At 58.0% G+C, this 134,640-nt stretch overlaps 8 protein-coding genes across 12 annotated transcripts; 5 read left to right on the top strand and 3 right to left on the bottom strand.

Moving 5' to 3' along the window:
* The first annotated feature begins 15,489 nt into the window (after nt 1–15,489).
* Nucleotides 15,490–25,911, top strand: NDST1 (N-deacetylase and N-sulfotransferase 1). The gene is made up of 14 exons (XM_054168468.1): nt 15,490–16,399; nt 16,991–17,473; nt 18,552–18,639; nt 18,860–19,014; nt 19,758–19,943; nt 20,773–20,901; nt 21,083–21,265; nt 21,491–21,587; nt 21,733–21,856; nt 22,296–22,470; nt 22,925–23,095; nt 24,554–24,663; nt 25,491–25,593; nt 25,685–25,911. Exons 1-14 carry the CDS (start codon nt 15,890–15,892, stop codon nt 25,802–25,804), a joined length of 2,634 nt encoding a protein of 877 aa, XP_054024443.1. The 5' UTR covers nt 15,490–15,889; the 3' UTR covers nt 25,805–25,911.
* A 21,806-nt stretch (nt 25,912–47,717) lies between these two features.
* SYNPO (synaptopodin) lies at nt 47,718–61,413 on the top strand. Its single transcript, XM_054168277.1, has 4 exons — nt 47,718–47,976; nt 50,824–51,090; nt 57,187–59,096; nt 60,404–61,413. Exons 1-4 carry the CDS (start codon nt 47,718–47,720, stop codon nt 61,181–61,183), a joined length of 3,216 nt encoding a protein of 1,071 aa, XP_054024252.1. The 3' UTR covers nt 61,184–61,413.
* Nucleotides 61,414–61,680: 267 nt separating this feature from the next.
* On the top strand, nt 61,681–70,613 carry MYOZ3 (myozenin 3). The gene is made up of 8 exons (XM_009896075.2): nt 61,681–61,693; nt 63,435–63,709; nt 64,576–64,681; nt 65,094–65,248; nt 65,787–65,849; nt 65,951–66,089; nt 66,377–66,548; nt 70,283–70,613. The coding sequence occupies exons 1-8, from the start codon at nt 61,681–61,683 to the stop codon at nt 70,443–70,445; spliced, it is 1,086 nt and encodes a 361-aa protein (XP_009894377.2). The 3' UTR covers nt 70,446–70,613.
* Nucleotides 70,614–72,843: 2,230 nt separating this feature from the next.
* RBM22 (RNA binding motif protein 22) lies at nt 72,844–83,063 on the bottom strand. The gene is made up of 11 exons (XM_054168506.1): nt 82,949–83,063; nt 82,191–82,244; nt 81,613–81,642; nt 80,111–80,243; nt 79,134–79,234; nt 78,241–78,413; nt 77,513–77,713; nt 76,497–76,661; nt 75,249–75,337; nt 74,584–74,715; nt 72,844–73,606 (listed from the first exon to the last, which is right to left on the bottom strand). The coding sequence occupies exons 1-11, from the start codon at nt 83,000–83,002 to the stop codon at nt 73,476–73,478; spliced, it is 1,263 nt and encodes a 420-aa protein (XP_054024481.1). The 5' UTR covers nt 83,003–83,063; the 3' UTR covers nt 72,844–73,475.
* Nucleotides 83,064–83,324: 261 nt separating this feature from the next.
* DCTN4 (dynactin subunit 4) lies at nt 83,325–99,213 on the bottom strand. 2 transcript variants are annotated; one of them, XM_009911469.2, is made up of 14 exons: nt 99,042–99,213; nt 97,286–97,356; nt 96,171–96,349; nt 95,344–95,387; nt 94,089–94,196; nt 93,087–93,107; nt 91,387–91,460; nt 90,932–91,044; nt 88,944–89,053; nt 87,670–87,743; nt 87,233–87,287; nt 86,664–86,771; nt 86,168–86,265; nt 83,325–85,409 (listed from the first exon to the last, which is right to left on the bottom strand). In XM_009911469.2, the coding sequence occupies exons 1-14, from the start codon at nt 99,174–99,176 to the stop codon at nt 85,196–85,198; spliced, it is 1,404 nt and encodes a 467-aa protein (XP_009909771.2). In that variant the 5' UTR covers nt 99,177–99,213; the 3' UTR covers nt 83,325–85,195. The 2 variants fall into 2 exon arrangements, with proteins under 2 accessions (XP_009909771.2, XP_009909779.2); XM_009911477.2 differs by lacking the exon at nt 93,087–93,107.
* Nucleotides 99,214–101,768: 2,555 nt separating this feature from the next.
* On the top strand, nt 101,769–102,545 carry SMIM3 (small integral membrane protein 3). Its single transcript, XM_054168484.1, has one exon. The coding sequence runs from the start codon at nt 102,269–102,271 to the stop codon at nt 102,491–102,493; it is 225 nt and encodes a 74-aa protein (XP_054024459.1). The 5' UTR covers nt 101,769–102,268; the 3' UTR covers nt 102,494–102,545.
* A 7,486-nt stretch (nt 102,546–110,031) lies between these two features.
* GPX3 (glutathione peroxidase 3) lies at nt 110,032–112,976 on the top strand. Its single transcript, XM_009896099.2, has 5 exons — nt 110,032–110,229; nt 111,360–111,513; nt 111,696–111,813; nt 111,997–112,096; nt 112,194–112,976. The coding sequence occupies exons 1-5, from the start codon at nt 110,143–110,145 to the stop codon at nt 112,449–112,451; spliced, it is 717 nt and encodes a 238-aa protein (XP_009894401.2). The 5' UTR covers nt 110,032–110,142; the 3' UTR covers nt 112,452–112,976.
* A 707-nt stretch (nt 112,977–113,683) lies between these two features.
* Nucleotides 113,684–127,723, bottom strand: TNIP1 (TNFAIP3 interacting protein 1). Of its 4 annotated transcripts, none has more exons than XM_054168434.1 (18): nt 127,622–127,723; nt 121,817–121,987; nt 119,470–119,589; nt 119,084–119,166; nt 118,804–118,872; nt 118,047–118,238; nt 117,769–117,863; nt 117,608–117,689; nt 117,277–117,369; nt 116,992–117,057; nt 116,687–116,818; nt 116,478–116,606; nt 116,082–116,204; nt 115,636–115,761; nt 115,244–115,324; nt 114,877–115,071; nt 114,525–114,615; nt 113,684–114,204 (listed from the first exon to the last, which is right to left on the bottom strand). In XM_054168434.1, the coding sequence occupies exons 2-18, from the start codon at nt 121,947–121,949 to the stop codon at nt 114,179–114,181; spliced, it is 1,836 nt and encodes a 611-aa protein (XP_054024409.1). In that variant the 5' UTR covers nt 121,950–121,987; nt 127,622–127,723; the 3' UTR covers nt 113,684–114,178. The 4 variants fall into 4 exon arrangements, with proteins under 4 accessions (XP_054024409.1, XP_054024408.1, XP_054024410.1 ...); XM_054168433.1 differs by lacking the exon at nt 127,622–127,723 and adding an exon at nt 126,225–126,344; XM_054168435.1 differs by lacking the exon at nt 127,622–127,723 and adding an exon at nt 126,225–126,344 and having other exon boundaries at nt 117,277–117,366.
* Nucleotides 127,724–134,640: the final 6,917 nt, after the last annotated feature.

Genomic DNA, 134,640 nt, shown 5'->3' with positions numbered 1-134,640 from the left:
CAGTGGACTTACTGGGGGCCTTGAAACAGAGGCTGGAGCTGGAAGAGGCCAAAGCTTTTCCCAGAGGCTGAACCCTTCCTGTCTGCCCGGTATGGAGCAGGGGCTCTGGTTGGGTATCTCAAATAGCTCCAGGCCCCTCCAAGTGGGATCTTTCCTCTAATAGCCCTGTCAAAAGAGAAATTCAGGACCTCAAATGCAGCTATTCATAGGTGAAGAAGAAGGAAAAAAACACAGAAAACCAAAAGGCAAGCTTTTCCATTGACTTTTCAGGTCATTTTTCCTTTCAGAAAGGCAGCTTGTGCATGCACACATGTAAAATGATGTGTCAGAGGCAGGCGTAAGAAGATTTAAAGAGAGCTCTCCACTGGCCGAAGTTAAAGCACTTAAGGAATTGGCAGAGACTTCAAGAGGCAGTCTCTGGTCCTAATGAAGTCGGGGGAAGTGCTTCCATGGACTTCAAGGGGACCATAATTTGGCTGTAACTCAGCAGGGAGCTGGAAGTGTTGATTAATAAATTGGAGACAAGGCAGAGGAAAGGCACTGAACTTCTTTCCGACAGATGTGCTGAAGAAGAGCCTGTAAGTTAAAGCAGGAAAGGAACTGCTGTGTTTGCAAGCAGAAGATAGGCCAAAAAACCACAACCAAGCACCCAAAAAGCTGCCTGATCCTCATGTGAAATGGCAGAGCTGCCCCTGTACTCAGCACTGGTTAGGCCACACCTTGAGTCCTGTGTTCAGTTCTGGGCCCCTCAGTTTGAGAAGGACATTGAGACACTTGAAGGTGTCCAGAGAAGGGCAATGAGGCTGGGGAGAGGTCTGGAGCACAGCCCAGGCTGAGGGAGCTGGGGTTGTTTAGCCTGGAGAAGAGGAGGCTCAGGGGAGAGACCTTATTGATCTCTACAGCTACCTGAAGGGAGGTTATAGCCAGGTAGAGGTTGGTCTCTTCTCCCAGGCACCCTGCACCAGAACAAGAGCATACAGTCTCAAGCTGCACCAGGGGAAGTTTAGGCTGGAGGTGAGGAGAAAGTTCTTCCCAGAAAGACTAACTGGCCATTGCAGTGTGCTGCCCAGGGAGTGGTGGAGTCCCCATCCCTGGAGGTGTTCAAGAGGGGATTGGATGTGGCACTTGGTGCCACGGTTTAGTAGTCAGGAGGTGTTGGGTGCCAGGTTGGACTTGATGATCTCTGAGGTCTTTCCCAACTTTACTGATTCTATTAATAAATAGCAGTGCCTTTCCCAGCAGCCTTCTGCTTCCAGTGAGTAGGTCATTCTGCTCAAAAAAAAAAAAAAGAAAGAAAAAGAATGTCTTGGCAAATGCCAGACAGAGCATTCAACAAATTCCTTGTTCTCAGAAGTAATTATTCAGTGGAAAACTACCACTGGAGAGTGCAGATTCTGCAGATCGTCCCCTCAGAGTTTGGTTCCTCTGCCTTTGATTGCTCATCGTTGGCTTTTAGCTCAGTGATTTGTGCATGAATCTCCTCTGCTAGAACCCTGACAGCTTCGAAGAGTTGTTCCCGGTGGAGACAGGTTTTCAGGCTGGGTTTGCAAATCATTTAAGGTTTGGGGGGGGGGGGGAATACATCCCTTTAATATCCTTTACAGTAGTTCGCAGTTGAAGGGGAAAAAAACAGCTTCCTGTTTGCCCCTTTTTGTTTTCTGGGCTTTCAAGTTTGGTGTAAGCAGGATCGTCAGAGATCTTCAGAGAACAGGCTTGTGAGGGCAGTGGAATGTTTAAGGATAAGAAGTCTCTTGACTTCAGTGAATGCTTCATTCAGCCTGTTAGAAAATTTGCAGCCATAATCGTCTGCGATCCTTTGTGTCTCCAGCCCTGCGATTTCCATTCTTCTTTTCTTTTTGTTTATTTATCTGCCCGTTTCAGTCGATTGAAATTGCTTCCTCGCCTCCCGTTATGGCAGGAGCCCTCCCAGAGCATTGCTTCCTAAACCAAACCCACCAGGCAGACCACCTCCTGCCACATCTCATCCCCGCGGGCTGGGCATGAGTAGTGGTGGGGTCGCTTTCATGCGCTGCATCCCTTCCCAGGCAGGCAGCGGGATGGACCCGAGAGGCTCTTCCTGGGATTAACATGGGCTTGCTACTCCTGGATCGCAGCGTGTCTGCACACGCCGGCAGAGCCCCCGGCAGCCTCCGCGGGGAGGACAGGGGCAGGAGCGGGGCAGCTGAGCCATGCTAAGCTCGTTTATCCCCTCTCTGAGGAATGAAGGGAATTTTGTGTATGTGTGCATGCAGGTCGCGGGGGGAGCAGCCAGCCCGTGACTCAGATCTGCACCTTGAGCTTGTTTTGGTGTCAGAGTGGAAAAGCTGAAACAATGATGCGATGTCCCAGCGCTCCGAAATCACAGCCGGGTTCTGCAGCTGGGGTGGAGGATGGGGACAATCTCAGGCTTACGAGTGGCTTCACGATCTGCCACGAAGGACAAGCACACTGGGAGAAAGATAAAAGGGCTCTTTGTAGGAGACATCAGGCTGACACCCAGTCACACCAAACTCGCTGCCTGGGCGGTATCCTGTGGGACACCCCCTCGTCTCCCCCCGTATCGTGCCACTCCGGGGAGCAGCCGTGAGAGCAGGGATCGGGTGGGAGCGGAGCCGGTACGGTCACCCGCAGGCCAGGCCCGGGGCGACGGAAGGAGCCCTCCCGTTAGAGCTCAACGCAGGGCGCACGGTCTTTCCCGCTGCCTCGGTACATAGGGGCTGGAGGCGGCTCTGGGAGCTGCGCTAGGCAGGAGATCAGCGGAGCGGAGGAAGGGCAGCCCTGGGCGGGGGCAGCTCCTCTCGGTGCCCGTCAGCCCGCAGCCGGGGCTGCCCTCCCCCGCCGGTGCTCGGTGCGTCCCGCCGCCCGGGCGGGGAGCCCAGCTCGGCCCGCGGGGCCCGGCGGGGGCCGGTCCGGGCGGGGGGCGGTGCCTGGCCGGGGCGGCGGGCGGGACGCGCCGAGCGGGGCCGGGCCCAGCGGAGCCGAGCGGAGCCCAGCCGAGCCGGGCGGAGCGGGCGGCGGCGGCCTGGCGGAGCGGCGCGGTGTGGACCCGGCCGGGCAGGCAGGTACAGGCCGAGCGGGGCGGCGGGGAGGCGGCGGCGGCGCAGACAAAGGGCGGCCGGTAGCGCGGGCCGGGACCCGTCGGGCCTTGCCCCGCCGCCGGGCCGGGCTGGGGCGGGGGGAGCCGGGCCCCGCCGCCCTTCTCCCCGCGCCAGCGCCGGGCACGGCGGCTCCCTTCGCGCCGCGCTCGGTGCCCCCTGGGAGGAGCTGGCCGCTCCTGCCCGGGGGTCCGGCGGGGCCCGCCCGGGACCGGCCGAGTCAGGGGTCAGGCGCGGAGCCCACCGAGCCCTGAGCGGCTCCTTGCGGCCTCACGGTGCTCCCCCGCGCCGCTGTCTTTCTGCCGGCCCCGCTCCGGTGCTCAGCGCACAGAGACGCAGCCGTGCGAGGTGCCCGGGGGTGCCCCCGCCCCGGGGATGCCGCTGCGTTCTCCCCGCGGTGTCCGTGCAGCAGGTCCGGACCGTGGCTGGGGGAGTCGGGGCCGATCGGCGGCGCAGGCACCGGGGCGTGGGGTGCGAGGCCTAAAGCAGCCCCGCTCCAGAGGAGTGTGAGCGGCGTTAGGCAAAAATAATAAAGGATTGAGGGAGATCAGGGCAGCGCGGGCGAGAGCTGGTCTGGTGGTACATGTCTCTTGGACAGCATGGCTTGGCCAGCCTGCTTTGGAGGCTCTGTAAAGCATCAGCCCCGCTGGAAGAGCTCCTGGCATTGACCTAGCCCCTGGTGATCTGCCGGCCCTCTCCTGCATCGCTATAGTTGATTTCCCCCCTGTCTTTTGTTTCTGGCTTCCACTGCTGGCTCCTGCAGACGGGGACAGCCAGCGATGCCCAGTGGTGCAGAAGCCGCACCAACTTGGCCACCTTTCAGTATCTCCTGGAAGGCTTTGCTTCCCGTCGGGGCTGGTGCTTGCTCCCAGCACTGCCGGTGCATCCCAGGCTGAGGCTCTCCCTTCGGGCAGTCCCGGCCAGCCGCAGCTGCAGCACGCTGTGGGGCTTCCCGCCGCTGGTGCTTGCAGGGTTGGGAAGCTGGTGCCTTGCAGTGCCCCTTTGTCACCGACAGCCTCCAAGCAGCAGCTCTTCCCGCAGCAGAGCAGCATCTTTACTACTTTAATCTCGGGAGTGTTCTCTGTGCTGGGGCTGGGCTGGTGCAGACAGGGAGGTGAGCAGCCCCGTGCCTGCTCCTCTCAGCTCTGCGTGGGGACCACGGCTGAGGAAGTCGTCACTTTCCAAATAAAACAACCAGGACGAATTCAATAGGAAATAAGTTTCTTGCTTCTGAGTGAAGTTGCCATGGGTGGAGAAGAAGGAAATTAAACAATAGAAGAAACGTGCAAGGTTTTATACAGCAGGAAAAAAGCCCCACAGCCTTGGTGGCCTGTGGCAGGATGGCTGAGCATCTTCCCTTGGCCCGTGTCAGGGCTCCTTTTCAGCAAAGAGGTGAAGATGAAGGTAATGCTCTCGTTTCCCAACGCCTCTCCACTCCTGAGGCATCTGAGCATGGGTGCAGGGAAGCCAGGACCTCCCACATTGCCATCCTGCTGCTCCCCAAGCCACTCAGCAGTGTCACTTCACTCGGCAAGGTGTGTGCCATGCCCCCGCTGGCTGCAGCCCCTAGATTCCTCCTTTCCCACCTGGAGCCACTGTTGTGGGGCATTGGTTCTGACAGCAGAGCTCACACACACGAAGCCTTTCCTGCTTCCTGTGCCTTTGGGAAGCTGATGGGTCTGCTCTGATTGCATTTGGGTGGGAATGGAAATCCCATCCCGGCCAAACAGACTGTTTTTCACAGGTTGTTTTGGGCTTTTCCTCCCCTTTCCTTTCTGCAGGGTGCTGTCAGTGCTAGAGCAGGACATACTTGAGGCACTGTTGGTGGTAATTGAAACAAAAGGAAAGAAGATGTCTCACAAATCAAACCCTAGGCTGGAACGAAGCAGGAATGATTAATATCTTCTCAGTAACATGTCATGGTGAAGTATGGCATAGCTGAGTGTGTCCCTGCTGCAGAGTGTCACCAGCACTGCCTGCCTCTCTCCATCTGCAGCCTTTCCAAACCAAGTTTGATTCTGGGGACATCTCTGGGTGCCTGGGCTGGGGACAGAGAACCTTGGTCCCACTGAGCATCCTATCCTGGGCACCTCTGGCTGGGATGGAGCTGCTCTCTTGGCTGTTCATGCTTTGGGGCTTTGCTTAAAAGGGGTTTTGTGGGATTTTGCCTCCCAGGTATATCTCCTAGAGTGGTTGGTTTCAATTTTTAGATGTCAAGGTAGAGCCTGCTGCAGTGAGGTTAGGAGGTAAGGCAGAGAGAGAAGCAGGGTAATAAACTCTTATGTCTTGCAATTGCTTCATGGCCATGGTGGGCTGGGATTCACAGTCCACCCTTATTGACGTTTCCAGCTCTGCTCTTGAAGGTACTTTAGGACTTGAGGACTGCCCTTGAATTCCTTCTGTGTTTCTGGTGGAGATGGTGGCATTGCATCATGTGTGTGCTGGTGGCTTTGGAACCTGAGGCAAGGGAAGGAGGGCCCAAGTGGAGGGAAAATAGGATGCCTCTTTCCCAGAGACCACCTCACAAACCCAGAGGGCTCTGACCACTCAGTCCCACCCTCTGTGCTCATCCCCAGGTGCGGAGGAGCAGGGCAGCCTTCATGCAGGGATCCCTGGAGGGACTCAGAGAGCCACACAGCAGGGATGTGGCCTGTAGCTTATGATTCATGTTGTTTTCCTGCAAAAGCCACCAGCTGTAATGGCAGAGCTTGCAGAAGATGAATCAATATTGAGCTGTACATCCCCCATGTGCCTGCTGGCCGAGCGGTGAGGGGACTGGGATTGGCTTGGTTGCTCTGTCCTCCCCAAAAGCAGCAGGACCTTGCAGCAGCACCCTGCCCAGGAAGGGGCTGAGATCCTTGGTGCTACCTTCAAGTGCCACGAGCCCTCCTGGTGGGGTTTAGGAGGGTCAGCAGATTCCTAAATGTGAGGTATCCCAGGAGGAGCTGCAGAGCTGCCCTGGTATTTATGTGAGGGGCTTGCCCAAGGTCAGGCCTTCTCCTGGTGGAGATGCAGGTTTTCTTGGAGAGACCAAGAATCTCTCCCAGGGGCTCTGTTCTGTTGTCCTCCTCCTGCCAGGGAATACAAAATATCCTGGAAATCTCATTGCTGACGTGAAGCAGGGAAGACAAAGTGTTTTCTGTCTCTGGGCTTGGGCATGCCGAGGATTCAGAGTACAGCAGGGCTGTCCCTCTCAGCTCCCTCTGCCACACAGGGAGATGTGTTTCACCTGACAGTCCTGGGGGATGCCAGCCCCCACTGTGTCCCTGCTCCTTGGGTAGCCTGCTGCTCTCTTGGCTCTGCCTCTCATGCCTTGGCCTTGGGAAAATCCAGCCATTTGGCAACATCTCCTCGAGTATCTCCCTTCCTTCCTGACCGCCCTCTGCTTCTTCACAGCCTCACACAGCCCTGCAGCCCCAGGGTTGGAGCCTGAAGGGGTGTGTTAAAAAGTGTCAATGGCACAGCCCTGAAATACAGCTGCAGAACTCTACCAATGCCTGAAGTCTCCAGGTGCAGCTCAGGCCAGTTTGTATCTCCTGCAGCAGCCCAGATTCCACCCTTGGCTGCACTAGTGTGCTGCTGGCCTCCTGGATTTATGTTGGAGAGCAGGATCAAGGCCAGGAGGGAAGGAGGCTGTGTGCGATATCCATCCAGGACATGCATTGCCTAGCGGTCGGATGGGGACATGGAGCCCACATGGGCAGGGGATGGCCCCAGGTAGAGAATCCAGGAGTGGTGTGGTCCCCTGCCCCAGCTGGCTGGTGGGATGTGAGGCAGCACCTTACTGGTGAGTTATTAGCCCCTACCAGCTGGTGTGTGTGGAGCGGGCAGCACAGCGCTGGGACAGAGGTGCTGGTAGGCCATCAGGGTTTAGTTTCTGAAGCACTTGCTTTGGAGCCCCTGCAGAGGAGGAGAGCCCAGGGCTGATGCTGTAGTGTGGAAGCAGGTACAGGCTTCCTGTGGACATGCTGCTGGGTTTGTGCAACCTCAGGCACGGATCTGGGTTGGGCTTGGGCTAACCTCAGACGTGCAGGCGAGAGACAGCTCTGGTACTAGCAGCCTCAAGGCTGCGCTTGCAGGGGACGAGCTGGGCTTCAACGGCTTGGAGGGTGGAAACAAAACACATCTTGCCAGTGTCTCCTGACCTCTGTGCCTGTTCCTGCTCTCTGCATTTCCCCAGAGCACTGCAGCCTCGGGTACTTTTTAAGGGTGGCAAAGTTTGTCTGTGGAGGTAATGTCTTTTATTAGCCTAACTTAAGACCTTTAGGAAAAAACAGATGTGCTCTTGGGCCCCAGGAACGTGTCACTCTTTCCATCTGTCTCCATTGGTCTAATAAAAGATCTGACCTCCACCTGGCCTGGCTGTGACCTTGGAGAGCAGGCTGGGCCCAGGAGCACCCCTGCCTGTGCGTCAGTGTGCGCTGCCCTGCCTTCCCCAGAGGACCTGCCAGCCCACCAGCCGGCACCAGAGCACGCCTGTGCTCTCTGCAGGCACCGACCTGACTTCCAATCAGTACTGTGTGCTCCTGGCCAGGGCTGGCCTGGCAGACTGCAGGGAAGTGGAGGCTGAGCAAAGTTATCAAGGCATCAGGGAGGATGGATGCAGTCCAGTGGGAACATCCTCGGGAGCAGCTCGCGAAGGGATTTCTCCTGAGTGTGGTTCCCTGTGAGCTGTGATTTTATGGATGCTGCTTGGCAGGAGTGCTGGTTTGGGGCCTGGTTAGCACTTGGCAGGGCAGCCTGCAGTCCTCCCCAGAACAGCTGGTGGTTTTTCTGTGGTGAGGTGGTACTGCCCTCCTACCCACTTCAAATTCCTTGTAATGGGAAGCTGTGAGGGAAAGGGAGCAGCTGGCTGGTCCCATGGGGCTCACAGCGCAGCCACGGCCAGATCCCACGGGGGGGAATCGCTGCTGCCTCGCAGCTCTGCCTGATCCAGCATCACCCTCGTGCTTGTGGCAGGACCAGCACCCCTGCAGGGAAAAAAATCTGGCCAGGCAAAGTGTTGGAAGGGGCAAAAGGTGGTGTTGAGGGGGTTTCAGTCTGGGGTTTTGGGGGGGTTGGAGTCCTCGTGTGACCTGCTGGTGACAGCAGAGGCTGCAGCTCCAATGAAGTACAAAAAAATCACGCGAGATTGTTTTCCCTTTGTCCTTTCTCGTTTCTAAAATACTTGGAATTCAGGCCTTGCTTATCCAGAAAGGCTCTCTGGTGCTTGGAGAGCCACAGGAATGGACAGGGCACATTTCAAAGCAGGAAAACCCAATTCATTGAGTGGATTTTTCCTCCCTCCCCCCTGCGAACCCACTTAAAATTCATGGAGAGTTTTGTCAGTAAGAACCTGTTTCAATTAACAGACAAAAGAAACTCTCCTCGTTAAGTGCCTCTTTCAATTAAGGTTTGGGAGAATTCCCCCAGCTCTGCTTCTGAGGCTGTTCCCAAGGATTGAAGGGCAAAGGGAAGAGAAGCAACCCGTGAAGGGCTCCAGCTTTTTTCTTTGAGGAGGGGAGTGGAGCAGCACGGCCTGAACCATAACCTCTGGTGTTGGGGTGTTTGGCTGGGACAGTGGCAGGGAGCATTGGTGCTGGAGGGTGGGCTGCTGAGCCTGGCATCCCTGGAGCACAGGAAAGCTAATGACTGCTGCTAATTGCTGGCCTAGTTTATGGAGGAGGCCGATTTCATGTGGGTGTTGGGAGGGGAGGCAGAGCACAGAGAAGCACTTTTCCAGAGCAGGGTGCTGAGGACAAGGCAGGTGGCAGCCACCAGTGCCCAAGAATCAATCAGAAATGGGGTGACCTCTCTGGTGGGCTCCTCTGTATAGCCTCAGTAGCAGGGGGGGAGTGTGGCATCTTGGGGCTGGGAGCTGGGGGTTAGCAGAGGCAGGGCCTAGGCAGAATAGAATAGAATTAACCAGGTTGGAAAAGACCTACAAGATCATCAAGTCCAACCCAGCACCATCTGATCAACTAAACCATGGCACCAAGTGCCTCACCCAGTCTCCTCTTACACACCTCCAGTGATGGTGACTCCACCACCTCCCTGGGCAGCACATTCCAATGGCCAATCTCTCCTTCCATGCTGGTCTTAAAAGCCCCGCTGCACAGGCTTGACAACTGCTCTGCCATGGGAAAAAAGAGTTTTCATCTTAGGTTTTCAGAAACCTCATCCAGCTCTTTGGGGATTTGTGTGGGTTTGTTGGGTGGCTTTTTTGTTTCATGTGTTGTTGTCTGGTGTTTAATTTTTTCTCTCCCCTAAAAATTCAACAAATACTTGCAGTAATTTGCTGTGCACCAAACCTGCCTTCCCTTCCCCTCCCTCTGCAGGGAAAGAAGAATTTTCATTCACTCATCTCAGGTTCTTTCCCACAGGAGCAGGCAGGTGCTGGGCAGACAGAGCTGGAGGTTTATTTCCAGAGGAGAGCAAGGTGTTGAGGGGAGTCCAGCAGCAGCAACCCAGTGGATGCTCTCCCTGCTCACTCCTGGCTGGGCTTTATAAATCAGGTCTTAAAACAGAGCTGAGGAAAAGGGAGGATTTTTCTGCTGAAGTCCCCCACTCCAGGGTGCAAATGTTCCAGACCTTGAATAAATCAGGGATACATTTCCCCACTATTCCCTTGTGGTTGCTCCTACCCAGCCTGTGCTTGGGTGGGAGCAGCAGAGCCGGGCAGGTTTGGCTGGGAGCAGCGGCGGTGGCTGCCGGTCCCTACCTGTCCCGGGGGCAGCTGCTGAGGCTGCCCTTGTCCTTTGGTTTTGCACCTTTTGGGCAGCGGGGAAACAGGAGCGTCCCGAGGAGGGCGGTGCTGGGGCTGTCCCCCTGCCAGCAGCAGGGTTTTGTTCTCCCTGGCACGTTGTAAGTACTGTTTGCAAAGCGCTTAAGCAGCCTGTGTAATCTACCGCTAAGACTCTCCTTAGCTGGCTTTACAAACCCGCGGCCCCGGCCCGAGCGGGCAGGCAGGACGAGCTCCCTGACTTGCTGTTGGGTTTCTCCTCTCTGCATCCCCCTCCCCTGCCCAGACACCCCCTCCCCTGCCCAGACACCCCTGTCTTTGCAGCCTGGCAGCGAGCAGCTGGCTGTCCCTAAAGCTCAGCCCTCCATCGGTGTCTCTTTGTGTCCTTCCTGAAGGCTGGAGGCGGTGGGGGTCACCAGGAAAGTCCCCCCTGCACAGAATTCAGGATGGGCTGGCCAGGGCTGCCTTCCACCAGCCTGGCCTTGAACACTTTCAGGGAGGGGGCACCCACAGCTTCTGTGAGCAGTGTGTGCCAGTGCCTCACCACCCTCACTGTAAAGAATTTCTTCCTAATATCTAGCCTAAATCTCCCCTCTTCCAGCACAGAGCCATTGTTCCTCATGCTGTCACGGCAAGACCTTGCAAAAAGTCTCTCCCCAGCTTTCTTGTAGGCCCCCTCCAGGTACTGGAAGGCTGCTCTAAGGTCTCCCCTGAGCCTTCTCTTCTCCAGGCTGCACAGCCACAGCTCTCACAGCCTGTCCCTGCAGGGAAGGTGTTCCAGGCCTCTGATCATATCTGTGGCTCTCCTCTGGAGCCATGCCAGCAGTTTGATGTTCTATGCCATAAAAACAGTTGCAGCTTTTATGCTGTGTTTTGCCTTTGTCCTGTCCTGTCCAGGGCTTCAGTCCCTGCTCAAGGAGCACCTCGGAGGTGAGATGTGCCAGGAGCTGTGTGACCTGCTTCTCCCCATGCTTTTGTGCTGCTGTGCATCAGCACACCACCATGCACTGAAGCAGAAGAGTTCATCTCCTTCTGCTGGTGCCTTCTTTTGGCCAGTGGACCAGGCCCTGCCCAGGGAGGGAGGGGATTGGGGACAGGGACAGGTGGTGGGCCTTTGCACATTGAGATGGCTCTTCCCCCATGCCAGTACTCCCAGCTCTTTGCAGATATTTCTAGTGGCAGCTGCAGTCACTGCCATTCAGAGCTGATAAAGGCAGCAGTGCAGAGGTAGGTGTTCAAAAGCAGCCTTTTCACACCGGTTACCTTTTCGTTTTCAAAGCAAGCTCCCCTGCCCTAAGCTCACCCTTGTGCCTTGAATAAGATGGTGGCATTAATCTCCTCTCTAAGGACATGCTTAGCTCAGTGGTTTTAGATCATCAACCCTCTAAATATTACCAACAGAGTGAAAGGGATTCCCTCTAGAGGAACTTCAACCTATTAATAACATTTTTGGCTGCCTTTTGTGCATCTTTTGCAGGCAGTCATGGCTCCTGGGCCAGCTGCAGGGCACCATGCCTCATGAGGATGCTGGTGCAGATGCATGAGGTGTGAGAGAGATGGCAGGCAGGGTGAGCTGAGCACTGTCACCCTGCTGGGGACCAGGCTCCCAGCCTGTCCCAGTTTAGACCTTCCAGTAGCCTTTTTCCATCCAACAACCAAATGGCAAACAAAGCAGAGGTGGCAGTGGGGTCAGGCGGTGATCGGATGTGTTGGAAGGGAAGTGTTGAAGCAAGCAGAACCGACTGCAAATTGCTGAGCTGGGCACTGCAGTTTAGCATCCTGCCCCTAAATCCTCCTCCATCCAGGCTTAACCTGGAGAGGTAGAGGTGCCACAGTGGTAACAAGGTTGACAAGCCAGCAGCTGGCATGGTGGGACTCACCCCAGAGCGATGAGGAGTGAGGAACAGGGGTGCCCACCTGAAGGGTGCTGCCAGGAGAGGAGGGGGGTGACCCATCTGGCTGCAGTGTTTAGGATATGGTCCCATCTCTGTGGGTCAAATGCTGGGGTTCTGTGAGACACTAAGGAGAGGAGTTGGGCTCCTTGCACATGCAAGGCCTTGGGGTCTATTCTCTCTGAAGGTGGATGCTTGGTCCCTGCCTCGCAGCCCTTTGCATGAGCGATTTCTTGCCGTGGTCACACCCGTGGTTTTGAGCTTACCTCCCATCCCTGGGCTGTGGGGTTGGGACAGTTTGATTTATCTGACAGCTGGGACTTGTGAACTGCCTCAACTTGCACCTGCAGCTGGACCTATTGCACACACCCCCCTCCTCTCCCCCCCCAATAAATCAAACCCTGCTGTGGTTGTGTGCTGGGACAGCCCACCCTTCCCCCTCCTCCGGATCTGCTCGCATTTCCTTGCTTGTATTTAATCTTCCCACTGCATCCCTGCAAAATCCCACCAGAGGTTAAAGGCAGAGCACTGAAAGCCACTGGAAGATGGTTTCATCCCCTCTAGTGCCCCTCTGCCTTTCCAGGGTGAGGCGGTACTACACGGAGCATTTGTGGCCAGTAATTCTGACCAAGGGGAAACTGCCATCCTCAAACCACACTGGGGGTGGGGGGAGATTCAGAAAAGCTTTTCATTTTCCCCTTCCTCCTGCAGCTGTCTTAGATTTGAAGTGCTGATGGTTAGGGGCCCCTGTTGGGCTCCCTGCTTGCCCAAGGCTTGAATCCAGCTCCACAGGGTGCTCCGGGCTCCCAGCTGTGCCGGGAAAGCCACTTGGACGCTGATTGTGTTTGTCAGGTCGGGTGGATTAAGAGTGCGGTGGCTAAGCTTCCTCACCCAGCCTCCTCTCCAGCAGAGCCTGGGCCAGTGCTTTGCTCAGAAACCTACCAGAAAAGAGCATTTTCTGAGGCTCTGTCTCCTGTGGTCCGTGACGTGTGGCTGCACCTGACTGTGCGATGGGAGCCTGCCAGCACTGTACAGTGTTCCTGGAGCCCTGAGGTCTGCCCGTGGGGCTTGGGCTGACATTTCCAGCTGGTGCCTCTTAAATAACCACCATGGTTTTAAAAGGCACCTGAGCAGCTTCTAAAAATCAGGTTAAAAGAAAGTTTGACTTTGGTTGTCACCTTGACAGCTCCTGTGCTTGGGGTTTGGCTTTTACCATCACGTTTCCCTTTTTGTTTGCGAAAAGCTCTTGATCTCGAGAAGTTGTTTTGTGCCCTCGGACCTAAACCTGCTCCCTTCTCCATGCTGGAGCTGCTTTCTCTCCCACTGCTGCCAGGGATGAGAGAATCATAAAATATTTCAGTTGGAAAAGGCCTCTAAGATCATTGAGTGCAGCTGTTAACCTAAGACCACCATGGCCATTAAATCACGCCCTGGTGTGCCCTGTGCACACATGGCCTGAACATCTCCAGGGATGTCGACTCCATCACTGCCCTGGGCAGCCTGCTCCAATCTCTGACCACTCTTTCCATAAAGATTTTTTTCCCTATTTTTTTCCAATCTAGACCTCCCCTGGCACCCTTTCTAGGCCATTTCCTCTCATTCTGTCACCTGATAGTAGGGAGAAGAGACCAACCCCCACCTTACTACAACCTCCTTTCAGGGAGTTGTAGAGCAATGAGGTCTTCCCTCAGCCTCCTCTTCTCCAGGATAAACAATCCCAGTTCCCTCAGCTGCTCCTCACCAGACCTGTTCTCCAGGCCCTTCACCAGCTTTGCTGTCCTTCTCTGGACACACTCCAGCAACTTAATGTCCCTCCTGCCGTCAGTGGCCCCAAACTGAACCCAGTATTCAAGGTGCAACCTCACCAGCGCTGAGCACGGCTGCGCAATCGCTTCCCTGCTCCTGCCGGCCACACCACTGCTGATAGAGGCCAGGATGCTGGTGGCCTCCTTGGCCACCTGAGCACACTGCTGGCTCCTGTGTGCAGAGCTTTGCAGCCAGCGGCCTCTGGCATGGGGAGAACCCTGAGGCATCGCTCCAAGACCTCATCATCCTCCCCGTGGAAGCGTTGCTCTGGCAGCCAACCGGCAGAGCAGGATTCCTGCCTGCTTCCTGCCTCCCTGGCGGCTTCCTGGGATGGGACGCTGCCTGTCCCGGGTCCTGGCTCACACCTGGCTGCTCCAGGGGTCCAGAGCTGGCTCCCTGCTCGGGCAGGTGTTGCCTCTGTGCTCCAATGTGGTAGCCTCCCGGGGAGAGTCAGCCTGTGTCTGCCTGGAGATGCTGTCTGCAAAGGCTGGTCATTAAGTGCTATAATTAAAGGCTCTTAGGAGAGGATGGGACTAAGGAAGCCCCTGTGGAAATGACAGTGATGTAGGTGGGGGGCCCTGTTCCCATGCCCTCTGTGAGGATGGACACAATCCTGCCCACTGGCTGCTGGCTCTGGTGCTCAGCATCAAACCCACTGGCTGTCACTTGCCTGCCCCTCACCACGGGAGTGAGGCTGCCAACACCCACTGCTCCCAAAAGATGGACAAAGCAGGAGTGGGATGGCATGGCCAGGCTGCTTGGTAATGTGGTCCTGGCTCTCTGCATCCCTAGGGACCATACCCAGGCAGGGGATCTTCCTCTGCATGGGGGCACATCCCTAAAATCAACATCCTTATGTGCTTTGCCTCTCTGACCTGCCCCAAAACCCCAGTGAGGGTCTTCCCCTGGGGATGCTGAAGGTTTAGCCTAGCTGGAGGGGAGGAAGGAGAGAGGTGGGGCAGGGCACACCTCAGGGGGCTGAGCAGTGAAGGTGCCTCCTCTCTTGGTCTTGCCTGGAGATCATCCATGTGCACACAGCTAAATGACAAAGCAATAAACACAGGCGCTCCGCCGTGCCCAGCACTGCCACGCTGGCAGGCTTGGGAAGCGGGGCCTAGAGCAGGGCTCAGTGCTGGGAAGGGCAGGGATGACAGGATTACCCTGCCAAGCCCCAGCCTGTAATCCATGGCACCACTCAGCCAGCCACCCTTAATCCTGGTACGTGCCTGGCTGGTGTCAACAGGTTGCAGGGCGCTCTCCCCAGGCAGGCGCAGGGGCTCTTGCCCTTGTCGCCTGCTCTGGTGGCACGTTTGAGGACAGTGCTGAGATGCACTGTGCCAACACTGTCAGTTTTCCCTTAAACACACGGAGTGTCCAGCCCTGGGCAGCTTCATGACCCGGCAAGCAGTGCCTGCCCTTTGTTTTTCCTTTACACTTGTAACAAGGCCTTTCACAGGGAAGGGAGCAGTGTTCCCAAGGTCTCTACAGCTCCACGTGGGAGCCCCCACGTGTGTGTCTTGGTGACCTTGGCTGCCAGCTCCTGTCTCAGCTTCATGCTGGCCGTCTGCCCCCGTTCCTCCCTGCCAGCTGGGAAGGGCAGTGGGGGACTCAGACCCCTTAGCTCCCTGTTCTCCTTGTCACAGCCCCGCTCCCACTGGGCAAACAGGAGAAGCGGGGCTGCTTCTCCACTTACTTGGTGCAACAGGGACTCAGGACAGGGCTGGGAGCTCCCAGCTGTAGCACCCTGGTGGTGCTGCCATGCCCTGGGCACACACAGCACCCAGGATGCCATGGCACGGGAGTGTGCTGCACTCCCACCCCACTGCCAGCACTGCTGGGAGCTCCTGGCAAGCCCTGGCATGCTGGCAAGCTCGCCGAGGGCTGTGCCGGGGCCACCGCTGCGGCACAAACAGCAGCCTGGGTGTTGGTACCGACGCCAGCCTCCCCTGCTCATCCCACCTCTCTCTCACAGGGCACCGAGTGGAGCTGGGGGTCTGGGGCGCCCTGAGGAGCTGCCATGCCTGCGTGCCCGCCGCCAGCCGTGCCCAGGCCGCCCGCCGCCCCCTCGCCCCGCTGAGGCCATGGGGCTGCCGCCGCTGCCGCCGCTGCCGCCACCGCGGGGATTCTGGCTCGGCAAGGAGACTCTGGGTGCCTCTGCCATGGTGACATGAAGCGGACAGCGAGGGACGCCGGACTGCTGGAGGGGAGAGAGCCTGCAGAGGCAGCCTGCTAGACTTTTAATTTATTAGTAGTATTCAACTTTTCTTTCGCCTGTTTTTCGGTCGGTTGCTTGCTTGCTTCTTCCCCTCCCCGGGTCTCTGGAGGGGAGGGGGTGGGCAGGGGAGGGGGCCCCACCTCGCCCCACGGATGCAAGGATGACTGTGCTGGCCAGGGCCCGGCGGGGTATCCGGCAGCTCTCTCCGCAGGTGGTCTTGCTCCTGCTCTTTGCCTTCTGCCTGCTCAGTGTTTTCATCTCTGCATATTATTTATATGGGTGGAAAAGGGGCTTGGAGCCCTCCGGGGACGCGGTGGGGCTGGACTGCGACGAGCCCAAGGTCGTCCCTTCCCGCTTGCTGCCGCTGAAGACTCTGAAGGTGGCCGACTCCTCTCGCACGGACCCCTTGGTGCTGGTCTTTGTGGAGAGTCTCTACTCTCAGCTGGGCCAGGAGATTGTGGCCATTCTGGAGTCGAGCCGCTTCAAATACAGGACAGAGATCGCCCCGGGGAAGGGGGACATGCCCACGCTGACCGACAAGGATCGAGGGCGCTTCGCACTCATCATCTACGAGAACATCCTCAAGTACGTCAACCTGGACGCCTGGAACAGGGAGCTGCTGGACAAGTACTGCGTGGAGTACGGCGTGGGCATCATCGGCTTCTTCAAGGTAAGGGGGGGCATGGGGCAAGCCAAGACCCCGGGGCCAGGCTGGATGTCAGCAGAGAGCTCCACGGCCCTGCTGCCCTGCAGAGGCTCTGCCCTTCCCTCTGCCAGCCGCCTGGGTTGGTGTGGAGCTTGTCCACAGCCTGGCGTGGGGCACAGGCTACTAGCAGAGGGCACGGTCTTAGGCCTCTCCCTGTAGAAGGGCTGTGCACCTCTGGGATATTTGGGGCCAGTAAAAACACACCTCTGGGGTGGCATCCACTTGCTTTTAGCGTCCAGTTTCTCAGCAGTGACCCTTTCTGGGGTTCACCAAAAGCGTGATCAGGTATTTTGCTTGGTGGCTGCCTCCCTGTCTCCTGCAGCACAGCCCCAGTGCTCTTTGCATGTTGAATGAGAATGTTCAAGGGGGACAAGGGCACCCCCTGCTTAGGAGAGGAAGGAGGGAGACGAAGCTCTCAGATCTCTGGGGGTGGTGAGCCACCTCCCCGCCTTGCTGTGCCTGTTGGTGCCCCTGGTGAGGCTCTGTCTGCACGGCCAGTGTGGGTGCTCACCCCCGGCCTCCCATCTCCTCTAAGCCTCCATCTGCCCCACGCAGGCCAACGAGAACAGCCTGCTGAGCGCCCAGCTGAAGGGCTTCCCCCTCTTCCTCCACTCCAACCTGGCGCTGAAGGACTGCAGCATCAACCCCAAGTCTCCCCTCCTGTACATCACACGCCCCAGCGAGGTGGAGAAGGGCGTGCTGCCCGGGGAGGACTGGACAGTCTTCCAGTCCAACCACTCCACCTACGAGCCAGTCCTGCTGGCCAAGACCAAGTCGGCCGAGTCCATCCCGCACATGAGCGTGGACGCGGCGCTGCACACCACCGTGATGCAGGACCTGGGCCTCCACGACGGCATCCAGAGGGTGCTTTTCGGCAACAACCTCAACTTCTGGCTGCACAAGCTCGTCTTTGTGGACTCTGTCTCCTTCCTGACGGGCAAGAGGCTCTCCCTGCCCCTCGACCGCTACATCCTGGTGGACATCGATGACATCTTTGTGGGCAAGGAGGGCACGCGCATGAAGGTGGAAGACGTCAAGGTGTGGCACCCTGGCTGGGTGGGCAGGGGGTGTACAGGGCTGTGCCTGCTCTGGAGTGCTCCAGGGAGGAGCTTTAGAATAGAAATAGAAATAGAAATAGAAATAGAAATAGAAATAGAAATAGAAATAGAAATAGAAATAGAAATAGAAATAGAAATAGAAATAGAAATAGAAATAGAAATAGAAATAGAATGGAGTGGAATAGCATGGAATGGAATGGAATGGAATGGAATGGAATGGAATGGAATAGAATAGAATAGAATAGAATAGAATAGAATAGAATAGAATAGAATAGAATAGAATAGAATAGAATAGAATAGAAATGAACCAGGTTGGAAAAGACCTTTGAGATCATCGAGTCCAACCTATCACCCAACACCATCTAATCAACTAAACCATGGCACCCAGTGCCTCATCCAGGCTCTTCTCTTTGGATGATGGGTTGGATGTGATGATCTTGAAGGTCCCTTCCAACCTGGTCTACTCTATTCTGTTCTGTTCTATTCTTAAACACCTCCAGGGATGGTGACTCCACCACCTCCCTGGGCAGCACATGCCAATGGCCAATCTCTCTGTGAAAAACTTCTTCCTAACATCCAGCCTAAACCTCCCCTGGCACAGCTTGAGACTTTGTCCTCGTGTTCTGGTGCTGGTTGCCTGGGAGAAGGGGTTTGGAGCACAGCCCTGTGAGGAGAGGCTGAGGGAGCTGGGGTTGCTTAGCCTGGAGAAGAGGAGGCTCAGGGGAGACCTTCTTGCTCTCTACAACTCCCTGAAGGGAGGTTGTAGCCAGGTGGGGGGTTGGTCTCTTCTCCCAGGCAACCAGCACCAGAACAAGAGGACACAGTCTCAAGCTGTGCCAGGGGAGGTTCAGGCTGGATATTAGGAAGAAGTTCTTCCCAGAGAGAGAGATTGGCCATTGGGATGTGCTGCCCAGGGAGGTGGTGGAGTCCTGGAGATCTTCAAGAAAAGCCTGGATGAGGCACTTGGTGCCATGGCCTGGCTGGGTGATAGGTTGAACTGGGTCATCTCAGAGATTGTGTGGTTCTGTGACATCTTGCTGTGTCTCCTGCTCCCCCAGGCGCTGTTTGACACGCAGCAGGAGCTGCGCACCCACATCCCCAACTTCACCTTCAACCTGGGATACTCAGGGAAATTCTTCCACACGGGTGAGGAGGGCAGGGGGATGGCTTTGCGTGTCGGTGCCGTGCGGCTGGGGCACAGGCCAGTGCTCACAGACGCTGGATCTGGGGCTGCAGAGGGTCCTCAGGCATCCCACCCTGCTGCCCCCATCAACTGCTCACCAAGAGGGGCTGCTCCTCCCTCTGGGCCAGCTGCCCAGACGCAGTTCTGCCGTGCCGGTGGTGACGGTGAGCATCCTGCCTGCAGGTACCGATGCTGAGGATGAAGGCGACGACCTTCTGCTGTCCTATGTGAAGGAGTTCTGGTGGTTCCCCCACATGTGGAGCCACATGCAGCCTCACCTCTTCCACAACCAGTCAGTTCTCGCTGAGCAGATGACCTTAAACAAGAAATTCGCTGTCGTGAGTAAGATGCTGCCTGTGGGGGTGCTTATGGTGGGGCAAGACAGGAGAAGCAGGATGAAGAAGCTTCCCCAGGGGCCTGGGTGATGGTCTCTGCTAGCTGGGATGCAGAGGTCCAATCCAGGGTGGTGTGGGTTGGGTGCTCAGCCTGGTGTGGACTGTTGCTGTGCCAGCCAGGCAGTGATGCTGGATCCTTGTACCACGATGCTCTGGCTGATGGAAGCTCCCTCTGCAGGCCGAGCTGTCAGGGACAGGTTTGGTTTGTTAGAGGCAGGCTCTGACCTTCAGCTTGGTGATGGCTTGTCCATGCTCTTGGCATTTATGTGGCCCTGATAAAGCCAGCTTGAGGCCAGAGCATCCCTGCTTGGGATGGGCAGTTTTCCAGGCTGTTTTACATCTGCTGGTACGAACCAATTGACAGCTCTACACAGATGGGTCTGCTTGTTCTCCACAGAAGAGCTTTGCTGCTGTTCTCTTGGTGACAGCAGCAGTGGCAGGGCTGAGGACGGTCCGTGTGAGACATAGCACCCAGCACATCTGCCTCTGGGCTCCCTCTGACAGAGACAGCCCTGGGCAGAGGAGGATATGTGGGCACTGGCCCACACCGGCCTGGCTGCTCTCCAGGGGCATGCATGGACAGTTGGTGGCTAGGAACGGGCGCTCCCCTGGGGAGAGATCGGATTTAGCTGGTACGGCGTGGGCCTGGGGTCTCCAGGGTCACCCACTCCCCACTCTCCCTGCAGGAGCATGGCATCCCCACTGACATGGGCTACGCCGTGGCCCCTCACCACTCGGGGGTGTACCCTGTGCACGTGCAGCTGTACGAAGCCTGGAAGCAGGTCTGGTCGATCAGAGTGACGAGCACGGAGGAGTATCCCCACCTGAAACCCGCGCGCTACCGCCGGGGCTTCATCCACAGCGGCATCATGGTAGGTGGCCAGGGCTCAGCTCAGCTGCTGCTGTGCTCTCGCCTCCTCCACCACACCCCAGCGCCTCCACCAGCAGCTCTAAGTGCTTCTGGCTGCAGGGGCGATGCCCTCTGCTCGTCCTGCACGGAGGAAGGTTGTGTAAGGGCAGTTTTTGGCTTCTCCTATCTGTCCACCTCCATTCTGGTGAGACCCCACCTGGAGTACTGCCTCCAGGTCTGGAGCCCCTATTACAAGAGGGATCTGGAGGTGCTGGAAGGTGGCCAGAGAAGGGCCACGAGGAGGGCTGGAGCACCTCTCCTGTGAGGACAGACTGAAGGAGTTGGGGCTGTTCAGTCTGGAGAAAAGAAGGTTCCAAGGTGACCTAATTGTGGCCTTCCAGTATCTGAAGGGGGCCTACAAGAAGGCTGGGGAGGGACTTCTCAGGATGTCAGGTAGTGATAGGACTAGGGGGAAGGGAATGAAGCTGGAGGTGGGGAGATTCAGGCTGGATGTGAGGAGGAAGTTCTCCCCCATGAGAGTGGTGAAGCCCTGGAATGGGTTGTCCAGGGAGGTGGTTGAGGCCCCGTCCCTGGAGGTGTTTAAGCCCAGGCTGGATGAGGCTCTGGCCAGCCTGATCTAGTGTGAGGTGTCCCTGCCCATGGCAGGGGGGTTGGAACTGGATGATCCTTGTGGTCCCTTCCAACCCTGACTGATTCTATGATCCTTTGTGGGTAGCAGGAGTCATGTAGAGGGTGGTGAGAGGCAGTGGAGCCGGTCCTGGCCGCTGAGGGGTTGAGGTCTCCCTTTTGGTGCGTCAGAAGGGGATGCTCCATCCCTGCCTCTCTCCCAGGTACTCCCCCGTCAAACCTGTGGCCTCTTCACTCACACCATTTTCTACAACGAGTACCCTGGGGGCTCCAGTGAGCTGGACAAAATCATCAACGGGGGAGAGCTGTTCCTCACCGTGCTGCTCAACCCCGTGAGTACCGCTGCCCGCCCGCCCGCCCGGGCGCAGGCCGACAGCCGCCTCGCGCAGCCCTGCCCCCCAGCGCCGCGCCGGGAGATGGCTCTGACCTTCTCAGCCAAGGTGGGAGCCCTTTGGGTGGAGCAGGTGCCCAGGTGAGGCTCTGCTGACCCCTGCTCTGTCCTCTGCACTTCAGATCAGCATCTTCATGACCCATCTGTCCAATTACGGCAACGACCGCCTGGGTTTGTACACCTTCAAGCACCTGGTTCGCTTCCTCAACTCCTGGACCAACTTGAAGCTCCAGACGCTGCCACCCATGCAGCTAGCACAGAAGTACTTCCAGATCTTCTCTGAAGAGAAGGACCCTCTCTGGCAGGTACCCTTCGTGCGTGCAATGGAGGAAATAGGGGCAGGGGAGGTGGTGGTTCACCTCTTTGTGGTGCCGGGAGTGGTGCCAGGAAAGAGTTTGCCCCACAGGCCTGCAGATAAGCCTGGTCCTTGCCCTGCTTGCTGAGCAGCCTGGCCTCCCTGTGTGTCTGTTTTGGCTGGAGGGGCTGAGCAGAGGTGCAAGGGCCCATCCAGGCTGTCCTGTCTGTTCCAGGATCCCTGTGAAGACAAAAGGCACAAAGACATTTGGTCCAAGGAGAAGACCTGTGACCGGTTCCCGAAGCTCCTCATCATCGGGCCTCAAAAAACAGGTGCCTGCCTCCACCCTTGGTGCCATGAGCATGTCAGGAAGCTTGCCAGCTTCACCTGACACCCCCAAAGGGCCCTCCTGCCCTGAAGCAGAGCCTAGAGGGAGGTTTGGCCCAAGCCAGCTCTTGCTTTTCTGTCTGTCTGAAGGAACGACTGCCCTTTATCTCTTCTTGGGGATGCACCCAGACCTGAGCAGCAACTACCCCAGCTCAGAGACCTTTGAGGAGATACAATTCTTCAATGGACACAACTATCACAAGGGCATTGACTGGTAGGTCTCCCCATCCTGGGAGCTGAGCTGGCAGTGCCAGTCCCTTTGGGAACAGAAGCAGCAGTGTCATGAGCTTTCCCATCAGCCTTGCAGCCCCCAGGCACTTGGCAGAGGGCACCTGGGTGCTGCGAGGTGGGACAGATCCCCCTTCAGGCCATCACACCACTGGGGTTTATCCCTGAGATGTTCTTCTGGCCTTGGAAGAAGCCAGGCTTGTGTGCATCTGCTGCCCCCTGGTTCTGGAGTCTGCTTGGGGAATCTCATGAGGCCTGGTGCTCCAGAGTGGCTGGAGGGGATTGTGGAGCCCCAGGAAGGTGTCAGACCTGGGGGGGTCCTGCAGGCTTAGTGCTTGGTACAGAGCGACATGTCACTTGTGGGGAGGGGTGCTGGGGACACCTTGTGCTACCTGTCTGCCTGCCTCACTCTCTGCCTCTCCCAGGTACATGGAGTTCTTCCCCATCCCCTCCAACACCACCTCCGACTTCTACTTCGAGAAGAGTGCCAACTACTTTGACTCGGAAGTGGCTCCCCGGCGAGCTGCAGCCCTGCTCTCCAAGGCCAAGGTCATCACCATCCTCATCAACCCTGCAGATCGAGCCTACTCCTGGTACCAGGTGAGCTGCCCACCCCTGCCTCTCCCCTGGCTCCAGGGGTGTAGTGGGTAAAGGGCTTCCCTCTGACAGCCTGGCCTGGGAGGTGGGCTGGCTGTGGACACCACACAGCGCAGGAGGACATGGCAGGGGCGTTGGACTTGATCTTCAGAGGTCCCTTCCAACCCCTAACATCCTGTGGTCCTGTGTGGGGTCCTGGGAGCCACAGGGCCTTGTGGGCAGCCTGGGGTTTGGGTTGCCTGGGGAGCAAACCTGCCTTGCTCACTCCTGTGGTCCTGTGTGGGGGCCTGAGAGCCACAGGGCCTTGTGGACAGCCCAGGGCTTGGGTTGCCTGGGGAGCAAACCTGCCTTGCTCACTCCTGTGGTCTGTGTGGGGGCCTGGGAGCCACAAGGCCTTCTGGGCAGCCCAGGGCTTGGGTTGCCTGGGGAGCAAACCTGCCTTGCTCACTCCTGCCAGCACCAGCGAGCCCACGACGACCCTGTGGCCCTCAAGTACACCTTCCACGAGGTGATCACGGCGGGAGCCGAGGCCGCGCCGAAGCTCCGCGCCCTGCAGAGCCGCTGCCTGGTGCCAGGCTGGTATGCCACCCACATCGAGCGCTGGCTCAACAGCTACCACGCCAACCAGGTATGGTGCCAGCGCCCCTGGGCAGGGGTGTGAAGGGAAGGGGGTCCAGCTGTGAGGGTGCCTCTGTGGGAGCCTCTTTTCACAGGGTCGCAGAACCGGCCAGGTGTGAAGGGACCTCCGAGGTCACCAAGTCTGACTGATCACCCAGCCCGAGCTGGTCAGCCAGACCATGGCACTGAGGGCCTCACCCAGGCTGTTGTTAAACACCTCCAGGGATGGGGACTCCACCACCTCCCTGGGCAGCACATCCCAATGGCCAGTCTCTCTTGCTGGGAAGAACTTCTTCCTAACACCCAGCCTAAACCTCCCCTGGTGCAGCTTGAGACTGTGTCCTCTTGTTCTGGTGCTGGATGCCTGGGAGAAAGAGACCAACCCCCACCTGGCTACAGCCTCCCTTCAGGTAGTCATAGCCAGCCATAAGGTCTGCCCTGAGCCTCCTCTTCTCCAGGCTTTCTTATGCCCTGAAAACCATGGAGGGAGGAGTGCAGGTACTTGGAGAAGGGATAAAGGGGAGATACTGTGCAAGAAGGAAACCTTTGTAGTGTGAGGTTGGTGATGGGATGAGGGGCAGTGGTTTCAAACTAGAGAAGAGCAGGTTTAGATTGGATGTTGGGGACAAGTTGTTTACCAGGAGGGTGGTGGAACACTGGAACAGGTTGCCTGGGGAGGCAGTTGAAACTCCATCCCTGGAGATATTCAAGGTGAGGCTCAACAGGGATCTGAGCAACCTGATCTAGGGGAGGATGTCACTGCTGACTGCAGAGGGGGTTGGGCTGAATGACCTTTGGAGGTCCCTTCCAGCCCAGACCATCCTGTGATTCTGTGGATGATGCATGAAGCTGTCCTTGTGCCAGTCCTCTGGCAAAGCAGGGCTGAAAGGCAGCTGTGGGGGGGAGGACTGTGGGTGGCTCTGCAGGGTCACCCACCAGCCACTCTTGGCCACAGACTCCAGCAGGGCTGCCCTGTCTGGTGTCACTGGCATTGAAGCAGGACAGAAACAGTGGTCAGAGCTGCCCATGGTTTGAGCTGCCTGCAGGGGAATGGGGGCTGGATACCAGCCCCACTGTGACCTGCCCAGCAGAGCACTGCTGTGGTGCCTGGGCTCAGTCCCTGAAGGATTTTTCCACCACTGTTTCTCCTTACAAAGTCTGTTTGCTGTCTGCTGCTGGGGTGATGGCTCTGCAGCTGCTGTCAGGTGCAGTCCTGGCTGGCTGTGGGTTGGGTGGCCCTGAGCTGAAGCTCTGCTGTTGTCCTGGATGAATCCTGGTCCTGCCTCTTATTTGCATTTAATTCTCTAACTCCCAGTGCAAGTGAACCCTGGAGCACGTTGGCATTCAGAAAGGGGACCCTGTGTGGGCTGGTGGCAGGTTTGGCTCCAAGATGGCAAAAAGTGTTGCTCCCCAGGAGAGAGGGGCTGGGAGCCAGCAGCACCTCACCGCCCTGCCTTGCTCCTTGCAGATCCTGGTCCTGGATGGCAAGCTGCTCCGAACAGAACCTGCCAAAGTGATGGAGACAGTCCAGAAGTTCCTGGGTGTGACCAACTTCATTGATTATCACAAGACCCTGGCGTGAGTCTTTCCCTGAGCTTCTCCAGCCTTTGCTCCTGGTGCAGCAGGGTTGCCCCTGGGGACACACACTGCTGTCCTGGGACAGCCCCCAGCCCTGGAGCTCACCACAGAGCTGATCTGAATGAGGTTTGCTGCCCTGAGGCCAGAAGAGCAGCTCCTTGTTGCTGTGACCTGCACTGGGGTAGCTGCAATCAGAGCTGACATTCCAGAAGCAGCCTGCTTTGCTCTGCTTGTCAGACACCTTGGTGGGGACAGTGGTGTCACTCAGGCAGCCCAGGAGCAGCTCTGAGCTCCTGGAGCAGAGTTCAGGGGGGTGTTCCTGTTGTGGGTGACAGTGTTGAACCCTGGCACCCCAGCTCCTCATGCACACACTGCAGAGCAGCTCTTGCTGCTTGGCCATGTGGCACCTCTGTGAGTGTCACCTTCCTCTGAGCCTTCCAGACACTGAGGCCCACTGGGGGAAGCAGGAACCTCCAGAGCTCCCACAGAGATAATGGTTTCCCTCTGTGCAGGGTTTGCCCATAAAGATGGCTGCTCTGAGTCTGCAGCTGGGTTCATGAGGCTCATGAGGGCATCCAAGACTGAAGGTGCCACAGAAAATGATGATTAAACCCAGAGAAGGCCTCTTGCCCCTTCAGCAGGGCTGCTGGCACTGCAGCTGAGCCTCTTGTGCCAGGGGGGTGATAATGAGGTGCTAGCTGGGATGTGGGTTAAAAAGAGGTGGGAAAGTGCCCCCATGCAGGGCTGAGCAGCCCCTGTGGGACTTGTTGGGACGGTGGGGGGAGTGTGGGGGGTGAGAGGGGTGAAGCAGAGCTCTCACTTCACAGGTTTGATCCAAAGAAAGGCTTCTGGTGTCAGCTTCTGGATGGAGGGAAGACAAAATGCTTGGGAAAGAGCAAAGGGAGGAAGTACCCTGAGATGGACTCGGATGTGAGTAGCAGAAAGCCTGCTGGGACGGTGCTGAGCGGGGTGGTGGGCTGGGGGCTGCCCCCCTGACCCTGCTGTCCCTTCTGCCCTGCAGTCACGAGCCTTCCTGCGGGACTACTACAGGGACCACAACATAGAGCTCTCCAAGCTCCTCTACAAGATGGGGCAGACGCTGCCCACCTGGCTGCGGGAGGAGCTGCAGAGCACCAGGTAGCTGCTGCCTGCTGCCCACCCAGCAATACCTGAGCGGGGGGCACCCCTGCACCCGGCAGGACCCTCCTCAGCAATACCTGGCCGTGGCCTTGGAGGGGACCCCCGGAGCGGACGCAGGCGCCGGCGGCAGCCTGGCTGCGGTGCCTGCGCTGCTGCCCGCCTCCTGCCCCACACCCTTCCCCCTTTCCCTTTGCTTTGCCCTTTCTCATTGCTGGGGTGAGGAGTTCAAAAGGTGAGGTCCCTTCCTGCTCTCCTCCAACACGGGGAAGCGGCACAGGTTCCCCTTTTCTCGGCCCAAAATGGGTTCCAGCTGCCCCGGGCCTGAAGGCAGGGTCAGAGCTGCCCTTCACCTCCTGGGCTGAGGGTGGAGGAGCTGCTCCGGGAACGCTGGAGGTGACTGCTGGGCTGGAGCAGAGGAACAGAAGCTGGTGGAGACCTAAAGCACGCCCTACTCCTGCCATCACCCCCCCATGGCAGGCAGCCAGAAGGTTTGCTGGATTCTCCTGACAGCCACTCGGAAAAGCTGCGAACGAGCCGGGTTTCTCCTTGAGAGACTGTGGGCACGATCGCTTTGGTCACCTCCCTTCATTTCCAAGCTCCTCTTCTTCCCCCTCTACGGGCAGCGTGGTGGGACTGCAGCTGAGCAGGAGAAGGGGCTGGAGTGCTGGCCCTGGTGTGCTGGGCCTCAGCGTGCTCCTGTGTCCCCAACCCCCACCCTGCAGCCTTGTACACACGTGGTGTTTCCTGTGGTAAAGCCGAGTGGCGGTGCCCAGAGTCCCCTGGCACAGAGGGCAGCCAACCCTTGGGGACAGGGTGAAGGCTGGGATGATGGCAATCAGAAGGATGCTGAGAACTCCAAACCTCTTGAATATTACAAGCAAAAGTATTTTAATAACGTTGGGGTGGGGGCGGTGGGGGAGGAGGGTTCACTTGGTTCCCATTTTGCAAGGGGGTTGCTGGGTGTTTTTTTCTTCAGTGCCAGAATTTGTACCTGAACTCTGAGGGTGTTCCCAGCTCCCTGTGGCTGTTGGAGGTGCTGTGGGGAAAGGCCAGTGGGGAGCTGGGGGGTGGTTGCCCGGCTGGAGCTGTGCCTGTGTACCGGCGGTGCTGTATGGAGAGGCAGCCCCAGCTCTGCCTCTCCCACCCTGTCCCCTGGGGTTTGCTGCTGGGGCTGGCAGATGGGACTGAGCCATCACAGGTTTCCAGGGAGAAGGGCCCACGTTTCCCTTCGGCTGGGGCTGCTCCACAAGGTGTGGGGTGGCAGCAGTTGCTGCTGGAGGTGGGCACAGCGCTCGGGGTGCTGCCCTCGCCTCCAGATTGGTCTGGGGCAGCAGGGCAGGGCAACATGGCTTTTGCCATGGGTAATGGAGGGGAACCCCCCCTGGTTCTCACCTGGTTATTTCTGAGGACCCTCTCTGGCCACGTGTGGGGTCGGGGGGGGCCTGTAGCTGCCCTCTGCCCCTCCATGGGATTCGTTAGGAGGCTCCCAGGTGCTGCTGTAGGGTCCTGTTGAACCAACTGCTAATAAACTGGGGGGGCTCTGGTTTTACTTGATGGTTGTTGGCTGTTTCCTCTCCTTGCTGGTGCAATCCAGCCACAGAGTCACAGCATGTTAGGGGCATGTAGGGATCATCAAGTTCAACCCTCCTGCCAAAGCAGGGTCACTTAGGGCAGGTCACACAGGAATGCATCCAGGCAGGTTTTGGAAGTCTCCAGAGAAGGAGGCTCCACAACCTCTGGCAGCCTGCTCCAGGGCTCCATCACCCTGACCATTAAGTGTCTCCTCATGCTGAGGTGGAACCTCCTGTGCTCCAGCTTGTGCCAGTTGTTCCTTGTCCTAGCACTGGGCACCACTGAAAAGAGCCTGGCACCTACATCTTGACACCCACCCCTCAGGTATTTATAGGTGTTGGTAGGATCCCCTCTCAGCCTTCTCTCCTCCAGACTAAACAGTCCCAGGGCTCCCAGTCCTCCCCCCAGGGGGGTCCTGTCTGCCTTTGGGGGGCTTGGAGCCCGATTTTGGGGGAGGTGTGGGAAGGAAGGGGGGTTGTGTGGGAGCAGCCTTCCATTCACGAGGTGGCAGCAGTTGCCTAGCCCTGGATCCAGCCGCGCTGAGCCTGGCGTTCCCAGGATGGGCTCTGCAGCCGTCTGGGACAGCCTCCAGCGCCGACTGTGTGAGCGCCGGGGCAGGGGTTTGGGGGGGCCAGGGGGATCCCCACTGACTTTCACCCCCCCGGCTCGACGCGCCGGTGGCTGCCTGCCAGAGCCTGCCCTGCCTGTCTGCTGACTCCTTCCACCTCCTTCCACAGCCTGGCCCCTGCGAAGCGCTGGAGGAAAGGAAGCCGGAGCCTAATGAATCCCAGCCGGGGCTGTTTGAAGCTGTCCGAGTGACAAACGATGTGCGGGGCTGCGGCGCTGCCGGGGCCGCCAGCCCGAGGGGAGGGGGCTGCCTGCCCGCCCCCCTGCCGCTGCCTGCCTGCCCCCCTGCCGCTGCCTGCCTGCCCCCCTGCCGCTGCCTGCCCCCCTGCCGCTGCCTGCCCCCTGCCGCTGCCTGCCTGCCCCCCTGCCGCTGCCTGCCTGCCCCCCTGCCGCTGCCTGCCTGCCCCCCTGCCGCTGCCTGCCCCCCTGCCGCTGCCTGCCCCCTGCCGCTGCCTGCCTGCCCCCCTGCCGCTGCCTGCCCCCCTGCCGCTGCCTGCCTGCCCCCCTGCCGCTGCCTGCCCCCCTGCCGCTGCCTGCCTGCCCCCCTGCCGCTGCCTGCCTGCCCCCCTGCCGCTGCCTGCCCCCCTGCCGCTGCCTGCCCCGCTGCCCGCCTGCTCCCCTGCCGCTGCCTGCCCCCCTGCCGCTGCCCGCCTGCCCCCCTGCCGCTGCCCGCCCCGCTGCCCGCCTGCTCCCCTGCCGCTGCCTGCCCCCCTGCCGCTGCCTGCCCGCCCCCCTGCCGCTGCCCGCCTGCCCCCCTGCCGCTGCCCGCCCCGCTGCCTGCCTGCCCCCTGCCGCTGCCCGCCCCGCTGCCTGCCTGTCCCCCTGCCGCTGCCCGCCCCCCTGCCGCTGCCTGCCCGCTCCCCTGCCGCTGCCCGCCCCCCTGCCGCTGCCTGCCTGCCCCCCTGCCGCTGCCTGCCCCGCTGCCTGCCCCCCTGCCGCTGCCCGCCTGCCCCCCTGCCGCTGCCTGCCTGCCCCCCTGCCGCTGCCTGCCCCCCTGCCGCTGCCTGCCCGCCCCCCTGCCACTGCCTGCCCGCCCCCCTGCCGCTGCCCGCCCCCCTGCCGCTGCCTGCCCGCTCCTCTGCCGCTGCCCGCCCCCCTGCCGCTGCCTGCCTGCCCCCCTGCCGCTGCCTGCCCCGCTGCCTGCCCCCCTGCCACTGCCCGCCTGCCCCCCTGCCGCTGCCTGCCTGCCCCCCTGCCGCTGCCTGCCCCCCTGCCGCTGCCTGCCCGCCCCCCTGCCGCTGCCCGCCCCGCTGCCTGCCTGCCCCCCTGCCGCTGCCTGCCCCCCTGCCGCTGCCCGCCTGCCCCCCTGCCACTGCCTGCCTGCCCCCCTGCCGCTGCCCGCCCCCCTGCCGCTGCCTGCCCCCCTGCCGCTGCCCGCCTGCCCCCCTGCCACTGCCTGCCTGCCCCCCTGCCGCTGCCCGCCCCCCTGCCGCTGCCTGCCCCCCTGCCGCTGCCCGCCTGCCCCCCTGCCACTGCCTGCCTGCCCCCCTGCCGCTGCCCGCCCCCCGGCCGCTGCCTGCCCCCCTGCCGCTGCCCGCCTGCCCCCCTGCCACTGCCTGCCTGCCCCCCTGCCGCTGCCTGCCCCCCTGCCGCTGCCTGCCTGCCCCCCTGCCGCTGCCCGCTCGGAGAAGGCTTTTCATGTTGGGCCACGCTGGAGCAAAGCCAGGCCGTGCACCCTATGCCATAGCCCCCCGGTGTCCCCAAGCCCAGGAGGGGGCAGTGGGGCTCTGCCCAAGGCTGCCCCCCGGATTCTACCATTCCCATCGAGCCCCAGGGCCGTGTCACCCTCCCAGCGTGGTCCCGGGGCCGCCCCAGGTGGGAGCAGCTGCTGCCCAGCTTGGCTGTGCATTAATTGCTTGTTAATTAACGGGGCCAGGAGCGCAGCTCAGCCCTGTGTGATGGCCCCAGGGTGACCGGGAGGATGAGGAGGGCTCTGCCCTCCCCCAGCTGCAGAAGAGCCGTGGGGGAGGAAGGCTGAGTGCCCCTCACACATGACCTGCCTTGGCACCGCTGGTGCTGTGACTGCTGGAAATGTGCAAGCTGGGCACAATCCCTGCTGAGCTGGGCGAGGGCCAGGGGCTGGGTGCCCCACTAAGGCCCAGGGGCAGTAGGAGTCCTGGCCAGCATCCCTGCTTGGGGCTCAAATCCTCCATGCTTGGGCTGCTCCCCCTCCGTGGCCAGGGGCTGCCAGGGCTTGTCCCAGCTGCAGCCCTTGGCCAGCTCTTACTGGAGACTGTAAGGCAGCCCCTGCCCAGCTCTGAGCTGGGGGCTGCCTGGGGTAGCAGGTGGGAGGTAACCTCCGGGGGGGGTGGATCCTGGATGTCACAGGGCTGAGCCCAAGCTCCTTGGTTGCTCCAAGCCCTTTGTACTCCCAGCCCACAGGCAGGATCCTGGTGACCATGGTGGGGGCTGGCTGGTGAGGGATGGCTTTCCTGCCCACATGGTGCACTCCATCTGGGGAGCAGGGACTGTGGTGGGGCAAGGAAAGAAACCTCTTGGGTGACTTGGGCAGAGGTGAAGGTGCTTGGCAGTGTTCCACTGGGATTGGTTCCTCTTCCAAGCACTCCATGCTGTGTCCAGTCACTTCAATCCAGAAATGCCTAGGCCATGGTTTTGTGCTGGAGGAGTCTCCCTGTGCCTCTCTCCACCTCTCCAGAGAGGTGCATGCAAAGGGCCAAGAGCAGCAAACACTAACCTGCCCAAGACCTGGGCTCTAGAGTCAGGAAGAAGCTGCTCCTCACAGGGAGAAGCAAGGGTGGGATTGCACCCTATAAATAACAGAGGGTGGAGGAGCCCCTCACCCCATCCCACCCCCTCCCCCCCCAAAGAAAGGCATCCCCAGACCAGATGGCTGGAGGTTAAAACCAGATGACACAAATATTTCACACCACAGCAGGATTGTGAAAGCAGTGATGGCTTTGCCTTCTTTCCTCCAGGCTGGGGACCCCCTCCCCAGGGGAAGCTGTCCTGGAGGTGGTGTGTGGGTTTGACACAAGGGACCTGCATGGCCAGGGAGGTGGCAGAGTTGCTGCTGGTGGGGCTTTGGCTGTGGTCAGGCTTCTGCTGTGACAGTGGTGGGGCCCTCGTGGGAAGTCTGGCATGGGGCAGCCAAAAACCTCCCTAGATGCTGTGAGCTGTCACCCAGCAGTGCTGTGAGCTGGGAGGGGACAGCAGCTGTGCCAGCCCTGCTGGAGAGCTGTGCCCCTCTGCATGACCCCTGCAGCTGCTGGACATGACCTTGGCACCTTTCCTTTCCAGCCCTAGAGCTGACTCCATCCTCATTGTGGGGCCTGTGACCGGAGCAGGGATAGAACCACAGAATCAGCCAGGTTGGAAAAGACCTCAGAGATCATCAAGTCCAACCCAATACCTCCTGACAACTACACCAGGGCTCCAAGTGCCACAGCCAATCCTTTTTTTGAACCCCTCCAGTGATGGGGACTCCACCACCTCCCTGGGCAGCACATTCCAGTGGCCAATTACTCTCTCTGGGAAGAACTTTCTCCTCACCTAAAGCATAAACCTCCCCTGGTGCAGCTTGAGACTGTGTCCTCTTGTTCTGGTGCTGGTTGCCTGGGAGAAGAGACCAACCCCCTCCTGGCTACAACCTCCCTGCAGGTAGTTGTAGAGAGCAAGAAGGTCTCCCCTGAGCCTCCTCTTCTCCAGGCTAAGCAACCCCAGCTCCCTCAGCCTCTCCTCACAGGGCTGTGCTCCAGACCCCTCCCCAGCCTCGCTGCCCTTCTCTGGATACATTTGAGTGTCTCAATATCCTTCTTAAATTGAGGGGTCCAGAACTGGACACAGTAGAGAGCAAGAAGGTCTCCCCTGAGCCTCCTCTGGCGCCTGGGTGGGGAGGGGACAGCACAAGTCGCCAAGTCCTTGAAGGAGAGCCCTGGCAAACATTTCTGCCGGCTCCTCTCACGATTTTGAAGCGATGTACTTAACACTCTGTGATAAAACAGTGCCACATTCCAGTGCCTGGCTTGGGGCTACAGATTCATCTACCCCTGGCTTCCAGAGCCCATAGCAAATCTTTTTGTTTGGGGGGGGTAGGAGCTGTGCATTTCCCCGGCAAAGACTTCGAGGTCTTGCTTTGAGGACCCCAAGGCAGAGAACATCTTCTCCGGAGGAGAGAACATTGGTGTGTAAAGCTGTTTGCAACGCCCAGGACTGTAAACACGAATGGCTCATTTAAATGTCAAAGCCTACAAGCAGAAAAGGCTTGGGGACGTGAAATAGGCTCTGAAATGCCAGAGGACAGATGACAAAAAGATGTTCCTAGCATCCGGGAAGATTGTTTTATAACCGATTTCCTTCGGGCTCAGCTTTCCGGCAGCTGTACTTCACCCAGGGCTCTGCCGGGGGCTTTTGTTTCGCAGAGGAGATGTGCTGATGGGCAGCTCAGGGCTGCAGCCCCGTGGGGAGCTCTGCTGGGAGCTGGACCCCCTCACCCCCATGAAGCTCCTGGGCTTGTGCTCTCCCCCCCCCCCAGCATCCCCCTCATCCCAGACCTATGTCCTGTGCTGTTTATTATCAAAACCAGGTGTTGGAGCGGCTCCAAGCCTGGGGTGGGGGGAGCTGGGGCCACTCCCCGGGGGGCTTGGGGCAGGAAAGCAGCAGGGCTGTCCCCCTCAGAGCTATGAGGGGGGAATGAACTGGGGGGGGCGGCTCCAGCTTCCCCAGGAATGGGACTTGCTGGGGCATGATGGCTTTGTTGCTGCTGGGGTCAGCACCGAAGGGGTGTCCCAGGGTCTTCTGGCTCCTGATGCAAGGGCTGCCGGCTGGCAGAGCCAGAGCCAGGCAAGGTTTGCACGAGTGGAAAAAGATAGGGGCTGATAAGTCTGCTTTAATGATGCAGGGGACAGCTGGGAGGCAGGTGGAGCGAGGCCGGGCCGGGAGGCTCCAGGCAGCTTTAGGATGAGGAAGGGCTGCGAGGTGGTGCTGAGTCCTGCAGAAAAGCAGAAGCAGACATGAAACAAGGCAGGGAATGTGGGGGCTGAGGGGGGCATTCCCCAGGCAAGGGGGAAGAGGTCTCCAAGTATCCTGCCCTGTCTGCTCCAGTGCTGGGTCCCACAGCATGGTTCTCCACACCCCAGTGGCTTCAGCAGCTGTGGCTGTCCTTGGGGATCAACAACTCTGGTGCTGGGAGGGTGGGCTGGGAGCCAGCCTTGCAGCGTGAAGGTGGCTGCAGGCTGTGGGAGCAGGCTGTGGGAGCAGGTTGTGGGTGCAGGTTGTGGCAGGAGGCTGTGGCAGCAGGCTGTGGGTGCAGGTTGTGGGTGCAGGTTGTGGCAGGAGGCTGTGGCAGCAGGCTGTGGGAGCAGATTGTGGGTACAGGTTGTGGGTGCAGGCTGTGGGTGCAGGCTGAGACAGCAGGCTGTGGCAGCAGGTTGTGGGTGCAGGTTGTGGCTGCAGGTTGTGGGTGCAGGTTGTGGCTGCAGGCTGTGGGTGCAGGCTGTGGGTGCAGATTGTGGGTGCAGGCTGTGGGTGCAGGTTGTGGGTGCAGGCTGTAGGTGCATAGAGGCACTCATGGAGGGGGTTGTGGTGGAGAGGGGGAGGGGGTAGCATGGTGAGCTCCAGGCTGCCTCTGGGGTCTCCTCCTTGGGCCACACACATCCAGATGGCCATTTATGCAGGAGGGGAGAGGAGCATCCAGCCCCACGCAGCCGTGCCTCCCCCCCAGAGCCATGCAGACCCAACACGAATCCAAATGCCTTGGAGTGAGCCAGAATAAATATTTTATGGTAAATTACTAAAGGCTAATAATTATAAAGATCTGTATTTGTGACCTGGAGCCAGGGGAAGCTTTCCAAGCAGCTGGTGACCACATGGGTGATGGATGCCCCCCTGCCCCCCGGCTGGGCTGGCAGACCCTCCCCGCTCCCGGGGAACAGCCTGCTGGGAGGATCTGGGGAGCGTGGGGGTTGGTGTCCTTCCCTGGCCCCGGGGTTTGGGTTGCTGGGGGGTCTGTGCAGCCCCATGGAAGGGCTACAGACAAGATTTCCCACGTCAGCCATCGCTGCTGGGCTGTGGGGAGGGGATGATGGGAAGGGGCTCGGCTTCCCACCCACACAGCCCTGCTCCGTGGGAACCTGGGGTTATCGTATCGCTGAGGGACTGGGGGAAGGCAGCTTTGTAACTGGGGGGAGGTGGAGAGGAAGAGGAGGGACGGCTCCGGCTGGCTATGGAGTGGGCTCCTTTTACCCGTTTGATGACTTCAGAGGTAAGTTTAGGGGTGCTGCCAGCCCTCCTCGGCCAGCAGGAACCAGCTCTGGCCATTGTCAGGGCTGAAGGGATGGTCCCTGGGGGAATGCCTCAGATCTGGCCACATGCTTGGGGCAGGAGGAGGCACGTGCCAGGCGAGTGTCCCCATCCCTGCCTCAGTGGGGACCGCAGCCCAGGCAGGGAGGGGACCAGCAGAGGGGGATGTGTGGAAGCTCTTGCTCCTTCTTTTTCTTCTTTCTCCTCCCAGCATTAGTTGGGATGAGTGCAACGAGAGCTTGGGCGCACACCCCTGTGGCATCTGGTGTGGCCTGCCCCCATCACGGGTCTCCACAGCCCCCTCCATCACCCTGCCCACTGCCTTGGCCCCGTCTCCCTCCGGAGCAGTCAGAAAGAGGAGAGATTTGAGTGACCTGACCTCATTCATTGCTTCTTCCCTCACCGCCCCCCCCGCCCTTCTTCCCCCCCCCCCCCAGCCTTTCTGCAGCCCTCCCTGCTCTGATTCAGGGTTAAAAATGGGCTGGATTTCAGATCAGCACCAGGGCTCGGCTTCTCCGGGATGATGACTCAGACAGTCGACTGCGGCGGCATCCACGGCTCTGGCCCCGCTCCCGCCCGGCGGGGCTTCTGCAGCCCTGCTGCCGGCCTTGGGCGAGCTGGAGCAGGGCGATGGGCTCCCCCACAGCCCTGGGGCTCCACTCAGGGAGAACCTGGGGTCACAGCAGGGAGGGAGAAGCTGGGAGCAAAGTGGGGGGACTCATCACTTGTCCCCAGCTGGGGGGCTCGGAAGGCTTTGAGGAACACCTGCACGTGCCAAGGATGAAGGGGTGTGTGGTTGCTGGGCCTGGGTGGGTGTCACCAGCCCTGGGTCTCCACAGGTGGGTGTGAGCATCCTGCCCACATCCTCTCAGCGCTGAGCAGCCTTGAGGAGACCACCCAACCCCTCCCTGCCGACGGCTCCGAGAGGTGCCAGGGAGGCTTGGTCTCCCCCAAAAGCTCTGGGAAGGATATGGCTCGGCGTCCCCCGGGCCCCTTAACCCCCATGCCCTGGGTGAGCAGAGCTGGGCTCAGCCCTTCCTCCGCGTTACTGAGATGTGCGCAGGCAGCGGCAGCCTTGGCGGAGCGCGGCCCTTGGCTTCCAGCGATCAACAGGAAACGGGAGATGGATTTCTCGGCAAACTGGGCTTTCCATAAACAGTCTGAGGGGCCGACCCGCGACGGCGGGAGCAGAGCAGAGCCGGGGCTGGGCTTTACAGCTGTTTATCGCATTCTTCTGCTCTCCTTTCCCCGCCGGCGCCGCAGCTCAAGGTCCTTCTTCTCCCGCGTGAAAGCCAGGGCTGAGCCGAGCACCACCGGGCAGGCTGCTGCCGTTCCCAACTCGCTGCTCCCGGGATGCTCCCCATGCTGCAGAATCAGGGCAGGCAGCATCCCACGGGTCCTGCGCATGTCTAAGGTGGCAGAGTCCCTCTCAAATCCTTTTCAAACCTTAAACCCAGCTCCTGTTGGGCTCCCTTTGCTTCGGAGCACATAACCCAGCTCCACAGCGTTGGGGCTCTGCCCAGGCCAGCCCTTAGCTGACCAGACCTCATCAGCACACAAGCCTCCAATTTCTTGGCAATCAGGGCTTAAGAAAACACAAGCTGACCCTGGGAGGTGAGAGAGGACTGGGGGAAGGCAAGGCTGGGCTCTCCGCCTGCTTCTCATTAGCAGCAGCTTGTTCAGCGCCATCCCCGCTCCCCTGTCCCGCCCTGGGGAGCTCAGTGGCTCCAGTATTTCCCAGTGACGGTTTTGCCCTTCTCAGACAACCATGAGAAGAGAGATTCAGTGGTATAGAATCCCTCTGACCTTCTGCCCATCCCTCTGTATGGCTGCTCCATACCCATGCACCCTCCGTGACCCACCCCAGCATCGCTGGGCACCGATCCTGACCCAAGCGGCAGTGCTGGGGGATGACCCCATCCCCGTCCTCGCACACGTCGTGCCCCACGGGACAGCAGGCTCTGTGTTTGGGGGTGGTGGAGGTCGGGGTGGGGTGCTGGGGTCAGCCGACGGCGTGAGCCCCCGTTTGTCGAGCCAAACAAAGAGGCTTTCTCCTGGTGCGGGCTCGGGGCAGTGCAGCCTGGAAGCGAAGCCGCCTGCGTCAGAGGCGGACGGCGGCAGGACAGGGGGGTTCCTCCAGAGGGCAGGAAAAGCAGTGGAGGCAGGGCTGTGCCGGAGCCCCTGGGGAGCGGCTGCTGGGAGCTTTGCAGGGGAGGATCCAGGACCCTCGTGTCTCCCGCCCGAGGTGGCCCAAATCCCTTGGCAGAAGGATGCTGGGTGCCCACAGCCTGTGGGTCTTCATGCCATGATGCCACTGTGATGCCAGTCGTGCTGCCAGTCATCCCCACGAGCCAAGCAACTCCCGATTTGCAAAACGCTCTTCCCTCCCCCCCTTTTTTTTTTTCCTATGAAAGGCACAAAAGCCGCCCCACAGAAAGGTGAGAGCAGGCACACAGACAGATGTTAAAGCAAAGAGTGAGAGACCTGGCACCAAACCAGCTCTGGCAGGTCGGCGTCGATGGCAAGTGCCAGCTCCTGGCTCCTCCCCACCGTGTCAGGTAGAGCCAGAGCCTGCCCGCAAAAGCCGGCGGCGTGAGCCGCCACAACACAGGCAGCTCTGTGCAGCCCTGCAGGCGCTGCTGGCGCGGCCGCCGCGCGTGTTTTGGCACCCAAACGCACATCCTACTTCCACGCGATGGATGTGCCAGAGAACGCCTGCGGAGAGGGGATCGGGGGTGGCAGGACGGGGTCGGCAGCGCGGCTGGCAAGGGGAGGTGGGATGCTGGGGTATGGGGCTGGCCGAGGAGAAAGCACTGCCTGGAAACGGGCTGGGGCCGGGCTTGGAAGCGAAGCTGGTATGTGGGTGTGTTAGTGCATGAGGATGTGGGGCCAGGCAGTGTGTTGAAACAGAAGGGTTTGATTTTTTTTCATTTGAAATGGTATTTCTGATCTCTTGGAATATGGAATGAAACATTACCAAAGGGGAGGGGAGGGAGGGGGGGTGGAGGGTGTGAAGGGAAAAAAACCATCCCTGATAGCCATTTCTTCCCACCCTGAAAAATCCCCTTTGCACTCACATTCTGGGCTTGCTTGATTATTTCTCAGCCTGAGGATGAAGATGTGCCTCAGAGGCTCACACGTCCCTGTGCCCCAGGCTGGGGATGTCCTCCAGGAAGCTGTGCTGCAGGGATGCTCCCAGCCAGGGATGTGCCAGCGTGTGAGATGACAGCTGTCACATCACCCAGTGCTTGGAGGAAGGGAGAAGTCTCATGCATGTAGCTCAGGGAGGGGGTGGTACAGGCGTGCAGCCAAGCAGGACCTGATCCTGCAGCTCAAGCGTGGGGACTGCAAGCTGCTGCCCCCAGCCCTCCACCCCAGGCCTCGTAAGGAGCAAGGAGCAGGTGGGATGCTCCAGGGGGGATTCTTGCCATCCTGCCCAACCTGGCACAAAAACAGGGGTGTGCTTTGGGGAGCTCCTTCAGGATTCACTTTTGCATCAAAAGAGCAGCTTGTCCCTGAGGCAGCTCTCCTGGGGAAGGAGGGGAAGGATGCTTCCAGCTGTGTGGGACTTTTGGCACTCCATGCTCGCTTCTGCATGGGTATGAGCGCAGGTGAGGGCTGCAGGTGCTGGAGATGCTAAGCCACCTGTGGATCCCTGGCCCCTGCCAGTTCCTAAGCAGTGAGCAAGATGGATTTGGATCCATATCCCTATTCCAACAGGATTTACCCCCCAGATTCCCAATTTCTGGTAGTATTTGGTTCAACTTGTTCACCATGAGGTGTCAGACCCTGCTGGGTGGTGTGGCTGGAGCTGTCTCAGCTGCCTCTGCTGCTGCCCCACACCAGCTACCACATCCCCCCCTTCCAGCCATCCAGTCTCAGGACACGAAGGGCACCCAGGGGCGCAGACGCTGACCCTCCCTCACCCCAGGTGGGCACCGGGCCAGTCTGCTCTAGGCATTGCCTCATCCCCACAACTTCCCAGCTGCTTGCCAGCCCCGGGAGCGCCCGCCCCAGCCCCAGCCCCTGCTGATTAGAGACGTTTAACATTCCTCCCAACGCCAAAGGGATATTTTATCAGCAGGGTCTTTTTTTTTTTTTCCCCTGCAGACTATTTTCTTTTCATGAAAACATTAAATGGCCCGAGAGATAAGGAGCAAATTTATAACAGTTCACACCGAAGCAGCCAAGACGCTGGCAAGGAAAAAAATGCCTTCCCTCCCTCTGCCCGCCTCCCCTCGCACGCTCCCCACCCCGGCCGCTTCCTCTCATTCTCTCCAAATTCTCCTGGCTCCCACGACAAGCTCAGCCGCCCCGTCCTGGCTCTTCCTGCCCCGCGGCACAGCCTTGCCACAAGGTCACCCGCGGCGCCGTGGCATGGGGAGGTGCCAGCGCAGCCCGGCTCGACATCAGCCCCCCGCGGGGGACGCTGGTGAGGATTGCCTGCGTCCTGGGGCGGCGCAGCCTTGTGCCCGCAGGAGAGGCAGCCTGGATCCATCCTCACGCCAGGGCTTCGGGAGCCGGACTGTGCGAAGCACGCCTCGCCTTCAGGTCTAAAACTGGGCTGATGTTAACCACGGGGCTGGGTGAGACCTGCGAGCCCTCCCTTTTCCCTCCCCCCAATAAAGCATCCCTTGTTCTGTCCCTGCCTCTGGGATCTGCTCCACAAACCATTCCCGGGGCTCACAGGGCTTCAATGTTTGACTTACCAAAAAGTCTGCAATAAATTTTCCCAGCAGCCCCCAATCAGCTGGCCCCCGGCCGCCGGCCCTGCAGGTTTACGAGCTCTGAAGAGCCATAAAGGCCTTTTACTGGCTGTGGCTTTTATTTCAGATCAGACTGTGACTGGATAAAGGCTGCACAAAGCACCCATTTACCCTGCACCCTGCGCAGCATGGGCCGGGATGTTCGAGGACAGGCTGAGCTGCGGCCCCACGGGATGGACAACGTCTCCCTTCAACCCTGGCCGAGCTGGGCTGATGCCTTCCCCCGCTGGCTGGCCAAGAATATGAGGGCTGGGGGAGAGGAGCCCACTTTGGGAGCCCTGGTGGGTGCCCAGGCAGAGGGGGAGGTTGTCTGAAGAGCCCCACTGCTGAGAGGTCCACTGTGGGAAACAGTACGCCCCACCTGGAGGTTTGCCACCAGCTGCTGTCCTCTCCTGAGCATCAGATTAATCTGTTTTGTGGGAACAAAAGAGGGGTGCAATGCCAGGGACCCCAGCTGGCCCCATCCAACATGGAGGTGGCTGGTGGGATCTGCAGAGAGCAGTGACAGCCATCACCCCTGCGAGGCGCACGGAGGCGGCTCTGCTGCCTGCTGAAGTGGCACCACACGTTCTACAGGCACCCTGCTCTGTCCCCGGGTGCCTTGAAGGGAAAGGGATGAGCATCCTGAGGACATCCAACATGGCTATTTTCCAGCCCTTCCCTACCCACACCTTGCTTGCTTGCTGCTCTCAGGGGCACAGGAGAGGACACTGCCAGCCCTCCACAGACCCTCTCTGCCACCGTTATTCACAGCTCTGGGGTTCTGCCACATCCCTGGCATGGGAGGGATGTCTGGGGTCTCAAACCCCCCAGGGATGGCAGACCCAGCTTCACCCCACGGGTGAAGTCCCCAAGCCAGGGGCACTCCTTTCCTGGCCTTGGGCTGGAGCCGGGAGGCTGGCTGCACTTTTGAGGGGGATGGAATCCTGCAGGGGGGCGACCCTGGCGTAACCGAGCAGTTTTCCAGGCTGCAATGAAGGATTCTCCCCCTGCAGGGAGGGGTGTCGGGGCAGAGGGGCCGCTCGCTGCCGGCTCCGGGCCCCCGGGACAGACACCATGCCCCCGAGCCGAGCGCGGGGCCATGCTCCCAGCCGCTGCGAGTGCTTGAAGAATATAGGTGGTTAATGCCTTCAGCATGTATGAAATATCCCATATGCTGGGAAACAAAAGGGGCTCTGTGCTATTAAAGTTTCATTTCCCCACTCCCCTCCTCCCGCCCCTCTCCCCCCCGTTCACCCTGCCCTGCGCCGTGCGGCGGGAGGAGAGCAGACGAGGAGACCGGGGCGCTGCTGGCCCCCAGCTCCCAGCCCGGACCCCGGGGCCCGGGCACTGCAGGAGGACCATGGACTTGACCCCCCTGGAGTGCAGGGAGAGCAGAGAGCTTTGCTTCCCCACGGGAGGAAAGAGAAGGGGATAGAGGTGAGCACGGTGAGTACGAGCATCTCCGGGCTTGCTGGAGTTACCCTGGGCTCTGTGGCTGTCCCAGCGGGATGCTGGCCAGGGACAGCTCTTGGTGCTTGCAGGGACAGAGAGGTGTCACAGGACGTGAACCTCTGGCAGGGGTATTGGCAGACTCCGGCTCCGAGGGGTCTCTTCTAGCAGAGAGGAGAGTGGAGGTGGGCTTCTCGAGACTCCTGGCATGTTTTCCCCCTGTTTTCCCCTCTTGGCTCCTTGGTCCTGCCCAGGATGTGGTGCCTCCCTGCCAGCATACAGCCTGCCCACGGCTGGGGTAGGATGGGGATTTGGAGTGGGGAGCAGCCCTTTTCCCCAGGAGCCCCGGGAGCTGCTGGGGAGAGGACGAGCTTCCATGGGACTGTGCTGGAGGGTGGGGGAAGAAGAAAGAGAGCAGCGCTGGGCAGGGGGCGTTTGGGGCAGCAGAGCCAGCCCTATGCCCTGGGGGGGGACCCAGGCACCTCATTGTCTTCCCTCCTAGGGACAAACCTTCCTCCCGGGTCTGCAGCGTTTGGCTCTAGCACTCCCAAGGCTTCCACTGCTGGTCCCGTGGGCTCCCGAAGGGGTTAAGAAAGGAGAGGAAAAGAGGAGAAAGAAAACAGAGGGCTGAGAGCGGGCGGCTCGGTCAGGGGCTGTTTGCACTGGCTTGGATGTGTCCTCGGCGTGTTTATTCCTACTGCACAAGGACTTTTGCCGGAGCGAGAGCCAGGCTGCTGAGAACACACACACAGACACACGGACACCGGCACGGGCACACAGACAGACACACCAACGCTGCTTCTGTCGCTCATGCATGCACAGCCCCATCCCAAAAAGCTGCCCCGAGCACCCTTCCACCTCCTGCCCGCTTGCCCCTGCACTGCAAGTCGCACAGGGACTGCTCCGAGTGGCGATGGTTGGTGGCCGTGTCCCGGCCTCGGGACCTCTGCTCTCCAGCCTTGCTGCCTCCACCCTTGCAGCCTTGGGCGAGCCGGATGGGAGCAAACTTCGCATCCCAAGGCCACCAGCCTGCTGTGCCGCTGGAGCCAAGGCCTGGGAACGGGCATGTGCTGGGGTTTGGCTGCTTTCCTGGGCTGGAAGGAAAACAGCCCCCTCCCCGGGATGCTCTTTGTTTCCCATGGACAGATCCGAGCGCTGCCCATGGGGCTCGGAGGGGCCGGACCCTGCGCCCGGGGGCACTCACTCCCTCTTTTCTCACTGCAGTACTAACGTGTCCTTTATCCTGCTCCTGGTGGTCCCCGGACTCTGTGCATCCACCTCTCCTCGCAGGTCCCATCCTGTCTCTCTGGACTCAGAGCTGGGGACCAAGGGACTGGCCAGGGCTGCGGATGTGGGAGCCGGCAAGGAGCTGCTCCCCATGTTTTAGCAGCCCAGATCCATTCCTCATCCACCTCCTCCAGGCTTTAGGGCTCCAGGAACGGCTGGTGGAGGGGTCACAGCAGGAGGGTGGGGTGGAGGATAGGGCTGCTGCGGCTTGGCAAACCTCTACCAAGCCATGGACCTTGCACATATGCGTGGGCAGGTTGTGTACACTGATCCCTGCAGCCCCAGGTCTTGGCCCCTCTTTTGTCAGCTTGGTGGGGAGCTGGCGAGGCTGCCACAGCAGCAAACGGGGCTGTGAGCTCAGGCAGTGGCTCACGCTGCCCCAGGAAGCTCAGCAGCCCCTGGACCCCGGGAGGGCTGGGATGTTCTGGCTGTCAGTCGCAGGGCTTGGCCGGCCCTGAATAGGCAGAGGTTGCTCAAACTGGCTTGTCGAGCCCCTGTGGCTTTTTCTGCTTAGTTAATGGGTCGTGGTTTCTGTTTGCTGAGGCTGAGCTCCCCGGGGGCCAACGTGGCTGAGGGATGAGCCCCAACCCCACTGCGGAGTCAGCCTCAGCCCCAGCAGGGGAGGCTGCTCTGCCCTCCATGCTCACCTCCAGGAGTGGGATTTTGTCTAGTTAGCTGGCATCATTCCCCCCCTCAGCAAAATGTTCAGTGGTATCACTTGGGAAAGGCATGAAAGCACAGTGGTGCCAGCCCTCCCTCTGGCATCTGCTGCTGGAGCTCTGTGGGGAAATTTGGGTGTGGGACCTGCTGTGCCAGTGAGCTGGTGGCTGTGTAGTGCAGCCAGGGCTGTTCCTGTGTGGTGGATAACAAAGGTGAGGTGCCCAGGGCAGGCAGGGATGTGTGGAGATGGGGAGACAGGACCTGCCAATACCCAGCTCACCAAGCCAGCTCACTGTGGTGTGGCTTGGGTCTGCTCTGCAGCCCAGAGCTTGGCTGTTTTTTCCCTTGGGCCTCTTTGATTTTACATTTCATTTGAGCTTTGGAAAGGCTGAGCTGCATTTTCATCCCTGGCTTCCCACAGCAATCTGTCAGGGCTCCAGCTGACTGCCTGTGTCTCCAAGCAGCAGCAGCCAGGATCCCTTGGCACAGCCCTCCCACCACGGTGGCACCTTTGGCTTGCACTGGGCTGCACCTGGTGGGATCTGGGGTCTGCAGCACTGAACAAATCTGGTGCTTTGCTTCCCAAAACTGCACTGAGAAGGCCTGGAGGCAGCTGTGACAGCCAGGCAGGGGCTGTCCTCAGGCTCAGGGATGCAAGAGCTGAAGTTGAAGGGAAAGTCCAAGATAAACACAGAGCTGGGATCTGCCCTGTGCAGGGCTGTGCCATGCAGCTGGGGTGTGGGCAGCTTCTGGGATGGTCCACATGGGACCCTCAGGTCAGCTGGCCCTGTTAGAGATGATGGGATAGGATACTCTGACATCTGAATCTATCTAGGAGGGCTGAGCAAGGTCAGTTTCACTCAGCTGGAGTGCTCAGGCTGATGTTTGATGGATGCAACTCCTCATGGAACACCAGAGTTCGCTGGAGCTCACCCCAGCCTGAGGCTGGGAGGTCGTTTGAATGGTGGGAGGAAGAGAGCAAGCTTGCTGAGAGCTGCAACCAGACAAAAGGCACCCCTGGGGAGCCAGGGCAGTGGAGGGGGTGCAAACAGCCACTGGGGCTTGATATGGGATGTTGCATGCAGCAGAGCAGCCCCTGCAGCCACGTCCAGACCTTGCTTCCAGCGTGGGGTGGAGTAAAGAGCGGATGCGGTCCAGCTGTCCGAGATGCTGCTGTCCTCCTCTTCCCTTGCTCTCCTCACTGCTTAGTCAGGACAACTCCTCCAGTGCCCCCACAGCCCTCATGCTGTCGCTGGGTGTTTCTCCTGCTGCTTCCCCCCCACCAGCCGTTGGCAGGGGATGAGGGTGCAGCTCAGTGTGGGCATCTGCGTGCCAGGACCAGCAGCCCCTCATCCCCACAGGCAGGCTGGGGCACTGGAGACGGCGGGGGTTGCACGGGGACAGGCACTCAGGAATGTTGTTTTTTCCGTCCCTGTTTCCATCCAGGTACTAAATCAGTGCTGCAAAAGGCTTTTGTTTTCCCCAGCATGCTGCCGGCTGCGGTGCCTGCCAGCCTCTGCCTCGCCTGCCTGAGCCGGGGGTGCAGCCACCCCTGCCCACAGTCCCTGTCTGGTGAGACTGGGGACCTGTCATGCCAAAGGAGGGGACCTGCCATCTCTTCTTTCATCCTGACAGGGATTTCCAGGGAAGCAATCACATCCTATCCCGGTTCCCCCGCAGCCCTTCCCTGGCTGCTGGACCCCTGCAGAGACCTCTTGGCTCCTTTGGAGAAGGTTTTTCTCCGCCCATCCCTCACTGCCCAGTCACATCCCTCCCGTTGCCATCCCCTCCCTGCTAGGAGTGGTCCCAATCTGCTGTGAAAGGACGTTAGGGTGGCACGGGGGGGGACACCCAGCTGGCCCCAGCCCTGCAAGGTTTTGGGGTTCAGCAGTGGGGGGCATGCAGAGGGGCTCATGCAGACGGGGGTCACCCTGCAGGCAGCTCTGCCATGCCTCACCCCAGCACGTGGCTCAGCAGCACAACCTGACCAGGTACCCAGGGAGCCAGGGAGGGATATTGGATTGCAGCAGATGGGAGAGTGTCCGGGCACAGGGCGGTCCAGGCACAGCTCCAAGTGCCTGGGTGACAGCTACACCGCAGAGACATCTCCTGTATCAGCTGTGAAGGCAGCAGTCCCTTAAAGAAACACAGGGCCCTCCAGGGACACGTGGTTGACCCTTGGGGATGCAGCTGAGCCAGGCTCCTTGCTCCGAGCGATGCCACGGGGTGGAAGGTGCCATGTGGAGAAGGTGCCATGGAGGGAAGGTGCCACTGGGTGCCCCCAAGGGGACATTCAGCTGCTGGCATGGGAAAGGTGTGAAGATCCCCAGATTTATACGTTGTGGCTGGGCTATTTTGGAAAGGGATGGAGCTGGTCTTGTGACTGGAGCTGGGGACTGCAAGTCTGGACAGCAGGGTCCTGCCTGAGTGACAGCGACCTGCTGCCTGACCTCGGGAAACCGGAGAGCTCCTGCTGTGCCGGGGACAGCTTTCACGCCCCTTCCTCCCCCAGCCGCGGCCCGGCTTGTTTAACGACGATGAAAACCAAGCGCTGGGCAGCGATGCGCCTGGGGACAGCACGGGAAACCAGGGATGGAGCCCCGGCCTGGGTACAAACCTGACCCTCACTCCACGGCACGCCGGTGGCCAGGCCACCTGCAATCCCCAGGGCCGTCCTGGAGGTCCACCACCGGAGGTGCCACCTCCTGCCCTTGCACCGTGGCAGGGCTAGAAGCTGCCCAGGCCACCGTGGTCTCCCTGGTAGGTGCCAGGAGCAGGGAGAGACGAAAACTTTCTTCAGGTCCTGTCTCCCCCGGGCTAGGCAGCCTGAATGCCAGCAACGCCTGCCAAAAATATTTGTGTGGGAGGTGGAAAGTTAACTTTAGTTTTCCTTTCCTCAATGGTGGGGGGGTGGCAGGGTGTGAGAAAGGCAGGCAGCGGGGGGAGGGCTGTGCATCGCCCGCCAGCGAGTGGGCAGGGAAAGATAGCAGAGCAAAAGGTCTCCCTGCTGCCAGATCTCAGCACTTTGGGGCTTTAATTACTTTTGTGTTTGTACTCTTGTTATTATCATTAATATTAATTATTATTGTTGCTCCTTCCTCTGGCATCATTTTGCAGCTTCTTGTGGGGACCTGCTGCTGGTAGGGACTTGCTTCAGAGGAGCACAGAGTGCTTTCCCCGAGGTGACCGTGGCCAGGCGATGGTTTGCTGGGGCGGGAAGCTGGGCACCAGTACTTGGCTTGAGCATCCCTTACTCCCCCAGTTTGGTGCTGCACCCCTGAAATCACCCCGAAAAATGACCTTCAGGCTTCACTCTTCCTGCAGGGTAGTCTGCACGGGCCGGGGGTTTATCTCAGCCTCCTCGTGTGGAGGTGGCTGGCAGTGCTGCTCCTCGCAGCTGGACCGAGGCACCCAGGGTGCATACACCCGACCTACCCAGCCAGTCTCACACCAGACAGGATCAGCCTCGCAGCTGTTGCTGGAGATGCTCCTTACCCATAAACATTCCCTCCCTGAGCCGTTGCAGAGCCCAAGAGCCCTGTCCCAAGGGGAAGGCGGCTTCTCCGCCGGCTCCTCCACCGGCAGCTCTGCCGCCGCGGTGCCAGGCTCGGGCGGGCCCCCCGTCAGGCAGCAGATGCGTGACTCGGTGTTTCGGCGGCGTGGGCGGCCCCGCGTCCTCGGGGAACGCCGCTGCTTGGGGCTCGCCGAGGAGGGGTTTGCCCGGGGAACGCCGGGACCGTGGGCGCCCGTCCTCAGGATATGCCCATCTGCAGAAAGCGCTCCCGAGGTGGAAGGGGGTGGCTTTGGGAGGTGGTTTTCAGGGCGGTGCAGGCTCACCCAGCCAAGGCAGATAGGGTGTAGGATGGGTGAGAGCCGTGCTGCCTGAGAAACCTTCTCCCCACGGATGGGGCGAGGGGGTGGGAGCAGGGAGAGGACAGACTCTGAGAGGATCTCTGCCGACCCGCACCGGGCTGAGGCCGTTTTCAGCAGCTTTCTCTTCATCCTCATTTGAGATAAGCCAGCACCTTCCTGCTCCCACCACTTGCTATGTTTCTAAGGCAAGATGTGGGTGGCTTCCTGCGAGCACTGGGGCCCTGAATTACGTAAAGAGCAGGGTGAGATTCCCTTTTCAGAGAGAAGCACAGGATTTTTCCCCCCACCCCGGATCTCTTTGCAAATCCTTGTTGAGTAATTGCAGCAGAGCAAGGCAGGAGGAAGGATTTCACAAAGGACAGAAGATTTCCTTTGGGCATTCTCAAGAAAACACCCCAAAAACCCCCCAGCAAACCAACCTTGCTTTTGGGGACTGCCTGAGTGCCTGTTTGGCAGCCAAGCTTTCACTGGTTGCTCTCAAACCTGCCTTCACCTCCAAAACAACTTGCTAAGGACAGGGGAAGTTTATCAGCAAAGCTGTGTGAGCCCCAGGTGAAGCTGCAGGGGTTGATCCTGCCTGAGCTCACCCTGGTGCATTGACTTGTTCCACTGAAAAGCCTTTGCAATAAGTCAGGAAGGGTTTTGGGTTGTGCAGGAACTGCTTTTCCTCCTTGGCCAGCTGCTGGGTTGGAGAATCCATCGTGGTCCCTGTGTCATGATAAGGTGGGGGGCAATTTCCAAACGAGCTGTTAGGGATTTCACCCTGACAGGGCCAGGCCAGGGCTGGAGCCTGGGCTGGGAGTACAGGGAGCCACTCTACTGGCTGTATCCAGAAGGACTCAGTGCATGCACAACCATCCCCATGCATAAGCATCCTCATGCATAGGTATCCTCAGTGTTCCCCTTCCCTTTCCACAGGTCTTTAGGCATCGCTCCTCTGCCCACCTGCACAAGAGAAATTCCTACACAATCCTCTTTGGTGACCTGTGTCCTCCAGGCAGATCCCTCCAGCTGAGGCTCTGGAAGCTGCCTGTTGCTGTAGCATCGTGCCTGTTCCTGCCTGCAAGGAGAGCAAAGCTGGGCTCCTGCCTGGCCCGTGACCACCCTCCCTCTCAGACACAGGCTGTGCTTCGAGGGATGCTGCTGGGGAGGAGCCAGCTGCTCACCCATACAGACTGGGTTTGAAAGGCCTTGGAGCATCAGTACTGTACACAAGTGGCAAAGATGCTGCAGGCAAGGCTCCAGCAGCCCTGTCTGAAAACCCAGCCCAGCTGCCCCGTGCCTGGTGACACTGCACAAACCCCATGTGTCTGTGGGATGGATGAAGGGGACACTGAGGGGGACACCAGCTGCTGGCAGGAGACAGGGAGCAGCGAAGGGCAGAGGTGCCATCAGCTCCTGGATGCTCCTGCCTCTGAGACAGTCAAGCAGGAGGGACGGATGGGGCCGCTGGGAGGGAAGGAAAATGAGAGCTGCCAGCGGCAGCCCGAGGGGCTCAACGGGGACACAACAGGACCCTCATTGCATGATGGCAGCCTGGCCTTGGTGGCTGAGCCTGCAGCCCCCCAGAAAAGCCCCAAGTCTGCCCTAGAGCTGCCCACCACAGCATTCAGTCTCACGGCTAACCCCGACCAGGAGTGGAAAGTGGTGAAGATCCAACAGGTCCTCCTTGACGCCAGCGGTGAGCCGAGGAAAGCAGGTAAGAGGAAATCCCTTTGGCCACCCCACAAAGAGCTGCTCTGCTTCTGGGGCTGCTGCTGCCCAGCTTGGTGGTGGGAATGCCTGGCTCTTCCCAGGGTAGGATCTCTGCTGGGTTAGAGGTCCCAGGCTCCCGGCCGAGCTGCTGGGACTTTTTTAGCTTGAGATGATCTCTCTGGCCCTAAAAATAAGGAGGAATCTGTGGCTTTTCTTGGGAAGGGGGTGGGGAGGCAGAGGGTGAGTTCCCACAGCGTCCAAGTGCTCAGCTGAACCCCAAGTGGGGCATCAGTGAGAGAGCTTCCTGGCCCTCCTCCTGGCCTTGGGGCTCAGTGGGACCCTGCCCCGCTCAGGGCCGGTTCCTGGGGTGCTGCCTGTGACACTGCTCCCGAGTCGGTCAGAGCAGGGGTGACCAAGCATCTGTTATGTGGCTTGGGGCCATCTTCCTGACAGCCCCTGCTTTAAAACTTAAGCACTTTAATTCAGGCTGGTTGGTTCCTACAATCCTCTCTGCCATTGCCTCACTTCACAGCCCTCTGGGCCTGTCCCTTCAGCTACAGTGGCACAAACACAGGCACGTAGCTGGGCTTACCACAGACCTCCCCACCCAGGGGAGATGCTCCCGCAGGATTAGACCCATCCTCTTGCAGGCATCAGATGCATTCTCAAACTCTGCTTCCACCCTTTCTATTTTGCTCCTGCCCAGCTGTTATCTCAGCTGCCATGCGGCAGGGAGGCAAGAGTGTCACTGTCCCCATGGGAGGGCGTCATCGGATGCTGCCACTCAGAGCCTGGCTTCTCCAAAGCAGCCCTCAGGATGGGGAGGGATGGGAGCGGGCTTGGGATGCTCCAAATGAACCCGGTGTCCGGAGTCTGTCCCGTCCTCCCCCTCCCCCCCCTCCATCCCGCTTCTTTTTGAAGCCTCCTCTTTGTGTCCTCAAAGCCAGCGGCTCCCGGGAAGGGATGAGGGCTGGGAAGATCAGCCAAGTTCCTTGGCTCACTGCTGCCCCAGCAGCTCTCCCGGCCGTACGGGCGTCATGTTTCAGAGCTCAGCACGCTGAAACCAGATGGATCCAAATAGTCTTCCCATTCCTCACTCTGCTCCGGGATGGCAGATCCGCGGTGGAGAAAGGTCAGGCCTGGCTCTGTCCAGGCTCAGCGTTTTCCTAACCCGTGCAGCCATCCAGCACTTTTTGCTGCCAGCCTGGAATTTTAAAGTAACTCAACAGGTTTGTTGGAAAGACTTTGTCTGTCCCGTTTCCTCCCCCTCCAAGTGAGATCACCACCAGCCACTGCCTGAGGGACCAGTCAGACTTTCCAGAGCCTCCAGGCAGGATGTCACTGAGGGTCCTCAGCACCGGGAGCATCGCCAGGACCTCGCAAAACCCCTCCAGGATTGGTTCAGAGCAGGAACAACAACAGAGGAGGGAGGGAAGAGCAGGTTCCCATTCAGATGGCATCAGCAGCGGCAGGGTGTTAGCAGGAGCATCCCCAGGAGGTGTCAGGGATTTGTTCCTCTTCTCCTTGTAGCTGACTAGGGATAAAATACCCTCCTCTTCCACACAGCTCCTGTGAATGAAAAGAGTGCATCCACCTGCACCAAAAATCATGCAGTGGTGGCCTTAAGAGCTGAGAGCAAAGCAGATTTCCCCCTTCCCCCCCTTCCCCTTCCCTCTCCCCCTGGCCAAGCAGTGCAGACCCACCCAGGCAGGTCCCAGGTGCCCCTTTGGTCCCCATCCAGCAGCCCAAGGCCAGGCTGGCTGCTCCCAGATATCCTGCACAGCGGCCCCGGCTGGTTGGCACCTCTAGGAGCAGGCTGGGGAGTGAGCCCCGGGTAGAGGCTGGGAGATGCAGGAGGCAGGACTGGTTTCTCTGTCTGGTGTGCAAATAAAGGGAAGGTTTCGCTCCCTGGGGGCTGCCGAGGCAGCGCCGGTGCCAGCCTCCCTCTAACACCAGGGAAGCACCAAAAGAAACACAGGAGTAAAGAAAGGCAGAAAGAAAGGAAATTAGAAAGGCAAAAAAAAAAAATGAGGCCAAGAGCTCATGCTGCGGTGTGGACAGGCATGGGAAGAGGGAGAGGCTGGTCCTGCTCACAGCCGTGCCCGGCAGCTGGGCAGCCCCGGCGGGGAGCGGCGCGATGGAGGTGGGAGGGGACGCTGGCTCCTGCAGGAATCGTCTCGCCCAGCGCTGCGGTCCCCTTGTCACCTGTGGCAGAGGGCTTTCGGTGCTCTTCCCGGGGAATCCCCAGGGTCGTGACGCTGGATTGTTGCCCCATCCCAAGCCCCCCAACTCTTTGGGTAAACTGGCAACGAGGGGAGGCTCTGCTTCCTCACCCGTGTCTGAAACCTGAGGTGCTGCAGGTCCCCAGCTGCGCTGGGAGGATGGAAGGGGGAGGGAGATGAGGACTGGGTGATGAGGGGTGAACAGGGCTGGGGTAAGGCAACGTGCAGGGCGGGGGTTAGGGGATGTGTAGGGCTAGACAAGGCAGATGTGCAGGGCTGGAAAAGGGAGATGCCCCAAGAAGGAATAAAGCTGGGGTGAGTAAGGGGATTGTATAGGGCAGGGATAAAGGGATGCACAGGGCTGTGCAGGGGAATACCCCAGACGGGACAGTGGCATGTCCCAGGCTAGGAAAGGAAGATGGCCCAGGATGGGATAAGGGGGTGTGAAGGGCTGGGCAGGGGGGATGCCCTGGGAAAAGACCGGGGATGTCGTGGGAAGGATTAAGGGGATTGCTCAGCATCAGCTCAGGAGATGCACAAGATTGGGCAAGGGGAATGCACCGAGCTGGGCAAAGAGATGTCCTGGCTGCTCTCATCTCGGCAGCCCCAGCCGGGTTGGGAACCGGCAGGGCAGGGCCACCGGGGGCAGCCGGGGCGGCGGGGCGGCTGCCGGTGCCGCCGGGGAAGGGTGACCCGTCCCGTCCGGTCGGGCAGGCGGTGCTGGCAGGGGCAGGGCCGACGGGACCCATCACCCCCCAGCCCCGGCCCCCTCCCGCTGCTCCCCCCCCCCGGGCCCGTTCCGAGGGCGGAGCTGCCGCAACTTTCCTGCCCGCCGCCTCCTCCCCGGTGCAGTCGGGCTGCGAGGGGCGGCGGCGGCACCGGCACCGGCACCGCGGGTAGGGCCGGGGCTAGGGAGGCGGCGGCTGCCTCCGGGCTGGGCTGGGGGGTGCCGGGGCAGGGACCGGGAGACCGGGGGGTGCCAGCACAGAAGCGGGAGTGGGTGGGAACGGAGATGGGGGTGCCGGGGGTGGTGGGATCGAGAGATGTCCAGCGGTGCCAGGGGCTGGCAGTGCAGGGGAGGGAGGAAGGAGGCACACAGCGGGTATGAGGATGCATGGCGGTCAGGAGGTGCTCGTCCAGCAGCCCCCGTGGGGTGCTGATTGCGGGTGAAGGGCAGGAGAGTGGAGTCGCAGACAGCCCTGGGGAAGAGGAGGGCTGAGTGGGGTTTCTCTTTATAAATTAGGGGAGTGGGTGTCGGTTCCCCCTGCCCACATCCAGGGCTCGGGCATGGGGCACAGCGTGGGGATCTGGGAGTCCCCCTTCATTCTCTGCTCCCAGCTCTGCAGAGCGTCTTCCCAGGCAATATCCCCTGCTCCCCTTCAACGACGACTTGATCTCCCCTGGCTGTGCCACCCCGCGCAGGGGACACGAGGGCTGTCCCTCCGGCTTGGCAGCCAGTGGGATGGATCCCTTACGGGTTGTGCAAGAGACAGGCAAAGGCCCCGGTTCATCCCACTCCCCTCCCCGCTCCGTCCATCCGACAGGGACGAGCCGAGCCAGGTGACCTTCTCTGGCCAGACCAGCACTTCTGGCTGGTGGCACCAGCCTGGCAGGGCTGTCACTGGGTCCCGACAGCCCAGGATGTATCGTGGCAAGTCCAAGCATGAGCAGGCAGAGGGAAACTGGGACTCACCTGCGAGGCAGGATGTGGTCGCTGTGGTACCTGGCCGTGGGATGGGCCGGCTCAGCTGTACTCTGGGTGGAAGGGTGTCAGGAGGGCTGCCCAGCTGCAGCCTCCTTTTGCAAGGCTAAAATCTTGATTTTAGCCAGCTAGGGGAAGGTGCTGCCTCCACTTTGGTGGTAGCAGCAGCCTCTTCTTCTTCAGTGTAGATTCCTGCAGGGCTGGGGCTGCTCTTTGCATCCCCTCAGCTTCCCCCCAGGGAAGCAGGGCTGGGCAGGGGCAGCCAGCCTCCATTAAAATTCAACTCTCCCCCCCCCCCAGCCTCTTCTCCTCTTCCTCCCGGGTGGGAGATGGGTGCCCCAGGGCTTGCTGCTGGGAGACTGTGGGGCCTTTGGGGGGCAGGATTTGGGTGCCGAGTCCCGGGCCAAGCAGGGGCACAGCTGTGAGGCAGGAGGAGGCAAAGATCTCCAAATCCAGCAAAGCCCTTGCAAACAGAGCACAGGGGAACTTGCAAGCGCATCGAATTTTCTCGCTGTGCCAGATTTTGTCACTGGCAAAGGCGCCAGCGAGGAGAGGCCCAGCGTGGTGTGCCCTGCCAGGCAGCAGAGCTTGCTCCCACCACGCACAAACCCACCTCTTGAGGGTGGGTTTGCAGGGCCAGCCTGCCTGGGCACAAACTCCCTGGAGGTAAAGGAGGATTGGAAACTGGGAATGAGGCAGAAAAGAGTCATTTTAACCCCCACCCCCCCCGGCATTTGAATCTGATCTGTTTCTAGCTTACTCGACAGCCTGTCTGTGCCACCTTCCTTGTTTTCCTGGCAGCAGATTATTTGGGATAACTCTGGGAGCAGGAGGGGAGCACAGACTGAAATGTGTGCAAGTTAGAGAGCACTGCAGAAAAAAAAAAGCCCTGCACAGCTGTAGCTGGGGCAAAAGGCCAGCTGCTTTCCCTGCCAAAAAACCTGCTTACATTTCCTCGGTGTCCAAAGCCCTCAGTGTCTGGGTGAAAACACTGGAGCCCCCCTCCCCCAGCACTGCCAGGCTGTGGCTGTGCTCTGGGGCTTGTGGCAGGCAGGTGACACGGTGGTGGCTTGTGGACAGATGGGGTTTGGTCTCAGTTCAGTGCTGGCTTCTCCCAGGGGGATTTTGTCAGCAAGAGGCACCGTGTGGGTTGACTCTCTGCAGCCCAAGGAGTGATCAGGAAGGGGGGGAAATGCCTGCGGGTTACGGGTGGCAGCTGCTGTGCTGTGTGAAGGTGGATTTGGGGTTTCTGATCCGTGCTCTGCCTGAGGCTGGAACAGCCCTGGGAGCAGAGGGTGGCCCAGTGGGACATCCTGAGCGTCCTGGGCTGCAGTGTTGGGTTGCCTGATCATCCAAAGCAGAAGCAGTTTAGGGAGAGAGCCCCAGCTGAAGATTTTGGAGCCTTCAAGCCAAGATTTCACAGCGGCCTGTTGCATCCCACTGGCCCCACCTGCCCTCTGGTACCTCTTAGCTTCTCTGTACAAGGACTTCTCACCACACCCAGTGCTCATAGCCACCCACAGCTGCAAGGTGGCAACTTTCAAGTCACCGACTTCTTCTTCTGCCACTGCAGCCACATCGAGTCCAGCAACTCCCAGGCTGAGCCAGTCAGCTCGGGGAGCCCTGGGCTCTCACCCCTCCCTGCAATTCTGGGGCCCAGTTCTCCTATCTTGGAGCCCATATCAGGGCAGGGCGGGCCACAAGCAGGGTCTGGTACGTCCTCCCTCACCATTTGGGGTTGGATGGTGACTGCAGCCTTTGCTGGCTGCACTTCAGAGGCTCTGCAGTAGCACTGTGTGGGGACTCATCCTTTGCACGGAAAGCTGAGCTGGAAGGAATTATTTCTCTCTTTTTTTTTTCCCCCATCTGGCCAGGAGGGGAGAACAAGAAAAATGCCTTTCATCACCCTCGTCATCCTCACTCTGGAGGAGAGAGCACAGTACGTGCTGCAGGAAGGATGACTGACGGCTTAGTAAGAAGCTGTTAAGCCCTGCACTTGGGGGAGGTGGTTGGAAGTCACCCCTGGAGCAGTGGGAGACTTAGGGAGCAAGCACCTATATAAATCCATAGATAGAGGCCTATAGGTTCCTCTGGCTGGAGCTGAAGTGCATTACATTGAAACAGCACCCGTGGGCTGTTTGCCAGTGCTGTTTCAGTGGGTCCACCGCTGCCAGGTATGAGGAGCATCTCCTTCCTTGGCATCCCTGGACCACAGGGCTGGGGGTGGGACCCCCTAGCGTGGGGACACATCAGTGCAGAGAGCTGGCAGAGCTGGATTCATTGTTCTTGGAAGGAGCTGGGCCATTTGGAGAGGAGAGACGTTTCCTTCCCGAAGGGCAGCGTGATGGTGAGCTGGTGTGTGCTGTGGGAAGGAAGGAAGGAAGAGTGGAAGAGCATGAGAAGTGCTGCTCACCCTTCGGCTTTTGGCCTGGGCTGCTGTTAATGGGAGGAAGCTGATGTCCACTGCTGCCTGAGCCCCTGGCGCCTTCAGCCATCCACAGCTTCTCTTGCACCTCCTCCTGCACTGCTCAGCCTGCCTTCAGCCCTGCACCTCTCCTCCTCCTCCTCCTCCCTGCCACATGGATATCTGCAGCCCATTGAGCTCCCTCCCATCTGCTTGGGACTGGGGAAAGCACCCGGTCAGACCCTAGCCCTAGTCTGGCAAGGGATGGTGGAGGATGAAGGGATGTTCCCTAAGGTGGAGGGGAACGAGGGGTGCAGAAGCCACCTCAGGTGACAGGGTCCTTCCAGCCACCACAGCAGGTGGCTAGAGGCTCATCCTGTGGCTCAGGCTGGAGGGCAGAGGGGAAGGTGGTCCCTACCCTTCATATGGGGATGGGATGGCACCCTGGGGTTGAACAATGATGAACCACATTTGGAATGGTGCCTGCAGAGCCGGGTTGCAGGGCTCCAGGGTCCATCTGTCCATTTGTCTGTCTGCTGGGCTCTGCATGGCTCTGCAAGCAGGGCAGTGTACAGTTGTCCTCTGCAGTTTCCTCTGGCCTGACAGAGGCTTTGGTGTGCTCCATCCATGTATAAACATTGCATGTGAGGAGCAATTCTTAACCCCAGCATCCCTGTTAGTATCCTGAGGGATTCATTTCCAGCAGCCTCAGGTGGAGCAGCCCAGGAGTGGTGGGTACCAGGTGGGCAGAGGGGCTGCCAGAGGAGTGTAGGGGATGGGAGGCTGCAAGGTGATGCTGGGAGTGGATGCCAAGTTGGACATTTCAAGCAGGGAACTCACACCCAGCAGCACTCCCTGTCCCGGAGGGGTATTTGTGCCCGGAGCAGCAGCAAGGGATGGAGATGCCTCAGGCAAAATCCCGGTGCTGGTCCCAGCTACGTAGGGGCGCATCCGGTGGCTAGTCCAAGCAGGAATGGGCTGGCCAAGAGCTGAGTCATCCCTCCAGCACGGAGGAGATCTCCCAGGGCCCCCTCAGTTGCTGTTAAAAGGCAGTAGCAAGAACGAGAGGCTGCGAAATGGCTCCATCGAGAGCTTGGCTTCTTAGGCGGCCTCAGCCTCCGAGGAAGCAGGGATGTTCGGCTCGGAGCACGAAACTCGCAGACATCTGGAGCCTGTGGCTTGTTTCTCAACAGCTCCTGGGACGTATTTCTCCTCTGTTTCGGAGATAAAGGCGGCGGGGCTGACCCCGCAGAGCGGGAGCAGCGGTGCTGGCCGCCCTCCAGCCAGCCCGGCCAGAGGAAACCGCGGCCCCGCTCTGTGCCACCGCCAAAGCAAATAGAACCCCGGGCGTTAAACAATGCCGGGCGCTAACGGGGGAGGTGCTGGCCGCCGGCATCGCCGCTGCGGACGGGGTCCTTGTCTCCAGGAGAGATTTTCTACTGGCATTTCTGCCACCTTTCCCCCATGCCCGGCCCAAACTCTCCTGTTGGGTCAGCCCAAAGGTTGACGTCTTCCTTCTCCCTCCTCCTTCTTTCCAGCCCTTGCAGGGGTGTCCATCCCGCACACCTTGGCAGTGCTAGGACGCGGGCAGGGACTTGTTGTGCGCTGAGGGAGGTGGGAGGGATGACGGGTGAGGAAGAGAAGATGCCCAATTTGCAACAGCCCTCCTGCTTCACCGTGGGCTCGCTGGAAGGATTTGGCTTAGTCATTCATCCCTTCCTTTGCTGGTAGGCTGAGCCACTGCTGAAAATATCCTGGAAGGCTCCCAAGCGGCACAGAAGGCAAGAAAATGAGAAACACATGAAGGAAGGGAAGAAGGGAAGGGATGGGAAGGGAAGGGGAGCAGGCGCTAGCGGCATCCGGGGGAGCGGAGCTTGGAGTGGGCAGACCTGGCCACCCACCTCCCTGCTGGGGCTGGAGCAAGGACAGCCCACCACAGCCATCCCAGCAGCACCGCTGAGGAGCAGGTTGTACCCTTGGTGGGCGCTGGGGTGATGCTGGTGCTCTGCAGCAGTGTCTGTCCCCCAGCAGTGGCCTCGGCGCGGTGCAGGACGTTGGCTTCCCCCAGGCGCTTCAGGGTGAGCTGGTAGGAAATGTCTCACCCTGAGAAAACGCCTTCCCGGCAGCTCCTCACCCCTTTGGCCTTCGGGAAGGGCTGGTGCCCTGACCTCCTGGCCAGCACACGAGAAGCCCAGCAACACTCCAGCTGCTCGCCACGGAACTTTCACTGGACTTCTGGCACTTCGCTTTTAGCTCTCGAGTGGCCTCCGAAGGCATGAGGTTGGCTCCTTGCTGTGGGCTGTGTCTGTGTCCGGCGGGTCAGGATCTGCACAGCTTCTGTCGGCTGCTGCCATCTCGTGTTGCTCTATAAACCAGTCTCCAGATGGGGCCACCCACCGGCCTTGCCAGGAGGTTTCCTGCCCACTAGGAGCTGAGTGTGCTGGGATTTGGGGCGAGGGGGTGGGAGACAAGTGCTGACCCCTTCCCTACCCACTGCCTCTTCAAGCTGGGGGCAAATCTGTGTGAGCTACAACCTGAGACCTGACAAAGCCCTTGGTGAAATTCCTTTCCCATATGGTCACCGCAGTGGCTGCAAAGAGCCCAGCTGAAATCCAGGGCACAGTGGCAGAAAAGGTCCTGGGTGTTTCCTGGGCTTTGTCATCTGTCTCCCTGGGGTGCAGAGCTGCAGTTCAACAGCTCAGTGGGGGCTCTGCTCATCACTCTTGGACTGCAATATCCCCTTGCACAACCCAGCCCTGGAGCATCTCTCTTGCCTTCCCCCAGCAGCCAGGGAAGGGGATGGGCTGCTGGGGGATACCTGGTGGAACAGCTGGCAGTCTCACATCCCCTCTCAGCCCTCCTGACCCCACTTTCCCTTCTGCCCAGGTCTCTCCCGCAGTGCCAGCCTCTCGGAGAAGGAGCTGAAGGAGGCGAAGGCACGGAGCCAGAGGATCGCGGCGCAGCTCACCACGGCACCCGCGCCCAGCTCCAAGGGCGTGCTGCTCTTCAACCGCCGCAAGCAGCGCGTCGATGGGCTCGCCGGGGCTGCGCACGGCGGGGCGCTGCCGCTGAGCCCCGCGCCTCGGCCCCCGCCGGCAGCCATGGAGGAGGGCGAGAGGCAGGGGATGAAGCCAGAGCCTGACCGGCTCAGAACCCCGGCAGAGCGGCGACGGGCGGACACTTCCCCTTGCCGGGAGTCGCCTGCAGAAGCCCAACAAGTGCCACTCAGCGTCTACCTGAAGGAGAACATGGCACTGGCTGCCACCAACGGTGTGCAGGAGCAGGCAGCCAGCAGGATGGAGAGCGGGGTGGGGAGGCTTGAGGACGCAGCAGCCCCTGCCGGGGCGGGCGTGACGACTCCTGTCCCGCCACAAAGCCCCGAGGAGGGGAAGAGCAGCGGAGTGCCCGGAGATGTGCCCAGCGAGGTGCCCAGCGCACCGGCAGGGACGGTCACAGGGCTGGCGTCGCCAGCCAGCCAGCAGCAGAACGGGGCACAGAACCGGCAGTACTACGAGGTCCATCTCACCCTGGCCAAGCCCCAGCCTGTGAAGAACCGGACAGCCAGACCCTTTGGCACCCAGACATCCCCTGCCAGCAGCCATGCTGAGGAGGGACCCCCTGCCACTGAGCTGCCCCCACCACCCACCTATGCGGAGACCCTGAGTAGCCCCCCACCGCTCACCCGTGTCCGCTCACCCCCTGCCTACTCGGCCTTGTACCCTCCCTGGGAACAGAAGGTGCTGCCAGGTGCCCCCCTGGGCTATGGAGTGAGTGGGCCAAACCCCCTGCCCAAAACAGGGATCCTGGAAGAGTCAGCTGCTCGGAGGGCCAGCAAAAAGCCTATGTTCACCTTCGTGGAGAAGCCAAAGCTGGGCCCCAACCCTGACCTGCTGGACCTGGTACAGAGTGCAGACAGCAGGAAGAAGCAGAAGGAGCAGGGGGAGCCCGGTGTTGAGGATGAGCCCTTTGCCCTCGGGGCTGAAGCCTCCAACTTTGTCCCCAACAGCACGGCCAGGAGTGGGCAGCATCTTCCAGTGGCTGATGATGCTCCGGCGTGGTCGTCCTGCCTCAAGTCTCCTACCATCAAGCCCAAGCCAAAGCCACAGCCCAACCACAACCTCACTGAAGCCAGAGGGAAGGGGGCTGAGCTCTTTGCCCGCCGGCAGTCCAGGATGGAGAAGTTCATCATCGAAGCTCCCTCTCAGCCTGAGCTGCTGCGGTCCCCATCACCCACAATGTCCCTGCCTCCCTCCTGGAAGTATGATATCAATGCTTGCCTGTCACCCATGGTCTCCAGACGTCCCTCTAGGAGTCCCTCCAGGCCCTCCAAAACCCCCCCAGCATCTCTGTATGGCGGCAACCTGATGGAGAATGAAGCCTCACAGAAGGAGCTGGAGATCTCCAAGCACCAGCCCTACCAGCTCCAGTCTTCTCTCTTCATCCTCTCCCCATCCAAGGGGCCAGCTAGGTCCACGCCTCAGGAGGTGCCTCCACCCAGACCCTCTCTTCCCGACGCCTACCCCTACCCCCAGCAAACTTCCTGTCCCACCTCTCCGTTACCTCCTTCCCCAGTTTGGCATCCCCCCACCATGCCCAGCGCTGCTCAGACCACCTCCAACCCCTTTCCCGGAGCGGCCGGGGCTCCGCCCCTGAATCCCAGCAGCCACGCCAACCCGGGAGCCCCGCCCGAAGTGCTGCTGGCCTCCCCGTGCCGCCTGCTGCCACCCCGAGCCAAGGCAGGCTTCCAGGCACCCCGGCCCTCCTACTCCACCAGGAACGCCGGCATCGAGCCACAGGTGTGGAAACCTTCCTTTTACTACAAGTAGTGATGGCAGAGAGGAAAAGGTGGAAGCTTCAGGCTTCCCTCCACTGGCCGAGTCCTCCCTAACCGCTCGTGGGTGTGGCAAAAGGCAAACCAACCATAAAAAAGGGGGAAAAACCGGAAGGAAACAGGAGAAAAAACCAGAGGTAGCTGGGAGACTGCAGTGCTGGGACACTGGGTGAGATGGGCACTGCCGAGCCCCTGGTACAGTGGGAGCCAAGGGGTCCCAGGGAGGTGGCAGGAGTTGTGCAGATCCCATGGGATCCCAAAGATCTGTTGTGAGCCTGTCCCATGGGCCCACCGGTGCTTTCTCTCTTCTCTCACCTGGAAGCTCTATGGAGCATCGCATCTCTGGCGCCACCCTTTCCTTGTCTCCTGCCTTTCCAGCTCTCATAGCCAGCAGCTACCAGCTCTGCCTGCTCACCTGCAGCCCCTCTATCCTGCTGGCTGCTACTGGTCTCCTACCAAAGCAAACCCAGAGGGGATCCTCCATTCAGCCTCACTGTGCCTGCTCCTGACTCTTTTGCTGACTCTCCTGACTCTTTTCTTCGGGATCTGTCCTTATTTGCTTCCACACTACAGAGGAAGAACCACACCCCTGGGAGGACAGCAGAGCTCCACAATGCTGGGACTGAGGACTCCGCAGGGCCCTCTCTCTGGCCAGGCTTGGCGCCAGAGCTGGGGACAGGCAGCACTGCTTGGCACGGCTGGGAGCAAGGGATGTGCTGGGCAGAGAAGGGCTGGCAACAGCAGGGCTGCTGGGTGATGCTCAGCCTGATGCTCGAGATGCAGCCTTGCTCCTGCCCAGCCCTCACTCCCACTTCTCTCCCCGCAGTTAACAAGCTGCCTTTCCAACGTGCTTTCACTTTCTCCTGCGTCTTTCTGGCTTCCCCCTCTCTTTCTGAATACACTCTCTGCACTGCCAGACCTGGCTTTTCTCTTTCCTGCTGGCTGCTGGGCAATGGACCCCCGGGGGGAGTGCAGGGGGACCCCCGTGCGTCACCCAGAGCAAGGCTTTAGGCAGCCGTAGGCCATGAGAAGCCCCAGGGACGATTAACGGCAGGCTCGGCCTGCCCCGACAGCTCTGGCTGGCAAGGAAGCTGTGCAGAAGCAAATGCACTTTGGGGGAGGCCTTGCAGAGGGTGCGGTGCATGAAGATGCATCCCCTGCTGCTGTGGGGCCGAGCCAGCACGAAGCTTGCCCTGGCACCAATCCTGTCCCTGTCCCTCTGCTTTGCCCCCTTCATCCCCTGGCACTAACCTGCTCTCTGTCCCCCTCCAGGAAAGGCGGCAGTCCCTCCCCGCCTCGCCCACCTGGACCCCCCGGCCGGCACAACGCCCGGGCAGCCTGGACGGTTGGGCCAGCCCAGCCTCTGTGCCCGAGCTGGACGAGGGACCCCCCATGTCACCTCCGTGGAGCGAGAGGTCCCTGTCCCCGCTGCGGCAGGATGCGGACCCCCGGGCCAGCCGGCAGCTGCAGGCGCGGCTCGCCAGGAACATCATCAACGCTGCCCGCAGGAAGAGCTCCGAGCCCGGCGCCGCGGGGCCGGAGGGCTCCCGGCCCTTCATCCCCATCCTCTCCGGTTCCCCCAGCCTCCCCCAGTCCCCCCGGCCAGCACGGCTGGAGGGCTCCAGAGCCTTGGCGCTGCAGGCTGCCAGCAGCGTTCCCGGGAGCCTGGGCACCCCCTCGCCCATACACAAAAGCCCCTTGCGATCGCCCCGGGCAGACGGCCCCCCATTTTGTACCTCCCCTGGGATGCCTCGAGCTGCCTGGGCAGAGGGTCGCCGCCTCCTGGTGCAACCCAGCGTGTCCTCCTGCCCCGTCCCCAGGCTGTCCCCCAGCCCCAAGAGCCCTTTGCCATCCCCCGTGGTGGGCGGGCGGTCCCCGGCCAAGCGATGCACCTCCCGGTCCCCGACGGACTCGGACGTCTCCCTCGACTCTGAAGACTCGGGGACCAAGAGCCCCGGCATCCACAGCTTCAACCTCTGCCCCCGGGGCTGGACCGGCAGCCTGCGCCTGAAGCCCGGGGGGCTGCCCTCGGGGGCCCCCTGCACCTCCTAGACCGGCCAGCCCCAGCCAGGTCACCCTCTTCCCGGTGATGCCACCTGCTGATCCCACACCGGGAACACCCCAACCTTCGGGGCTCAGGTCCCCGCAAAAAAACTGGCGTCCCCACTCCCCAGCGGAGCTGCCACAGCTCCTCGGCGTGCCAGAGGGGTCAGCTGCCTCCTACCCGCCCTCCATCCCATGGCCCACTCTATTTTTACCACCTTAACCTTTCGGGGCAGGACTGCGTGGTCAGCAGGCAGGGCGGGCAGGGCGGGCAGGGCAGGCAGGGCAGGCAGGGCGGGCAGGGCAGGCAGTGGCGTGTGCCCAGCCCCCGTCACAGCCCCCTCCCTCTGCAGCTCCGGCCCACCAGCTGGCCCCATACCTCACGGCCAGGACGGGGCCGGGCTCGGTGGTCCCCTCTGAAGGTCTTGTCCCCAGTGGCAAGGTGTCAGCCCAGGATGTCACCGCAGTTCTGCTGCCCTAGGGTGGCACGGCCAGTGCCACCACCCATGCCGTCACAGGGTGGGCAGCGCCAAGTGGGCAGCGTGGCCAAGCAGCCTCTCCCAGCCTCCAGGTCTGGCTGGTTTCAATTTAAACCGTTGCTTGCCTTTTTGTTCTCTTTTTTTTTTTTCACTTTTGACCCTTTTTTTCCCCCCAAAGGCATTCCCCCAAATCCTTCCCTGGTGACCAAGAAGAAAGTCAGAGTTATTTATTGCCACGTCGAGGGGACTGTTTACAGGTGTCCTCCCACCCTGGGCCAGGCAAGGAGTGACAGCCTCACCATGTACCCTGTCACTGTCCCCATTCCCAGACTCAGCCCATTCCCTGTCCCCACTGCTGCGGGATGGAAGGAAAGGAAGAGCAGAGGCTGCTGTGGCAGCCAGGGCAGGGGAGGTGAAGGAAACGTCACAGGTTGCAGAGGGTCTGAAGGATGTGTTGGTGCAGAAGACAATGCCGAGAGCCTCTGGGGGACGAGCTGGTGTCCCCACAGGAAGCCCTGTAAGGGGCTGGAGGGACGGGCAGAGGCCACCTGAGGGCAGCAGTGCCAGAGAGAGGTTTGGGAGCCGCGATAAGGAGAGGAGGGAGTCAGAAGGGACACAGTTACATGGCAGGACCTGGGCTAAGGAGGGCTAAGGGTCCCCAAAGCACTGGGTTCCCTCACCCAGGGGTGAGCAGGAGCCAGCTGGGGTGGCAGGAGACGCTGCTTCTGTGACTGCAGCCACCCACCCAGAGGACACAGCCTTGGGGCCAGCAAGAGCAGCCCTGAGAAAAGAGGATGTGTTTGGGCTGCCAGGGCTCTGGCACCTTTCCCGTTCAAGGAGCCCTTATCACCCCTTGCCTTTCCCGAGGACACGTTGTCAGAGCCAGCCCAGCCCTATTCCCACCCTGCAGCTGCCCCTCCCAGGGCACAGCCCCCCGCCCCTGCTCCACCTGCCACCACAGCCCTGCACCACACAGCTGTATACCAGAAATAAACTGCCGTTATCCCACCTGCCTGGCTCCGACCCGTCCCCGAGGTGCCACATGGTCACCTCCTGCTGATGCTGCACAGCCACCACCCCAGTCCCCAAGGCTCAGCCTTGCTCCACGCTGCAGTGATGGCATCCACGTTCCCAAGTATCAGCCCTGCTCCGTGCCGGGGTGAGAGCATCCCAGCTGCCATGTGTTAGCCCCGCTCCGTGTTGGGCTGACGGCATCCTGGTCCCCAAGTATCAGCCCTGTTTGATGCTGGGACGACAGCATCCCAGCCCCAAAGGGTCAGCCCTGCTCCGTGCCAGGGTGATAGCATCCCAGTCCCCAAGTGTCAGCCCTGCTCCGTGCCAGGGTGACAGCATCCCAGTCCCCAAGGGTCAGCCCTGCTCCCTGCCGGGGTGACAGCATCCCAGTCCCCAAGTGTCAGCCCTGCTCCGTGCTAGGGTGACAGCATCCCAATCCCCAAGTGTCAGCCCTGCTCCGTGCCGGGGTGACAGCATCCCAGTCCCCAAGTGTCAGCCCTGCTCCGTGCCAGGGTGACAGCATCCCAGTCCCCAAGTGTCAGCCCTGCTCCCTGCCGGGGTGACAGCATCCCAGTCGCCGAGGTAACAGCATCCCAGTCCCCAAGGGTCAACCCTGCTCCGTGCCGGGGTGACAGCATCCCAGTCCCCAAGGGTCAGCCCCGCTCCGGGCCAGGCTGACAGCATCCCAGTCCCCAAGTGTCAGCCCTGCTCAGTGCCGGGGTGACAGCATCCCAGTCCCCAAGTGTCAGCCCTGCTCCGTGCCGCAGTGGCGACATCCCGGTCCTCAAGTGTCAGCCCCGCTCCGGTGGCGACATCCCGGTCCCCAAGGGTCAGCCCTGCTCCACCCCCTTCCTCAGCCAGAAATAACTGCTGTCCCTCAGCAGGACCTTGGCATCTGGGCTGGAGCTCAGCACGGGTCAGGGCGAGCGGCAGGGAGCCCGGGGGGACCGCGGAGGGCCAGCTGGGGCCACCGAGCACTGGTGGCCACAGCTTGGCTTCAGCTTCACCCCCAGCACAGCAGGAGAGCACTTTTGGTCCTGAGGTGTTCACTGGCCAGGTAGGGGAGGTGAGATCCCGTGCTGGGTCAGAGGGTGCATGGGGCTTGACAATGTCTCCACTGTGGGATTCAGGTCTCCTCACGGGGGTGGGGGATTGGGGGTGAGGTGGGGTGTGGTGGTCAAAGGGAGGACAGGGCATGGATCCTAGACTCACCAAGCAGATGAGCTCAGAGCTGCCAGGGAGCTGCATGCCAGGGCACCCCCAGCCCTGAGGGACTTCCTGCTCTCCAGGGCTCTTAGGGGAAGGTGCACAGCACCAGCCCAAGCTGAGGGTTGTGAGATGAGCCAAACAGGGCCAAATCCTGCACTTGCTGAACAGAATGGGAGGGTGCTGCTGTGGGTGGCAGCTCATGGGGTTCAGACCAGAGCTGGTCTCCAGCTGCCTCCTCATGATGAAGCTGGAAGCTAAGGAGCAACCCAGCCCAATGAGCAGGGATGGGGACCCCATGTCCCACCTCACTGCTGCCCAGCAGGGTCAGGGTTGTACTCCCTGCACCCTCGGGGCCAGCAGCTGAAAATAGCTCTGCTGAGGCAGAGGTGCTGGCTGGGGGGGCAGCAGAGCCTCTGTTTGCCTGGCAGCCTGTGGGCAGTGGGTGCTGCTGCAAGGGGCCTGTGGACATGAGGACGCTGGCTCACTGCAGGCAAGGACAGAGCTGGGGACAATGAGCAAGGGCTAAGGGGTGGCATGCATTGGACCTACAGAAGGGAATGGAGAGCAGCTCTGGGGATGCTGCTGACCAGCAGAGGTGTTCAGAGGTGATGCTGGCTGGGGGAGATGCTCAGTCAAAGCCTGGCCTCTGTGCATGGCACACCTAGGACTGACACATCCTCATGCTGGGTGTTACCCCAGGGCTGCCTCTCTCTTCCAGCTGGGCAGGATCTGTTCCTCTCCCACAGAGCTGCCCCAGGAGTGCAGCACCAAGTGATGGCCATCATGAAGTCAGGCCCTGAAGATGGTAAGGGGGTCTGGGGTGCCTGGTCCTAGGGTAGTGCTGCCCACCCTGCCTAGGGGCCAGACTCTGCTCTGGTTGGGGCCACCAGCCTGACTCCCCAGGGCCTCTGTGCCCATGTTCTCAGTCCCCTCCTGCACTACAGCCCCAAGGAGCCACACTTGCATGTTGAAGGCTGTAGAGGTCCATGCATGGGGGGCAGGAGAGGCTGCTTGAGCCTCTGGAGCTGAGACACTTCCCTGACAAGCGCCCACACGGAGCAAACACCGCTCCCCAGTGCGGCCCCCGGCGCGGGCACACGGCCCACCCACGTGCCAAGGACCCTGTGAAGGGGACACAACTTCCTTGTGCTGGGCACGGGGCCCTCCAGCGCTGCAGCAGCCTCAGCTGTGGCTGTGTTCTGCCCTGGCCTCCCCAGTGCCCCGGCTGGACCTGGGCAAGAAGATAAGCACCCCGCAGGACCTGATGATCGAGGAGCTCTCCCTGCGCGACAACCGCGGCTCCCAGCTCTTCCAGCAGCGCCAGCGGCGGATGCAGCGCTTCATCTTCGAGCATCCCAGTGGGTACAGGCAGGTGGGTCTGTGCCACAGCCCTGCCCACCGGCAGGACAGCCCTGCCCACCGGCAGGACAGCCCTGCTCACCGGCAGGACAGCACTGCCCACCGGCAGGACAGCCCTGCTCACCGGCAGGACAGCACTGCTCACCGGCAGGACAGCACTGCCCACCGGCAGGACAGCCCTGCTCACCGGCAGGACAGCACTGCCCACCGGCAGGACAGCCCTGCTCACCGGCAGGACAGCACTGCCCACCGGCAGGACAGCACTGCTCACCGGCAGGACAGCCCTGCTCACCGGCAGGACAGCCCTGCTCACCGGCAGGACACTGCTCACCGGCAGGACAGCCCTGCCCTGCCTCTCTCAGCCTTTGCAAGGAAGCCAATTCTTGGCGTGGTTCAGGGTCTCTCGGCTGCCCAGTGTGGCAAGATGGAGAGATGGTTTGGTGGGCTGGGCATGGAGAGGGGCAAGCAGCAGCTCCAGCGACCACTGGAGAGCAAAGAGATGGAATCAGTCTTCCTCTGCACCCACTAAACCCTCTCCTTACTTCCTGCAGCTGTCAGGAGCAAGTGGCTCACAGCACGCTGGGAAAGGCGACCCAACAGCAAATGAGTGGCCGGTGAGTAGCAGAAGGAAGCTGTGAGGGTGCTCTGAACGGCCTCCCAGGTCACTGATCAGGGCACAGGAGCTCCCAGTGCCCACTGACTCTCCCCTCCACAGGCAGGGGAGGACCAGCCAAGTTTCCACTCTGAGCTCCATGTGGCAGCATCACCCCAGGGCGGTCCCCCTGCAGTGCCCAAGAAGACAGAGAAAGTCTTGCAGATGAGCAAAATCCTCAACCCCGATGCTCTGGCACCAGGTAAAAGCCTCCTACACCCCAGAGCTGAAAACCTCTGTGATGTGGGGCTGGAGACAGCAAGCTGCTGCCTGTTGAGGTGTCCTCCCCACTCCCTACCCCAGGTTCCTGTGCATATAAATATCTAACCTGTATTTATGGTGCACGCACACAGTCCTGCCCCCAGCAGCAGGGCCTCCACGGCCACGTCAGGCAGGGCTGTTCCCAGCCCCCTGACCTCTGCTGGCCACCTTGCCCCGGCCCAGCTGAGGCCACAGCAGCCCCTGCCATCTCTCCCCCTCCCCCTGCAGGGTACTCAAGCCCCCTCAAAGAAATCCCCCCGGAGAAGTTCAACGTCACTGCCATCCCCAAGGGCTACCGCTCCCCGTGGCAGGGACTCCTCGGGGACGTGCCCCACACTGTGCACTTCGAGAACCAGCTGCCCATCAGACCCTACCCATGGGACTTCAGGAGCTTCAACAGGTAATGCTGCCCAAGGGGCAGGCCCTGCCAGCCTGTCCATCCCTTGGCCAAGCCCTTCAAGCACAAGCAGTGCTCACCATCCTGCCAGGGAAACACAACGCTCCATGCCCTGCTTATCCTCCTGAGGAGCTCCTCCTTGGCTCCTCTGCAAAGGTCTCTGCCTCCAGCAGCAACCCAGATTTCCTCTCAGCTCCACCACCCAGGCTGTGCATCCTTAAGCAGCTTGATCTTACTGGGTAGCCTTGAGGGATGAAATCTGGGAGGACTGATTCTCATACCCATGGTCCTGAGGATGGAATTGCTGGTGCTACCAGCCAGGCTCAGCTCTGGGCTGAATGCCACAGACACTGCCAAGTCTCTCTCCTAAATTTAAGGTATCTGCTGGAAGTGGTGGGAGTACAAGGTTAATCTTCCCACAAGGTGCTAAGAGGTCACCAGATTCCTCCCAAACACCTGCTTGAGATTGATGTCTCCAAGCCAGGGAGTTTCTGGTGGCTGAGCCTGGCAAGTTCCAAGTCCTGTGGCTGCTTCTGATAAAGCACAGCTGCTGTGCCTCCTCACACCTCCAGATTATGCTGGGGTCAAGGCTGGGAGCAGAGACCACCTAGAAAAATAAAATCACCTCTCTGGAAAGGAGCTTAGTGGGGATCCAGAAGATGGAGATCTGGTAGCAGCAAAGCAGCAGCAGCCCAAGGTAGAATCAATAACTGAACTTGTAAACTGAACACCGTCTGCAGCCCAAGGTCCTGGCTCTTCTCCTCACTGAAAGCCTTTCATGAAGGCCACTAAGCAAGCTCCCACCTCAGCTCCCTACCTGGACACAGCACTGCTCCCCATCAGACCATTTGCCATGGTGCTGAGCCTCTGTAGACAGCAACTGTCCTGAGCCCATGCCAGGGCTGCAATTGAGTCATGGGGAACAGGACTGCAACCCCTCCACATGGGAATGTCATCCTGAAGGGCAGAGGCCAGCCTGACCACCACCAGAGCTGAGGTGTTACTGTCACCAGCTCCTTGCTGCTCTTCTCTCTCAGCCCTGGGGCCTGGGCAAGGTGCACAGCAAAAGGCTGCTGCATACTGAGCTCTCCACCCCATGCTTCCCCTCCCACACCAGTGAAAGTGTAATAGCACACTGGTCTGCACTGGAGTGGGGCTGAGGGAGAGAGAGAGGAGACATTGGGGTGAACAGGGCTGAGAGAGAGTGAGAGGAGGCATTGGGGTGAACAGGGCTGAGAGAGAGTGAGAGGAGGCACTGGGGTGAACAGGGCTGAGAGAGAGTGAGAGGAGACATTGGGGTGAACAGGGCTGAGAGAGAGTGAGAGGAGGCATTGGGGTGAACAGGGCTGAGAGAGAGAAGGCATTGGGGTGAACAGGGCTGAGAGAGAGAAGGCATTGGGGTGAACAGGGCTGAGAGAGAGAAGGCATTGGGGTGAACAGGGCTGAGAGAGAGAGGAGGCACTGGGGTGAACAGGGCTGAGAGAGAGTGAGAGGAGGCATTGGGGTGAACAGGGCTGAGAGAGAGTGAGAGGAGGCATTGGGGTGAACAGGGCTGAGAGAGAGGGAGAGGAGGCATTGGGGTGAACAGGGCTGAGAGAGAGGGAGAGGAGGCACTGGGGTGAACAGGGCTGAGAGAGAGTGAGAGGAGGCATTGGGGTGAACAGGGCTGAGAGAGAGTGAGAGGAGGCACTGGGGTGAACAGGGCTGAGAGAGAGTGAGAGGAGGCATTGGGGTGAACAGGGCTGAGAGAGAGAGGAGGCATTGGGGTGAACAGGGCTGAGAGTGAGAGGAGGCATTGGGGTGAACAGGGCTGAGAGTGTGAGAGGAGGCATTGGGGTGAACAGGGCTGAGAGTGTGAGAGGAGGCATTGGGGTGAACAGGGCTGAGAGAGAGTGAGAGGAGGCATTGGGGTGAACAGGGCTGAGAGAGAGAGGAGGCATTGGGGTGAACAGGGCTGAGAGTGAGAGGAGGCACTGGGGTGAACAGGGCTGAGAGAGAGTGAGAGGAGGCATTGGGGTGAACAGGGCTGAGAGAGAGTGAGAGGAGGCATTGGGGTGAACAGGGCTGAGAGAGAGTGAGAGGAGGCATTGGGGTGAACAGGGCTGAGAGAGAGTGAGAGGAGGCATTGGGGTGAACAGGGCTGAGAGAGAGTGAGAGGAGGCATTGGGGTGAACAGGGCTGAGAGAGAGTGAGAGGAGGCATTGGGGTGAACAGGGCTGAGAGAGAGTGAGAGGAGGCATCGGGGTGAACAGAAGGGACAAGAACCCACAGGCAACTGTTCCCTCAGGGTCTCCTTCCCAGTTCCTCAGCCAGTTACTGGAGCAGTAAGAGCTGAGGAGGTGCTGCAGCAGGAGATCAAGGAGCTGCTGCAGAAACTTGGCTCTTTTCTTCCATCATTTCGCCATGTTCCTGCCTCAGTTTTTATTTCTGGCCAGGGACTGAAGCAAGGGCATGTTTCTGAATAATGCCTTACCCTGTACCATTTCTCCTCCCCTCTCACAAGCTGCCTTTCTATTTAAAGTCCTGAGCTGTTATTTAATACAGATGGATGCTAATTTAACACCAAGCCTCTTGCCACCTCTTCTAATTCCTCACTGAGGCATGAAGATTCAGAGTCCCAAGCTGCTTTTCACGATCTTCCAAGCCTGCTGGCTTTTAAATCGCTTCTCAGTTCGGGCAGTGCTGCAGAAAGACACAAGCTTGTGGGGACAAACTGGCTAGCAAACAGCCAGAGGCCTTGCCTAAAGCCAGGTGAACCCCAGCACAGCTCACATGGCTCACAGGGCAAGGTCACCATCCCAACAGCAACCTGTGTTGAAGCGCACTGGCTTGTTCCCGGCTTTCAGCGTTCAGGCTGAGGTACAAAAGCCTAAGGTGAGCTGCCTGAAGAGAGAGTACAATCCCAGCATTGGAAAGCATTGCTTTTATTCCCAGAAAGGAGAGTTTCTGGAACAAACCTCTGTCCTTTACCTTTCCCCCCCTTCATTTCTCCCCGTTGCAAAACCGTGCCACGTCTCTGGCGTCGGAGCAGCGCTTCCCAAGGCAAACATTCCCAGCCATGCCTCACGGAGCGCTCAGCCCCCACGTGCTGCTCCAAAACCAACATTCTTGGCTTTTGGGGGGCTGGCACTCCTCTTTTCCAGTCCCTTTCCACATGTCTCCGGGAATGGATGACAGCTCTTGCCCCCACACTGCTCCTCTTGTTAGTCATAGTCCAAGAGAAGCTGTCCCAAAAGGCTGACTGGAGCCAGTGCCAAGAGAGAGCTTTGCCTGCACGTGTGCTGGAGCCATCCATCAGCCCCAGCCCTCTGCAGAACACATTAGCTGTGGACAAGTCACTTTCTAAAGACCAGGGAGCTTGTCCCCATCACCTGCTCTCTCCATCTAACCCCTTTCATGCCCAGCACATCCCTGCTGCTGTGGGCACAGCCCTTCAGAACACACTATGGTCACGGGAACACTTCCTGCCTCCCCTGCCAGCCACTGCTGCTCAGGCACCAAACCCCAACTCTCCAGGCTTGCCAGAGCTTGAGTTGAGAGCTGCTCTGCTCAAGAACCTCAGTGGGCTTGCAAAGGCCCTGATGGCATCCTGGTGAGGAAGAGGAGGGCTGTCATTTCCTGCAGGCATTGCTGGATGGCTGCTGGGCTCAGAGTTAGCAAACCCAGACCTTTTCCCACCCCCTTCACACCACCCACAGCCTCTCCTTCAAGCGCTAAACCTTCCTCTCCCGCCGCAGGACCGCTGTCCCCTTCGACAGCGCGCTGGTCGGCGACCTGTTCTCCGTGCCTGCCGTGGAGCTGGATAACCTGAGTGCTCTGGAGGTGATTTCCCACAGACCCAACTTCAACAGAGTGGCACAGGGCTGGGTGAGGATCCTGCCGGAGAGCGAGGAGCTGTAGCGCTCAGGCTCCCTGCCCCGGCAGCCGCTTCTCTCGCTAGGCTCCAACACGCTGCCCAGGGGAGGGGAGAGCAGAGGGGAGGAAGTCTGCCTCGTGAAAGCTAAGCTGGTGGTCTCAAGTCATCATCCTCTTCAATGGGGTTTGAACAAGCTCATGTCTGGGACCATTTTGAACTCCCCTCGTACCAGCAGCTGTCCCCAAGGGCACTTAGTGCTAAGCTGTCCAGCCAGGCCCTCATCGCTGCCGCCAGCAGATCCTGGTGGGCTCCCATCCCGCCTGTCCTCTTCCCTGCCCCACAGAAAATGGCAGCACCACCAGCTGCAACACCCAGCTCTCCTGCTGCTTCTTCACTGACACACAAGCCCTGCTTGAACAGCTGCTGTCTGAGCAGAGAAATTCCATCTGCAGGACAACTCTGCATCTGTCATTCCGCTCAGGGCAGCGGGAGGAGGTGATAATTGAAGAGCAGCCACAAAACACGGACTGGAGGCACTGGCACGTTCAAAGCAGTTAACCTGGGCTTGGCTGGGCAACAGAACCAGAGAAGGAGCTGGGAATCTGCCTGTTTACCAACACAGCACAGCCAGGATAAAGGGGAATGCTGGGAATTGGAAACCTGTGCCCACTTTTCCACAAGCTGCTGGCACTTGGCAGCTGCCAGGTCCCCTTCCTGCCGCTCCTGCATGCCTCAACACCTCAGCCTTGGCACTGCCTTATGCCAGGGCTGCTTCATCCAGCTGGGCAGCAAGCACCAGGCCCTGCTCAGACCCCCTGCACTGTGGAATTGCACCAGTCTGGAGGTACCAGCAGGGAATTCTGGTAGCCTCAGCACGAGTGGGAAGGAGCAGCAGTGCAGATGCGACTCCAGAGCAGGCACAGGCTGCTCCAGCAGGGAGGATTCAACTGCACCACCACTCCCAGCAGTGACACAGAGGGGGACACAGCTACCAACAGGCTGTAGGACAGGCACCAGAACATCTGCTAACTGCTAGCAAAAGCCTCCAGCTTCACACAGGCTTTCTACAATGGCTTTTGTGAGACTCTTCATGTCACCTTCACACAACCTTGCCGAAGCAGGAGAGTCAGGGTGGAAGTTCCTTTTCCCACTGCTGTGGTTAAACTGGGCAAGTAAATTCTGTGGTGAAAAGGCAATTCAGGGTGTCCTTGCTTGTGAAGTGACTTGTGAAGGTGTGCAGACATGCACAGAGCAGGCCTCACACAGGGACTCTGCTGCCACACCCTTGAGGCAGGAGACTTTCTTCCCACTGAAGTAGAAGACAAGGAAATGGATAAAGATCTGATCCTTTATTAAGGTTTTGTGATTGCTGCCCTGTTCCAAACCCATCTCTCCCCTCTTTGTCCATCAGAGGAATCTGTGTACCCCTGGGGCCTGGCTGGGAATAATAAATAAACTGCAATCATGTAAAGCCTGCTTGCATTTGAGATTGGCCTGCACAGCTCTCACAGGCTCCAAGGGCACAGACTTGGAGGACCAGAGCAGTGGCAGATGCTGCAGGCCTCCCCCATGCACCAGTAGGCCTCTGCCCACCCTCCAGCACTGCCCTGGGATGGCTCTCACCCAACAAAAGCTAAAACCAAGTGCCTGTGCCTGCAGCTCAGCTCTTTCTCCAAAGGCAGCCTGCCAGGCATACCCTGGTGCTACAAGTGCTGTGCCACCTCCAGCAGTCTGGCAGGGCTGGCAGTGCCTGTGGGATCCAGTGGCACTGTACAGGTTGGCAGATAAAAGTGAACCTGCTGTCACTGCCTCAAGTCGCTTTGGCAGCAGCCCAATAAAATCAGAGTCCTTGGTTGCTGTGCTCCAGGAAGCAGCAGGGTCTGAGCAAAGTGTTGGGGAAAAAAAAAGGTCAGCTATTTTAATGTGGAATCCTTTAAAACAAGCAGAAGCTTCAGAGCAGGTCCCCATCATGTTTTGCTTTACAGGAAGATAGCCACAGATCCACTGCATGGCAGGAGCTGACAAACAAGATTAAACTCTCTGCAGCCACATGTGCACACACCTTGCCCAAGGGCAGGCTCCGTGCAGGACGTGGCTGCTCTGGGGCAAACACTACAGATGGAGCACAGAGAGGCAAGTTTCAAGTCTTACCCTAAGCAGGATGAAGTGGGCTCCACCTCTGTATGCACAAGCCCCAGTCATGGTCCAAATATACCCCAGAGAAGCTTGCAGCTTCCCCCTGTCCTCCCCTCTGCATCACCATAGAGGCCATCACTGGGGGGGGGCCTTCACCTGGCCAAGCCAGACACCTGCTGACCTGTCCTTCCATGCCACACCTGCACTGCCTGGGGGCTGCTCACCTCTCCTAACACCTATCTTGCTCAGGACATGCAGGATTACAAGTGAAAGCATCAAAAAAAAAGCTGCTCTGTGTGGTTTGGGTTTTTTTTAAGCAAGAAGTCAGGGAAAAGGAGGGAAGAAAATTCTGTGGCAGGAGTAAGGCAGAGCCATGGGGTTGGCACAGCTGCTGAGGTTGTTTGCCAGCTCTGATCCAGTCTTGGTTTAATACTTCATGAGGGAAAAAAAGTCATCAGTTACCTGACAGTCTCTGGAAACCTTTAAACAGTCCTAGAATGGTTTGGGTTGGAAGTGACCTCTAAAGGTCATCTATCCTCAACCAGCTCAGGCAGCCCAGAGCCCTGCCAGCAGCGTTGGGACTGTGGGTACCGAATGGGTTTGAAAAGTGGCCTTGGGTTTGGGTTTCTTTTTCCCAATGGTTTATTTCCAAAGTGTGCAAACAGGATCCAGGGACAGCTCTGTAATCCTGGTACACCTGAGTCACCCCACCCCACCCCAGCCCTTCTACCTGCCCCCCACCCCCTAAACCCAAGTCTAAACAAAAGGTCTGGGACGTGTCCACCGCGGGATCAGCCAGCGGAGACACGGCGCTGGGCTGGCCCAGCGTCTGCAAGCAGGGAATAAGGCTTCTCTAGCTCAACATATGGTGCTACCATGGTAACTAGAAAATAACATTTACTTTCAGCAGGAGGAGGAGGAGGAAGGGACAGGAGGTGCTAGGGGCTGCTGTGCTTCCCGGCGTGGGCACCCATCCGCTGGGGATCTTGAGACGGGTAGTGAATGGGCCCCGGGGCTCTCATGAAGGGAGGAGGGGGCCCCATGGCATGGAACATGTGTGGTCCAAAACCTGCAGGGACAAAGTTGGCAGCTTCAGACAATGCAGCACAACCACCAGTGCAGAGGAACTGCAGCTCAAACCAACCCCCAGAGAACAGCTGCCTCACAGCTGTGTGCAGCTCCCATGGCTCTCCCAATGCCCCAACTCCTTCCCCTCCTTTCCAGCACAGCTGGGAGCAATCCTCACCCAACACAGATCCACACAATGGCTGGGGCTGGAAGGGACCTGACAGATCATTCAGCTCCAACTGTCCTGCCATGGACAGGGACACCTTCCACTAGACATGCTTGCTCAAGGCCTCATTCAACCTTGACCTGAACACCTCCAGGGAGGAGACATCCACGACCTCCCTGGGCAACCTGTTCCAGTGGCTCACCACCCACACTGTAAAGAATGTCCTCCTAGCATCCAGTCCAAACCTCCCCTCCTCAAGCTTCATTCCCTTCCCTCTCATCCTATCATAACAAGCCCTTGTGAAAACTCATTTCTCAGCTTTCTTGTAGGCCCCCTTCAGGTACTGGAAAGCTGCTCTAAGGTCTCCCTGGAGCCCTCTTTTCTCCAGGCTGAACAGCCCCAACGTCCCTAAAAGCTGGTGGGGAGGCTGGACAGGTGTCTGTACGGGCAAACTAACTGCTCACTGCTCAGCTGGGGAGAAAAGCAAAACATCCACAAGATGTCTTTCATCCCATTAGAAGGTGCCTCTGGATGGGTATAATGCACCCAAGCAAGCACAGGCTGGTGCTCAACCACAGCCAGCAAAGCACCAACCCAATCTCAGTACCAGGGACCTCTGACCTGCCTGAGGATCTGCAAGTGAATACACAGCCCAACAGGCAGCCCTGCTGAGCTGTGCTGACAGCTCATTCTGGATCTGTATGATCAGGGATGAGGAAAAGCAACTCAGGGCATGCAGCAGCGCTGCAGTGCAGTCAAGGGAGGGCTAGATCCTCCTAGGACACCCCCAGGGGAAGGGGAACCACAAGTACCTGGAGGTGGTGGTGGAGCAATGCCAGGAGGAGGAGGCAAGGCAATGTTAACCACAGCAGGAGGGCCACTTGGAGGTAGATTGAAGTAATTTGCAGAAGCCTCCTCTTCTGCAGCTGGAGGAGGGGGGAGAGCTGCAGGAAGAGCACACAGTGGTTATGGAAAATCACTCCACCAAGGCATGCAGAGGTATCTGCTCTCAGGACACACAATCAGCTCTTCCACAAGGGCAAACTGCTGCCACTCCTGCACATATGAATCAAAGTGAGAAGCAGGACTGCACTGAAGCTCCAGAACTGTCACATTCTCCTTCACCCAAACCCAGCTTTGCTTTGTCCATCATGCAACACTCATTAGATGAAGAGAACACCAACCAAGCTTTGCAAAGCGTGGGGTGCCAGCACTCTCAGATCTAAGTGACTCTAATCCAGCTTTAACTTTTCACTCATCACATACAGAGCTCTCTTCTCATCAAGAATTTGCTTCTAGACAAAGCCTGCCTCCCATTCCAGCTGGCTCTGCTGCAAACCCTTTCTAAGTGACTGCTCTGGGCTCACCAGTGCCTCCACCCTCCCAACAGCTGTCACTGCTCTGAGGTTCAACACCAGCCCTTCTCATGGAAGCTGGTCAGCATCAAGTGTTTGAGAGGTGAAAACAACTCCTGTACCTCCAGGAAGCCCTGGAACTGGCTCCAACTTTATCCCAGACTCTGTAGTCCCTTCCTTGTCCTTTTCTTTTCCTCTTGCTGCTTGGGACCTGAAAAGCAGACAGAAGTTTGAGAACCAGATGAGGAAATGCAGGCTAGGCAGATGTTCACACCACAACACACAGATATTCACACCACAATGGTTTCACATCATCTAGTCCAGAACCATTGCTTCAAGGCCAAAGACAAACTCCAGGGAACATCAGAGACAGCTGGCACAAACTGTGCAAAAGGTGCTTACAGAATCACAGAACTGTCAGGCTTGGAAGGGACCTCAAGGCTCAGCCAGTTCCAACCCCCCAGCCATGGGCAGGGACACCTCACACTACAGCAGGTTGCTCACAGCCACATCCAGCCTGGCTGCAAACACCTCCAGGGGTGAGGCTTCCACCACCTCCCTGGGCAACCTGTGCCAGTCTCTCACCACCCTCATGGGGTTAGAACTTCTTCCTAACATCCAATCTCAATCTACCCATTTCTAGTTTTGTTCCATTCCCCTCAGTCCTATCACTCCCTGACACCCTCAAAAGTCCCTTCCCAGCTTTCTTGTAGGCCCCCTTCAGATACTGGTAGGCCACAAGAAGGTCTCCTCAGAGAATCATAGAATCAGTAAGGTTGGAAAAGACCTCAGAGTTCATCAGGTCCAACCTGTCACCCAACACCTCCTGACAACTAAACCATGGCTCCAAGTGCCACATCCAATCCCCTCTTGAACACCTCCAGGGATGGTGACTCCACCACCTCCCTGGGCAGCACATTCCAATGGCAAATAACTCTTGTTGGGAAGAACTTTCTCCTCACTTCCAGCCTAAACTTCCCCTGGCACAGCTTGAGACTGTGTCCTCTGGGAGAAGAGACCAACCCCCACCTGGCTACAACCTCCCTTCAGGTAGCAATGAGGTCTCCCCTGAGCCTCCTCTTCTCCAGGCTAAGCAACCCCAGCTCCCTCAGCCTCTCCTCCCAGGGCTGTGCTCCAGACCCCTCCCCAGCCTCGTTGCCCTTCAAGTGTCTCAATGTCCTTCTCAGACTGTGGGGATTAGAATCAAGACTTCCTAACCCTCAGCCAGCAAACTCCTCACGCGCATCTGTGTCGCCTCCAAGCCAGACCCCGCTGCTCCAAAGCCGGGCCCCAGCCCGGGCTGCCCCCCAGGCCTGCGGGAGCCGCGGGGAGCAGCGGCCGGCCCCCAGGCCCGCCCTGGCCGCGCTCACCTCCCCCACTTGACGTTGAGCCGGCGGCCGTTGACGATCAGCTTGTTGAAGGACTTCTCGGCCGCCACCTCCGCCGCCTGCCGCGTGGCGAACTGGATGAAGGCGCACTGCTGCCGCTGCACCACCGTGATCGTCCGGATCTCCCCAAACTGGTAGAAGTGATTCCTGGCCAGGGGAGAGGGGGGAAATCGCACCACGAGGATGAACCCCCACCCCCCCTAGGCACACCTGCTGCACAGGAGCACGGATGCTTGGCTCCTCTCTTTCGCCCAGCCCGGGCTCAGCCTGACCGCTCGAAATCAAGTCTCTCTTGCCCCCCTGGGCAGCCAGGGAGCAATCAAAAGGCTGCGGCAGAATCACAGACTGGTCTGGGTCAGAAGGGACCTCTGAAGGTCATCCAGTCCAACCCCCTCTGCACTAAGCAGGGGCATCCTCAACTAGATCAGGTTGCCCAGAGTGCTGTCGAGCCTCACTTTCAGCATCTCCAGGGATGGGGCCCCAACCACCTCCCAGGGCAACCTGTTCTGGTGTTCCATCACCCTCATGGTGAAGAACCTGTTCCTAACATCCAATCAATCTCTTCTTCTGTAGTTTGAAGCCACTGTCCCTTGTCCTGTCACCACAGGCCTTTGCAAACAGTCCCTCTGCAGCCTTCCTGTAGGCCCCTTCAGGTACCAGAAGGTCTCTATCAGGCCTCCTCTCTTCCAGGCTGAACAACCCCAGCTCCTTCAGCCTGTCTTTGCAGCAGAGGTGTTCCAACCCCTTGATCATTTTTGTGGCCCTAGCAGTCTCCTCAACAGCTCAGGAGGATGACTCATCTTTAACCAGGGAAATTTTAATCCAAGCCTCTGAAATGTGCCTGTTTGTCTGTTCTCTGACAAGCTGGCACTCCTCTGCACTTGCCCACCAGCCAGCTCCCCATTAAGAAAACTGAACACCAGATTCACTTTCCTTTCCTTATTTCCTTTGCAAGAGGTTCCCCTCGCTCAAAAGATGAGCAGCAGCCACCAACCCACCTGAGATCCGACTCGGTGATGGTATCTCCAAGCCCTCCAACGTAGAGCGTGGTGATGGTCTTGTCATCAGGGGGGTCCAGGCGAGGCATGGTGGATGCTCTTTTCAGCAGCTTGTCAGCCACAGGATCATTGATGCCATAGTAACGATCTTTGATGTTCTGATCAGCCAGAGGATCATCAGGGTCCGTAGGTTTCTCGTGCCTGGAGTTCAGCAGACAAAGCGTTTCACGCCACCAGTCACGGCTGCAGCAGGTCAAGCGACTCGTCTGCTGCCTTCCCACCTTATGGGCTTAACCCTCCTCACACAAACATGCCAAAATAGGACAAAAAGCCCTGAGAACTTCAAACTGCAGCCAGGACTGCCTCAAGCTCTGAATGAATGGCACTCCTGACAGCTCAGCGTCCAGCACTACAAAATACAAGAGCTGGGTTTCAAAGGCCTCTTGTTCAGACACAAAGCTCTCTGCCTGAGAGGGCTGACGCCACAAAGGGTGGAAATGAACTATGCAAGAGAAGAGCTGCAGCCACTGCTTCAGCAAAACACTCCAGGACCATGCAGTGGATCCATCCCAGAGGAATCTGCCCCAACAAAGATGCATTCACCAGCGCCGCCGCACTGACCCCAGTCACAGGGTTGAGTCCCCTGCACACTGCAGCACTTCCTGCCCTTCCAACCCCAAGGGAAGCTGCCTGTGAGCGTGGTGAGATGAACTAAGCTGTGCCTGTACCTGTAGGGACACTCTTCCCCTCTCTTGCACTCCCCTTTCACCCAGAAGGAGCAGATGTGAGGACGGTTCCGTTTATAGTAAGGAGTGGTCCGAGCCAGCTTCAGCAGCATGTCACTGGTAGAAGTAGCTTTGCCCAGGGCACCAACTGGTCTAGTGCCATCAGAGTTGGATATCTAGGCAGCAGTTAAAACATGAATAATGATGTAAGCATCACCATTGAAAACTAGTGCACACAACCAAAGCAAGCAAACTGTGTCCAGTTCTGGGCCCCTCATATAAGAAGGACTCTTGAAGGTGTCCAGAGAAGGGCAATGAGGCTGGGGAGGGGTCTGGAGCACAGCCCTGTGAGGAGAGGCTGAGGGAGCTGGGGTTGCTTAGCCTAGAGAAGAGGAGGCTCAGGGGAGACCTTCTTGCTGTCTACAAGGGAGGGGGTTGGTCTCTTCTCCCAGGCAACCAGCACCAGAACAGGACACATGTGGTAGTGAGAAAAGTTCAGTTCTCCCCACACACACAAACCACAGCTAACTCAGTCAGAGAAGCAAGTGGAAAAGGCTGTATCTTCCTTAAAGGCACAGCCTAAAACTGCCACAACACAGTCTCAAGCTGTGCCAGGGGAAGTGTAGGCTGGAGGTGAGGAGAAAGTTCTTCCCAGAGGGAGTTGTTAGCCGTTGGCATGTGCTGCTCAGGGAGGTGGAGTCACCATCCCTGGAGGTGTTCAAGAGGGGACTGGACATGGCACTTGGTGCCATGGTTTAGTTTGTCATGAGGTCTAGGGTGACAGGTTGGACTTGATGATCTCTGAGGTCTTTTCCAACCTGACTGATTCTCTGATTCTGAGCTAGGGCCTTCCTCCCCACTCCACACCCACACCTGGGCACGGTGCCTGCTCTCACCTCTCGCTCCATGTTCTGGGTGTAGTACTCTTTATTGACATCAGACTTAGGCATCTCATCCTTAAGGGAGAGTCCTGCATCCCGGACTTGAATAGGCAAACCTACAGTGAATCAGAAAGGAGAGAAAAACAACACAACAAATCTGTATGAAACATGAGCTGAAAGAGCAGAAAGAGTTACTGCATCAGCCAGAGGTAACTCTTCTGCTGCTCTGGTAGACCAGTGTCCTGAACCTCAGGAGAGGTGTGCTCATCAAGGCTTGTTCAGCAGTGTGCCCAGGTGGCCAAGAAGGCCAATGCAGCAGAAATAGCATGGCCAGAGAAGCAGGGAGGTCATTCTGCCCCTGTACTCAGCACTGGTTAGGCCACACCTTGAGTACAGTGTCCAGTTCAGAGCCCCTCAATTTAAGAAGGACACTTGAATGTGTCCAGAGAAGGGCAATGAGGCTGGGGAGAGGTCTGGAGCACAGCCCTGTGAGGAGAGGCTGAGGGAGCTGGGGTTGCTTAGCCTGGAGGAGGCTCAGGGGAGACCTTATTGCTTTCTACAACTACCTGAAAGGAGGCTGTATACAGGTGGGAGTTGGTCTCACCAGAGGCAGAATGAGAGGACACAGTCTCAAGCTGTGCCAGGGGAAGTTTAGGCTGCAGGTGAGGAGAAAGTTCTTCCCAGAAGGAGTAATTGGCCATTGGAATGTGCTGCCCAGGGAGGTGGTGGAGTCACCACCCCTGAAGGTGTTCAAAGAAGGACTGGATGTGGCACTTGGAGCCATGGTTTAGTTGTCAGGAGGTGTTAGGTTGGACCTGATGAACTCTGAGGTCTTTTTCCAACCTGGTTGATTCTGTGAGTCTGTGATTCTAAAAGACTACCCAGGGACAACCCTGCCAAGCAATCCACATGGGGAAAGAGGTTCCACCAGCTTCCATTTCAGAGGCAAGCAGATCAGCTTTGTTACTTAACTCCCATCTTTTGGTACCCACCATATTCCAGGTCCAGCAGGCAGGTCTGACAGACGTTCTTCAGCTTGCTGCAGGTCTGGCACACCTCTGTCTTCTTGAAACGCATGCGGACGCCGGGGCACCAGCGGAACACGGTGAAAGGCCTGGCACAGATCTGCAACACAGGACCCTGACACTGCTGCCACTGTCACACACCACTGCAGTCACCATTCAGGCTCCTGCAAGGAAACTTGAAGCCCAAACACATCTAGTTGGGGACGTCCCTGCTGACTGCGGGGAGGTCGGACTAGGTGACCACTGGAGGTCCCTCCCGGCCTGGACCACTCCTCAAAGCACAAATACAACTTCCTCACTTCAGTGCTGAGTGCCTAAGCTCATCGATACCTCCTGGTGTGTGGTGCCTTACTCTGACAGAGGGAAGTTTTGGGAAGGTTTTTCTCTTGTTGGGTTTTTTTTTTGGTTTATTGCAGTAACCCAAATGCTGGAAGCTGATCTGCTCAAAGGAAATTCTCCTTCAGGCAATAGGTTGGGCTTGATGATCTCTGAGATCTCTTCCAGCCTTGCTGAGTCTATGATTCCTTCACTCCAGGTGATGTTCAGTGTAGAGCTACTGGGAATAAATTACCAATTGTGTGTAAACCAGTTCAGCAGCAAGCAAGCCCCATGAGAGGTGGTGAGACCTTTGGTCCACACCTTACTGCTGTCTCATCTGGTGGCATTGATGCATCTGCTTCGTGTACAGTTTGAGGAAGAGAAGATTGGAGACCTTAATAGCCCTCTACAACTACCTGAAGGGAGGGCAATGAGGCTGGGGAGAGATCTGGAGCACAGCCCTGTGAGGAGAGGCTGAGGGAGCTGGGGTTGCTTAGCCTGGAGAAGAGGAGGCTCAGGGGAGACCTTATTGCTTTCTACAACTGCCTGAAAGGAGGCTGTAGCCAGGTGGGGGTTGGTCTCTTCTCCCAGGCAGCCAGCACCAGAACAAGAGGACACAGTCTCAAGCTGTGCCAGGGGAGGTTCAGGCTGGATGTTGGGAAGTTCTTCACAGAGTGATTGGCTATTGGAATGTGCTGCCCAGGGAGCTGGTGGAGTCACCATCACCGGAAGTGTTTAAGAAGAGATTGGATGAGGCACTCAGTGCCCCATGGTTTAGTTGATTAGATGGTGTTGGGTGATAGGTTGGACTTGATGGTCTTGAAAGTCTTTTCCAACCTGGTTAATTCTATTCTATTCCATTCCATTCCAATCCAATCCATTCCATTCCAATCCATTCCATTCCATTCCAATCCATTCCATTCCAATCCAATCCAATCCATTCCATTCTAATCCATTCCATTCCAATTTCTATTCTATTCTACAGCTCTCAGCAGAGTGACCTAAAAAAAGATGTTATGTAGCTGCATAAATATTTGTTAACCCAGATGCATCCTTTTCTGGAGCCTGAAAGGCTTTTCCACATGGAAGTGTATTTTTCCCCAGCTGCATGCCAGTTTGGATGTTCTGTCCTCATAAACACACAAACCTACCTTGCATTCTTTGCCATATTTTTCTTTGGTCTGAAATGCAAATCAAAAACAAGAGAGGAGAACAGGAAATGTCATCAGTTCAATGTAAAACATGAGATATACCATTGTGGGATTTACCTGATGGTGCTGCATTTAGACTCACCCCACTCCCCCTCTGTTTTGGGCTTAGGGTTTGGCAAGGTCAGTGGGACAGAAAAAAGTCCTTAAAAACTTCATTTTTGACTCACAAACACACCTTAAAAATAGAGCATTTTAAGTCCTACCTTGTCTATGGTTTAAGGTGGGAATTAGATGGAATGTGACAAGCTATTTTTAAGGAAAAATGAGGTTAAATGAGTGCATGAAGAAAACATATCATCATCTGTCATCACTTTGTTCTCCTTTTTGACTGATTTATTCTCCAAACACACCCCTGACACCAAGATATCACCTGCCAACAATGGCTGGAATCAAATTCTGTTGTGCAGAACCAACTAATTAGGAGGACATATCCACCTCAGGTTTATGTTAGTCCCTGAACCCCAACAGTCCTAGGGCCAACCCCAGAGAAAAGGTCTGATGGTCAACCAGGCACATACCATTCGAATGTATGGGTTTTCTCCAAGACATGTCTGGCACAGAATAGGGAAGTCCTGAATTGCACAGAAAAAAAGAGAGAAAATCAGGAATCTGAGGCACTCAAATCACTCTCTGAACTGACACTGCTGAGTTAAACTGATCAGGCCATTTGAAAGACACAAGAACAATCATTCAAAAAGAGACCGGGAGAGATGCAAGCCACGACCCAAAGCTCACGTTAGGGAAGTACCACAACCTACCAGCTAGTCCAGTTTGAAGTAAAAGATGGAACAAACAAACAAGACACATATTCTTGAGATCTTAGCACTTCAGCAACCTGACTGCAGCAGACTACATACACCTCGACATCATCTCTCGCCACCTATTGTTGGCACTGGGCCCACCGAGGAAAGGCCTCAGCTCTGAAGAACGCGCCCACAGGCAGAAGCTGGGCCCAGCTACCAGACCTCCCTAGCTACCGGGAGACCTTCCCAGCTACCAGACGCTCAAACGCCGGCAGGCGGACAGCGCAGGGTGGGGGCTACCTAGCGCAGCACCCTTTTCCAGCCACACGGAGGGTCCGGGTAACCGTGGCAGCCCCTTCCCAGCCGTGAGTAGAGCAGGGCCGCAGCTCCCCAGGAGGTCCCTAGGCTGCCCCGAGGGCCACCTCAGCGCGCACCCAGCGCCCTACGGCCCTGCCTCTACCCCGCCATAAGCAGTAAAGGGCCCCGCCGGCCAAGCTCCGCCCAGCCCTCCCTCATCGCCCCCCAGGGCTCACCGCGTCCTCCCAGTTCTGCCGGTTGTAGGTGTTGGAGCCCAGCGACGTCGACATGGCGGCAGAGGCCTCCGCTCCCCGCAGCCACCGCCGAGCCCCGCGCCGCTCCGCCTCGAGCCGGAAGTGACGCCACTTCCGCTAGCGACGGGCGGGCACCGCGGCAGCGGCGCTCTGACGTCACGGCGCGCCGCGGGGCCGGATGCGCCCCCGGCAACGCCAACCGTGGAGCGCGGCTGGGGCGGGAGGAACCGAGGGGAGCAGGGGCAGGCCATGGGGTAACCCGGGCTGGGTTGTTTTGGTTTTTCCTTTTACATCAGTATTGTCTAACGAATAGCAGCGTAAAAGAAACAGCACAAAAAACCAGCGCACAGACTCCGAGAGCCACGTTTGCTTTATTGGAGGTCACTACACGACGTCAAGCAGTAAGGCAACAGTCGGGAAGGGGCGAGCGCCCCAGGGAGCATGGATAGAGGACAGAGCAGGGACACGCCGACACCTTTCCTATCGCCTACAAGCACCTAGGGGGAGGGAGGAACAATTCACCGGGCTAGAGAGACTGTTTAGAACACCATAAATGTCACTGGCTGCCTTGTTTTCAGTGAGAGACAGCAGGCCCGGTGCAGGGGACAGCCACCAGCGCACCCCTGGAAGGCTCTCTGCCCTCTTAGTGTGGCAGCTGTTTGGCTACTGAAGAGAAGTCACAGCCAGAGGTTAAGTGCTGTGTTATCTGGACAGGCAAAGCTGCAGCAGGCACTAGCACTAGACATTAACTATGAAGTACAACTCTCAAACTCATGCTGTACATCTGTGTGTAACCTACGTGAGGTTGTAAACGTGATGCCTCACCGCTTGGGAGACCTGCCGCAGGACTGGGCTTAAGGCGTGTGCTCCCCGGGCACACCACAGCAGGCTTCTCATGTTTTTGGGTGCTGCATCATCACCTACCCCCAAGAGCAGAGCAGGCAGCCCTATTCCATCTGCCCCTGCAGAGGATTCGCAGCTCCAGGCTGGCAGAACTGTGGCACAGCTGTTTTGAGCAGCACGGCCACGGCTGACTGGGGTTCAAACCTTTCCCAGCACAGCAAAGCCCATCAGAAATGCTTAACAAATGTCACTGTCTGAACTGGGAATGCTCTGCAGGAACAGTGATCTTGCCTGCTTGCACTGAGCTATGTGGTTACTGGTAATTCAGTATCCTAGATACACTGCTTTTAATCACTTATTTTAGTTTGGACTACAGGCAACTTACACCCTGCACAGACCACCACAGGGTACAGTGCATGCCAGTTAACATGTAGCTGTCTTTCCACCTTTACAGCCCCATCCCACCCACCCTACCTGGAAAAAAGAGAATGAACCTAAACAGCCTCTACAGCCTGAAGTATACCAGATCTAATCTTAACTTTCCAGGTTTCATACTCTGATCACTACCCCTAGCAACACAGGTGAGTTGAGCTGAGCACTGCAAAGCAGCTTCTCCAGAGCATCCCTGCCCCAGCCAAGAGCTGTAGCAGAGCCTGAACTCTCAGCTCACAATGCATCATGCAGCCACGTTGCCCTGAAACACGGGTGGGCTCTGCTGCCAGTCAAACCCAGGAACACTACAGTACACTACATTTGGAGTTTAAAGGCAAACTGATCATTTCCTTTGTGAGAACACAAAGGTGTGAGAACCTGTCACCTCGGCTAAGCAAGAGGGGCAGGGTCGTACATCCTGAGCACCCACAGCTGAGGTATCCTATGAGGAAGCAGAAAACCAAGAGAAAGCATCGTGGTGCTGCCAACAGCCTGCCCACAAGGCAGCAGCCATGGCCACCTCCCAGACTGCTTGTTCTGGAAGGGCACAGCTCCTTGTGAAAAGGAAGTAGTTCACTACCCTGTGTGTGACATCAGGTTTGTGGGCTGGCAGGAAGGTAAACCAGTTATGGGTTCTTTTCTGTTGACAAAACCAAATTCAGGCAGGTGTGGTAAGGATGTGGAGAAAGGGAGACCTTTCTGTGTGCCAGAAGACGTGCTGCAAGTGAAACTAGCCCGTGGCAGCGTGGGGAAGCAGAGCAGGAGTTAGTGGGCACTAGGACAAAGAGAGAGAACAAACCATCCCGAAGCACGGCACCCTCAGCCGCCTCCGGCGGCCCGTGGCACACACCCACACATCACAAAGGAGCTCTGGCAGGAGGTTCCAGCAGGTGCTGTCTTGGCTGTGCCAGCCCATCCTGCAGCCAGCCCTGGGGGCCGGAGCGCGGGGAGCGCTTAGGGGAGCAGCGGGCCCAGGCTGAGCTCCACGTGATGGGTGAGCCAGATGACCTCAGCGGGGTGCTCGCCCTCCTCGCTGGGCCGGATGGGAGCAGCCAGGTTTTTGAACTCGTGTTTCATCTTGAAGCTCACGGTCACCTCACCCTCTTCTTTCTGGGGGGTGACCTTGATGAACACTCCTACCTTGTTGGCTTTTCTGAAGGCGATGACGCTGCGAGAACAAAGGCACGCTGGGTCAGCCAAGTCTGCAAACAATGCTCGTGAGACATTTAAGAATCACAGAATTGTTTGGGGTGGGCAAAGACCTCCCAGATCATCAACTCCAACAATTGAGCTCATTTGTTCCAACACCACAGAACAGGGATGCTCAGTTTATGGCTGAATGTGCCCTGCCCTGGTCTGTAGCTTGCTCCCTGCTGCTCTTTTCGTGGGGGACTCGCAGCCCCTCCTGCCTCACCAGCGGGACGTGGGCACCTCCCTCTAAGTTGATAGCTGCTGGCACAGCCCTCTGACAGAACATGCCTGGGCCATGGCATTATGTATCCAGCAGAAAAGGGCCACAGTTTACACCTGCAGTTGCTCTGTACAAGGCTGCAGAACATACTCTGAAGGCAACTCTATCACACACCTACTGTGCAGTTCTTACCCCTACTGGGAGCCTTCTCCACACAAAAGAAAGGATTGCACAGAGCATTCCTGGAGAGAAGGAATGCTACCACCTAGAAGTCAACTGCTGCAACAGCACACTTGCCTCATAGGGAACAAGCATCTCCTGAATAGCCTAAAGCACAAATAGCAGAGAGATTTGCATTGCTGAGCTCTGACTCCCCTCCCAAACACCTCACACATCCTCCCAATAAAACCTGAAGAAAAGCCCTCAACGTGGTGAAGGAGAGAGGAGAGGGAGTTACTTGGTGGAAGGGCCAAGATTTAAAGGGACAGGATCCCCCCAGGACAGACAACACTCACTCAGGGTCATCCTGGAAGTCTTGAGGCTCTGCCAGCTCATCGTATTCTGCTGCAGCATCTTTGCCAGCCAGAATAAGCTCCTTGGGAGGAACTGCCACCTGAAGCAGAGCATGAAGAGAAGAAGCCTTTCAGCAGTGATTGTCACCTACACTGGGAGCAGGAGAGAGCCCTCCCCTGGTGAAGGGCTGCTTTACTATGGTTTAACAGAGAACTGATTTCTCCTGTCTTTCCTCCACTCCAGTACCAGCTGGTTACCACTGCACCAGTGGAGCTGGGTACTTAACCCTGGGGTTCTGGCTCTCAATGGGTTTTGAATTTCCAGACCCTTTATGTTCTGATGTTTACATTGGTGACAGTTATTTAAGCTCCAAGGAGGAAAATTCAACAAAGCCAGCAGGGACTGAAGGACCTATGAAAAGTGGGCCATGTGGAAGGGTAAAGGGGAGTGGGAAGCCTTGGGAGAGGCCTGGGCTCACACCCCAGGAGGGTACAGTACCTTGGCAGTGCTGTTGATGTTGTCAGGGTCTCCCTCCTCGCACTCCAGCAGTGTGACATGTGTGATGTTCTCCACTGGGTTGGTCAGAGTCAGAAGGACTTGGCTCTCCTGGGGAGATTCAAGAATCAGAGTTCAAGAAGCCATTAACCTAAAATTCATCATTACTGTTAGCACCTCCATCTTCTGTTACTGTTCCAACACCTTCCAAAAGTGCATTTCTCCAGGGATGGAGAGCAAACACCCTAAGTCCCCAAGGCAGGTGCCGGTGGCACACAGCACTCCTCCTTAATACAGGAAATACAACTCTTTGGAACCTAGCCAAGATCTCCACTCCACACCTCTGGCTGCTCAGCTAGTGGCATGTGCTTGTGATGCCAGAGGTCACAGTAGGTGGTAACCTACATGCAGTGTTCTTCCACCCACGCCCTCAAGCCCCGCACCCTCTCCGAAGGGAGTAAGCGAAACCCTTGGGCAACAATCACCACACCAAGTCACCTGCCAAAAAGGTGCCACATCCACACCTCCCAGCTGTGCCTCACCCCCAGACACATGTGGGAGGGACTACTGACCTTCATGTAGCGCAGGTTGGGAATAGACATGATTCTGACTTCAGGGATATAGTTACTACAACGAGAAGAAAGCAAACGAGCGTGATGGATCGTGTGGCTGTGTGACCCACGGCCTGCAGCTAACTTGGCCAACGCTGTCAGAGCTCAGCTTACAGGAAACAGAACAGTGACAGGGCCTTTTTCTATACAAGCCTAATCCTACAAACTTCTGTGGGGCTGGCACAGCCTGCAAGGTCTTTTCAGACTGCTGAAATCTTCAGCAAACTTCGTAGAAGATGAGGGAGCAAACCTACTACAGAGAAGCTGAATGCATTAGGAGGGTGACTGCACCATCCTGAGAGGTGCCAAGAGGTCAAATCAGGAGCACAAAAGAAATGAAAACAGAAGGCAGCAACTCAGCATGACCCAAGTCCTCCCCAACCCCTTCTTTTACTTACACAGCCACCAGCTGGATCTTGAATTTGATAGATGTTGGATTGAATTCTGGTTTGCTCAGGTTATGCTCACATTTCTAAAGACAAAGGAGGTTTCAGTCAGCACCCAAAGACAGTGTGCAGTCACACACTGGTGAATCAGAGCTGCAAGAACTCTTGCCACCAACCACAGCATTACTGGCCTCTAACAGTGAAGACAACAATGTCACAGCCAGCACCACAAACATAATAAAAGCCCTGGGCTATGCCAGCTTACTGGGGGGAAACATCACTGAGGACATCCCAGGCTGGAGGCAGCAGCCCAGGATGTCTCTCCCCCCACCAAAGATGGATCATGGGATGGTAACTATCTCTCCTGCTCTCTCTTTCTCCATTGTCTCACTCCCTTTTCACAGAATCAACCAGGTTGGAAAAGACCTCAGAGATCATCAAGTCCAACCTATTACCTAACATCCAACACCTCCTGACAACTAAACCATGGCTCCAAGTGCCACAGCCAATCCTTTTTTTGAACACCTCCAGGGATGGTGACTCCACCACCTCCCTGGGCAGCACATTCCAATGGCCAATTACTCTTTCTGTGAAGAACCTTCTCCTCACCTCCAGCCTAAACTTCCATGGTGCAGCTTGAGACTCTGTCCTCTCAATCTACCACTGGTTGCCTGGGAGAAGAGACCAACCCCCACCTGGCTACAGCCTCCTTTCAGGCAGTTGTAGAGAGCAGTAAGGTCTCCCCTGAGCCTCCTCTTCTCCAGGCTAAACAACCTCAGCTCCCTCAGGCTCTCCTCACAGGGCTGTGCTCAAGGCCTCTCTTTCTTTGTCTGTTGTTTGCTCCATCCTCTCTCTCTTTAATAAATAGTCTTGTCTTGATACATGGCCTCATTTGTGCCTTAATTTCACTCAAGGGAATGTTCAAAACCAACCAGGTCTCCTTCCCAACTTCTGGACCCAGGGACTCCTGTTGAGGCAGAACATCCTGTGCTCCAGTTTGCATCCACTGCTCCTCATCCTATCACTGGGAATCAGTGAAAAGAGACTGGCCCCATCCTCTTGACACCCACACTTAAGGTGTATGTCAACACTGATCAGAGCCCCTCTCAGCCTTCTCTTCTGCAGGCTGAACAACCCCTAGGTGTCTCCCCCTCGCCTCGTAAGTGAGCTGTTCCATTCCCTCGTAGCCCCCTGGTGGATCTTCTCCAGCGGTTCCCTGTCTCTCTGGAACTGGGGAAGCCAGAGCTGGCCACAACCCTCCAGCTCTTGTGTCTTTCATGACCTACCCGGCAGCGCAGGGAGCGTTTGATGAGGAGGTGCTTGTGGCGTGGGTAGAGCTGGGAGGCGCAGATGGGCTGGAAGTCAGGCTGCAGCAGGCGCTGGCACAGCGTCGTCACTGGGCACACGACAGAAAGCAAGACAAAGGCATGGCTCTGGCACTGCAACCCCAGCTAGGCTGGAGGATGTGCTGCCTGAGTGCAGTGCACACAGAATCAATAAGGTTGGGAAAGGCCTCAGAGATCATCAAGTCCAACCTGGCACCCAACACCTCATGACTAACTAAACCATGGCTCCAAGTGCCACGTCCAATCCCCTCTTGAACACCTCCAGGGATGGGGACTCCACCACCTCCCTGGGCAGCACATTCCAATGGCAAATCACTCTTTCTGGGAAGAACTTTCTCCTCACCTCCAGCCTAAACCTCCCCTGGTGCAGCTTGAGACTGTGTCCTCTTGTTCTGGTGCTGGCTGCCTGGGAGAAGAGACCAACCCCCACCTGGCTACAGCCTCCTTTCAGGCAGTTGTAGAGAGCAGTAAGGTCTCCCCTGAGCCTCCTCTTCTCCAGGCTAAGCAACTCCAGCTCCCTCAGCCTCTCCTCACAGGGCTGTGCTCCAGACTTCTCCCCAGCCTCATTGCCCTTCTCTGGACATGTTCAAGTGTCTCAATATCCTCCTCAAAGTGAGGGGCCCAGAACTGGACACAGGACTCAAGGTGTGGCCTAACCAGTGCTGAGTACAGTGGCAGAATGACTTCCCTGCTCCTGCTGGCCACACTATTTCTGATGCAGGCCAGGATGCCCTTGGCCTTCTTGGCCATTTCATCTACATGCAACAATTCAGAAGCCACTGGCAAGTCTGACTGCTTCTGGCAGTGAATGAACGGAAGGTAGCAGCTGTATGAAAGGCTGCCCTGACTGGGCACTGTAACAGGAGAGCAACACCAGTGCCAGCCCTGGAGAAATAAGGGACCCTGATCTCTATTCAAAGCTCAGCTAGGGTGGAAACAGAATTTTGCAATCATCTAGAAAATAAGTTCTGTTCCCTCCAAGGGCAAATGGGTTTCCACAGCTTTGTTAGCCTCCCAGCTGGGTGCTGCATGAGTACAATGTACAGCTTCTCAGCAAGCAGCCTGCAGAACTGAATTAGTGCCCACATAGTTCCTGAGGCAAGGAACTCCAGCAGCCAACTTCCCATGGGCTTCTCTGAAAAAAACTGGCTCCTGACTGTTCCCAGTGCCTCAGAGGCAGTGAGCCACCTGGCAGCTTCTGCCTCGCTGCGGGGAATCAAGGAAGATGTCTTCTTTACCAGCATCACACTCACACAATGCTGCCAGTCTCCTGAGAAAAGCAGGCCAGGATGATCCAGCCCTTTCCCCAAAGCATTCATGCATTAATTAAAATCAGCAGGCTATCAGCCTGCAGGACTCCCCAGAACATCTGTCCTACGTAGAGTCCCCTCAGCAGCAAGGCCACGTCATTTCCTGGGCCTGCTGGCTTCTCCTCTTTGCTCCCAAGCTTCACTGACCAGCCTACAACACTGGCTGATTAAATCAGGAGCCAGCTAAGTTAACTGGCAAGTGTATGCAAGCTGTTCCAAAGTGATGTCAAAGGAATACAAAATTGTCACTTAATAGGTCAGTTTTGGTTCAAACTCCCCAGCAGCTCAGCCGCTTCCTCATTTCCTGCTATTATCTGATAAGAGACTTCAGCTCTTTCCTCCATTCAAAACCTGACACTTCACATGCAGAGAAATTCAGGTCAGCCAGAAAATGAAAGAACAGAGCCTGACATATCTGGCTCTGAGCTTTCCATGTCCCACATGAAGCTGAGGCTGCATTCAAAAATCACCGAAGTCACAAATTTTCTATCATTTCAAGCCCAGCATAAAAATGACTCAAATCTGAGGTCACCAGGGAAGCCCAGGGACAAGCTTGCAGGCACTGCCCAGCATCATAAAAGGGAAGGGCAAAAAAGGGACAGAATGTGAAGGTGTTACCTTCTGTCAGATTGATTGGTCTTGTGTAGTAATCCTCAGGAAGAGGTTCCACTTCTTCCACTGCATCAGCTGGCTCAATCTTGATCTCCTTCTGGTCCTCTCCTTCCTTCAGGCTGAAAGGAAGTGAGGGACAACTTGGTTATGAAACACAGCAGGTGTGCTCTGACAGACAGCAACAGCAGTAACTGCACCACAGCACAGAAGAGCTGAGATCACAACAGTAACACTGCACAAGGACCTGAGCAGTCACTTGTTTCTGTTAGGAGAAAGCAAAACATCTGGAGCTGATGCCGCACAGGCGCCTGAGGACTTGACACCTCTCTAAAGCTCCAAAGAAGAAAGCTCCTTTCGCTGCTATCTGCTACTATGTTCATCATCTTCCTGAAACTGCTTTGCTCTCTCTTGCCTGCATCTCCTGCCCTTCCCACAGAGGTAATCCCAACCCCAAGACTCACGAGAGTCCAGCGAGGGCACTGATGGGTGCTCCGGGCCTCTGCCGCTGAAGCCTGGTGCCAAGGCCGTATTTGTCCTACAAGGGAAAAAACAGAACTCTCAGCTTCAGGTCTGCTTCCTGCCAGGGCAAAGAGACCCACTGTAAACTCATTCTTTAAGATGCATGACAAGCATAGGGAGACAAGCAAAGGAAAGCAAAAAGGGAGAGGTCTTCAGTGCACTATGCCTGAGATGGCTATGCATCAAGAGAAGCACAGCTGGCAGGTCGAGGGAGGGGATTCTCCCCCTCTACTCTGCTCTGCTGAGACCCCACCTGGAGTACTGCAGCCAGTTCTGGAGCCCCTAGTACAGGAAGGATCTAGAGGTGCTGGGACATGTCCAGAGAAGGGCCATGAGGATGATCAGAGGGCTGGAGCTGCTCTGCTATGAGGACAGACTGAGGGAGTTGGGGCTGTTCGGTCTGGAGAAGAGAAGGCTCCGAGGACACCTAATTGTGGCTTTTTGGTATCTGAAGGGGGCTACAAGAAAGCTGGGAAGGGACTTTTGAGGGTGTCAGGGAGTGATAGGACTGGGGGGAATGGAAAATAGAAATGGGTAGATTCAGATTGGATGTTAGGAAGAAGTTCTTCCCCATGAGGGTGGTGAGAGACTGGCACAGGTTGCCCAGGGAGGTGGTGGAAGCCTCATCCCTGGAGGTGTTTGCAGCCAGGCTGGATGTGGCTGTGAGCAGCCTGCTGCAGTGTGAGGTGTCCCTGCCCATGGCAGGGGGGTTGGAGCTAGCTGAGCCTTGAGGTCCCTTCCAGCCCTAACAATTCCATGATTGTTTTTTTCTGTTCAAACTGTTAGTGAGAAGAAAACAACTATCCCTGCACTGCAGATGGGGAGAGACAGATGGATGTGGCTACCACTTGCAAAGCTTTTGCTCTTTTCTTAAATCTCCAGCCTGCACTACTGACACATTTTCCCTTGATCTTCTCTTCAGAGCAACTGCATGTCAAGTAGTACAGAATGAGAGCACTCAGCTGCCAGGAGAAATGGGTCAGTGTGGGGATGAATCCTCCTGAAATGCTCTGCAGCACTGCTCAAAGCAGCTGGAAGCTTCAGGATCCTCCAAGCCTGACTACCTACAGGTATCACAGCACATTAGAGGTTGGAAGGGAACCTCAAGAGATCACTGAGTCCAACCCCCCTGCCAAAGCAGGGTCACTTAGGGTAGACCACACAGGAGTGCATCCAGGTCTGCCTCACCAGGCACCACCAACTGACAGGAACAGATGAACTCTACCCAGGGTGCTTGGAGGCTGAAATCTTCCTTCTGGGCAGGACTCAAAACCTGAACTCTCACCAAAGGAGCAATCTAAGCATCAGTCCTCCCTAGTGACGTTTCAAGGACAGGCAGACTAGTGCTAGTGCCACTTGCCTCAAGCAGACAGATGGTTGTGTCTCAGCTAAGCTTGGTGAAAACCTGCTTTCCAAATGCACATTACTTACCCAAAGACATTGCCTTGTTTGCAAACTAACAAAACCCAGGGTGGGTTTTGTAACACACGTTACCCTCTAACAAGTGAGCTTTCACCTGCGCCTGTTCTAGGCACAGCCAAGTCAGAGGCCCTGAGGCAGGGTGGAGAGCAGGACCTGTTACTCCCCTTCAGTTGGTACCATGAGAGCTTTAAACAGCAGCAGAAACTGTGAAAGGACTTACCACTACGTGTATAGTGTGTTGCTGTGGAGAGCCCCCAAAATAGCAGCAGGTAGCAACGGAGACAAAAAATGCAGCCATAAGACACAAGCAAGGGCACAGAGCAAGCACAGTTAATTGAGAAGTAGCAAGCATATGCACCCAGCTAAACAAAGTAAGCATTTCCCTGCCAGTGACAAGTCATCCAGGCCACAACCAAACCCTGAGGTTCATTTCAGTTAGGACTTCATGCAGGAAAGTGCCAGACAATGCTGATCGGAGCGCTACCGAGCTGTGGGATGCAGCTGTGCTCAGAGAGGGCTACCACAGGTGTGGTGTGGGGATTGGTGGCTGCAGCTGCAATGCATTTCACTGCTGGCTAACACACTGCTTGGCATGGCACCAGCACTGGTGTGGTGGCTGCAGCTCCAATGCATTTCACTGCTGGCTAACACACTGCTTGGCATGGCACCAGCACTGGTGTGGTGGCTGCAGCTCCAATGCATTTCACTGCTGGCTAACACACTGCTTGGCATGGCACCAGCACTGGTGTGGTGGCTGCAGCTCCAATGCATTTCACTGCTGGCTAACACACTGCTTGGCATGGCACCAGCACTGGTGTGGTGGCTGCAGCTCCAATGCATTTCACTGCTGGCTAACACACTGCTTGGCATGGCACCAGCACTGGTGTGGAGGCTGCAGCTGCAATGCATTTCACTGCTGGCTAACACACTGCTTGGCATGGCACCAGCACTGGTGTGGTGGCTGCAGCTCCAATGCATTTCACTGCTGGCTAACACACTGCTTGGCATGGCATCTGCAAACCCTTCTGGCGCTGTCAGAGAGGCAATGGAGTACACGGTCATGGGTGTAGAACTACTTGTCTCTGAAGAAACTCCTGTGCCCTAGCACATTGTTCTCAATAAAATAATAGAGCCAAGCAGCCCCATTGTGCTACCAACTGTCTGATGTGAGGCTGCTGTGCATCTCTTCTCCTGCTCTGAGGGCACAGCACTCCCAGCTCACCGAATAGGCCAGGGGCACGTAGTTCCGACGGCGCGCCAGCTTCTTCCGGTCCCGCTCAATCTTCTCCTTCTGAGCCAACTGCTGGTAGTATTCAACCAGTTTGTTGATCTGGAGGGATGAAAAGGGACCCAGTTACCCAGTGAGTGAAGAACAAATGCTGAAAAGGGACAGTTACCCAGTGAGCAGGGAATAAATCACAGAATCACACGAACGTTCAGGTTGGAAAAGACCCCTGGGACCATCACATCCAAACACTGGCCCTGCTCTACCAGGTGCCCCCCTAAACCATATCCCCAAGCACCACTTCTAATTGACCTTTAAAGACATCCAAGGTTGGAGACTCAACCACCTCCCTGGGCAGCACATTCCAAGGTCTGACCACTCTTGCTGTGAATTTTTTTTCCCTAGTGTCCAGTCTAAACCTACCCTGGTGCAGCTTGAGGCCATTCCCTCTTGATCAATCACTGACTACCCGTGAGACCAGCACCAACCTCTCCACAATGCCTTTTCAGGTAGATGTAGAGAGTGAAGAGCCTCCTCTTTTTCAAACTAAATGCCAGACCTGCTGCAGCATTGGTTTGTGAACAAGCTGGAACTCCTGCTACTTGTTTCCCTCTGTCCTAGCACTAGCTGTAGTTTGGAGGGCACAAAGAAGCCTGTGGGGTTTAACTCACACTGTGGGTGACAAAGCACCCCTCCTTTGGGAACAATGCCTATCAGAGAGCAGGGTCCAGTTCTCACTTTGCAGTCAGACAGCTGAGATTTTCTTCATGCCTTTGCTGTGCCTGGAGAGAGCATGGCAGGTGGCCAAAACTGAGCAATTTGGGATTAGTGGAGGAAACAGCATCTTCCCCTCAACTCTCGAGGCTGCTCACATTTAGAGTGGAGCCCTGAGAGGCAACAGGGCAGGGTAGTAAAGGTGAAGTTGTTTTCCAGATCTTAGACACACTCTTGGTTGGAAAACAGCTTCTGTTCTCACACATAAGCAGCACACTCATTGGTGTGGTTTTAAGAGCACCCTTAGATATGATGTTTGCAACTGAGTTTCTTCTGAAAAGGAGATTTTATACTGCCACATCCATGGGAGAGCCTCTAAGAGGCCTTCCTTCCACTGAACTCAGTCAAGCTGCAGATTAGGAACTGGAACTGGAATCTGAAGGATTATATAGATGCAGAAAAAGCATTGAAAGGGCCTGGTGCCTCTAACAGCTCTTTCCAGCTGGTGTGTCTGAGCACAGCCTCCCCCTTCACTCACCCTCTGTGCGTGAGGATTCTCCGGCTCCTGCCAGCCACCGCTAGCTGCATGAGAAACAGAGAACACACAAGTCCTCAGCAGAAGATCTGCAGACATGATGACACATAAATCACACCCAACAGCCAACTGTCTTGGGTTTATTCATGAACTAGAACATTCCCTATGTTTGCCACACTTCCCATGGCAATCCTTCAGGCTCACAAATACACCCCCCTGAAAGCTTTTCGCAGTCGGGTTTGGGCTGAAGATGCTTCACCAGCTTTTAGGCTGTGGTTTTAAACAGCTGCTGTTGGAGATACTCAGGACAGCACCTGAGCCACTTTAGCAGGAGTCACTTTGGCAGCTCCCAACCTTCAGTCACACCAACACTGGAAGTCAGAGGATCTGCTTGCTTCACTTGGCCCCCCATTCTGGAGCCCGACAGGTGTTTTCTGCATGCCTTATGCACCAAGAAACAGAACAAAGCTTTGTTCTAGTGCTGTCACGAAGAGAAGAGCCAAGCACAAACACTAACTAGCAACTCTGGGATAAGCCTCAGCAAACAGAAGTGATGGAAAATAAATTAGGTACTTTTGCTGTCAGAGTACACCAACTACAAAAGCCTCTTGCTTGACAGTCAGGTAACGTGAGCACAGAAGTGGGTCACACTTTCCACTAGCTCAGCTCAGCTCTGCAGAGACTTCAGCAACAAACACTCTGGTGTGAATTTCCAACCATGACTCCAAACCTAGACAGATTATTATACAGATCATATGGCCACAGCCTGATCTGTCATACAAATGGGGTTCCTGGCCCTGTTTGGCTTCCTGTCTTCGACTGTCACTTACCAACAGACTTGTCTGCCATGCCCACGTCCCGGGAAGTCCAGCGGCAGAATCCACAGGCCAGGTAATAAGCTTTCTTCATGGTAGTCTTGGCTGGGTCATCAGGCAGTGGAGCAGGAATGCTTGTGGCCCGTGTGGAAAGGGTGTGCATGCAGCAGGGGCAGTCAAAGCAGTTGGCACACCTGTGGAGACGAAGATGTGTAAGACAGCACTCTGACAGGGGTCTCAGGCCAAGGAAAAGGCTCTCAAACAAGCAAGCCAAGATTAAGCTTCTCATCTTCTGCAAGAGCATTAGGGAAAAGAGGCAAAAGAGGCTTCAGTGGCAACAGAAGAGTTCAGAATCGACATCAAAATGGCAACAGGAGGGGTTCAGACTCAACATAAAAATGGCAACAGGAGGGGTTCAGACTCAACATAAAAAAGGCAACAGGAGGGGTTCAGACTCAACATAAAAGTGGCAACAGGAGATGTTCAGAATCAACATCAAAATGGAAACAGGAAGGGTTCAGAATCAACATAAAAAAGGCAACAAGAGAGGTACAGAGTCAACATCAAAATGGCAACAATGAGAAATAGGAAAGAGGAGAGGTTCAGAATCAACATAAACCCAGCAACAAATAGAGGTTCAGAGTCAACAAAAAAGGAAACAGGAGGGGTTCAGACTCAACATAAAAATGGCAACAGGAGGGGTTCAGACTCAACATAAAAAAGGCAACAGGAAGGGTTCAGACTCAACATAAAAATGGCAACAGGAGAGGTACAGAGTCAACATCAAAATGGCAACAATGAGAAATAGGAAAGAGGAGAGGTTCAGAATCAACATAAAAACAGCAACAAATAGAGGTTCAGAGTCAACAAAAAAGGCAACAGGAGGGGTTCAGAGTCAACATAAAAATGGCAACAATGGGAAACAGTGGGTGATACTAAGAAGCTCTTTGCATTATGAGAACAGGTCAGGAAGAACACTAAAGCATGAAGAGCACATGACAGATACATCATGGAGACACTTCTCCAAACCAGACTAAAAGGTAGTATGAAGTGATGCAATTCAGGTGTCAGCTGAGGAAGGAGCTCTTTAAAAGAAGGAGTCTTGATGGACAAAGCCAAAGCAACCTTACCTATTCTTTTTGAGCTTGGCTTCAGCTGAAGGCATGTTTTCCAAGCAGCTGGGGCAGTAGTGAGAGTCCACCTAATGAAGAAGACAGTCACATCACACTTCATGACATGCCTCTGTCTGGGCAGCATGCTGGCAGCAGCCTGAAACTCTGCTGCACCACTTCATAAGGCTTTGTGTCACCCAGCAGACAGGTGAGGTCAGGAAAGATTTGAGACAGCCCTGGGTTATCTGATATTTTAGCCCATTTCAACCAGATTTTGATCTTTGGCAACCTAAAGTCAGAAGGTTTCTTAAACTGGGATAGATTAAACCACTCTGCCTAGTAAATCAGGAAAGGACAACTGGGTGTTGAGCTTTTGCAGTTGCCAGAGTTCTGTTTTCCTGCTTGAACAGCAGGAAATGGGTTTCAAGCTGAGCCAGGCCAGGTTTAGGCTGGATGTTAGGAAGTATTTCTTCAATGAAAGGGTTCTCAAACATTGGAATGATCTGCCCAGGGCAGTGCTGGAGCCACCATCCCTAGAGGTGTTTATGTAGTGTGGTGCCTAGGGACATGGTTTAGCATTGACCCTTCAGTGCTGCTGGGTGGAGGGTTGGACTGGAAGATCTTTGAGGTCTCTTCCCACTGGATGTATTCTGTGATTCTGTGAATGTATGCTTACATTTATTCTGCCCTTGTGGTTATGCTAGTTAGATACAGGTTTCAGAATGTTTTGCATCTGGCTGCTGTCACAAAATAATTTTGTCAATTGAAACAACAGACAAACAAGCAGCCCCAGGACCAAGGCTTGCCCATGAGAACGTGAAGCAGTGCTCCTGAAAGGCCACACACACCAGCAGATGATGGCTCCAGACTGATGATGGCTCCAGACTGATGATAACCTACACCTTAAGGCTCCAGCTCACCCAAGTGGAAATAAACTCAAATGCTCTCAGTCCTGATGCTTTCCTCAAAAGAAGAATGATGTTCTCAGACCTTGCCAGGGCACTTTGCTGCGACTGCCACCACATCCAGCAAATCTCAGTCAGCCCCGGGGGCCATCCGAGCACAGCACTCCCGCTGTGAAACAGCACCAGCCCGAGCCTGGGAAGGATGCAGGAGCTCCCGGCCCTGCTCAGCCTTCGCTCAAGGCCAGACCCCACAGTGGGATGACGGTCGGTGGATGACTCTACCCCTCTCCGGCCGGGCCCGACAGGGAGGTGTGTGTGTCAAGGTGCTCTAGGCCGCCCTGGCCAGGCCCCACGGAGCAGTGGGAGTAGCCCTGCTGCCTCGGCCGGGTCCCACGGAAGGGTAACAGATGGCCTTGTCTTTTCTCGGGTGGGGCCCGATAGAGGGGTTGGGGATCCCCGCGGCTCTCCCCGAGCCCCACAGAGGGGTGAGGAGGGTCCCTACTCCTCCGGCCAGGCCCCATAGAAGGACGGCTCCCACCCAGCCGGGCACATCCCAACCAAGGGAAGCCTCCTCCCGCGGCCGTCCCCGCCCCCAGTATAGAGGTCTCAGCCAATCAGGCCCGACCTCCGCCGACGGACAGTTAGGTAGGGCCAATCCAACACAAGGCACCGCCCCTTTTCGCACTCACTGTCAATCACCGCGTTCATGGAGGCACTATTATGCCCACCCCTTAGCCAGGCCATCAACCAATAGCAAGGCAAAGAGCGAATGAGGGACACAAGAGCCATCCAATCACTGCGCGCAGAGAAGACAACGTCCCGCCCCATCCACCCGGTCTGCGGGCGCGGCGCGGCCGGGCCGCCGTTACCTCGTGCGAGACGCACTCCAGAGAGCGGAGCTCGCTGCAGTAGCGGCAGAAGTACAGCTGCGACAGCGGAGCCCGCATCTCTTTCTCGCCGCGCACCAAGTACAGCACTCGCTCCGACTGCAGCAGTGACGCCATCTTGGGAGGGGGGCGGACGCTGCCGCGCCGACGACGTCAGACGTCACGGCGAAACGTCACCGCGCCGCCTCGCCACGTGTCCCCCGCGGGTTGGGGCGGCTCCCGCCGCGTGGTCCCTCCCGTGTCCGGGAGCGCCATGGCAGTGGGCGCCTGGGGCGGCGTGGAGAGCGTTGTGGCTGCGGGGTCTTGGCTGTATGCTTACTGCTGTGGGCCTATGGGCTGGGAGGGGGATCACAGAATCACGGAGGCTGGAATAGACCTCAGAGATCATCGAGTCCAGCCTATGACCTAACGCCACCACATTAACTAGACCGTGTCACTAAGTGCCACATCCAGTCTTTCCTTAAACACCTCCGGGGATGGTGACTCCATCACCTCCCTGGGCAGTCCATTCAGCATCTAATTACCCTTTCCATGAAGAAGTGCTTCCTAAAAAGCAGGACTGGAGCCTGGCTGCTTCATGCAGCTCAGAGCTGTTAAGACTCCCAGAATGGTAGCTGTTGGAAGGAACCTCTGGAGATCATCTAGTCCAAACCCCTGCTAAAATAGGATCACTTGCAGCAGGTTGCCCAGGATTGCATCCAGGCAGGTTTGGAATCTCAGAGAAGGAGACTGTACAACCTGTCTTGGTCCTATGCTCCAGCTCCATCATAGTAAAGATTTGTTTTCCTCATGTTCAGGGCATCACTGAAAATAGTCTGACCTCTTGACACCTGCCCTTTAGATACTCAAGCACTGAGAAGATCCTCCTCAGTCTGCTCTTTTCCAGGCTAAAGAGCCTCAGGTCTCTTAGCTTTCCTTGTAAGAGACATGCCCTCATCCCCTCAGCATCTCTGTAGCCTCCACTGGACTCTCTCCAGTAGTTCCCTGTTTCTCTTGAATGGGGGCACCAGGAACCAGAGCCAGTACTGCAGATGTGGCCTCACTAAAGCAGAGTAGAAGGGAGAGAAGAACCTCCCTCAACCTGCTGGCCCAACTCTTAATGCACCCCAAGACAGCACCAGCCTTGGCCACAAGAGCACACTGCTGGCTCATGGTTCACTTGCCCAGCAGGGCTCCCAGGTCGTCCTCTACACAGCAGCTTTCCACCTTTTCCTGTGCTTGTCATATTTTATTGCCCCAAGCCTCTGTTCACAGTTGCTTTGCTGCCCACACTCCCTTCTGAACCCCCAAGCTGCCAGACTTCTTCATCCCCCAAAGATGGTTTCTTTCTAGTCTCACCGTCGCTGAGGCGCAACTGTGGTAAAAGCAAACTCCTCTATCTCCTAGGATCAGCAGAAGTGCAGGAGGTCAGGGGATGTTGTGCTGCAGTGCATGTCCAGAGGGCAAAGCTTGCATCAGCACACCACCTCCGGTTTGCTTGTGGGCACATCACCCAGTGTGGTCATGGCCTGGCTTGTGATGTCACTCCCTTGTGCTCACGTCTGTCCCTGCACAGCATCTGGCGTCAGCCCCTGGCCTCTGCCTGCTCCTTGCTTGTGAGGCTCCAGAGGAAACCACAGAGATCTGCCACCTCTCAGGATAAAAAAACCCACGTGTGCTTTTTCTCCAGCAGTAGCAGCTGGAGGGGAATGCACTCTTGGGATGCCTGTGCAGGAGTGGGGAGCTGTGTGCCTGGGAAGTTCCTGGAAGTCAGGAGTGTCCTGGGAGCACAGGGTAGTGCCTTCCACTGCTGGTTTTCCCAGGAAAGGTAGGGGTGAAGGGTGTAATGCATGGGTCCCAATCCAGGTGACACTGGGCTTATGTCCCAGCAGGAACATCAGAGCATCCCACATCGCTTCCTGGGGCCAGCCAGGAATTGCTGCTGCTGTCTGTGCCCTTTGGCATCACCAGCGGAGTGGAATATTCCACTGGGCAGGGGAAACGCCATTCCCAGCCGGTGGGCTGAGGTCTGCCTCCTCCCCAGAGACGATCTCTGCCCCTGGGTCTGTAAATCAGCCCTGCCAAATCCCCTGGGGATTGCTGCCCGGTGCCTCGCTGCTGCGGTCTCAGGGAGGGAGGCTCTGCCTGGTTTTGCTTTTCTCTCTTGCCCGGGGCCTCGGAGGCAAGTGGGTGCATGTGAGGCAGGAGGCAATCGGGGCAGGGGAAAAGCCTTTTATGAAGCTGTTTTGCTGTAAAACAATGTGCCGCCTCCCTGGCTCTTGAGAACGTCGGGTTTGGCTCCAGGTGGTCTCCCGCGGTGTGATCCCGTCGTGGAATGGGAGGGACGAGCCGGGGCGTGCTTTGCTTTATGGTGCTGAACAAAGGTCTTGTCTTGCCCTGCCTCGCCTCCCTCTCGCAGCCTCACTCCCTTTCTTTCTCTGCTCTCTCTTCCCCTCCTCTCTTTTCCGTCCCCCCTCCCCTGCCGCCCCCAGCGGCCGGGACGGGGCGGGCGGGGCCGGAGGCTTCCTCCCCCGACGGAGATCCTGCCGCTGCCTCTCGCCGAGCCGGAGCCGGACAGCACCGCAGGTAGGAGGAGGGCACGGGCGGGCAAGGCGAGCAGACGGGCAGGCAGGTTGCTGCCGGCTCCTCTCCGTCTCGGCAGGAGCTCTCGTTGTGTCCCTTCCGCCCCGGGGCTGCCGGAGCTTGGGGCGACTGCGGACGGGACGGGGGAGCTCAACCCGGAGCTCTCTCGTAACCCGGCTGCCCCGACACGGCGAGGGGCAGCTGCGGGACCCATGGGATGATGGTGGTCACCATGCAGCCCCGAGCCCAGCTGCTGATGAAGCCGTTCATACCGTGACTCAGCACCACGGAGCGGGGATGCGGCAGGTACGAGGGTCCTCTGAAACAAAGGGGGCTCCGGCTGCCTTAGTCCCGCCGTTTCCCTCCCGGATGACTTGCTCGAGAGTGACCGGCGGGACGGCCGGTTGTGGCTTGGCTTAGCAGCTGCTTTAACGACGGTAGCAATTACTGGGGAAGTTTTACCTTGGGCTTTCATCCAGCTACATCAAAGCTGCGCTATAAATCCTGGGCCGTCTCAGAGGAGCCTTTACCAATGCCCTTTCCTCTCAAGGGAGCTGCAGGCCAAGGCTGGATGCGGCTGCAGGGTTCTCCCTGGACAGAGCAGCTGAGCGCTTGGAGCATCGGGGGAGCCTCTGGCTGTCGGAGGGATGGAGGGGGCTGTCCCCTCACCCCTCTTGCCTTTCCCTTGCAGGATGGACCTCCCTGACCCTGCAGATCCTGCTGCCCTCCCCAAGCACATCCTGGATGTCTGGGTCATCGTCTTGATCATCCTGGCCACCATCCTCATCATGACAGCCCTGGTGCTCTGCCCAGCCACTGCTGTCATCATCTACCGGGTACGGACTCACCCCACACGCAATGGCATCGTGTGAGGCTTCGAGGGACGGCCGGCTTGCTGGGCAGGGTGCCACAGCCATGGGACCCTGTGCCTGATGGGGCACCCTGAGAGCTGGGAAGAGATGGGCAAGAGCCAGGGTGGGCCAACACCCAGACACCTGCCCCTGCAGCTGGCTCTCACTGCATGAACCCACTGCCTCCTCTTGACCCACTGAGCTCATAGGGATGGTGACCTGAGCACCAGCAGGGAGATGTGTGACTTTGAGGATGTGCCCAGCCAGAAACAACTTGCTTGTGACCTTGTCTCCTCCCTGGCAAGCAGCAAGGAGTGGAAATGCCTGGCAAGGTTGTTTCTTCTTTGGAGTTGCAGCTGTTGGGGTGGCTGGGAAGGAAGGGTCAGTGCAAGATGGATGTGGCTTCTGGTTGTGCATTTAGAGACTCAGCTGAAAACATTGGTGACAGAGCCCATCCTGGCTGCATGCTAGCTGTGCAGCTGGCACTGGCTCCTCTGCCAGTTACTTGCTGAAGCTGTAGGAAAACTTTACAGGGTGTTTGGTTCCTCTGGGTTTTACAGGGCAGAGAAGCATGGGCAGCTCCTGCCAGCCTGGCTGCCCACATGCTGGCTTCACTCAGTGCTCCTGCTGACAGCCAGGGCTCCTGGCACACCTGCCCCATTGTGGGGAGGTCTGTGTACCCCTTGCCTGGGCAGGCAAAGCAGAAAGATCAGAGGGATTCATACCCAAGGGACCATGTAAGCTCTTACTTTGCTCCTTGCTGTGAAATAAATTGACTTTGTTCTACACATGAGCACGTTGTGCATCTCTGCCCACGCTACACAGTGTACAGGTGCCTGTGTGCAGGACCTGAGATACTTTGCAGCCTTTCCAGAACCCCTCCCCATGCTGATTCCTACACCACCCTGGCTGAATATCCCCAAGCTTCTTACTGGCCATTGAGCCTGGTTGCCACAGCCCCACAGGAGGGATGCTGCCAGCCTGGCTCTATGCTCCCAGGCTGCCAACTCAAATCTGGCTGCGAGAGCAGCAGGAAGTGAGTAGGAAGGATCCCCAGGGGCTTTCTGACAGCAGTGACAGCTGCTTTTCCCCTGCTTGGGCAACCATCTTCACTCCCCACCACCACTTTGTGCTGGGCTCTGGCTTGTGGCAGGAGTTCTGTGGCCAAAACAGTATCCCAGTGACTCAGGATGAGAAAGATCATGAATAATTAGTTGAATCAGGCTGGGATGTGGGGACTGAGTACTGGGGAGACTTGAGTACTGGGGAGACTTGAGTACTGGGGAGACTTGAGTACTGTGTCCAGGCCTGGGCAACTCAGTTTAAGAGAGATGTTGAGTTGCTCAAGTGTGTCCAGAGAAGGGCAACAAAGCTGGGGAGGGGTTTGGAGCACAGCCCCATGAGGAGAGGCTGAGGGAGCTGGGGTTGCTTAGCCTAGAGAAGAGGAGGCTCAGAGAGGACCTTATTGCTCTCTACAACTACCTGAAGGGAGGTTGTAGCCAGGTGGGGGTTGGTCTTTTCTCCCAGGCAATCACCAACAGAACAAGAGGACACAGTCTCAAGCTGTTCCAGGGGAGGTTTGGGCTGGATGTTAGAAAGAAATTCTTCCCAGAAAGAGAGATTAGCCATTGGAATGTGCTGCCCAGGGAGGTGGTGGAGTCACCATCCCTGGAGGTGTTTAGGAAGAGACTGGATGAGGCACTTGGTGCCATGGTTTGGCTGATTAGATGGTGTTGGGTTGCACTCAGTGATCTCAAAGGTCTTTTCCAACCTGGTTAATTCTGTATTTCTGTGTGAAGGATGGGGATTCACTTCTCACACTGTCCCTTTCCCAGTGATTCTTTCTATACAGAAGTGTGACTGAGGTTTCCAAGCCAGCTTGAACTTCCCCTTCCCCCCTCCTCCTCCTCTGTATTTCCCACCTTGAAACATAACCACATGGAAAAGGTGCAGTTTTTTCCTGTCTGTTCTTTCTGAACTCTGTCTTGTGATTCAGAAGAAGTGATTCTCACTTTCCAACCTGCCCCTCTTCCTGAAGGCTTCCTGGTCAGAGCTGACTGATAAGTAAATGCATTTTCCAGGTATGCTTTATTGCTGCCTTTTTTCCCCCTCCCTCCTTTCCTTCCTTATTTCTGAAGGGAAGCAGTGAGGGGGACAAAATGTTCTGTAAATGAGGCACAAGAGCAGAGGTTTATTGACTGATGAGAGCAGACTCAGGGGGCTCCAGGTAAAAGCAGTGTAGTTAGCATCATTTCATATCACTAAACAGCTCCTGCTCCACCACCACCACTCCTGCAACCAGCCCAGAGCCAGGGGCAAGAGCCTCACCAGCCAAGGTACCACCCAGAGGAGCTCAGCTCAGGAAAGAGCCCCAGCCAGCACCCGTGGGTGATTTGGGAGGAGTCATCAATCATGGCCCTAACGACCGGGGGGCCACCAGGCCCCCCGGCCTTTGTTGTCACCACCACCATCACCCAGTGTGCTCCAGGGGCACTCACCAGGGATGAGAGGAGGATCCTCAGCCCAGATGGGCTCAGCTTAGGGCTTCTGCCCTTCCTGGCGGGGATTAAATAGGGGAGTGGGTGGGGAGGGCCAAGTGGCCACAGCTGGGGTGGGAGGAGACTCAACAGAGCCCAGGTGCTGTGGGTTTGAGGGGGAAAAGGGGGCAGGTGAGGGACATTTAGGGTGTCAGGTAATGATAGGATAAGGGGGAAGGGGGGAAAAATAGAAATGGGTAGATTCAGATTGGATGTTAGGAAGAAGTTCTTCCCCATGAGGGTGGTGAGACACTGGCACAGGTTGCCCAGGGAGGTGGTGGAAGCCTCAGCCCTGGGAGGTTTTAAGGCCAGGCTGGATGTGGCTGTGAGCAACCTGATGTAGTGTGAGGTGCCCCTGCCCATGGCAGGGGGGTTGGAACTGGATGATCCTTGAGGTCTCCTCCAACCCTAACAGTTCTATGATTCTAAAACAATTTTGCAGTTTAGGCTGGGTGTTAGGAAGAAATTCTTCCCAGAGAGAGAGATTGGCCATTGGAATGTGCTGCCCAGGGAGGTGGTGGAGTCACCATCCCTGGGAGTGCTTAAAATAAGACTGGATGAAGCACTTGGTGCCATGGTTTAGTTGATTAGATGGTGTTGGGTGATTGGTTGGACTTGATGATCTTGAAGGTCTTTTCCAACCTGGTTAATTCCGGTGGGAATTGTTTAAATCCCATTTTCTCCCCTGGGAGAGGAGCAACCAGCTCCATGCTGTTGGAAAACTTGTGTCCCATCCTCCTGCAGCCGGCAAGGAGTTTGCATTGAGGCTGGAGGGGGTAGGCATTTCCCGGGGAAGCAGGACCTTGGGTGAAGGTTTTCCTCCCCGGGGAAGGAGCCCAGCAGAGGGCTGCAGCCCCTGGGGAGCGGAAATGCCTGTGCCGGAGCTGCGGGCTGCGGTTGTGCCGCGGAGGGAGCAAACACGTATCTCTCGCCTGGCGCAGAAACAGACTTCTGTTCTGAGCTCTTGTGTGCCTCTGTGTGTCTCTCTTTCTCTTCCTTCTCAGGTTTCAGAATTTGAGGCAAATAACCATTTGTTTTCCCCTTGTTCCCCCTCCCTCCCTCCCTCCCTGGCACGACGTGGCGGCAGCTGGAGGAGATTATGGCTGTGCTGGGTGGGAGCAGCCCCAGCTTCTGCTTCAACCCCCATGCTCCATCCCAGTATCTCTTCCCTGGGGGACTCTGTTGGGTGTGGAGATGGGCAGCTGTGCTTTGAGAGGAGCAAGGAAGAAACAACAGAAAGAAAGGACACATTTTGGAGTGGTTGGAGTTCTCACCTCCCCGTGCCCCTGTCAGGGAGGCAAGCTAGAGGTTTCCTTTCATGGTAGGAGTTTTCTGGGAAGTTTCAAGCCCATGACAAACATTTCCAGGAATGGCATTGCAAAGCCTTGGGGAAAGCCAGGTTTGCTCACGGCAACAACAAACTGCACAGAGCAAAGCGGCAGGGAGAAGCCAGGACGTTTCTAAAGCATGAAAACGGGGCGGGAGGGGGGAATGAGTTCAGGCTGATGTGTGTTGTTGAGTCGGAAATTCCTTCTCCGGGACTGAGCAAGAGAAGCAAATCCCTCCCCCCACCCCGGCTTCGGTGCCCAGCAGAGCTGGAGCTCGGAGGTATTGTTTGCCGAGACAAAAACGCCTTTTCCTGCCTGCTGGGGATGACGCTGCGGCAGGCGGGCGTGATGTGGGTGCCGAGGTGATTCAGCATCCTCCGGGAGGCTTCCCTGCTGGCACTGGTGGGTGCTGGGGCACGGCGGGAGCTGGTTTCGGGGCTGCGTGGAGGATGCTGGCTCTCAGCTCGCCTCTGGGCAGCGATGACAGCCAATCAAGGGGTGCAAGCACCCAGCTCGGCTGCCTTATCCCTGTGGCTCAGCCGGTGGGGAGCCCCAGCAGCAATTGTGCAGCAGGAGCTCACCCCCAACATTTTGGGCACTGCAAGGGAAGCCTCACCTGGAGCAATTGCTGAAACAGGACCCAAACACAAGGCCTGTGGCCCCAAAGAGAAGTTTATGGGGTCCCAAATGTGGCTGCAGTGAAGTCTCCAGGACAACAACCAGCAGCAACCAGTGTCCCATTCCCTGCTCAGCAGCAGTGGGTCACTGTGTGCCCCTGTCCCCCTTGGATGGGAGGCAATGGGGCATTTCTGCAGGGGGCAAATCTTTGCCTGGGGCAAGAAGGGATGGGGATGTTGGAGGGGGCAGCACCCACAGCTGTAGCCCAGGTGATGCAAGGCCACTTGGGGAGGGGCTGTCCCTTCTCCAGAGGGCATTAGGCACCATGCCCAATGGGGAGGCTGCCAAGGTGGTGCCTGAAGGAGCACATGGACTGGGGCAGGGCAGTGAGGGTGATGTGGAGGCAGCCAGAGGGGCAAGCCTGGTGCTGGAGGACCTGAGGCCTCTTGCCCAGCAGAGCTTGTTTTGCTTTTGCTTCCTGTGGCACACCTAGAACAAAAGTTCAGAGGCTGCCCCAGGTCTGATGCAATGCCAGACTGCTAGAGGGAAAGCAGCTGCCAGCTGAGGCAGTGCTGCCTGCCGCTGCCCAAGCTCCTCACTGCTGCCCCTGGCACACTACTGGCACCGTCCAGGGCACTGCAGGGAAGAAGCTCCTTGCTTGTCTCTGGGACAAGCCCAGCCAGCAGCAGTACACAGTCCCCATGGCTGGTTTCATATTCCCTGTGCTAACCATGGCCCTGCAGTGTGGCACGAGGCCTCTGCAGCCCCTGGCCCACGGCTTGAGGACAGCTGAGGAGGCTGGTGGCAGTATGGTGGCCAAGGATCTGGAAGTGCCTGGCCTCCTGCCTCCAAACTCTTGCCAAACATCTGCAGCAGGCAGGGGCCGGCTTCAGCCCAGCTCTGGGAGAAAAACAACATGCAAGGGTCATGTGAGGGTCAGCCCATGCAGAGCGCCTGCCACTTGGGGGGGGGGACCCTGCTCTGGCAGAGGGTAGAGCACCATTGGCTTGCTGGAGCCCCCAGCACCCTCTTCTCTCCCACGCAGCCTCTGGCATGGCACAGCATGGCAGGGACACCGAGTGACATGCCCAGGGTCCCCTGGAAGCTCAGTGGCAGAGATGGGATCCATCAGCTGTGGTGTTAAATCCTCCTCTGTTCCCCACTCCCACTGAGACCAATCTGGCTCCAAGACCCAAGGAGGGGAACTCGGACAAACAAGTCTCTGATTTCTGCCTTGGGTGTAGGAAAACACAGTTCAGCAGTGGGTCAGCCCTTCCCTGGGTGTGGCAGGGATCAGGGACATGTGGAAGGGACACGACCACTCTGTGCCACCACTGTGCATGCTGCGCTGCTTCTCCTGGCCCCCAAGCCTCTGCTGCCCATGGGAAACCCACCAAAGCCCCACAGAGGCAATTAGGGGCTATAATTAGAAGTGGGTGGCTGTTCCCATGGTGGGAATCAGTAGGGCAGGGAGCACAGCCTCAAGCAGCTCCCAGGCTCTGTTCCAGAAGGTGGCTCAAACCCTGGCTGGGGTCAGCAGTGTGAGCTGGGTAGGGTGCACAGCACTGTGCCAGGGAGCCTGGTACCATGCTGGGCACACACCAATCCCTTTCAGCTGCAGGATGCAATGAGGTGCAAGCAGTGTGCTGGCCAGAAGCCGCAGCCCCATGGTTCCAAATCTCTCCAGAGCCCAGGAAGCATGTGGGAAGAGCTGAGTCCCCCTGGTTTTGACTCCCACAAGCTCCCCAGTTTTGGCAAGGAGCCTCCTCATTCCACCTTGACCACCTCGGGGAGGGGTGATGAGAGCATCCCTGCTGCCAGCACGGCTGTTGGCATGTTGGCTTGGACTTTGGGCAGTCCTCAAGCTGTCATCTTGGGGGCCTGCCTGGACCTGGAGGAGCACCCCACACTGTTTTGAGGACCTGTGGCAGGGCAAGAGCACGCTATTTCTCCAGCAGCAGAGCAGGCTGAAAGCTTTGGGAAATGCTGCCCGGGATGAAGGGTCCCTCAGCTCCCCTGCTCCATGGGTTCTCCAGGTGCCTGGAGGATGTACCCGACCCCCAGCCCCTCCCACTGAAGCTGAGGCTGCACTGAGAGGCTGACATCAGCCTTTCTCAGGACATGGTGTTCCTGCCAGCAACAGCCATGAGATGGGAGACTGCTTCCATCCTCCCTCGAGCCCATGGCCATATTCCCCTTCCCTGGCAGCATCTCAAGCAGCAGCTCGGTGACAGCTCCTGGCAGGGCTGGTCCTGCTTTCTAGCAAAGCCAAACCTCGTGGTCCCCCCGGGGCTCACCCGTTGGCACCCTGTCCTGCCCTCTGTCTCCAGCCAGCCCCCAGCCTAAACCACAGCCCTCTCCCCCTCTCCTCCCGCCCGTTCATTCTCCCATCAAATAATTTTTTGTGGGATTTCAGGGAATTTACACCTCACCAGGGATATTTCCCTTGGAGCCAGCCCAGGGTAAATATTTGCATTCCCCGGGTATGCAAACAGGGCCCTGGAAACTCCTGCCCCCGGGGACACCAAGGGCTAAGGCTGTGCTCCGTTCTTGGCCACAGCAGGGTCACCAGGGGGCTAGAGCCTCCAGGCTGCTCCAGGGCTGCTTCTAGGAGCACCCTCAGTTTTTTGGGTTGCGAAGGGGAGAAGCTCCATGGACCCTTCCCCACCCCTGAGCAAGCACAGCCGCGGGGGGGAGGACACCGGCGGCCGGGGATGCTGCGGGGCAGGTTGGTCCCCGCTCCTCAGGTGACAGCAGCCCGCTCGGGGGTGTGCATGTCACCTCAGCTGGGTGCCCTGAGCAAGCAGGGGGGGACACTGCCTGGCTCCTCTCCTAGCCTGCGAGGTTTAATTCCCAGTTCCTTGTTTCGTGTAACACGTTGCATAAACCCCCTGGCACATGCGGCAGCTCCGTGTTGGCCGCCGCGATCAGGGGTCAGCGTGGTCCTGCCAACCCCCTCCTGCCCTGCCCCCCCCCGAGGCCACCGGGTCCGCCCCAGGGCACAGACGGTTAACGCAGCCCTCGGCCCGTCCTCCCCCCGGCCATTGGCTCCCCCCCGCTCAGCCCAGCAGCTATTTCTCGGCTCTCGGGCTCGGAGGTGGCAGAAGGCGACGGGGAGAGGGGTGTGTGTCCGTCCCCGCCACCGCTGTCCCCCGGGGGTGCCCGCACCCCACACCCCATCCCGACCATGGGGGGCTGGTCCGGCAGCGCCTGGATTTTGCCCCTTTTCTTGGCTGGGCTCGTCCAGCTGGGGCAGAGCCAGGAGAGGGAGAAGGTAAGAACAGGGGGGAGACACCCCCACGGGGGCTGCGGGGAGGGGAGAAGGGGGTATGTGGCACCCTGGCGACCCTCCTGTCCCCAGGGCTTGCTGCAGTGCGTTCAGGTGCAGGAGTGGGGCACGGTGGCCTTGTGACGCCCCCCAAGCCCCAGCCCCGCTGCCTGCATCACGGGAGGGTTTTGCTGAGGCAGTTTTTGCAAAGGGGGAATTGCCGTCCTGGGGTTGGGGACGGAAGGGGACAAAGTCTTGTCCACCCCCCCGCCCAGTGACCCTCGTAGGGGCAGAGCAGGGGGCTTGCTTCCCTGCACGGTGTCCAGGGGGGTGCACCCCTGTTTGGAGGGTGCAGGGACCACCGTGTCCCCACACACCGGCAGGCTGAGGGCAGCGGAGGGGGCCTGTCACCGCTGGCCAGCCTCCTCATTCTGGAGGGGGACGAAACAGAGTCTTGTGCCAGGATCCGGCCAGCCTCATGGAGTCTGAGCTCCCCAAGCAGAGCCTCTGGGACTTTATCTCCTGCCAGCTCCCAAAATAGCACCCCAGTGGCACTTGAGTGAGCCCGGATCCCTCGACGGGGGTGGGAGATGGGCTCCCTTAGTTTAACCCCTGCAGTGCTGCAAGCAGAGGGTGCTCCTCTCCAGCTTGGTCCTTCCCTGCCCAGTTTTGATCCAGCCCTCATCTTTCCCTTGCCCTGGCTTTGGCAGCTTCTGGGTGCTGTCTGTCCCTGTCTCAGAAGGGTGCATGCAGGGGTGGTGGGCTCCCACTCTCCCATAGCCCCAGGGAGGCTGGGGCTGGTCTCCCCCCTGCACTGTCACACCAGCTCAGGCTGTTTTCCAGCCTTTGCTTTGCCCTCCTGCCTGGCCCTGGCCAGGTCACCCCCTCTGCAGTGGCAGCCAGCCCCACGGGCCAGGCGTGCACACGTGTGCATGCACGCACCAGCCTGACCCACTGCTGGGACCTTGGCATGCTGGAGCCTGGCTGCTGCCAGCAGCAGTCAGGGCAGAAGACAGTGCTGGCAGCTGCCACCCCAGCCAGCACCAGGGGTGGACCTGCTGCCCGAGTGGGCACGGTTGGCCGTGGGGTGGCTGGCAGCCCCAGCCCCCTCCCATGGGATGCTCCTCGCCCCGCAGGTGAAATGCTACGACTCGACTCAGGGCACAATCTATGACTACGGGGCCCTGACCATCGATGGAGATGAGTATATCCCCTTCAGGAAGTACGAGGGGAAGATGGTGCTCTTCGTCAACGTGGCCACCTACTGAGGCCTCACCCTGCAGTATGTTGGTAAGTGTGCCCTGGGGCACGGGCCTCTAGGGCTAGGGCAGGCAGCTCACCCGGGTATGCAGCCTCTGGCAGCTCCCCATGGTCCATCCTGCCCCGGGGGAGCTGGCACCAAGACAGTGGCTGCAAGCCTGGGGGTAAGCCTGGCCCTCTGCTAACACATCCCTGGCTCTACTTGCCTGCAGAACTGAATGCACTACAAACTGAGCTGGGGCCCTATGGGCTCGTGGTCCTGGGCTTCCCATCCAACCAATTTGGGAAGCAGGAACCGGGCCAGAACTCAGAGATCCTCCCCGCGCTGAAGTGAGTACTGTGGCAGGGCTGTGGGCACCAGGCAGGCAGTGGGTGCACAGGCTGCTGCTGGCTGTCACCCCCTCTCAGCCTGGGGCTGTGGTGCCCATAAGCAGTTGGGGCTCCCTCCCTCCCCTCCTCTGTGCAGCACAGAGAGCTGCCTGTTGTGAGACCCTGCTCGCCCTGCCCTTGCAGGTACGTCCGGCCAGGGGGGGGCTTTGTCCCCAACTTCCAGCTTTTCCAGAAAGGGGACGTGAATGGGGCCAAAGAACAGAAGGTCTTCACCTTCCTGAAGGTATGTGCCAGGGCAAGGAGGGATGAGAGGGGCAGCACCCAGCTCGGGTGGGGGTTTTCTTGGGGTGCAATGCAAGTGACACACTGCTTCCCTGCAGAACTCCTGTCCCCCAGTGGCGGAGGAGTTTGGGCACCCCAAGAACCTCTTCTGGGAGCCTCTGCGGAACCACGACATCAAGTGGAACTTTGAGAAGTTCCTGGTGGGCCCCGACGGCGTGCCTGTCATGCGCTGGTACCACCGCGCCAACATCGCCCTTGTGAAGAACGACATCGTCGCCTACATGCGGCAGCAGCAGCAGCAGCACCCCCCGCCGCCGCCGCCCCAGCAGCAGCAGGAGGAGGAGGAAGGCCAGTAGGGGCTGGGGCTGACGGGTGGCTTCTCCCCGATGCTGCCATCCCCCCCTGCCCTGTCCCCTCCCTGCATCCTCCCCAGCCAGCGCGCTGCTCCTCCCTCGCTTCCGTCTCTGCCACACCACAGCCAGGACGCCGGGCTCGGCAGCCTGGGGGCAGAGACCTCGGCGATGGGCGGAGGGCGTTCCCCAGTAACACCACGTCCCACCTCCACCCCCGGCAGTGACAGCTCCTCCTGGCCCTCAGCTTGCCTCCCCCGATCCTCCATCCCACCTAGCCAAGGCAGTGGGAGGATGCAGGGGCCGGCTGCCCCCGGAGCAGAAGCCCACGTCTCCATGAAGGCTTGGCCTGAAAGCCCCTGGCGTAGGGCGGGCCTGGCCTGATCGTGCTGGGCACGGCGCAGCTCTTCAGTGCATTCAAGCTGCCCGTGGTACCGGCACAGAGACGTGCTCCTCTCCTGGCTGGGGGCAGCTGGCCCCTCACCTCCCCCTCCCACCAGAGAAACACCAAATAAAGGCTCTGCAACTGTGCAGCCTCGCTTCTTGGCCAGCGGTGGGGGGAAAAAGTGGGGGGCACAGCAGCCAGCCTGGGGATACCCCAGCAGGAAGGGATGGCTGGCTCCCAGCTCAGGAAACTCCCGAACTGCAAACATGGATTGATCATGGCAGCCCAGCCTTTGGGGAAGAGGATAGGGAGTGAAAAGGGGCTGGGAATGGGGACCAGGGACTAGCCCCCAGTGAGGAGCATGCCAGGCCCCGTGCCTCCTGCTGCTGTCATGCACGTGACAGTCGCTTGCAGCAACAGAGCTGCTTTGTTGGTTGGGGGTTAAGGGTGTTTTCTTTTCCTTTCCCCCCACCCCCTTTTTTTCTTTTCTTCTTTTTTTTTCCCCCCCTTCAGACTTCTTTTCCTGGAGCAAGATTTGCTCTGTACAGTTTGAAAGAACTGGCTCCAAAGCCATTGCTAGGGAAAGGCAGAAGGAGGGGGAATGGGCAGCAGGGGTTTCCCTGCCCTGGCAAAGGTGGGGGGCAGAAGAGGGGAGGGCAAGGGGCTAGGACCAGCACCCAGGGGGAAGAGATGGGGGGCATGCACTTGGAGCAATAGATCCTGGGCTCCCCCTGTGCTGGCTTTGGCCCTGCAGCTACATCTGAGCACATGGGGACCAGCAGCCCTCCCAGATCCCCACACAGAGGCTGCCCCAGGGGAAGCAGCTCTTGGGACGAAACCAGAGAGACTCAGCTACACTTCAGTCCTTAAATAAATACAAAGACACCAACCCCCCTCAGCCCAGGCCATGGCTGTGGCAGGCACCTGCCTGTGAGCACAGGATCTCCCACTGCCGGGAGAGTCCCCACTGTCCCCTGCACCTCCGGGAGCTCAACTGACGCCCCCGGGCCGGGCAGCTCCTGGCATGCTCCTGGGAAGCACCAGCTCCTCTTCCCTGAAGACTTGGCTCAGCTCTACAGCAACGCCAGGCCTGACGCCCCCTGGGCAAGGGGACGGCCACAGAGACTCATCCTGGGTTGGTTGCCACCACAAGGGCACCTTCAGTCCCTCCTTCACACTGTCCTCATGGGGATGCACTGCTGAGCTGCTCCAGGCCATGGCTGTGGCCACTTCCACCGCACGTCCATGGACAGGGACAGGCAGCCAGAGGAAGCTCCTAGATACATACACAGGGGCACACACACACACCCTACTCCTCTTCCGCTGGCAGCGCAGCCGCTCCTTGGCGTTAGGGCAGTCCGGGACCTGCCTGTTCTGAGACACAAAAGGGGTGGCATGGGGTGAGCACGGCTCCATGTGCCCAGACAAACCCCACAGGAGGGATGCCAGCCATAAGATGGGCACTGTCCTCGAGCACTGATTGCTGTAAGCCTGTGGGCTCTTGGAGCTCAGGCTCACGTCTGTCTGCAGGGATGGAGGTGGAGGGACCGAGCCCACGGCAGAATCATCCCCTTGGCTGAGCAGAGGTGGGGGCTGAGGGCGAACCGCCACTGCCTGGCAAGCTGTGCCCCCATCCTGCCCTGAAGTGGGTCAGCCCAGGGTCTCAGGGCGAAGGACAGGGAGCTGATCCTTACCCAAGTCCTTGGGCACCGGCTTCACCCCGGCCACTGCCTGGGCATTCTGGCTGCGAGCCATGGCGCAGGGCGGGCGCCAGGGGTACTCGGGCTGCAGGAGATGGAGCAGAAATGGCAGATTACCAGGGATGTGATTCACGAGGCTGCACTCTGCCTCTGACTGCCAGGGGACGAGGGGGAGGAGAGGGACGACGAGGGCTGAGCGTTCATGTGACAACAGGACACGTGTGCTCAGCTCCCCGCACGGAGCCGCGCTCGGGCGCCCCGGAGGAGCTGCTCGCTCAGCAGCCAGCCCCAGACCTGCCTGCCGGGGACCCTCTGCTCCTCCTCCTGGCACAGGTAAGAGACTCACCGGGGGAAAATGGTGGAAGTTCTGTCCTGGCGGGTGCTCGCCGGGCATGGCTGGCGGGTACCGGATCTGCTGCCACTCCTCAAAGCCGTGGTACATGGGGTGGGCCACGGGGGGGCTGTACTGGTACTGGTACACAGGACAGGCAGGGCCCAGCGGCCCTGGCAGCGGCTCGGGGTGCAGCCTCTCTCCGGAAGCCTGTGAGGAGCCGAGGGAGATGCTGGAGAGATGCCCAAGGGCAGCCCACCACCAGCATCGCCCACCACCTGGCCTGGAGCTGCCCCTTCTAACAGGGGGTGAGTGAGGGGCTGGGGCCAGGTCTGTAGCCTCCAGTCCCTCCACCCAAAAAGGGTTTCTTCCCCATTCCCACCTGTTTGTGCTGTTTCAGCAGCTTCTTCAGCTTCTCCTTCTCTTCCTTCTCCCGCTGGCAGTCATCCTTAGAGGCTCGCAGCTGGGAGCAAGGGGGTTAGTGCAGAGCCCACCCTGCCACCCCCCTTTGTCTGTGGGAAACGGGCTGCTGCAATGCTGTGCAGGAATGCCTGCACTGGTCCCACTCCATCAGATCCCCAGGAGAAGGACAGAAGAGACAAGGCAAAGGGGATGCTCTGGCAGGGACAAGCAGCAGTAAAACCACCTCTGCCTTCTCCATTCCCCGACAGCCCCCGCTCTGAGATGGATGTGGGGGTTGTGACACCAGGGACAGACAGCTCTGACACACTTGTAATGGACATGCGGCTCCCAGAGGCACCCAGCACTGCTCACCTGGTTATTGGAGAGCACCAACTGCTTCTGCAGCTTCTCCAGCTGCTGCTTCAGCTCTTCCTTCTCCTCATTCATCCTTTCCCTGTCACTCCGCTCCCGCTGGAAGTCCTCCTCAAAAATTTTCACCTGGCAGGAAAGAAGAACGTGGATGAGCCTGGCTCAGGACAGGCACTTTCCCCAAGCACCTCCCATCACTGTGCTGCCATCCTTGACCCCACCAGCCATGCCAAGCCCCAGGCCCATGGGTTTGCATGATATGCTCATGGCTGTGGTCCTTCCAGCTGAAGGCTTGGAGGATTCTGAGCGTCCACTCCCTGCCCTCCCCCAGTACTGGCACCCCCTGTCAAGGCTGCTGGGCTGCTCTTGGCCACACTGAGCTCTTTGCTGGAGAAGGTCAGGATGTGTAGTTGCCTCCCTGCCTCCAGTGGCTCCATGTTGTGTCCTACCTGCTGCTTGAGTAGCTCATTCTGGGTCAGCAGCTCTTGCTGCGGCATATTCCCCACTGGCTCCATGGTGTTGGCAAAGATGGGTGGTGGAGAGGCCTGGACATTCAGAGCCTCCTCTAGTGCCTAGAGAGGAAGAGAGCAGAGAGAGGGTCAGAGCAAGGTACCATGCCCATGACATCTCTGGAGGATGTGCCCAGCATGGGAAGATGTTATAACTGGGCAAGTGGGACTACAGGGTCCCAGTTCCCCTGGGTGCCTAGAGGTATGTGGTTGACACCATCCGGGCAGGGAGCTGGGCAGGAGGGGTTTGATCAGGGTTAGTTCTGGATTCGAGAGGAGAAGAGGCTGAAGAGCAGTAGAGAGGTTTTCAGGGAGGAGTTATGCCCTGGCCCCCACCTTGTTCAGCCTCTGGATCTCCTTTTCCTGGTATTCCCGTTGCCTGGTGACTGGAGCCAGCTGCTCCTGCAGGAACCGCATCCTCTGCTGCAGGTCCCTCACCTCCATGGCCAGCCTCTCCTTCTCTGCCTGCAGAACCCAGAGGGGAGATCAGGCAGGGCAGGGTGACAGGGCCAGCAGCTCCCCAGCAGCCTCCCCAAGGGCCTCACCTCCTCTGTCTCAATCCTGGACTTGGCCAGGAGCAGCTTGCGGTCAAAATCCCTCTGCTTCTGCTCCCGCTCCGCCTCCAGCTCCGACAGCGCCCTGCGGGCCTCGGCCAGCTCCTGGTGCAGGTCTGTGAGCTGCAGGGAGGGAGCAGGGATGTTGGCTGCCCCAAAGGACACGCACTGGAGGACAAGGAGGCATAGGCAGCCCCAAAAGCTTGCCCTGTGCCCAGCCTCCTGCAAGTCCCCACAGCCAGCACCCAGCAGAGATGCGTCTCCCACGCACCCAGCTGCGAGCAGCCAGCCCCTACCTTCTGCTCGTACTTCTGCTTCATGGCTCGGAAGTGCTGATCCCACTGCTTATTCACCTCCAGCAGCTGTGAAGAGAGGGATGGCTGAAGGGGAGCCCAAGCCCTGCCCCAAGCCAGCCGTGGCAGTCCCCAGCAGCCTCCCGTCACCTCGGGAACCAGCTGGATGGAGATCCTGGCTCCAGCAGTGCTTCCCTGCAGCTCTGCAGCCCTGTCCCAGTCTCCCCGTACCCCTGCTGCCCACTCCCCACCTCCTTGGCAGTGCCTCCCTCCCAGCCTGGTCCTCACCTCCCTGCGCTGGTGCTCCAGGATCTTCACCTTCTTCTCCTTGGCCTCCAGCTCTCCTCTGCCCGGCGCCTTCTCCACCGTGGCCCCGCTCTGCTGGACGCGCACGGGGGGGACCCTCAGGGCTTTTGTGGAGGCTGTGCCCAAGGCTGGCTGAACTCGAGCCAGTTCCCCTTCCCACGGCCTCCCCCATCCCCTCAAGACTCTGAGACATCCTGCTGGTCACACTGGGACAAACTGGGGGCTTGATTAAAACGAGGCCACCTTTGCTGATGTGTCAGCGGGCTCCCTGCCTCCTTCCCAGCCTTCTCCGAGGGTGGTGCTGCCTCCTCACCTGCTGCTGCTCAGCAGCTTCCCTCTTCCCGCTGTCCTGGCTGCTCAGCGTCACCATCCTCCGGAGCTCCTGGTTCTCACACCTGCAGGCAGGGAGGGACAAGGTCAGTGGGAAGAAGCACCCAGGGCAGCCCCATCTCCGGCCACACCGCCCACCCTCACCTGAGCTTCTCCAGCGCCTGGTTCCTCTGCTCCAGGTCGTGCTCTAGCTTGGTTCTCAGCTCCTTGTTCTCACTGTGCAGCGTCTCACACAGCGTCTGGGGGGGCAAATGCAGGCAGCTTGAGGGCTACGGTCAGCCCCTGGAGCCTGCCTGGCCACCCACGTCCCACTAAGCCCTGGCATGAAGGTGGGTGTCCACACTGGGCTAGAAGGGAGGGGCTTGGTGGCAAAAAGGCAAAGGGGAAGCCCCTCCTGAAGAGCCCGGCCAGGCCTCGCTCACCTGCAGGAAGGAGGTCCTCTGCTCGTTCTTGTGCACCTTGGAGGCCAGGCGCTTGAGCTCGGAGGCCATGTAGCCCATGCGCACGAAGACCTGGTCCTTGCTGGCCTCCTTGGCACAGCCACTCAGCGTGTTCTCCAGCTGCTGCAGCTGGGGCAGCAAGTTGGCATCCTCATTTGATGGCTGCTCCAAGTCCTGTGGGAGAGAGAGGGGGTGAAGCGTGGTCAGATCGGTTCAAGAAGCACGGCAGTTCCCTCCTGGGGCACGTTGGCCTCATCTCTCATCCAGGGCTGTGGTGGGGAGCTGGCCCAGCACTGAGACGCTGTGTAACAGCCCTCAGTATGCTTAAATATCTGTCAGCTTTGCAAAGGTTTGATCCTCCTCAGCTGCTGAACATGGGACACCAAGTTCCCAGCATCAGCTTCCGGCCCATGGAGCCCCTGTGCCACTCAGCAGTCTCAGCAGACCACACCTTCAGCCTTCTGGCAGCGACAGAGGCATCTCTATCCCTGCTTCCTTCTTCCCCTGATCTCCCCCCATCAGCACTAAGACAAGAAATCCCAGCTCCTCAGTCTGTCCTTTCCATCTACAGCCCTGTCCTGTTGGCCACCCTGACATGGATCCCCTGGCCCTGCCTCTGCCTGCCACACCACTGCCTGTCTACACACCCTCTCATGCCCCCAGTAGCACCACCACCACAGCAGCAGCTCGACTTTCCACCCACCACCTACCAAATCCCACAGGCATAGGGTCCACTCACCACTCTCCTGCCCTCTTGGGGAAACCCTTGTGCTTCGACAGCCACAACCTCGAACTCCGAGGAGGATCCCTGCAAGGGGAGGCAGCCAGGTCAGGTCTCCCTGGGGAATGGCAGCCCAGGATGCTCACCACATGGGGCAGGGACCACCGGGGCAGGAGCACAGCAGAGAAGCTAACTCCTCCTTTCAGATTTATCCCATTTCTAGAGGCCAAAGGCTGCCTCCTTTTGCTTTAACCAGGTGGAGGGGCTCTTCCCCTGGCCATGCCAGCACCAGACTCACACTTGGAGGAGATTTCCGTGCTTCCGTGTCTGGCTGGGTGCTGCCCGGGGCAGTCCGAGTGGAGCTGGGGTCAGGGCCAACAGCTGCAGAGAGGGGAGAGGACATTGCCATGAGCCTTTTGCAGAGAGGGCCCTCCTCCTGCCTGGTGGGGGGGTGCAGAGAGCAGACCCCTGTTGAGGCTGGGGACTGATGGATCATTTCTACCCCAGCTATGGGGAGGGGACAGGAACTTTCCTCCAGGGGATGGCAGTGGTTTGATACCCTTCAGAGATCACAGGGCTGCAAGAAACCCTCATGAAAGTCTCCTTCACATCTTCTCCCTTCCCCTGAGCTCAGGAACTCAAGCCATCAGGTTATCCCTCCCCTGTGAGCCTCACACCTCCTACCTCCTGTTTCCACCAGGTCCTCCAAGGAAGATGCTATCAACATTTTGTTGTCCTTCACAAGGTCTTCTGCCTTCTGCCGCAGCTTGGATGCCTCCATCTGGGACTCCTCTAGCAACTCTCCTGTTGTGGGGAACAGAAGGATGCTCACTCTCCTTCCCCAAGTGCCTACCCTGCAGCAGCCCTTCACATCAACATCGAGCCCCCTTGCTTGGGTGATGTGCCCAGCATGGTCCTTCTTCATGCAGGGACAACTCTTTTTGGCCAAACCCAACGGCAAAGCTGCTCCAGTGGCTCACTGGCTGCAGGTTTCCCCAGGCTGACACACAGAGCACAGAATCACCAAGGTTGGAAGAGACCTCAAAGATCATCGAGTCCAACCTGTCACCACAGACCCCATGACTAAACCATGGCACCAAGTGCCACATCCAATCCCCTCCTGAACACCTTGGTGGTGATTGGTTACATGAGGCAGAAGGGCAGCACTGCTTCTCTCAGAGTTCTCCTCTGCTCCCCAGAAGAGATGAAAATTCAAGCCTAGGTAGCAGACCTGAGGGTCCAGCCTGCCTGCTTTGGGGTCTGGTGTCGGCAACGCAATTCCCTCCCCACCAAGGCTGGCTTCCTTCACCCCAGTGGGTCTTGGTCCCAGGCAGGGGCATGGAGACATAATGGGAACCACAAGGCAGGTGGAAATTCAGCAGCAGAAGCAGGACTTGAAAGCAGAAGCTGGGTCACGAGACCAAAAGCAAAACCAGGGGTGGGTGGGGAAGGCAGCCAGGGAGGAGAAAGGGGCAGGCACCACCCAGCTGGACCATTTCAGTGCTGGCACTTCCCTGCTGCTGCAGCAAGCACCCAACACTGAGGTCTTTGAACAGCACCTGGGAAAAGCTCCTGATCTGACAGGGGTTGCAGGAGAGCTTTCAGCTAAAGTAGAACAGATGCCTGCAGCTGCGACGTGCCAGTGCAGGGCTCCAAGCAGCACATCTTGCTCCATCACCTGCTTTAGTTTGGTGTTTTGTTTGTTTGGTGGTTTTTTTTTCCCCCAGCCATTTATCCCACCATGAAGCACCCCAGGAGTTCAGCAAAAGCTTTTCTACCTCTGCACCCCTGTGTGTGTGGAAAAGTTCAGACACTGTGCTTGACCCTCCAGGACAGGTGAGACCTTTAGCACTGCCCCAGTGCCAAAACCCCCAGCTTCTCCTAAACAGAGCAAGAAACACCCAAGCTCAGCTGGCACAGTCTGAGCTGTCCCAAAGGCAACCCTCTGTGGCAGTTTTAGGCTGTGCCTTGAATATTTCCTACAGATCTTGAACAGAAAGTGGTAGAATGTAAATAAATTACCCTTGGATGTCAAAAGGAAAATACTGAGCTCTAAATAACCCCACTGGACAGATACCTACCATGAAAGTTAGTTTGGTAAATACCTTTATCTCTTTTAGGCTTCCTCACTCTAGCAGATGCTAACTTGATGACCTCTGAGGTCTTTTCCAACCTGCTTGATTCTATGTTGTCATGAAGTGTTAGGTATTAGGCAAGAGGTTGGACTTGATGATCTCTGGGGTCTTTTCCAACTGGATCAATCATCCATAGGTAGAATTCATTCTATCTATGAATATCATTCATAGAATCCATTGATAGAATCAATCATCCTGGTTGATTCTATGATTCTAACCCCTCTGGCTTCTGCTGGCTTTGCTGACCTTGGTTGCATTGCTTTGTGGTGGCTGAGTATTAACAAACAACTCACTGCTCTTTCCCTTGTCCTGTGTGTACAGGGGGGCAGGGAAGGGAGCAGGGAAGGGGAAGTATTAGGAGCCCCCTGGTTTGTCTGGGGTGGGGAGGGAGGATTCTTGTGCTGTTTATAAACTGTCCATATATGTAAATATTGTGTATCTTGTACATATTCATTACATTGCATTTTAGATGGCAGCTTTGCTTGTAAATACAGCTTCATGTGCTTCCAGCTGAGCTGGTCTGGCAATTTCATGTTCACAGAATCACAGACTTTCAGGGGCTGGAAGGGACCTTGGAAGTTCATCCAGTCCAACCCCCCTGCCAGAGCAGGAGCACAGGAAGACATCCAGGAGAGTTTTGAGTATCTCCAGTGAGGAAGACTCCACAGCCTCCCTGGGCAGCCTGTTCCAGTGCTCTGTCACCCTCACAGTGAAAAAAACTTTTCCTCCTATTGAGGTGAAACTTCCTATGGCTCAACTTCCACCCACTGCCCCTTGCGCTGTCACTGGGCACCACCGAGCAGAGCCTGGCTGCAGCCTCTCAGGACTCACCCTTTACATGCTGGGGAGTAATGTGAACCCACCACACCCTCCTCCCCCAGCCACACAGCAGTTACCAATAGACTTGATGCCCAGCATCTTCTCCTTCAGGCGGGTGTTCTCCTCCACCAGCCGCTCGAAGGCCGTGGGGCCATTCTCCTCCGGGCCCCCGCCGGGGTCGTAGATGCGGTAAGGTCCTCTCCCTTCCATGCCCGAGGTTCAGTCGCCTACCTCACAGCCAGGCATCCCTGCAAGGCAACAGAGCACGCTGTCACCTTCCTCTGGCTCCAGATGCTGCTGTGGTCCCCTGGTCCCAAGCGTGTCGGGGTCTGGGCTGCCGTGCCAGCAGAGACGGCAGAGTCTCACTGCTCGCCAGCTGGCAAAGTGTCCCAGGTGAAGGCACTTCCCCCTCCAGCCCTGTCTGCAGTGAACGTGCTGGGGTGACTCACAGCCATGAGAAGTGTCATGTGAGGAAGCATCACCAGGAGCCCCACTCGGGGCTGGCTCTCACCCCTGTGGGGTGCGGGAGTCCCCCAGGATGTTGCAGCCACCTGCTGCTGCATCCCACTCAGGATGGAGACCCATCCTAGGAGCATCCGCCCACAGCAACACAGACCTGGGCACTGCCACTGGGGGAACTCAGGACACCTGAGACCCATCCTAGGAGCATCCACCCACAGCAACACAGACCTGGGCACTGCCACTGAGCTGAACCTGCTCACCACAGGGGGATTTTGGAGGGACAGATAGGGTTGTGGGGGGCTTTGTGGGGAGGAGCAGTGTCTGCAGGTCTAAAAGCTTCAAGCCGCAGCTGGTGGGTGCTCTGGACAGCACCAGGGGGAACAAGCCCCAGCAGCCAGGCAGGGACCTGCTCTGCCCTCTGGCTCAGCCAGAAAAACCAGCTGCCAACAGCATGGCTTCCCAAACTGGGGCACAAGGAGCAGCCAGGCACGTGCCAGGCCAGGAGCAAAGTACAAGGGGAGGAAGCACCTGCACACGCTGTGCTGTTTGGGGTTTTAACTCCTTGCATTTGTGGGCAGCTTAAAACCTCCCCCTTTGCCAAGGTCTGGCCTGGGGATGGCTGGGCAGGATCCTGACTCCAGGTCTCACCCATCTCCTGGGGGTGATAAACCAGCTGCTGGGAATTACAGCACAGCTCACCAACCACGTCCTGCCCGGTGCCAGCGTGTTGTAAAGTGGAACAGCCAAGACAGCCCCAAGGGCTGGTGCCAGCTGGAGCTGAGGTGCTGCCCCAGGGCACCCGCAGGAGCACCCGTGGGCACCCCCATGTGTTCTTCCACCCAGCCAAGGCAGCTGGAGTGCTCAGGAGCAGGAGGGGGCTGAAGAGAAGCATTTCTGAGAGGGGAAAGGGGGTAGCCCATACCCGAAACTGCCTCGACCTCAGACTAATGCTCGTGGCAGGAGTGAGCTGGGCTGATCACCAGCTTAGATGACCCTCCTGGCAGGGAGTGGCAGGGACTTTCCAGATGACAGCTGCCACCTGGCAGCATCTGCAACCCCAGCAGCAATTAGCACCTGCCTTGGCAGCAGGTAATTACGCACGGCCTGGGCAGCAGTTTACTTTGGGGAGAGGCATCTGTCGGTAGATCTCCCCATCCTCCTGCTCTGCAGATGCCCTCAAGCCTCTCACTGCCTGTGGCAATCCTGTGCCAAGCAGTTGGAGATGGTGATGGCCAGGATCTGCCCAGCTGTGGTGTGGGGTGGGCTGAGCAGCAGCTCTTTCTGGAGCCACAGCAGCTGGCAGGAAACTGCAGAAGAACCAGGACAGTTTCTGTGCCACGGGGCCCAGTGCCAGGCAGCATTGACACAGCCAGGACAAAACCCACCCCAGCCACAGGATGGAGAAAACTCCTGGAGCAGACATGCTGGTGGGCAGGATGGAGCCCAGCGTGGCCTGGGGGTCCAATGGCACCTCCACTGCAGGGAAATGCATCATCTGTGGCCACACTACCTGCTTGGCCAGCCTGGCAGAAGATGGGGACAGTGTCACCAGCAGGCAGGGGACAGGAGTCTGTTTCTCAGTGGTGCACAGTCACCACATGCTGCTCCAGATCTGGAGCTGGAGGAGCTGGATGGCAAAGGGATCTTTGCAATGAGCACCTTGTGGGGCATCTATGTCCTCCACTGACACAAATCCAGGTGTGGGCTGGGGAACACTGGGGCAAGCTGCCCTCACATGAGGCATCCATTCTCCATGTGGCTGAAGTCCCAGCCCCCACTTTCTTGCACTTCAGACCCCAAACTGGGAGGTTTTCATGTTGACCCACAGCACACAGGGGGGGTCCCCTGCCCTTTGAACCCGAGTCAGCTGCACTGACCAGCCTGGCAACCAGAAGAGCTCACTCACAGTGACCACATACTCTTCCATCCGGCTGGAGCCACGGGAATCCTCAGCTGCTCCTAGTTCTCAAGGTTTTATCAAGCATTTATCTACCCAAGGTCAGCACCCCACCAGGGAAATGGCTGCAGAGAAGCTACAGAAGCTTTCAAACAGCAGCAGGGGAGAAGAACTGAACTAAGTCCAGAGGATGGAAGCCCAGCCCAGCCATGAATTCACCAGCAAACAAAACCCAGCAACAGGGGAGGGTTTCTGCAGCATCCAAGCCCGTCACTGGGGTTCATCCAGGGAGAAGGAAGAAGCCACTGGGACCGAGCTGTCACCTTGGTGACAAGACCCTGGAGCAGGTTGCTCTGGTTCTGCTTTAGATTGTTGGGTTTTTTTTTCCCCCTTAAGAGTTCTGAAAGGTGAAATTTGCAGTGAAAAAAAAATCTCCTAGTTCAATGAAGACAACAAGGGAGAAAAGAGAGAGGACTACAGACCAGCACCTCACGATGCCTAGGAACACAAACCAAAACCCAGCTACCACACACTCCAGAAGAAACCACTGAGCCACCAGAAAACACTTCTCTTTTTGCCAGTCAACAGTTCTTGAGCTCATCTGACAGTGTTTCACAGCCCTGGGGGTGGAGGAGCAGGCACGGACCATGGCTGCAGCTCACCAGCTCCATCCCCAGCCACGGCGGCTGTCAGCCGCTGCGGTCGCCCGTGGGCCTTGGGGGTGATCCAGACATTTAGGTGGTAAATTTTTATGACAGCTCAGCAAAAGGGGAGAATGAGAGAGGCAAAGACAACAGCAGGGTGGTATTTAAACAGCTGTGCTGAGGTTTGGGAGACAGCTAGCACTGCAGAGCCACGGCCAAGCTGTTTCTTGCCGTTACACGCATCAGTGCCACAGCCACCAGCACCACAGCCACCGGGGCTGCACTGGCCACAGGGAACAATTTCTGCTTTGAAATCACCAAGCAGCTGAAGGGATGAAGGCAGAAGCCTTGAATCCTGCACAGTGAGTGGGCTGGCACCGCTGGTGCTTTGCTTTGGGCAGCAAACCCCAGGGTGGATACCAGCCTCTCAAAGTCGCAGGCTTGGCAAGCCAGCAATTCCCATCCTGTGATCCACAGAGGCCCAGCCCTTAGGAGAATGGGGTTTTCCTTACCCTGGCGTGCAACATTCCCAGGAACTCTCCTCCCTGCCAGGATCACACAAAGCAAAAGCAAATCCCTATGGACTGCCAGCATCATCTTCCCATGACCGGAGCCTGCCAGGTCCCAGCACCCCTCCTCAGAGGAACAGCAAAAGCTACTCAGACAGAAACTATGGAAGGAATCTTTTTTTGTTTGATCATTTTACTGGAAATCAACAAAAGGCCACAGCCCCCAGCCCAGTTTCTTTTCCTCTCCACAGATCCTTAAATCAGGGTCAACCATTCCCAGGCTGCTGGACTAGTCTCATTTGCAGAGAAGCAGAAGAGCTTGCTCTAAGAGGAAGCAACAAGAAGACGACTTTCTGGGCACTGCAGTCCACTGGGCTAGGAGTAATAAGAGGTGAAAGCAGGTATTGCAAGGCTTGGGTCTCAAAGGGAAAAGTCTCAACCTCCACTCAAAGCATTTTTCTTCCCAGCCTGGCTAGCTGCAAGGAAACAGTAGGGAAGCCAAGAGCCCAATCAGAAACACAACAGATGCTGCAGATGTCCTCTGGCTAGAAAACCCACCCTTGCCCAGAAACCCACCCCCCACAGAGGCTTCACAAAAGAAGTTGCTTCCCAGGAGGTTGCTCACAAGGAAAACAAAGAATTTCCCCATTTGGAAGCTGCTTTACAAACAGGGGTAACCACCACAGGCAGCCACAGAGCTCCTCAGCACAAGTCCAGGCTCCAGCGCCGACAGGACAGGCAGCAAGACCTGGTGGTGGTGCTCCCCTGGGCACCACTGTGGTGGCTTTATGCAAGACTCAGTCTTCTGCTGCAAATGCATCTTGCTTCATGCTGCCTGCTCTTTTCCATCCCGGTAGCATCATGGCTGCTCATCACAGCCCTCAAAAGCAGAGCAAGGCACAGCCACCCCTTGCTGCTTTCCAGCTCCAGCAGGACCTAGGAGGCTACTCCTGCTCAATCTGGTGCCCCTCACCTGTGAAACGACCAAGCAGCAGAAGACAGCGGCACCGCAGAGCTCTGCCAACCAAGCTGTACCTGTCACCCAAAGCCTGAGACTTGTTTTAAAACATAATCTGTGATGCCACGGGAGTGGATGGTTCAGCTTCCTCCACCCACGGATGTTTTGCACCAGCTGCTGGCAAGCAACAGCCCACAGCCCTGTGCTAAATACGCTTTGGCGTAGGTCAGGCCGAAAGGGCATCGTGGGATTTCTTGCAGAGCCAGGAATGATGCCAACGGCTGCAAAAAGCCTCTCCTCTTCTTGTTTACTTCACCTCACCATAGTGAGAGCTCTCAAGGACATGCCTGGCTGGAGCCTTCCTGCCTCCAGAACTTGCCCCGGTGCCCAAAGCCCAGTCTCTTGGCTCCTAAAATCTGCACCCCGAAGGAGGTGGTGGCAGCAGAACAGCTCTTACTTGTCCAGAGCTGATGGAAACAACAAGCTAAAGGGGAAAGGCTGCTTTGGATTCCCTGATCCAGGGAGCAAACAGGGCCCTGGGGAATGGGACAGCTGGATCTCATTAAGGCTGCAGGTCCCCACCAAGTCCTCTCTGGAGCTATTCCCACCCAACAGCAGGGCTGACAGGCAGCAGGTTTTTTTTTCCATCTCTGCTCTCAGTGGGGACCTCAGCATGGAATTGAGAGAGGGGAGATGCGGAGACAAGCCGTGCATCACTTCCCCAAACGCCGCCGTCCCTGCTCTGGCTCTCCCACCCTTGGGATCCGCATCTGATGTGGCCACGCACCGCTGGACGGGCAGCGACATGGGGAGGGAAAACTCCGAGGAGCAAATCAAGCATCGACTGGATGCTCCTCGGAGCGCAGCCCCCAGGGTGGGATCCACAGACCATCCCTGCCCCACGGGAACCGCAAGCCCAGAAACCCAGGCTGCTGCGTGGGCTTGGGGAAACGCCAGGGTTGTGTAAGGCTGAGCGAGGGGAGGAGGAAGCCCGGGGGCTCGGCCTGGGCTATGGCAGCGGTACGGGACTGCCCAAGAGGGCACCCCCCCACCACCTTTCTGCTCTTCTCCGTGGGCATCGCCACCGGCCTGCCCCTTCGGGAGCGGCAAGGGGAGGCGGCAGCCCCCGCACTGCCCCGAGAGAGGGGAAACGGAGGCACTGTGACTATCGCGACCTGCCCGCGACACACAGGCCGGCCCCGGGGCGGATCCGCGGTGGGCAAGCGCAGCTCCGAACCCTCACCAGGTTTTCATGCCGTGAAACCGGCCGGATACCGTCGCGCAGCCCCGATCCCCACCAGCCCCTCCCCACCACCGGGACCTCGCTCCGGGGCGGCGCGACACGGGGCGCGGTGCCTCAAGCAGGGCCCTTCCCCTAAGGGCAGCAGGGCCCCCGATCGCTCCGAGCTCACCTGCAGCGCAGCCCCGGGCTGGGTCAAGCACCGACACCGTTCCCGGTACGGCTCCGCCACCAGCACGGGAGGAAGCGGGGCGAGGGGCGGTTCCGCCCCGGGAAATTCCCAGGCTGACAGACAGGCGCCGCAGCCAATCGGCGCGGGGCAGACGCTATAAAGCGGGAGGGCGGGGAGGTGGTGGCCATGGTGCTTGTCATGGCGGAGCGGCTGCGCTCCGCGCTGCTGTCCCCCGAGGGCTCCGCGGGGCAGCGTGGGTCCCCGGCACAGCAGAACCCTGAGGGGCGGAAGGAGCCGGCCTGCCCCCGCCTTAGCCAGGGTCGCTGCGGAGCTGCCGGCAGCGGCGGCTTATCGAGAGACAAAATGGCGGGGCCGGGGGCAGGGCAGAGCCTGGCCGCGGCGCCTGGCTGCCGAGCAGCCCCCCTGCCGCCCCGTGCCGGTGGGGTGCAGCCCGTTCGGAGTGTGGAGGAACGGCTGAGGGGGAGCTGTGCTGCGGTCACCCTGGCTCCTGGGCTGCCCTGGCAGTGCCAGGCTCTGCCCTTGGCCCTGGGTGCCCTGGGCAGGAGGCTTGTGAGCTGCCGCGGGCACCCCGAGGCTCGCTGGAGCCTTCCTCCTCGGCAGCTCGGCCAGGGGAGATCTCCCCTCCCGAGTCTCTTTCTCCTAATGGTACACAAGGACACGTCCCCGCCTCTGCCCCCAGCTGAAGCGTTTATTACCAGGCATGCTTTTCCTCTCCATTGCTGCCCTGCCGGCTGTGCGTCGTTGAGCAACGGCGACCAGCCAGGGGAGCGTGAGACACGGCAAGCACCTGGTTCCACTTGGCTCCGTAGCTACCTGACTTTCTTGCCTTAGCTTTGCCACAAGAAGTGTGTGCGTGCGTAATAAACTAACAGGGCAGAAGCAGAGAGCCTGCTGTAAGCAGATCTGCTGCTTGTTCTCTGCCTGTGCTCCAAACGCTTCCTCCCTAGGTGGCTGCTGCTGGGCTCCTGGAGATGGCCATCGTGCTGTTTCCAGCTGTCCCAGCCCTGGCTTTCTGCTTCTCTCTGTTCAGACAGTTCCATTGCTCCTCAGGGATTTGATGGTTTAGGTTGTAAGAACTAACCCTCCCCCCAAACTCCTCTCCCTCACTGCCCTTTGCTTCGACCAGGACATCACCCTGACAGCTTGGCTGGGTTATGAGAGCTCAGCAGCTGCTGCGACCCCAAGGTGCTCTTTGGCTGTGTTTGCATCCGAGGTCTCAGGTGGAGCTGAGGCAGCAGGACCCCATCCATGCACAGGCAGCATCTTCCCTTTTGTTCCCCACCCCGGAGGCCCAGTGCTCTTCTGCAAACCCTTGGAAAACCTGGCTTCAAAGCTGGCTGCAGCCCTACAGGACCAGAAAGCATCGTGGTTATAAGATCTCAGCCTGCAAAAAAAATAGAAAATGGCCAAAGCCTGCTCTGTTTCTGTGAGGAGAGGAGGGGGGTGGCATGGTCCTCCTTCGCCAGAGCTCCAAAAAGCTGCCTGCCTTCCCCTCACTCCATCCCAGGCGCTGCAGAACGCGTTGCGCTACTCACCCGGCTGGGTCGTGGAGGGGCTCGGGGGTGGGGGTGGGGGGAAGAGCTCTTGGAGCCAGGCGCTCTCGGGCTGTGATCCTCAAATGCAGGAAGGGTGGCCCAGCTGAGCTTTTAGGCATGGAGAAGGGGAATTCCCCATGATGGAGGCCCCAGACAGCCTCTGTGTGGTTTTGATAAGGAGCCAGGCGCTGCTTAAAGGGCTCTCCTGTGCCGTTCATTCCAGGGGCTGCCCTGTCAGGTATTAGTCAGCAGAGGAGGGGGGGGGCTGTCGTAGAGGTCGTGACTCACTTTTGGACAACTGGAGAGCCTGGTTACATCATTCTCCTTGCCTGGTTTCTGAAGGACTTCACTAGGTGTGCAAACAAGCTGAGCTGCCCCCCCAGGGAACCTGCTGCATCTTGTGAGAGGCATCGTCATTGTCTCCCAGGTATTTCCACCCCATCCTCAGCCACCTCTGGAGTCAGAACAGGGTGCATCTTCCTCAGAGACCAGGGAAGAGCTGGCTCTGCTGGTGGAGCTGGACAGGAGGTGGTGTGCCAGGGTTGTAGGTAACCCCTGGAAACCGTCCACCAAGGCAACTGGTGTTCAGAACCAAGGCTGGAGTAAACACCAGGGATTTCAGTGATCCTTTATTACAGAGGCTGACTCCAGCTCCCCAGCTCTTCGCCAGCAGACACTAAGCTGGACCTGGCAGGCTGTTTGGTCTGCACTCAGCAGGTGTGAACTGTGCAGCCTGAAAAGCACCTTGCTGTAGTCCTGCTGATTTGGGTGGTAGGAGCATGAGTGCTTGGCAGGAGGGCTGAAGAACCATGGTCTGTGGAGCCTGTCTGCAGCCTAGGTGCCCATGAAGGTGGTCAGTCGATGATGTGCTCTCACCCATTGCCTCTCCACCTCTCTAGGCAGCTGCTCTTTGTGTTTCTGCCTGAGGTCACCAGCTTGAGCTGGCCCAAATGCCAGGGAAAATTTCACTGTGGAAACCAAAGGCTTTTGTTCCTGTGGGTCCTTCTTCAGTCCCACCACGCTCCCAGGGGTGAAGACTCACCTGATGGCAGCTGTCCTAGCTGACACTGTTACATACTAGGGGATTTTCTCTGGGCATGTTGGGTTGGGCTCAGCACCTTCAGCAGAGGCTTGTGCACGTGAAGGCTTCCGTGTTTGTGGCCATGCTGTGGGAGATGGGGGTGGCAGCACTCCCCTGCCCTCTGCTCCTGCTTGTTGGCTCAGGACTCGCTTCCTTTGGGTTGACCCCACTCAGGGCTGAGCAGGGTGGGCCTCGTGCTTGTCCAGTGGTGTGGACCCTGAGTGGCAGTGAGCCAGCACCCCAAAGTGCAGTAAATCCACCTGCCCTCAGCGCTTCCTTGGGACCCGAACAGGGTGGCGATGGGGCTGGCACCGGCCAGCATGCTGGCACGGTGGCAGCAGAGGGGCGGCTGCAGAGCAGGGGGCAGTGGGTTTGGCACAGCATCCCGGTGCCACTCGTGGGCTCAGCGCCCCAGGTGGGTGCGGGGAGCTGCCGGTGGGTGCCTCTTGGCAGCGGCAGTGGGTTTTGCTGGGGGCTGCTGCTCGTGCCCCTGGCGCCACGGGTCCCGCTGCTCCGGCAGCGAAGGGAAGCTGAAGGCCGATGGTGACGCACTGAGAGTCGGGAGGAAGCTCTGGCCACAGCAGGGGATTTCCAGAACATTGTGATCTGCTGCCTATGCAAATCAGGAACTCGAATTAACCTGGCAGGGTGGGAGGGCTCTGGGATGGAGGGCAGGAAAGGGCTCCTGGAGAGTGGGCTGCTGGGAGAGGGAAGGAGGGAGTGTGGAAGGGATTGGGGTAAGAGAGGGGTCAAGGAGGAACTGGGGAATGATCTTGCTCCCCCAGACCTCCAGCAGCACCCTGCCTTTGCAGGGGGTCAGAGGCACACTGTAGCTTTCCAGGGATGCTGGGCTGCTTTTGCTTTGCTGGGTTTACCCTCGTTGAAGGGGAGCTGCCTTCTCTCTCTGCCTCTGGCCTGAGGCGAGGTTCAGCATCACCCACTTTGCAGGGGAATACCACCTCCTGCTTTCCTTCACAGCCTCACCATCCTTCCCTCCCTTCCTCCACAGTCAGCAGTGGGACCTGATGCAGCCCTACAGAGGATATGCCGAGAGCTGTGGGATCCGGGTCCAGGAGTGCTCCAAGAATTTCCTTGTGTGCTTTGAATTATTCAGAGTCCAAATTTGCAAGATCCACAACAGGCACAGAGGGGATTTTCCCCTCTTCCTCTCTTGCTGAGCCATGTCTCATCCTGTTGCAATGCCTGACAAAAGGGCTTCTCAGCAGTCATCATATCCTGGAAAGCCAACTCCAGGTGTGGGGACAGCAGCCCCACAAGCTCAGCCATTCCCCTCTGGGGAAAAGGCTGCCTGGTGAATGGCACATGGAGGTCAAGGCTGCTTCATCCTTCTTTGGCTTGGGAAGAGGAAGAGCTGAAGAATCACAGAAGACATCCAGATGGAAGAGACCTCAAAGTTCACCCTACTGCTAGCTCCCAAGACTCAAGGCTGGATTCTTTCCCCTGAGAGCAAGGGGGGTGGAGGTGGCTCTCTGACATTGCCGCACTGGGCCGAGGACTGAGACCAGCCTCCCTGCAGCAGATGTGGCTTCTCCCAGCAATAGCAAAGAGGATCTGCAGTGGCCCCCAGAGCTGACTCAGAAGGAGAGGTCTGACCCTCTGCACAACAACTGAGGGCTCCTGGGGTTTTCTGGGTGTTGCAACCTGTGAAATCTGGTGGTGGCTTTGCCTGGAAGCAAGTCCTTGCCTGCAGAGCAAGGAAGAAGGTCCATGTGCAGGGCAGCCGTGTGCCAGCTGCTGCTGTGTAACTCCCAGATCCCAGCAGCAGCTCTGGAGGCTGAAGCATGGGTGGCTGGCACAGACCTGCCTCCAACCCTTACCCTGCTCACAGCTTTCCTAAATCTTTCCCTGGTTTGTGCCCATTGTTTTTATCCTCCCATTTCCTTCCCTAGCCTTGAACCACTGGCGGCTCACGGAGGCCAGGCATGGGATTTGCCACTGACTGCCCTCAGAGTGGGCTGGTTGGAGGCAGCAGATGGAGAGGAGGTGTTCCTGGAGAGCAGAGCTATGAAATGCATTTTCTCTAGAGACCAGGATGCTCCATGCATAAAGCTGCTTTGTCTGAAGGGTCTGTGAGCTGCCCACATAGAGAGGGTTTCGTGAGCGCAGCACTCCTCGCTCGGGGGATTATCTCATCTGTTGTCAGTGAGCACAAATTGCTACTCAGGGATTTGTTTGGGCACTGAACAAAGCAAGTGTTCTTCCTTCCCCAGCCTTGGCTTGGGCCAAACGTCTTCGTTCTGCTTCCTAGACTCAGTGTCCCTTGTTTCACCGCAGGTTACGCTCGCTCTGTCCCCGGTCCTTTGGCAGGGTGACAGGTCACGTGTAACCTCTTGGCTGCCACCTCCCTGTGCTTCTCACTGGGTTTCTCCTGCTCCTCTCTGCTCCTCCACATCCTGGGATCCACAGCCTGCCTTGGTGCTGCTGGTCCTGGATTCTTCTTGCTTCACTTGGAGTCCTACTAAAGCAAGTCCCCCCTGCCCTGCACCTCCTTCTTCCTCCTGGCTGCTTTTAACCAGAGTGTCTCCTTTCTCTGGCCTGGTGCAGAGTGCTCAGGCTCTCCAGCACGGGAAGGCAGCAGGAGTTCAATTCCCTTGGCAGTGGGAAATGCATTTCCTGTGGTGCATGGCACCAAATGGGAGCAAGTCTCCAGAGAGGAGCTGCCTGCAAATTCATCAACCTCTGCAAGAAAGCATCAAGATGAGAAATAGGGGAGGAAAAATCAGGCCACAGCTGGCATACTGTGTTCAGTTTTAGTCCCTGCTCTGCAGAAAAGGTATGGATAGGCTGGAGAGGGTCCAGAGAAGGGCCAGAAAGATGATACAAGGGCTGGGAAGCTGCCATGTGAGGAAAGGCTGGGAGACTTGAGTTTACTCAGCCTCGAGGAAAGAAGGCTTAGGGGAGACCTCCTCACTGTGTTCCAGTATACGAAGGGTGGCTGCAAAGCAGACAGAGACTCCTTTTTTGCAAGGAGTCACATGGAAAAGATGAGGGGCAAGGAGTACAGATTACTCTGGAGGAGATTCCAGTTGGATGCAGCAGGAAAAATTTTAGCTATGGGAACAACCAGGCACTGGAATAATGCCCTGGGTGCAGAGTGAGTCCCAGAGGTGATGCTGGTGCTTCCCCAAATGCTGTCATCCTCCTGGCACTGCCCTCAATGTCTTCTCCTTGTTGTAGGAGCAGCTGGCAGCAGGTGCCAGGGAAATTCCTGGGCTTGGGACTGGTGTGCTGGGTTCAGCTGGGCTTCCTGCCAGCATCATCACCCCAGGCTGGGCTGGGGTCTGGCTAGCCTCACCTGGGATCCTGTGCTGCTCCAAGGCAGCCAGGCTGTGGGTGATGGAGTTACGGGTCACAAGTTATAGCAGTTGTGGTAGAGCCAGAAAACTCCCTGGAGTGTTTATGCCTGTGGCCAGGGAATCCACCCCTCTGTACATACCCCAGGAGCACCTATTTTGGCAACAAGGAGGAGGCAGGATGGTGGCTCACATGTGGCCTTTGCTAACACCAAGCAGATTAGCTCACTGTTCTGAAATGCTCCATGCCCCAAGCCTGGCTCTCCCAGCTGTGCCAGCTTCTTGTCTCCTGGGCCCCAAAGCTTCAGTGGACATGGCAGCCAAGCCCTGAGAGCCCCATTCCCAGCTGCAGGGACATTGCCTGCTCTGCTCCCCACGGTCACTGTGCTGTGCCCAGCTCTCCAGCAGCAGCCTCACTGCTGTGAGGCTGGGAGCTGCAGGAAGTGATGGGCAGGTGAAGTCTGGGGCTGCATCCTCTCCTCCAGACATCTGCATCTGCTCACTCCTTGCAGCAGGGCCCCAGCCAAGGAGGTGACCTATTGGCTGCTTGGAGCTGGGGAGCTGATTAACCCCCCAGCTGCTGCCTGCACAGAGGAGCCCCTATCTCTAGAGGAGAGGGTGAAGGAGCTTCAGCCAGGCTGTTTTTCCCCCCGAGAAAGATGATTTTATTACAAGGGGATGTTTTACAGGAAGGCATCAAGGGAATTTTCAGTGGGATAACACCCAGCTGGGCTGTCTCAGCTTCCCTGGTTTGTCTCTACATGTTTCTGCTTCTCAACCTCAGCTGAAGTGTTATGATAATATTGTGGTGTTATTCCTAAGGCTGCTTTGATATGTTGAAGGTGAAGCTCTCCTCACCCAGCTGTTCTGAGGACGGCTTGGAGATTCAGGACTTTTTTTTGTTCAGGCTTGGAAAACAATTGAAAGTGCTGGAATTTCCCACTTTTGGAAATTCCAGTGCTTTTCTCCTGGCTGCTGGGGGAAGAAGTGCAGGCATAAACTGTTTGGAGGGGGTGGTGTAGCCTCGATGGCATGTGCCTGTTGGCTGCTCCTTCAGCAGCCTGAAAG

The sequence above is a fragment of the Dryobates pubescens genome, chromosome 16, assembly GCF_014839835.1.
Source record: "Dryobates pubescens isolate bDryPub1 chromosome 16, bDryPub1.pri, whole genome shotgun sequence".
NCBI lineage: Eukaryota > Metazoa > Chordata > Aves > Piciformes > Picidae > Dryobates > Dryobates pubescens.
Note: the sequence above shows the minus strand (reverse complement) of the source record. Positions and strands in the feature narration are given on the sequence as shown.

Bases quoted from the DNA above. Each gene is read 5' to 3' on its own strand.
- NDST1 (XM_054168468.1), top strand. From the start codon at position 15,890: ATGACTGTGCTGGCCAGGGCCCGGCGGGGTATCCGGCAGCTCTCTCCG. The intron at 19,015-19,757 runs GTGAGTAAGATG...CTCTCCCTGCAG, and splicing joins TAAACAAGAAATTCGCTGTC to GAGCATGGCATCCCCACTGA. The intron at 21,588-21,732 runs GTGCCTGCCTCC...GTCTGTCTGAAG, and splicing joins CATCGGGCCTCAAAAAACAG to GAACGACTGCCCTTTATCTC.
- MYOZ3 (XM_009896075.2), top strand. The intron at 63,710-64,575 runs GTGTTCACTGGC...GTGTTACCCCAG, and splicing joins AGAGCACTTTTGGTCCTGAG to GGCTGCCTCTCTCTTCCAGC. The intron at 66,549-70,282 runs GTAATGCTGCCC...CTCCCGCCGCAG, and splicing joins GACTTCAGGAGCTTCAACAG to GACCGCTGTCCCCTTCGACA.
- SYNPO (XM_054168277.1), top strand. From the start codon at position 47,718: ATGGGGCCGCTGGGAGGGAAGGAAAATGAGAGCTGCCAGCGGCAGCCC. The intron at 51,091-57,186 runs GTAGGGCCGGGG...CCTTCTGCCCAG, and splicing joins CACCGGCACCGGCACCGCGG to GTCTCTCCCGCAGTGCCAGC. The intron at 59,097-60,403 runs GTGTGGAAACCT...GTCCCCCTCCAG, and splicing joins ACGCCGGCATCGAGCCACAG to GAAAGGCGGCAGTCCCTCCC.
- RBM22 (XM_054168506.1), bottom strand. From the start codon at position 83,002: ATGTCGACGTCGCTGGGCTCCAACACCTACAACCGGCAGAACTGGGAG. The intron at 74,716-75,248 runs GTACAGGAGTTG...CTCTTCCTGCAG, and splicing joins AGTTCCAGGGCTTCCTGGAG to CTCTCCCCCCTCCTCCAGCT. The intron at 73,607-74,583 runs GTACTTGTGGTT...TTGTCCCTGCAG, and splicing joins TGCTCCACCACCACCTCCAG to GTTTTGGACCACACATGTTC.
- DCTN4 (XM_009911469.2), bottom strand. From the start codon at position 99,176: ATGGCGTCACTGCTGCAGTCGGAGCGAGTGCTGTACTTGGTGCGCGGC. The intron at 95,388-96,170 runs GTAAGTGACAGT...TTTCTCATGCAG, and splicing joins CATGGCAGACAAGTCTGTTG to CTAGCGGTGGCTGGCAGGAG. The intron at 91,461-93,086 runs GTAAGTCCTTTC...TTTCCCTTGTAG, and splicing joins AACACACTATACACGTAGTG to GACAAATACGGCCTTGGCAC.
- SMIM3 (XM_054168484.1), top strand. From the start codon at position 102,269: ATGGAGGGGGCTGTCCCCTCACCCCTCTTGCCTTTCCCTTGCAGGATG.
- TNIP1 (XM_054168434.1), bottom strand. From the start codon at position 121,949: ATGGAAGGGAGAGGACCTTACCGCATCTACGACCCCGGCGGGGGCCCG. The intron at 118,873-119,083 runs GTGAGTCTGGTG...CTCCCCTTGCAG, and splicing joins CACGGAAATCTCCTCCAAGT to GGATCCTCCTCGGAGTTCGA. The intron at 118,239-118,803 runs GTGAGTGGACCC...TCTCTCCCACAG, and splicing joins CCCAAGAGGGCAGGAGAGTG to GACTTGGAGCAGCCATCAAA.